The 128,768-nt window shown below is 33.3% G+C and overlaps 9 protein-coding genes and 1 non-coding gene across 15 annotated transcripts; 4 read left to right on the plus strand and 6 right to left on the minus strand.

The window, feature by feature from the left end:
• Positions 1-5,797: 5,797 nt before the first annotated feature.
• On the minus strand, positions 5,798-27,475 carry LOC105332153 (uncharacterized). 2 transcript variants are annotated; one of them, XM_066077293.1, is made up of 9 exons: positions 27,421-27,463; positions 27,229-27,305; positions 10,261-10,359; positions 9,612-9,763; positions 8,004-9,213; positions 7,525-7,662; positions 7,040-7,138; positions 6,813-6,904; positions 5,798-6,281 (listed from the first exon to the last, which is right to left on the minus strand). In XM_066077293.1, the coding sequence occupies exons 2-9, from the start codon at positions 27,290-27,292 to the stop codon at positions 5,904-5,906; spliced, it is 2,232 nt and encodes a 743-aa protein (XP_065933365.1). In that variant the 5' UTR covers positions 27,293-27,305; positions 27,421-27,463; the 3' UTR covers positions 5,798-5,903. The 2 variants fall into 2 exon arrangements, with proteins under 2 accessions (XP_065933365.1, XP_011432911.3); XM_011434609.4 differs by lacking the exons at positions 5,798-6,281; positions 6,813-6,904; positions 7,040-7,138; ... (2 more) ...; positions 9,612-9,763; positions 10,261-10,359 and adding exons at positions 17,692-18,934; positions 19,390-19,481; positions 19,846-19,944; ... (1 more) ...; positions 20,607-21,822; positions 21,942-22,096 and having other exon boundaries at positions 27,421-27,475.
• A 4,504-nt stretch (positions 27,476-31,979) lies between these two features.
• Positions 31,980-38,516, minus strand: LOC105332142 (cyclin-dependent kinases regulatory subunit 1). The gene is made up of 4 exons (XM_011434594.4): positions 38,449-38,516; positions 36,037-36,116; positions 35,094-35,221; positions 31,980-32,768 (listed from the first exon to the last, which is right to left on the minus strand). The coding sequence occupies exons 2-4, from the start codon at positions 36,093-36,095 to the stop codon at positions 32,689-32,691; spliced, it is 267 nt and encodes an 88-aa protein (XP_011432896.1). The 5' UTR covers positions 36,096-36,116; positions 38,449-38,516; the 3' UTR covers positions 31,980-32,688.
• Positions 38,517-38,721: 205 nt separating this feature from the next.
• Positions 38,722-42,294, plus strand: LOC105332143 (succinate dehydrogenase cytochrome b560 subunit, mitochondrial). Of its 2 annotated transcripts, none has more exons than XM_011434595.3 (6): positions 38,722-38,799; positions 40,139-40,189; positions 40,679-40,825; positions 41,020-41,081; positions 41,416-41,579; positions 41,823-42,294. In XM_011434595.3, exons 1-6 carry the CDS (start codon positions 38,777-38,779, stop codon positions 41,928-41,930), a joined length of 555 nt encoding a protein of 184 aa, XP_011432897.3. In that variant the 5' UTR covers positions 38,722-38,776; the 3' UTR covers positions 41,931-42,294. The 2 variants fall into 2 exon arrangements, with proteins under 2 accessions (XP_011432897.3, XP_011432898.3); XM_011434596.3 differs by having other exon boundaries at positions 40,682-40,825.
• Positions 42,295-42,776: 482 nt separating this feature from the next.
• LOC105332144 (zinc finger protein 184) lies at positions 42,777-50,502 on the minus strand. 3 transcript variants are annotated; one of them, XM_011434597.4, is made up of 2 exons: positions 50,393-50,502; positions 42,777-46,218 (listed from the first exon to the last, which is right to left on the minus strand). In XM_011434597.4, the coding sequence occupies exon 2, from the start codon at positions 46,135-46,137 to the stop codon at positions 43,474-43,476; it is 2,664 nt and encodes an 887-aa protein (XP_011432899.3). In that variant the 5' UTR covers positions 46,138-46,218; positions 50,393-50,502; the 3' UTR covers positions 42,777-43,473. The 3 variants fall into 3 exon arrangements, with proteins under 3 accessions (XP_011432899.3, XP_011432900.3, XP_065933372.1); XM_011434598.4 differs by lacking the exon at positions 50,393-50,502 and adding an exon at positions 46,949-47,137; XM_066077300.1 differs by lacking the exon at positions 50,393-50,502 and adding an exon at positions 46,913-47,137.
• Positions 50,503-50,653: 151 nt separating this feature from the next.
• Positions 50,654-66,671, plus strand: LOC105332145 (nicastrin). Of its 2 annotated transcripts, XM_011434600.4 has the most exons (16): positions 50,654-50,785; positions 51,706-51,804; positions 52,097-52,220; positions 52,553-52,683; positions 52,864-53,006; positions 53,390-53,641; positions 54,116-54,271; positions 54,751-54,939; positions 56,059-56,228; positions 56,384-56,573; positions 56,765-56,858; positions 57,335-57,489; positions 57,669-57,789; positions 58,042-58,148; positions 63,172-63,300; positions 65,475-66,671. In XM_011434600.4, exons 1-15 carry the CDS (start codon positions 50,689-50,691, stop codon positions 63,292-63,294), a joined length of 2,151 nt encoding a protein of 716 aa, XP_011432902.3. In that variant the 5' UTR covers positions 50,654-50,688; the 3' UTR covers positions 63,295-63,300; positions 65,475-66,671. The 2 variants fall into 2 exon arrangements, with proteins under 2 accessions (XP_011432902.3, XP_011432903.3); XM_011434601.4 differs by lacking the exon at positions 63,172-63,300.
• An 897-nt stretch (positions 66,672-67,568) lies between these two features.
• LOC105332146 (serum amyloid A-5 protein) lies at positions 67,569-69,452 on the plus strand. Its single transcript, XM_066077310.1, has 4 exons — positions 67,569-67,741; positions 67,960-68,130; positions 69,010-69,120; positions 69,254-69,452. The coding sequence occupies exons 2-4, from the start codon at positions 67,967-67,969 to the stop codon at positions 69,393-69,395; spliced, it is 417 nt and encodes a 138-aa protein (XP_065933382.1). The 5' UTR covers positions 67,569-67,741; positions 67,960-67,966; the 3' UTR covers positions 69,396-69,452.
• Positions 69,453-71,752: 2,300 nt separating this feature from the next.
• LOC109619230 (uncharacterized) lies at positions 71,753-74,078 on the minus strand. The gene is made up of 3 exons (XR_010711359.1): positions 73,878-74,078; positions 73,113-73,382; positions 71,753-72,213 (listed from the first exon to the last, which is right to left on the minus strand). It is a non-coding gene; the product is annotated as an uncharacterized protein (transcript).
• Positions 74,079-86,261: 12,183 nt separating this feature from the next.
• Positions 86,262-89,910, minus strand: LOC105332147 (major surface-labeled trophozoite antigen 417). Its single transcript, XM_020068866.3, has 6 exons — positions 89,585-89,910; positions 89,151-89,238; positions 88,654-88,827; positions 87,909-88,061; positions 87,378-87,650; positions 86,262-86,958 (listed from the first exon to the last, which is right to left on the minus strand). The coding sequence occupies exons 1-6, from the start codon at positions 89,879-89,881 to the stop codon at positions 86,744-86,746; spliced, it is 1,200 nt and encodes a 399-aa protein (XP_019924425.3). The 5' UTR covers positions 89,882-89,910; the 3' UTR covers positions 86,262-86,743.
• A 1,366-nt stretch (positions 89,911-91,276) lies between these two features.
• Positions 91,277-100,440, minus strand: LOC105332149 (major surface-labeled trophozoite antigen 417). Its single transcript, XM_066077305.1, has 13 exons — positions 100,132-100,440; positions 99,938-100,025; positions 99,557-99,739; positions 98,815-99,009; positions 98,074-98,226; positions 97,705-97,857; positions 97,410-97,562; positions 97,115-97,267; positions 96,619-96,771; positions 94,469-94,621; positions 93,605-93,757; positions 92,829-93,152; positions 91,277-92,368 (listed from the first exon to the last, which is right to left on the minus strand). Exons 1-13 carry the CDS (start codon positions 100,432-100,434, stop codon positions 92,154-92,156), a joined length of 2,379 nt encoding a protein of 792 aa, XP_065933377.1. The 5' UTR covers positions 100,435-100,440; the 3' UTR covers positions 91,277-92,153.
• Positions 100,441-106,555: 6,115 nt separating this feature from the next.
• On the plus strand, positions 106,556-110,502 carry LOC136271712 (major surface-labeled trophozoite antigen 417-like). The gene is made up of 6 exons (XM_066072147.1): positions 106,556-106,849; positions 106,939-107,026; positions 108,039-108,212; positions 109,197-109,349; positions 109,608-109,880; positions 110,288-110,502. The coding sequence occupies exons 1-6, from the start codon at positions 106,556-106,558 to the stop codon at positions 110,500-110,502; spliced, it is 1,197 nt and encodes a 398-aa protein (XP_065928219.1).
• The last annotated feature ends 18,266 nt before the right edge of the window (positions 110,503-128,768 follow it).

The raw sequence follows: 128,768 nt of genomic DNA on the forward strand, positions 1-128,768 counted from the left end.
GGTAGATTAATGCAATAGGTTTTGTTAAGATGCTCGGCATTTTCTCGAGTTAATTCAGTTTAAATAGAGTTTGATACCGCTGACGGAAATATGTAGGTATATATACATGTATATATATGATTCATTTCGAAAAAATAAATTGTGTTCTTTATTTGTTATAGTGTTTAATTGTTTACAATTTCTATTTACTAACCATATTTGAGGGTTAAGCTTCGAATTATAAGCAAGATACAGAGATTTGCTCACAATTCTATGTTTGTACACAGATTTTAAAAACTTAAGATTAAAAAAGTAAAAAAAATTGTCAATATTTTTAAAATTTTTTTCAAAGTCTGTTCTTCCAGAAACCAACTTAAACGACTTAGGCCACACCAATTTGATTTCTTGGTCGCCGGATCTGCGCGCACGTGACTAAGGGCTTTCCAAAAAATAATATTAAAAAATAAATCCCGCACCTGGAAATTTGAGTTCCGTTTCCCACTCCATTTTTGGTTATTTTATTTTTTTTATTAGTCATGATTGCCCTTTTTAACATTGATCATACCAAACATTTCCTGGTAGATTATAAGCAAGTTTTACAAGTAAATAATGCCAGCATGTGTGGATAGAATAAGCGATCAGGAGGGGTCTGATACAATAATGCGAATACGGTCACCAATTTTTCACTGCTTTTTACATGTATTGCAAAGGAAAAATGACATTTTAAAATAAAATTTAATCGCTCGCTTAAATTTTTTTTATGTCGCCCCAAAATTTTCAAATTTCAGTTTTTTAATTTTAAAATTAGTAAATCGCCCGCTCGCCCCAATATTTTTTTGCTTAGAATCCGAAGACCAAGAAATCAAATTGGTGTGGCCTTATTGTATTGTAAACTTAACCTTTTTTCGTCATTATTACTCCTACTGTACATGTGATCCTTGACTGTGTTTGTGTACATTTGTATTAACTACATGTAATTTTGAACCTCAAATACCAGTGAACTGGTCTTGAGTGAATAAAGAATTGAAAATCTTAGGCCATTCTTTTTTTCCATTTTAAATGCTGAATAGGAAATACCAAGTTAAAAATCTTAAGCTGAATGTAATAAACTCATGTGAACAAAATATGACTCAAACCCAGGCGAACTGTGAGCTCTGTATCTTGCTTATAATTCTACGATTGACGCTGAAATTTTGGTTGAACATTAGGAATTCTATATGAATTAGAGTATGTTAAATACTTGTACAAACAAAATAAAAGAATGATATTCTGTATATACCTACTCTCTGGGGCCCCCTTGACACATTTCTGTTGCGGGGATAAAGTAATTATTGCTATTCCTAAGAAAATATCACAGCGGAAAATTATCCTGGTTTGTACGCGAGGTAAATAACAGTCAATTAATTTATAATTGAGAAGACAAATTAAATTTTTGAATATTTTTAATTGAGGAATTGAGCACATTGAGGTACAATTTTCTTTTTCACATCTTTACATGTAAGATTTTTTAAATAAAAAACAACTATTATATTTTTTTTGAAAATACAATAACTAATAAGTAGTTGATGAAAAAAATGTACCTATATGCTCTCATATATTTTGATCGCTTTACAAAGCGGGGGGGGGGGGGGGGGGGTGGGGGGGGGGGGGGGCAGAACGAAAATATAGGTAATTGGAAGTTAACAACTTAACAGTGTACCCCTACCAAATGTTCAATTTATATCTTGCGTGGGATTTTCTTATTCTGGTAAAAAATAGTATTTCATGAAGGTACAATGTCAAAGATAACGTGTATGCAAAAATAAGTGTAAAATTCGAATACTTTACAATATTTATTTTTTGTTATTCTAAAGAGGGACCATATGGCACAATATCTTAAGAACGCCCATTGTTGCTCAGGTGAGCGATGTGGCCCCATGGGCCTCTTGTTTATCATTAATAGTAGGTAAACGTAAGTAAGCTATTGTATATAAGATAAAAGAATAAGCCAAGTCTTATATGGGTATTTTAGTATGGCAATCGTGATTATTACATTCGACTGATTCGACCAACGATGCCCGTGTGTAAACTTATCACTGTAGGGATCCATTTAAGTGTTAATGAAGAGCGCTGAATATAGATTTATGATCAGGTATGACGTCATCAGAGACATTTGGTATGATGTTTTTTTTTTAACTTTTGCAATCGTTGATCCCCTACTGGTAATCATCTGAACATAATCAGCTTCTTCCTGGATATGACGACCTAAATTCGTGCAGGCACGTAGCATCGGGGATCGGGGAGAGTGGGGGGGGGGGGGTTTCCACTTTTTCTGGCAGCCGCCATTTTTCTTAAATTTACATGTATAAAAATTGATTATAGGGGAGTTCCCCCCCCCCTTTAGTTGTGGAGCATATAAGAAATGGAAGAGAAAATGAGGAAAGTAAGAGTGAAATCAAAAGGTAAAGGAATACTAGCCCCTCCCCCCTCCCCCTGATTTCTTATAATGAGGTTGGCCCCCACTTTCCAAAACGATGCAACGTGCCTGCGTTGTGGTGCATCTGTAAGGGAGGGAAGTATGGTTAACTCATCCCCATATTTTTCCATTTAGATCCTTTTTGATACTCCAGAATTTATAGAAAAGTTGCACTTTAAATTGTTTTATTCCTTAATTGTGGTTTGCCTTTGGTGAAACTAAAAAAAAAGATTTGTTCTATGGTACCAAATGACCGTTGTCCTGCTATTTTTAGGAGACAACGGATGGAATTCCCAAGTAAAACTTGAACTGATAAAGTATACCTTTTACTCCTAAAGAATCTGGGGGAATAACCCGAGGCAAAAAACCACATAGGTCCATTAAGGTGGCTCTATACACCCACAGTTTATTCCAATTTTCAATAGAAGACCACAAAACATATACTAATCAAATATTAAAATGACGATAGGGATACTATAGGTATTTTTAAAGAATTTTTTAATGTTTTTTCGTGTTTTTGTAAAATATTTTTTAAAAAGACAGCTATCAACAAATTGAGAGAAATTATTTTGTCATATGATGGATATTTCCTTCGGACACATAAAAAAAATAAAACACTTCTTAACATTCAAAAATGTTATTATTGCAATTTTTTTTAGTATTTCCCCAAAACATATTTTTTCATATTTTCTTTCTCTGTTGACAAATCATCTGAAAAAGTTGCTTCATGTTATAAGAAAATGTATTTTAATAAATGTGAAATAAAAAATTGAATGAAAACAATTGTAAATAAACACAAAAAATATTTTAAATTTTATTTGGTATGAAAGTTCCTCATGTAAGGGTTATCGTTCCTAAGTCCCAAGGCCCAAACACTTTGGGGACTTTTCATTTGAGTTGAAGAAAATTTCCTAAATATAATGTTGGAATGATAAATACATGCATATTTCATTATAGACTTTGCCCTGTATAAGTGAATATATTCGCTTTAGTGCAAAACTAAGTCAAATAAATAAAGGGGAACATTGACTAGGCTAATAGGATTTATGTATCCCAACCTGAGAGAAATCCAAAGCAACCCTCTCATCCCCGTTAGGTGTCGATATTAATGTGCATTAAAGTATATTATAATTGAAATATTTTCACCTGTTTAGAATTTTCTTTCACGGTATTCAACCAAAAAATACGTTTTAGAAATTTTTGGATAGTTAAAAACTTTATTGTTCTCAACGGGTATCGAACTCATGACCTACTGGTTTGTAGTGAACCCACTAACCCACTGCGCTACGGTGTAACATATCGATGATGCTAAAGAAACTCTTTAAAAATTTATACTTGATTTTATTGTTTATTTCGATAAATAATACCACACAACGTGAAGGTGTCACATACCACATTACTTGTAAGTAATGAATTTTCCAATTATCAAATTAAATCTATCCATTTAACAAATTTTTCAAAATAGCGGTTCCCATACAATTAACCTCAGTTTAAATCACCCAGTACCCGAAATGCATGTTTCCAGACTTACTTTTTTGCGTACTGCGTCATCAAAAAGTGGTGTATAGAGCCACCTTAAAAAAACTAACATTTTTTTTCTAACAAATTTCACTTTTGTTACATTTATTAAACATATGTAATCATATACATTCAGTGCTGCCATAACCCACAAAAAGTAACTTCACATTTAATTGTTATTAAGACAACAAAATAGTTATATGCTAATTTGGCAACAAAATGATATAGAAATCGGATGTTCAAATTATATTTTTTCATAGAGTGGGTCATCGTACCATTTTTTAAAGAACGAATATTGATAACACATATTAACGCCTATCTTTTTCGATTTTCCAAAAAAATGGTACGAAAACCCACTCTGAGTAAAAAGTAAGTTTTCTTCTTTTAATTTTTAAGATTGGTCTTTAAATGACTAAGTCCAGTTGTTTGCGTAATACTGATAACAATACAATCAGCTATATTATATTCTCTAAACAAGCGAATCGGTGGTGTAGTGGTAAGCGAGAAGTTCTTTGAATAAATGTCACTGTAAAAGCGGGTGTTCGAATTGTACGCGTTTTGAGTTTTTCTGTTTATTTTTTTGTTTACATTGTTAAAATGTAAATTTCTTTTTAAACTTAATAATATACATTGTTAAAATGCATTTTTCTTTTATTTTCTTAATAATTTAAAATTTGCTAATAATAATTTCGAAATAATTTGATATACGTTTTCTACTACTTTTATAAAATATGAAATGTATGATATTCTCTTTAAGATTGCACGATTTCATATTGTAAACAGATGGTTGTTGTGCATGCAAGAAACTATTAAATGTCAAGATAAAACGTCCCATCTCTGAATCCTTGAGAGTCTTGTTAACACAACAGGGACATACGCTGGACAAAAGCATGTAGTTGTGCTCAAAATGCAGAATACAAGCTAAGTCAAACGTACAGTGTGCGCCTAATGAAAATTCAACGATTAACTAGGCATGTATTTCACTTCCAATTGTATCGGCAGGAAAATCACATTACAAATGCGTGTTTTGTTGTGAAAGAAAAAGCATAGTAGTTGTACCAGAAGACAGAAGACACATAGACCACTCGGACCAATGACCAACACAAAGTATAATGACCAGTGACGAATAACAAGTCCCCTTGTTATACGTTAGTGGTTTGACTACCGCTGTCTTCCGTGTGGTATATATCATAGGCGTCGGAACCGGGGGGGGGGGGGGGGGGCGCTAACTTTTTTTTGCAAGTTTTTACATTCCAAAGACCTTTTTTTGCTTGTCAATATTTTGTACAAGTCTAGCCCCCCCCCCCCCGCCCACTTTCAATTTGATTCCGACGCCACTCATTTTTTTTTTGAAAAACTTGTTTTAAATACCTACAAAAGGTGTTACCTAAATTCCTCCTGTTCCCGAAGCGGAAAAAATCGACTACTACAAATGGTGGAATCGACTCCCCCATACTCTTTGTCGACTCCCCTGCGTTAGGGGTTGTATATGATGACTGAGGTAAATTAGTAAATAAAATATTTTTAGAAAGTAATCAACATTTTTGTATTTAAACTCTTTAAATGAGTAAACGATTGTCATTTCAAATTTGCCAGTTTAAAGTATATGTAAATACTATAAAATTTAAGCACAGTTACGCCTTTTTGGACATTTTCATTTGGACAATACTGTCCACCGTTTAAATGCCCAGTTAACTCGTACGTTTATTACTTCTTATTAGAGGTATGAGAAGGTCGTGGGCATTTGCAAGGCTTATTCCCCCAGATTCTTTGGAAGTGAAAAATTCAAAAGGTTATGATTTCCACTTGCTTGTTCAAGAGAACGTTGAAAACTCAAGATTACGTTTCGAATATTTTTGTTTAATAATGTGGTTAAAACATATCCATATATACAGTGTACATTTCTTAATTGAAAAATGAAGGCAGACACAGTTTGTCCATGGAGTTCCCTTTAAGCTTGAGACTCTAAGCTCCGTTCACTCTTCTCCTTCTCCGTCATTTCGTCAATGCAGATCTCCGTCTTCCTTCTTCCGATGAAGTTTCTGAAAGTGTTGAAATCTGGCGGCCGATCACCGCTGACCGACATTGAAATGGGTGTAGTCGTCTTCACTGAAGATTGCGCCAAATTTCTGAGATCAGACGCTGAGAGGCTCTTTGTGGAATGTTCCATTCCCGGAGCCTGCATCCACGACCCGCCATCTTGAAGCATGTCACAGACCATGCCGAAACTAGAACTAGAAAATGTTGACACGCTCGAATTGACGCCGCAACTTTCGAATGGTGATCGATGAACATCGGTCAGCCAGTACGTTGACATTTCTCCTTTACCCTGAAAATAAAAACAAAAGTCGGCATTCAGTGGAAAGTAGAACACTATATAAATAGTGCCTGTTTGGGAGGGTAACAGTTGAAATAGACACCCCGAGAAAACCATTGTCAACCGACGCGAAGCGGAGGTTGACAATGGTTTTCGAGGGGTGTCAATTTCAACTGTTATCCTCCCAAACAGGCACTATTTATTTTGTTACACTGAATGTCTTAATTTTAAAGAAAACATCACTGCTTTAAGATAGAAATAACGTGAATTCTAAGGCGAACCGTACGCGCATGATTTTCGCGCATGTAACAATTCGTAATGTTACCCGTTGCTAAGTGCGTTGCTAACGCTGAGGGTAATAGAACAGATTATGAACTGCGTCTAAACCAAACAGATTTCAGTATTTAACATGAAAGTATAACAAAATGCTTTGGTATTTAAATGCCATATTACTTACATCCAGTTTGACTTTGGTCCCATTGCCTCCGCATGGGAGCAAAATGATAGAAAAACCAAAGTGTCTACCTGACAAATATCACATACCTTTACACTAATGTTTCCACGTTTCATCATAGCATATTTTCCTGTTTTTGCCAACAATGTGTAAGTTGAGTGACTGATGTGGATTTGGTTTGCTGTTCAACAGATGTAAGACTATTAATTGATGTTTGTTTTCAGTTATTTTAATTTGATACAATGAATCATTGTTTTTACAATGCATTTATAATTTTTACTGTATTAGGATATTGAAGTTACATTGTATTACTTACGCAGTCCGTTAGATTTCATTCTTGATGCCACATTGATGGTGTCCCCAAACAGGCAATACCGGGGAAGCTTTGACCCGACTATTCCCGCCATGCATGGACCTGTCAGATGATGAATCAATAAGTCTTTTTTCAAAATTTCAATGTAGCCAATTTTTCATAATTTTATTTTTTTAAGTTTTCAGTCATAAAGATGGATATTATTGTAATCATTTGCATATTTTGAAGCTTAAAAAGATCGAATACCGCTGTATACCGGTATACCAGAATTGCTTGTCGAAAACTTTTTATCAGCACACTTGCATACACAAATATAATTATATAAAACACATATTACATGGAAATAATCTACAAGTCAATCCAATTGATTATCAAACAATGTCTGAAATATGGCGATGACTTATTTTTGTTATTTAAAAATTGCAAAACACCCATTTAATATGATCATAGATATAGTTTGAACGCTATGAATTAGTTAAATTAATTACCAGAGTTAATGCCAATCCTCAGCTGTATGTGGCGTCTACCGAACTCTAGAAAGGTTTTATTTTTCATCAAATGTAGTAAGGCCAGTGCAAAATTTGCGATCTCAGATGCGTGGTGATCGTTGTTTCTCTTCGGTAAACCTGGAGAATGAGAAAAACATTAGGCTTTTAATAAAATTTGAATCTAGAGTGTAACAGTTGTTTTTTTTCAAAGTGGATAGGCCAGACCAGCTCAACAATTTTTTGACAGGAAGACAAAACTGATACAAACTTTGCAAAACCTCAAATTCAAAATTCGTGGTAGCGTTAGTGTAGGTTTAGGGTGCGTTCGAACTCATTGTCTATTATAGCATGTATGCGATACCGAATTTTCATTTCATGACTAAATTTATACTGTCTCTAAAAAGTGGACTGAATTGACCCCCTTCCCCGGTTGCTACGTGGTTTTGTTGAGTTTTGGGGGTTAAGACCACGTGGTGTACCTGAGACAATCATATAGGAGTCGTTGATGGTCTCCACTTTGTACAGGTTCCTTTGGTCTACCAGGTTGTCGATGGCCCCGTACAGACAGTTCAGGAGCTCCACCAATCGCAGGGGAGGCAGGGACAGTGAGATCCGAGAGAAACCCTCGATATCCGAGAAGAACACGGTCACGGAGTTGAAGTACTCGGCGTTTATGCTATTATTCTTCTTTAACTTTTTGGCCACAGACTTTGGGATCATTTGATACAGCAGGGAGTCGGTTCGCCTCTTCTCAACGCTCAGCTCTTTGGTTCTGTCCACCAATATCCCGGCGTACCTCTGTATGCTGCTGGTCAGGTTCTCGATGCTGAATATGACAAAAGAACACGCCACCAGCACAAAGACCAGGAGGCAAGAGTTGATGATCACGTCGGTCTTACTTCTTTTGAGAAGATCCGTTAGGTTCGCCTTACAGATGTACCCCAGGGTACTCTGTAGATTCAAGAGTGTGTCCAGGTACTTGGTAACGTTGTCATAGTGCCAGCGGGCCTTCAGTAGATCTATTCTACTGGGATCTCTCGCCTCCTCACCAAACGTCCTAATCTGATAGCGGAATTCATTGATAACTCTGGAAGTGTTGGCGCCGAAAGTGTTGGTTTGGTACGATTCCAGGTAGTCCACAGAGCTCGAGTACATTCTGGCAGATTCATAATTCTCCTGAAAACCGAAACTGTTGATGTTGTAGATTTCAAATTGCTCATGGGTGTCAAACCCACCTTGGGAGAAAAACATCGTTCCAAATGCTCGCTCCACCCCGAGATTCTCTTTCGCCATTGTTATTTTCTGAAAAGCGACAAATGATTTCCAGATGATGGCGAATTTGGACTCGTTGATGCTCTGGTACCCCCACAAGACCACGATATCGATAATGGAGGAGTAAAACTTGTACTCTTGGTCGATCGAGGAACCTTCAAGGTTCTGGCGGTGACGAGCGAGATGTGTTAGCATATCTATTTTTGATCGGAACTCTTTTCGATCGAAGCGGTCCAGGTTTCCTGGCCACATATCCAAACTCTCTATAAAACTGTCAGTAACTGAGTACTCGTGAAATAGAAAGGACCTGGTGTCAGGGCCCAGGGCACTCATGAATAGGATGCTCAGGTCTCTCTCGTTCTGAAGGTGGTGGATCAATTTGCCAACATCGACACTGAAGGTCAGCGATTCTAAGGACTGAAAAATCATACGTAAAACAATGGTGAAAATATGATTCTTTCGAAATCTGACTGAAAACAAATGATCCCTACATGTAAATTGATATGTATTAGTTTTTCCTATACTTAGCTCGATAATTTTCAGTAGCCATCATATAAATTTTGTCCATTTGAATGAAAATTATTCTTAGTATGATATCCAAATGTTTTTACAAAACTAAATGCTTAGTTGAGTTTTAATTGATTATAAGTGAACAGTTCCTTAAACCACTGATAATAACATTTAAGAAATAGAAATTTCATTTCAACTACAAATAACATAAAGGCCAAATATATAATTCGAACAAATAATTCTCCGGATTTATGGACCATTGCCGATGAGCGCGCATGGTTAAGCTAGGTAGATGGTGGACTAACCTTTTCGTGGTCCTGTTTGATCTTGACAATGTCCGCCAGCTGGTACACACAGAACACCCACAGACCCAGTATGGGGACCATGGTCAGTGACAACATCTTAATCAGCTGGATCCTCTTCCCTCGGTCAGAGGCGGGGGAAGACAGACACGGTCCTGAAAACGGACCAATCAAACTTCAAAAACAGATGAGTATTTTACTAAAAACTGTTGTGGTGTTGTTGTACAATGCGTTTTATCCCAGTGCAAATGAAATGATTCATAGTAATTTCTAGAATTCTAGAAGAATGTTAATTTATAAGTTTGGTGCAAATTTTATGTAAACTGTTGTTAAACATTTTATATTTGAAGGCGACCACATATGAGATGAGAGAGGTTACCTCTGGCAAACTATTGTCGCAACATCCTTGCAAAAACGAACAATATATTTATTCTAAAAATACGATTTTATTCCATGAATTTTATTATCAGTTATATTAATTTTTTTTAAAGAATTAATATACTTAATTTTTTACTTTTCAGATTTTTTCAACATTATTTCTTAGATGAATTTTGACAATTAATAACAGATTTACTTGATCATGTACATATGCCTGCGAAAAATTTAAATTGAAAATTGAGATAAACAGTTTAATGAGTGAAAAAATGTATACCTTTTCCTACGGGGAAATTCATGGCTGATACGGCAAGAGATCCCAGGCTCGAACAAGACTTGTTGAAGTCGGACATCTTCAGATTCTTCCCCAGTGTGTCTGTAAAGGTAGTGTTAATTGCTTGTTACTGCCAGACTATCCCTGATTGTGCACACTGGTTGTGCTTATGAATTTTCCAATAAGGCAAAGCAGGTAGTATCGACATTTATATTACGAAATTATAAGGAATTGGTAAAAACCGGTTCTTATGTGAAACTGATTCGCTGGGAAAATAGTTGAGTAATACTATTTAAATAGTGCCTGTTTGGGAGGGTAACAGTTGAAATTGACACCCCGAGAAAACCATTGTCAACCGACGCGAAGCGGAGGTTGACAATGGTTTTCTCGGGGTGTCAATTTTTTTTTTTTTTACTTTTTACTTACCTTTTCAAAACAAACTGGCGGCCAATATGGCGGCGCCCAGGACTGGAAGAAATTTTTTTTGGCCTTTTGTATCCCTGATTCAACTCTCATTTTTCACTGATTTTCTTATATATACGTGTTACCATTAAGCCGCGCTTCGCGAGGCGGGCTTCGATCGGTATAAAAATCATAACATGGCAATTTTTATATCGCATCATTGTAAAAATCTAATATTATATATTATAATAATATATTATGTATTATAATATTATTAGATAATAGGTAGACAGGTAATAGGGTGTCAATTTCAACTGTTACTCGTTGAAACAGGCACTATCTATACTTATAAATTAAGGCATTTTAAAATAAACTCCAAAAAGCCTGCACCACAGTACTTGCTTACACCTTTGGTATTTCAAAACATGAGAGATGATGTCCGTAAGGTATAATTGTATTTTTAAGAGGTTCGCTTATTAGGTTTTGGATAGCCATTTTGGGTCACTTCTAGTCTAAAAATTCTGCATCACATATTCATTATAGTAGTATATTTATATTTTACAACGCCAAATAAACTATACTGTATAAAATTGTTTCTTTAAAAATTACATTTTTACAGAGTTTAGTAAGGGACTATATTTTGTGGCGGAAGGTTTTCAAGAAGGAAATAAACAATTTTCATAAATCCACTAGTTTTAGAGTGCTGTTACTTTAGCTTCCTAATTTTCAGCGGAGACCAAACTTCTAGATAGTTTGTGTATTACGATATATTCATGATAATCTAAAAAATACATTTGAATAGTATTTTGATATTTCTATCGATATATTTTGGAATATTTAGCTTATATTTCATAGAAGTAAAGAAAAAATCATGCAGTTATAACTCCAATTTTGACCTAAAATTAGCTTATTTCATGCTATATCTCTGAGTCAAATTTTTGAGATGTGACCCCTACTTGTTTTACTTTTAAATGAGACATTAAATGTATGTCTATTTGTATGCAAAGTTTTGGAAAGGTGACATTACTATAATTTTTTTTTATTTGCGTCATAATCTCATTACTCCAAAATTTTGTAACATCTGTTGTTGTGTTCATTGTGTACTGGCTTTTGAAGCCACCAGTAAAGCAAGAATTTTTAAACTTTGACTTAGATATTACTTCTATAGTCACTACGTACATGTGTTCAACTTCATACTGTATTAAAATTATAGCCAAATAATAATTAAAACTATAAATATTTGTTTGATTTCTTCAAATTTTCAATTTCCATGTCAACCTTTAGCAAAAATTTCAGGAAAATTATTATTTTTGTTTGGGGCCCTATATTTCCAAAAAATGGCATGTGACATTGGTCACAAATAAAATAAATGAACATTTTAGGTCCCCATATTTATATCCCAGTGGTTTTCGGGTGATTGGCATTACTATTATTTCAGATGCCAACCTCCTTAAGGTGGCTCTATTCCCCCACAGTTTATTCCAATTTTCAAAAGAATACCACAAAACATATGCTTATCAAATATCAAAATGATGATAGGGATTCTATAAGTATTTTTAAAGAATTTTTTAATGTTTATTCGTGTTTTTGTAAAAGAATTTATTAAAAGTCAACTATTATCAAATTAAGAGAAAGGACTACATATGTATATATGATATGGGCCTAAAATGGCCCCCTAAAATGAATATCATCATTTTACTGTAATTTTTTGTTTTCTTTGTACAGATATATATGTGATGTTTTTACATAATATTCATTTTGATTCAACTGCCCACAGTTCAGAAATATGACATCGTAAAGACAACCTTTTCCCGCCATTTTTGCAGTTTGAGCATTTAACAGCTTGTTTTCAAGCAGTTTTTCTTTCAGATAACATAGAGCGCATGCTTGAACAAACAAAATATTTTAATCAGAGATGTATCTAGCCAAGACTAATATGTGACAAAAAAAATTTCCTTGTTCAGGCATGCGCTCTATATTTCCCATTCATAAAAAGATAAGAAAAATGTCAATTTTTGACTGATTTTGATTGAATTATAGAAATGGCGTCACTTCTGACGTCATATACTGGCAGTGAGTGCAAATAATCAAATAAATGGGTGAAAAATATATTTTACATCAACTCTTCTAAAATATAACATGACATTTTATTGTACCAGAAACACTTTAAAAAATGGCGAATTACGGGGGCCAAATTTAACTCTTATCATATGTAGTTCTTTTTTTATCATTTGATGGATATTTCCTTCGGACACCTAAAAAAAATATAACACTTCTTCACAATCAAAAATGTTATTATTGCAATTTTGTTTAGTATTTCCCCAAAACATAATTTTTCATATTTTCCTACTCTGTTGACAAGTCATCTAAAATGCTGCTTGATGTTATAAGAAAATGTATTTTAATGGATGTGACATAAAAAATTGAATGAAAATCATTGCAAATAAACACCAAAAAATATTTTAAATTTTATTTGGTATGAAAGTTCCTCGGGTAAGAGTTATCGTTTCTAAGTCCCAAGGCCCAAAAACCTTGGGGACTTTTTTTCATTTCTGAGTTGAAGAAAATTTCCTAAATATGATGTTGGAATTCGCTACATACATACATACATTTATACATACATTTTTCATTATAGGCCTATATAGGTGAGTGTATTCGCTTTAATGCAAAACCAAGTGAAATAAAGAAAGGGGAAAATTAACTAATAGGATTTATGTATCCCAAACTGAGAGAAATTCAAAGCCACCCTCCCATCCCCTTAAGATGGTCAGGAACATCTGTCGATATTAATGTAGATTAAAGTATATTATAACTGATATACTCTCACCGGTTTAGAATTTTCTTTCCCAGTAATCAACCAAATAATACGTTTTGGAAAATTTTGGAAAGTTAAAAATTTTAATGTCCTCTCCGGGATTCGAACTCATGACCTACAGGTTCGTAGTGAACCCACTAAGCCTCTGCGGTACGCTGTAAGATGTTGATGACGGGAAAGAAACTATTTAAAAAACTATTCTTGATTTTATTGTTTATTTCGATAAATTATACTACACATTCCTTGTAAGTAATGAATTTTCCAAGTATCAAATTAAATCTATTCATTTAACAAATTTTTCCAAAGAGCGGTCCCCATTCGACTCGCGTCAGTTTAAATCAGTCAGTACCGAAATTGCATGCTTCCATGTTTACTTTTTTGCGTACTGCGTCATCAAAAAGTGGTGTATAGAGCCACCTTAACTGAGAAGTTATTATTGTGAAAAACCTACTTTCATTTTCGATAAACAAGCGAAATAGCAAAAATGAGAGTAAGGTGGTGGACACGCTTTGGCGGATCCAAGTCAGGGATAGTTTCGATCTAGATATATACTTGCAAAGGAATAATAATCAATGATTACGTATAGACTAATATATTTACGATGAGCCTATTTAGAGAATATAAAAGTTCAGTTTGACAAATGTTGAATAAATAAATTAGTCAATTCGTTTCTTTAGTGGGCGATTTTAGTTTTGATACTCATTCGCTTGCGAAGCACGACCTCTGGTGGGAGAATGGGTTAGATAATTCCAGAACGGGGTAACCAAGAACGCGGATTGACTAATTAACGAAAAGTGTAGGACGTTTTCATTATGCAGATACATCTACCTTGGATCAGATTATGATTAATACAAATCAAAGTACTGAAGTACTGACGGGAGTTGATTTTATCGATTATTATTTATCTTAAAATCAACGATATGTTATTTTGCTTGGCAAGTAATTTATAATCTCTATTTAAATTACACACATTTTAATAATATGGATTCTTGGACTTTTCCGACAAGAATTTCGAGAAAACCTCATATGAATCATGTTGTATAATATTTGTGTAAAATAGAATTGATTTCATCAAACTATGTATCGGTATTCGAAATATTTCAAAAAGTGTATGGATCCAACCAATAATGAACTCTAGTCTCGTTCAACCAGATGCTCGGCTGTCTCCGTTAATCTCCGACAAGTAAGAGATACCAGGTCACGTGATAGCTTGATGATGCGACCTCTAAATATAGACTGACTCTCTGCTTGTCGGAGACAGCCGATGGTTGAACTAGACTATATTGAAATCTGGCGTAGGAATACATACGACTGCATAAAACTTCTAAATTGTTCGTACTATTTAAAATCTGACTATTTCCTAGGTATTTATAAATAAGTTTCCTTTAAAAAAAATGCTTCAGCGTACATAAAATAGAATTTATCGGTTATTTTCAAGAACTAACTCTTGTCAGCGGTGATGATTTGTGCTCAGGTCCAAACACTGTTTCGGTTTCGGTTTGCCAGAGTAACTGCATAGGAGAGTTGATTAAAATCAACTCCCAAAAATTAATAAATAAAAAGGAACAATTAATACTATTTAAGTTATGATAGATATTTCATCCTTGCCCGCTCTTCTAAATATCCAACAATGCAGTTTTTTTTATTTTAATTTTAAAGGATTTAGATAAGGAAAAATTCGGACAAAGTATGTACAAAAATGAAAAAAAAATAGGGTTCAACATGTTAAGCTTTGTATTAAAATAATGTTATTCCCGCACTTTCGCGGTGTATCATCTAGTTTATATAATGATAAATGTAGCTATCCAACTTTTAGGTGATGATCATGACCATTTTTAGAACAAATAGAACCACTTAACATGCGCTTGGACTTTGGGCTGTTGAGCCAAACGGCAATGTGACGTAGGTCTGTCTGTTTCATTGTAGGCCATTCAGCCATGGCTCTTTGAAATCAACAGGATTTGTCTGGCTTTTGAGCAAAGTCTACGCAATCGGTGTAAATTTCGCTAGACACCGGCGTCATTTTAACTTGTTTTGACGCAAGAAATAGATCGTTACAACCTACTGAAAGTCCAAGGTCTTGTTAAAATGGTTCTATTACCTTAGTATGATGGGTTTTTTTCTTTTTAACGGCCATTTTATGGCTAACGTTTTCAAATTTGGATTGATGGCTGATTTGATGAAAACTTGTTATCACATACTTGTATATAGAACATAAATATTTTCCAATGAAAAGAAAGGTTTTTGACATCAAATGTTACTGACTCTATCCATGTACATGTATTTACGAGCAATTGTATAAGTTTAAGAATTCAAATAAAACATCAATTTCCATATTAAAATAATGACCCGCTATAACGTCGTGGTTACCACATAGATCCATCGTATTTACAAATCATCGGACCCTAGAATTCTACTAATTTACAGAGGAATAGGTCTGCAATTTACGAAAGACGAATAGGGACACATAAAAATATTTTTATATCGTAATAACGAGTTAATCATCTCGTTTTTACGAGAAAAGATCTCGAAAATACAAAAAAAGATCTCCTAAAATTACGAGAAAAGATCTCGTTATTTCAGGTTAATAATGTCATAATTACGAGAAAAAATCTCGTTTTGATAATTACATAGTAGTAATTATTTGAAATATTATAACTGTGGAAAAAATACATTTATAATAAGTGTCCTCGTTCATCAAATCTAGACCCTAAAGTCGATTGATTCACCCTTTCAGTCTATTTTTTTCTTTCAAGAAATGTTAATTGAATTATGATGATTTTGAATAACAACAATCATCATTTATTAATTTCTACTTAAAATGATCGGATTTAACATTTTATCAAATATGAATAAGTGGAAAGAACTTCATGGTAATTTTTACCTTTCAGCATATATTACTATTCCACTCTGAAGTAAATACTAGGAGGTCCTAGCGTCCTTTCCGATATATTTAATAAAGTAGTCATGTTGTATATTTTATTTGATACTAGTCATAAAAACACAGTCCCATGAGTTACAGATAACTGTAAAGTTTTATTCATTACCCCGTATTCATGGACAACCTATAATTGAAATAATTGTTGTTGTATTTTAACATTTTAGAGACTGAAAACAAATTACCCTTCATATCAATAAATTGGTCAATTAATTTATTAATCAATCTGCTTTGTCCCTTTTCTAAAATGTCTTTAACTAATTTAATTAATTTCTTATTATATATTCATCCATTTTACATAAAGAGACTCAGAGAGTACATGATGTACAAAAAAACCACACACCATTGTATAAATTTGTTTCCCTAATAACGAGATTTTTTTCTCGTATAATTACGATATCTTTTCTCGTAATAACGAGATAATTGACCCGTAATAACGAGATCTTTTCTTTTAATTACGAGATCTTTTCTCGTAATAACGATTTAAACATATTTTGAATGTTGCCCTTTTTGTCCTTCGTATATTTGATATTGAATATGGAAGACTTGAAGTTTCCAAAACATTTTCATTTGTTGTTTTTAACTGTCTATGATCAGACTGACCCAGGAGAGGTATAAGTGACGCTGCTCCTGATGATGCTTGGGGATTGCACGGCAATTGGACAGCTGAAATGACATTGTAACTGTATTATAAAGTGTGATGATGATGCTTGGAGATTGCACGGCCATTGGACAGCTGAAATGGCGCTGTAACTGTATTATAAAGTGTGATGATGATGCTTGGAGATTGCACGGCCATTGGACAGCTGAAATGGCGCTGTAACTGTATTATAAAATGTAATCATGCTTGGGGATTGCACGGTATTTGGACAGCTGAAATGGCGATGTAACTGTATTATAAAATGTAATGATGATGCTTGGAGATTGCACGGTATTTGGACAGCTGAAATGGCGCTGTAACTGTATTATAAAATGTAATGATGCTTGGGGATTGCACGGTATTTGGACAGCTGAAATGGTGCTGTAACTGTATCATATAGTGCATGGATATCGTGAGATGTTTCAGTGATAAAGACAATCATATGCAAGGATAAAATTCATAACAAATTATAATGAGCTTGAATTCCATCATAAAAATCAATATTGGAACCAGGAATAATTTGAAGTGGCAGTTAAATGTAATATATAACATAATTGTAAGTCATTTTGGAGATAAATGTAGAATAAATATATAAATGTGGGTGAATTATATATTGTAACACAATACATATTTCTTTGCTGTACGACATTTTATTTTAACATATACAGGCGAGTTGCACAATGACATAAAAATGCAATAAGATATATCTTATATTTACAAACGCAACATTTCTTCCGGTGAGGAAATATCAATTTTATCAATGACAATGACCTGGCCAAATTCATATTTCTTGGTTTCAGTAAGTTTAATGAATTGTATTGCTCAATAATTGATCAATACTATTTATAATCACAAACAATAATTTTATCAAATTGCACATAATATCGTTTTAGTATTAATCGTATTAAATTGGTTGTGGTCTCTGAATCACCGGCACCTGCACTCAAAGTACGCCAACATCTCAATATTCATTACAATATATTTATATTTTCAGTGTCTTTGTCTATGAATACACTACAAATCGATTTTGTAATGTATGGACCAAAACATTATATCAGTTACTATGTAAATATTCAATTGTGAAAATGTTGAAAATTTAATGTTGAGTGCCTTCTTTCTGGTTCACTGAAAGAAGCTAACAATTTCATAGACTGTCGAAATCATATTTATTTTTTGAGTAAAATTGATGCTGTTTAAACTGAAAAATACAACCCTAGTGGATGAAGTCGGACAGGTGCCGTTGTGTTTAATGCCCTTAAATTTAAATCTATCAGCCAATGACTGGGCAGTTAATCATAAGAACATCCGTCTCCATCAAGTTTGAGTTTGATACGGACTGCCCAAAGTCCAAACTCTTGTTAAAACGGTTCTAATAAGATATCAAACATGTTCTTGTTAATCTTGAAGACTACTGGTTAAATAAACAACATCCTGAACAATAAAACTGTCGGCTGCTACAGCTGCAGGTGAAATGACCTTGTCACTGCGTGTGAAGGTCGGCCTGCGATTCTTGAAGGTCAACAGGCATGATCATTTTGTCTCTCTCTTCCTTTTGAAGAGGAGTAGCCGTTTGACCCTCTCCATTTTCATCACTCTCATTTTCTTCTTCTAACTGCCTAGCTTTCTGTTTGCCAATGGTGTGTTTCTTTTCAGCAACCTTCGTTACGCCGCTAGGTGGCACTCTTGCCGTGACCTTCTCGTCCTTTTTTGTCTTTCTCCCAGGCAGAGGATTGTAGCTCAGAGCCCCCAGGGCATATCTATTGTGGGTAATCTCTCCGGGCAGGTCATTATTGGCGCTGCTGTCCGACACCGGGCTCTCGGCCAGACTTCCGCTGCTGGACATGGACTGAACCAACCAGTAGGTCACCATCTCACCTTTACCCTACAAGAACATGATACATTGATAACTTACAATAAATTGTTAATTTATGTAAATGCAGAGAGAGAGTGAGAGAGAGAGAGAGAGAGGGGTGAGTATGTGTATTAAAAAACTCAGCTACTGAATATTTTCGAGTCGATTCTATTTAGAGAGGTTTTTGAAGAGAAGAGATTGATAGAATAGTTATAATTAAGTGGTATGCAATGCTTTTTTTTGTGTTCAAAGTCAAGGGTTCGATTATTAAATTACGACCAATCTATAGTCCTCCGTTTATTTAAGACACCTCTTAAAAAAGAGGAGGTTTATGAACAGTGACTGTTTTAGTCTATAAAAAACATCAAACGAGTCGGAACAACAGTTTGAATATGAGTCAATTCATCGCCATTTGGGTCCAGCGAAACCCAGCAATAGCTAGATTATTAGATTGTTTATGTGGAAGATTTCGGATGTAGAATTACCTTAATGTCAATGGTTCCACGCTTCTTCATTACATAGTTGCCGGTCTTGGATAGAAGTACGTAGGATGTATGACTGATATGTATCTTACTAGCTGTAAACAAGCATAATCTCCTGTATAAATTTTTTACCACATTAAATCAAGGTATACAACGAATCACGTATTTTTCTATTACAAATTATATATTTAGTTTTTAAAAAAGTCATTTTAGGGAGGTTGGGTGGACAACAAATTGGCAATCACGTGTTTTCTAATTGTTTAAATATTATGTATTTAGCAATCTAAAACATGTTTTTATATAGAGTTCTTCTTAAGAAGGTCAAAAGAGTCTAAAAATGGCCACGACCATCGGGTCCTCTTACAAAAGAATGTTCAACACTCGTCTATTTAAAAAAAAACAGTCAAGAGAATGGAGCGGTTTGATCTGTTTACTAGAAATGAAGACATGTATACATACGCTGGCTGTGAGACTTCATCCTTGACGCGGTATTGACAGTGTCACCGAACAAGCAATAGCGGGGCAACGTGGAGCCCACTATTCCCGCCATACATGGACCTACAACACCCAAAGAGACCCTCAGTGCTGTAAACGAGTCTAAAGTTCTGAATACATAAATGTATCATTAATCATCCAAATGAGAGTTCATTACCCGTATGGTTCATTACCCGTATTTATTCCGATCCTGAGTTGAATAGTGCCCTTTTCTCTATTGGAGAATGCATGCTCCCTCATCATTCTTTGAACAGACAGAGCAAATTCAGCTATCTCAATCACGTGTTTATTGTTGTTGCGATGTGGCAAACCTTTGACGAAAAAGACATGCATGATTTCTAAACACGTTCAACAAAGAGCAGAACATCTACACATAGATAATAAAATCAGAAATATCAGAAAATGGAAATTGATAGAAAACTTGAGACTTTGATCACTTTAGAATTGATGAAATAAGCAACAGTGTTAGATGCAATTAGTGCTTTAGTCAAAGAGTAAAACATTGTTATAAAGAACACGGTTATAACAAATTCACGCTTACAGCGAAGATATATGTAGTTCCCTAATCTTTAGATATTGCAAAATCATAAGATATAACAAGTTACAATTACAAGTTGTATATAAGTAACAATTAATGCTTGTTCCTGGCACTTCGGTATAACCGTGTTTTACTGTAATCGGGACGGTTTGATTGTTGTCTTTCACTATCTACAAATTTATCTCACCTGAAACCACCATGTAAGAGTCATTGATTGTCTCCACTTTGTACAAGTCCCTGTTGTCAAGGAGAATGTCGATGGCGCCATAGAGAGCGTTCAGAAGCTGGACAATTTCCAAAGGCTGTAAGGTTATTGACAGAAGGGAAAAGCCGTGAATGTCAGAAAATAGAACAGTTACTGATTTGAAAAACTCTGCTTCGATTCCTTCCTTCTTCTTTAACTTGTCCGCTACTTCTTTTGGTACCATCTGATATAACAAGGAGTCTGTCCTCTTTTTCTCGAAGTTCAATTCCTTCGTTTTGTCAACTAGAATCACGGCGTATTTCTGTATGTTGCTGGTTAAACTTTCAGTACTGAGGATGACCAAAGAACACGATATCAAAACAAAGACCAAGACACAGGAGCTTATAATGAGGTCTCGATTAGAGTCTTGCAGTATCTTGTCTACCTTCTGAAGACAAATGTTGCCAAGAGAAGTCTGTAGACTGAGCAGAGTGTCCAGATATAGAGATGTATTATCGTAAAACCACCGGGCACTCCTCATGTCGATTTTGGATTGTTTTTGTTCCTCTTCTCCGTGGTCTTGGATGTAGGAACGATAATTATTTAAGACAATGCTGACGTTCCTACCGTAGGAGACGATGCCGTAAGATCCAATGTAGTCAACGTCTGGAGAGTACAGACGAGCTGTTTTATAGTTAGATTGAAAACCAAATATTTTCATGTTGTATTGCTCAAATTGCAGATGAGTTTCAAACCCACCGCGAGCATAAAACATGGTTCCAAGTGCTCTCTCCAAACCCAAATCTTCTTTGGCAGCTGTAATTTTCTGAAAACCAACGAGCGATTTCCATACCACTGCAAATTTAGACTCAACAATGGATTTGTAGCCCCAGAAAATGATGATGTCAATAATAGATGTGTAGAACGTCATTTCTTTGTTGATATTCGAGGACATTTGGTTTAACTGTTGTCGGTGTTGACCTAAGTGTTGAAGCATCTTGCTCTTGGACCGGAATGCATCGCGATTAAATATATCCAAGTTTCCGGGCCATTTGGCAATGCTTTCAATGGACTCGTCTGTAATTTGGTACTCCTTGATGAGAAAAGTTTTGGTATCGGGTCCAAGAGCACTCAGATACAATATACTGAGATCACGTTCCTTTTGCAAATGATGAATCAGCCGTCCTACTTCAATGCTGAATTCTAAGGACTCGCGAACCTAAAATAATGGTAAAAAAAATAGAACCTACAGTTGGGTCGCATTTTTAATGTTTAGAACTGTTTAACCATATTCATGCAAAAATGCTTATCCATTCAATGTGTAAATTACAGAATAACCTTTGCATTGTCTGTTTTGGTAGCCACGATGTCGGTAAGCTGGTAGACACAATAGCTCCAGAGAGCCAGTATAGGCAGAACTGTTAGGCAGAGCATCTTAACCATCTGTACCCTCTTACCCCGGTTACTGACCGGCACAGTGTTACAAATGTTGCCTGAAAAAAAGAATTTGGTTGCGCCATGAAAAGAATTTGACGACACGCCTAGTAAATGTTTAACGCGAACGTTTGTTTAGATTTCCACATTATCGCTACTTTATTGCTTTTCTTGAAATTCTCGTGATATTTCTAAATAGTTTGTTCAGAATATCTAGATACTTACCTTTAATGTAACAAGACCGGTTACAAAAGCCGTGCCCCGTTACAAGAGGAAGACAATGCCAAAGGCACTAAAAGCCGAGGTTTAGATACACCGTTAGTAGGCAAATGTTCACTTATTTATGTCGACAGACAACGTCTTTAAAAATAAATACTAGTACAAGATATTTTCTGAACCTTGAATCGCCCATTCTAAGTCTTTATTTCGTTGCTTTATATATATATATATATAACGGGTATGATATAAAACATGTTTTGATTAATTTAAAATATTCTTGTTAATTGCTTAATATAATTTTATTCGGTGATGTTCAATCTAAAAATATACACCAATAGAATGTATATATTTTGATATTTCATGATGGGAGTAAAAATATAAACTTATCTTTGTTATAGTGATTTGTGATGAAAAAATCAAAATAATTATAGAGAGTATATGAACATGTAAACAAGTATTCCCTTTAAAGGGGCATGGTCACGATTTAGTTCAAAAATTATTTTTCCGATTTTAATATTTACAATGCTTCAGAAAGGCAATTCTAATGGGCAACCGAAATTTGAGTTTCATTTGTTGAGTTATAAGCGAGTTACAGAGCTTGAAATTCTTAACTATGTGAACAAAGCGTTTGTTTACATTTTGAACGTGGAAGTAAAAATTTCAGTTTTAGATCTAAAACGAATGTGTTAAACGTTAGGAACTGTTTATCTATCCTTAAAATAAATAAAAAGATAGAAAAAAAACCTGGAAAACGATTTTTTACTGGTATATTGAACCTATGTAAACAAAAACAGGGCACGAGCCTTGTTTACATGACAAAGAATTGTGAGCCCTGTATCTTGCTTATAACTCTACGAATGACTCTCAAATTTAATTTGATCGTTAGAAATGCACTTCTAACGCATTGTAAATAATAAAAACATAAAAATAAAATTTGACCAAAATCGTGACCATGCCTCTTTAAAGGGACTTGGACACGATTTGAGCTCAAAATTTCAAAAAAATTTCCAATTTTAATGTTTAAAATAGTTAATATGGGTACTTTTAATGCTTTTTCAAAATTTGAAAGTCAAATATTGAAATATAGGCAAGATATAGAGTTTAAAAATCTTTGTTTTGTAAACAAAACTCGAGCTTTGTTATGGTTTACATATGTGTTTTATTGGTATAAGTCTCAATCAAATGTTGCTTTTTTCTGTTTATCATATTATCTATGAACACATTGAATCAGTTTACCTTGTTTGCCATGAGTCATTTGGTCAAAGAAATGTAATTCCATACTTAACATTATTTGTAAACAAATATATGACTCGATCGAGTCTTGTTTACATAACAATGATTTCTTGCCTCAGTATTTCTCTTAAAACACGTAAAGAGTTTCAGCATTCAAATTTTGGTCAATCATTCAAAATGAGCAAGTTAACCATTTTATACATGAAAAAAGAAAAAGAAAATTTTGGTCTAAAATCGTGTCCAAGTCCCTGTAATGGAATGATCGGAATGTAATAACACTTAAGCTCTGTTAATGAATTGCTAAGCATTACGCTACAACGTTGCACCGTTTTGTTGATTTCCGAAATAGCAAGGCATGAATATGCTTTAGTAGGCGAATTATTCTCCCTATAAGATAAATATTTTTACGCATATGTCAAGAAAAACATAATTTCAATCCTTTTCTATGTAACTGTATTAACGTTTTATTTTCAAGGCAAACGGATTAGAGTAACGTTTTTAGTAATCTACAGAAGACTGCACCTGTAATTTAAGATTTAAATGAGGTTTTCATTGCATAGTAAATAAAATAGTGCAAAGCGCAATGCGTGCGCAAATGGTAAATTTTGCCGGATGCCTCATAAAGATACAACTGTGATCGGCTTCGTGATCGGCCGAAGCCGATCACAAAAATATAGTATATTATACTAATACACATTGGTGGTAAAAATAGATACCGTTATTGTCAATGATGGCAGTAGAAATATAGGTATACTAATACTCCTGAAAGCTACGAGGGATGGTTATTCATGATAATGGTAAAATCTAAATATATAGTACATGTATATTAAAATTTCACCGATGTACTTAGTATACGATGGTGGTATAAATATTATATAACTGAGAAGCACGATACTAGAAACCGATACTCGATTTATATGGCAGTAATATGATATATACACGTATATATATATATATATATGTGTGTGTGTGTGTGTGTGTGTGTGTGCGTGTGTGTGTGTGTGTGTGTGTGTTTGTCACCTTATCTACGATATCAAGCGAATAACTTGTGGGGGTTTCTCCACCTCGGAAGAGATAAGACAAACTGTAAATAACGGCAACTACTTTATTTGATTCACTGATATAAATTGTATACTGAATTTGTATTGATGCTATGGTTTAGGAAAACAATTTAAAATATCATAATTTTATCAGAGTTCTAAGTGTTTTTATTGATTTATATTTTTCAGTGTGTTTGTGGTATAACACTAAGAATTGATTGTTTATTGTTCAGTCCAATAAATAAAAATGACGTATTCTTGGGGCTCAAGAGGAGTTTGCAAAATTAAAAGAAATGAAAATCACATAAACATGTCAAAACTCTAATTGCTAATTATTATATGAATATAAGTAATTAGGAATCATTCTTTGAATAATATGAGGTGGTCAAATACGGTCAGGGCGTGATCAAATCTTTCATAAAGCCCTTTGGGTTTTATTGGCTTTGTCCTCGCCCCGAACAAAATTATCACCTCAAAATACTCAAATTCCTCATTTCTTATAAAATGTCCAGACAAATAATATTTTCTCTGCATGATCTATAGCACTATCCTTTGGTATTAAAAATGACGAGAGCAATCAGGAATACGTGTAGTGAAGCACATAACAAAATAATAGTTATGAAAACATTAATAAATGAATTTAAAAAAGGAACCAAAAAAACCACAGAGTGGAAACAAATCCAAACTAGGTTAAACCTATCCATTCCAGAACTCTTAGTTTTCTCGATAGTCGCTGTCTATGGGATCGGGCTGCTCCATACCACGACAGTGATAGTTGCTGTCTATTGGATCAGGCTGAACGATACTTAGACAGTAATAGTCGCTGTTTATGGAATCGAGCGGTTCTATACTAAGACAGTGTGTGCAGGAAGGGAGTTATTCAAAATAGAATTCCATGGTTTTGTATTTGTGAGTAAAAGTGAGCTAATTTCTTATAGTCAAACAGCAAGTTACACAGGTATAATAATGCTGATTCCGTTTATATATATTTCCGAATATCAGCAGCAATATTTAAATAATAAATGCTTTTAACATTTACAACTACATGTAATGGCCACATCAATGTTTTTTGAACTTGGTGCATAATATTTAAATACTGATATAAGTAAGAAAAATAAAACCAATATCTTCTGGCCAATCATTTTCCCGTTTCTGTCAAGTTCAAAGTTGATGGTGTTTGTAGCGTTTACAATGGCGATGTTAATGTTGTACTAGTTGTATATAAATCTAACATATAAGACGATAATAATCATGATACGATGATGATGATGATGATTTAAGAAGTACATGAGACAATATCCTTAGACACTTTTACAAACACAGGCATACTATTATTGCAGATTAATCTTGTATGGTGTAATATTGGTTTGAAAGTCAGTATCAACAGAAAATTCTTATACCAAAGTCAGATTGGACAAGAGCTCTTAGAGAATTTAATTAACTTCAAGCTTTAATTCTGACATAAGTAAGATTTCATCGTCTTTCTCCAAATATTTACTTGCTTACAAGTCATTTAATCGCATTAGATGGCCATTTAATTAACACCGTAGAATCCGATTTTTAGGTATGTATGTGACAAAATTTTAGTCGTTGAAATGAAATTAGAAATATTAATTCGACATGTTACTTTACCTTAACTAATTTGAGAAAGACCGAACGTGTATTTTACTGAGTTCTTGCTGGACAAACCATTATAGCATTCATTATTACTTTAGTTTGTTTCTTATACTAATACTAGTAAACTCGTATTTAACTGTCCATTAGTCCATGTTTGACTTTTTGAGAAAAAATGTTTAATTAGTAAAAAGAAATGAATACATCTTAAAACGATGATTGGTCGGCTTTATATTGTCTATACACGTCTCATCAACTTTCAAATACACAGTTTTTATGTAAAATTTTAATCCTGATTGGAATTTTTCATCTATACATATTTTTAATGAATAAGAACAATTAGAATCGATGATTGATAGCATAGCTTGTAAATGGAGAGAGAGAGAGAGAGAGAGAAAAAAATAGTTTATTTACATGCATTAACATTTAATATGTAGATATTCTTTTCCGAGAGGGGAATCATTAGTTTATATTGATTTAATGGAAATCAACACAAAACTCCCTCCATTTAATCTATCTTGTTTTTAGTTCATTTTCTATTCAAGAAAGGTTTTTTTATTTCTATATATTTATATTTATAAATATTTCTAGTGAGTAGGTAGCTTGTGTTCTTCGCGTCTAATTTAGTTTAATTTAAGGTGGTATGGGACATGCACCTCCATATTGTGACGTACTATTTATAGAAAAAAACAATAAAATCCAGTATAATTTTATAAATACTTTCTTTCCAGCGTTTGTCATCTCACAGCGTAGCGCATGCAATGGGTTTCTACCTTTCCAAAATTTTTTTAAAACGTATTTCTTGGTTAAATATTGTAAACTTTGAAAATTCTGAAGCGGTGATATTATTCTGATTATAATGTTTTTTATCCACATTAATATCGACAGATGTCCCATACAACCTTGATTGGTAAGTACCATTAAAAAATACTAAACATCTCTGGATACTTGATTATAAACAAAGGATTTCTATCGATCTGTAGATTGAGAATTCTTGAAAGGTGATAATTAAAGATATATGTACAAACATGCATTTCATACCTATAGAGAAAAAAACAGGATGGGAGAAAAAGTCATATATTTACCTTTCCCATTCAGCGCAAGGTTTGTGATGGCTAAAGAACTCAAACTTGAAGATGACTTATCCATTTTTCCTCAAGTACTGCAGAGAAAATATGAAAGATCAGAACATAACATTAGATTATTTTACAAAAGAAAAAAATGTTTTAATAAGATTTCAATTAGTATGATAATCATTTGAGTTTGGAAACTCTCACCTTCGATTGTTTCCTCTATATGATTCGATGTCCTCTGAGTTATGCGTCATTTTTCAATCTATTTAAGTACATGAATATGTACATATTTTAAAAAATCGATTCTTGGCCCTGATTGGTCGGTTTGTAATTTATAAGATAAAACATAGGTTCGACTTGCGTCCTGATAAATATTCATTTTCAAAAATGCTTTGTCTAGTGATTAATATTGCGTGTATTTAGGACACATGATGCGTTTCTCAATTTCAGATAATTTCCATGAAAGAATTACACCTTATCTATTTGCACTTAACCTGTTTATGCCAAAAATTTCGGGGCATATTAACATGCAGGCTATTTTCTGCAATGATCACTACCTTCAAAACGGCATGAATCTTCGAAGAACGCATCTAGATCTTTTTTTATAACAAATTATAAATGAATTGATCGTAAAGAGTATAGAATTGTTAATGTACATCAGTACGTTAATCTTAATCAAATTGGAATTCGAGTCTGAAATAATCATGATCATTTCGTGCAGCCCCTTGATTTTTTCAAGTCAAAGAAGGTTTCGACAGATTGATATACGGGGAGTGTATATTTCGGCCAGGACTGTCAGTTTAAAAAAGCTATGAATTACAATCATTTTCCGTAAGAAATAGAGAGCATCATATTTGGTGAATGTAGATATATAAATATGTATTCAAAGTATAACATGAAATATCATCACGGAATTACCTTGTGGAAATCTTTACATTGTGGAAATAGAAAACATATAAAATAGTGGAAGATGCGTCTCGTGTGTACTTAAAAATAATTTTTTTAGACACAAACGTATCGAACAAGTCACAATTCCCACAAACTTTATTTTTTTTTTTCATACGTGTGTTTTGTCTCAATCTATACAGATATGGAGTTGATAATCAAGTTGACAACTGATTGATTCTGACACTAAATGATAATTACACATTACAAACTGTGAACGGCTGGACCATACACACGTCCATCAGACACACGGCTTTGAGACAACGGACAAAACTGTGATGCAACATTTGTGAATTTCAATGATACTTTCATCTTGATTTGTACAAATGTATCAAGAACATTTTAGATATGATTATAGTTATATAATTTGCTGAATTAATAAACTGAGAAATCGTGAATGTCCATCTACGTAGCAATTTAGAAAAACATAAATATGTTGCTGCAGATCTGTAGCTCTACAGAAAATTCGTATTGTTGTTCATTCCCACACAGCTAGCTGTCAGTACTTAAATAGAGACAGGCGTTTTCTCGACATATTTCTCAACATATCCGCAAGTTAAGAATGTTTTTTTGTCTTTTGTTGTTTCAGGTTTTGTTGCTATTAATTCACCACCATTGTGGTCCCACCTTACCTCTGGGGTCATGAGTTCCATACAAGTGTTAGTTTTTTGGCCAGTTATGTTTTTAGATTTTTCTCTATATTCCTGTGGAAAAAAATTACCCTCGTTGTGGCCTTACCTTTATAACCCAGGTGATGGTTATTTGAACAAATTTGAGACTACACAAAAGATTATTCTCAATATATACCAATGTAAAAATTGAACTCCCTGTTGTGTCCCCCAGGAATGATGATGAACAAACTTGAATCTACTTAAGTTTGAGCTTCTCTGGCCGAATGGTTTTAGCGAAGAAATTAAAAAAAAATACCTACAAAATTTTCAATAATCCAGAACTACTTTTATCTTTAAGAATACGTTTTCATTCATTGAAACAGACTGACTACCTTCGTTCAATAACATGATGCTTTCGGCCAAGTTTGGTTGAAATTGGCAAGAAGATGAAAATGTGAATAGTTTAGGACAAAGATGACACCAATGACAGTACAATGACAAATTGCTCACTTAAGCCATCGGCTCGGTAAGCTTAAACTCAGGCAGAATGAAGCTCTATCGTCTGAATGTTATAACCACCCAACCTCCTTGAGACTGAAAATAAATGACTGTCTCTTCAAATTGGCTCCATAAATAATATTCTTGGTAATCAAAAATGTCGGGTACAAATTTTGAATGTTTTACAATGAAAACAATACAATGCAATAGGGCGTAAACACCCATTCATTCTAAACTGAATATACACAACAATAACATGAAATTACTGTTCACTGTAATACATGTATATCAAATATATTTGTTGACATTAAATAACGTGTACCACTAATTGATTTCCAGGTTTACATTTGAATACGTAATACATGTAACAGGAAGCATGGGTGTAATATCATATTAACGTTTAAGTTGCCTTTTTTTCCTGTAAAGTGCTTCTTCAAAACACCAAGGAAGTGAATGATTTACATGTATGTAGGAGACTGGGAGACCATGGAGTGAAGTCCACTGTCCTTTAAATCCATCAGTTTAATATCCTATCACCCATTATGATGGGATCATCACAATCAGAAGGAACGCCATTACTGTGTCACACTAACAAGGATTTCTAACTTGCAAAAATCCGTCAAATATAATAAAAAATAAACTTTATTTTGTGGGACAAAGAATATTTCTGTTTGTACATATCAAATTATATTACATATATCAGATCGTTACCAGTGGATACAGTACTGATATCCTTCAAAATCGGACGGTCTCATGTAAATCAATTTACGTACGATATAGTATTACGTCTTAAACAGTTCTGTAGGGAAATTTATCAGACAGATCACGACCCTTACGGGCCTCGAAACTAGCCGATATATTTTCATACAGAACTGTTTTCGGCATATACTCAGTATCCATTACTTTTTTATTCAACTAATTATATTTCTTAACTTCAAATGAATATGTAAATATTGTCTTACGAGAGAAGCTACACAATAAACAGATAAATTAGCAAAACAAACATCGTCATTGACATTCAATTCATTTGCGTGTCAAGATTTCTGAGGAATAGTCTAGCTCCGCCCACTTCAATTTGTTTCCGATGCCAATGAGGTTAATATGTTAATATGTATGTTGCCAACGTCTCATTACAAAAGACCTCCTCAGAGATAAATTGTTCCATTATGTAGTCAGACATAATATATATATACACACACACACACACACACACACACACACACACACGTTCCTTTCATAATTATTGACGTTGACTCTACAAATCTTTTTTTATTCCCTGAAATCGGTTCACTTGTAAAGGTTTCAAATTAGATGTAAACTTTAAATGGAAGCAGTCCAAATATTCCTATGTAAAATTTCGACCCTCCACTGTGGCCCCACCCTACCCCCAGGGATAATGGCTTGAACTAACTTGAATCTTCTCTACCTAAGGATGCTTTCAAACAAGTTTCTGCTTTTCTGGACAAATGGTTTTTGAGAGGAAAATTTTGGAAAAATACAAATTTTCAATTATTTTTAATAATCTCCCCTTGAGAGAGTGAATCTTCTTTACCCAATAATGCTTTAATTGTGCCAGTTTGGTTGGAATTGAACTGTAGAGGAATGTTAGTTTACAAATGGACAGACAATGCCAGACAAAAAATGATCAGGAAAGCTCATTTGAGCTTTTAACTCAATAGAACTAAAAATGAGGCAAATGCATAACCTTTTTTGTGTAGTAATTTTTCCGATGTAAAATATTCTTAAAAATACCTGTTATAATTTCTGTACATGACATGAGGGTTTGATATGTGAAAATAAGGGTGGCATATTTCTGCTCCCTACATGGAAAATAAATTATGTCAATGATTATGTCAAGATAATTATGTTGACATGCAAGTTACGAATCTTAAGCTTATTAGAGAATTTGAATTTCATATGGGTAAAGCGACTTACTAATTCCGTACTCTTACATCATAGATGCAAGATAGTTATGACAACATGCCATTTATTTATGTCATCATGCGAGTTAATTATATTAACATGCAAGTTTAGTTTGACATGTAAGTTAATTATGTCGACATGCAACATATTTATGTGAACATGCTAGAAATTTATGTCAATATGTGAGATAATTATGTTGTCATGCAACTTATCTATGTCAATATGCAAGATATGTCAACAAGCAAGTTATCTCTCATGTTGTTATAAATAACTTGCATTTAAACATAATTAACTTGCATGTTTACATAAAATAGTTGCATGTCAAAATAATTATCTCGCATGTTGACATAAATTTTTTGCATGTTAACATAAATAACTTGCATGTTCACATAAGTCGCATGTTGTCATAATTATGTTGCATCTTGCATCTATGATGTCAGATACGGGCCTAAGTACCGGGTAAGTGATCTTACCCATATAAAAATCAGGTTCTCTCTAAAGATTTGTAACTTGCATGTACACATAATTATCTTGCATGTAGACATAATTATCTTGCATGTTGACATAATTTTCTTGCATGTTAACATAACTTATCTTGCATGTAGGGGGCAGAAATATGCCACCATAGAAAATGACCAAAACAAAAATAAGAGACAATTGCTAAAATAACTGATTATACTGGATATATCAACTATTTCTTGTGTGTGTTGTATCCACTTTAGGCTAACATGAAAATAATTAAAAGAGTTTTTTTCTGTTAATGATCCAAAAAACACCCTTAACAAATTCAAATTCCTGAAACTTTATTGATTTTATGTGTACAATTTTCAGGTGAACAAAATTTTTAATGAAGTCAATTTGGTTTTACAAATTTTCTCCTAAAAATTCAGAGCAAGTTTTTTCAAGACCATCAAAACAAAAATCTTCAAGAGAAAGGAAAACAATTATTTCTCTAACTACTGTGTCTAGAAAAAAACTTATGAAAAAAAAATTAAAACATGTGCATATCATACATATTTTTGCATATGTACTTATCACAACACAAACAATATCAATGGGAAACATTAAATACATGGTACTAAGTTTCTATAATACTTCCCTTTTTAAAATGAAAATATTCCTTTTTTAAGAGAGCAAAAAATAATCACTTAACAAACTTAAGTTCAACTTGTGTGAGATGATAGTTTTGTCTAACAGTGCAATATGTCTGTAACAGAGTTAAAACAAGGACAAGTAAAACAGTATGCCATAAAAACTGTATAAATCATGAAAAGGGTAAAATTGTTATGGTGACAACCGATTAAAATGAAGTACATGTACTTTTGGTACATTAAATCCCAATAATATTCATGATGGTAAAAATAAGCGAGGAAATTACAAGTATAACTGTACAGCACTAAGTGTGTCTACTCTACAAGGCCATCGCTCTGTAAGGAACACTGCAGTCAGAGCCCTAGGAAGGCAATCACAGATTTCAGCTTCAATGGTCAATTCTTTATTTCACTTTGGTTGCCATGGCCCCAGCAATAGGGTTGCTTTGTGGCAACGGTCTTCTAAACAGAAGAATGTGAGGCTCTGAAAATAATAGAGCAAATATATAATTAAGAGGATAAAAAATAAGGAGAGGGTGAGGCTCTTACACAAAGAAAACAAAAATTATATTATGTTACCAAACTTTAATTCATATATAAAAAGACGAAATTATCTGCTCAGCAAGTTTCATATTTTTCCTCAAATGCATTTATAAAGAAAAAAAAGTGTGGAAAACTGCAGACAAAGAAATGGACAGATGGACAGACAGACGCAGAGGAAAGCTATAGTCCTTTCCAGTGAAACCAGTAGGGGACTAACAAGATTTATCTATCATAGGGCACCTGCTCCAAAAACCTTAACCTCAACCAGCATCTGAAACCTATTGGCCAGATTCAGCATTCAAACCTGTCAATTGCATCAGTATTATAAGACCCACCAGCCATACAAGTTTGGTAAAGTTAGAACCAGTAAAAACTATTAAGATATTAAAGATATACCGATAGTCATCAAAGGGTACCTGTTCCAAAAATGTTAACCTGCTCAAAAACCTCAACCTCATCCAGCATCCGAACCTTTGGCTCAGATTCAGCATTCAAACCTGTCAAGTGCTTAAGTATCATAAGATGCATCATCCATGCAAGTTTGGTGAAGATGGGACAAGTAGTAACTTAGATATGGCTCTTAAGGGGCACCTGCTCTAGAAACTTTATCCTGTTCCAAAAACCCTTAACATCCTCCAGCATCTAAAATTCATGGCCCAGATTTTTATTATGATTATTTATATTATACACAATTATTTATAAAAAAACTTATAATAATATGTAATACTAATGTTTATAATTAACTACTCTAATCTCTTAAGCGCTGTGCATAAAGCATATATATCTAAGAATAATCTGGATATGTCATACAAAATAGGTAAATTTCAACGATTTTTTAAAACGAATAAAATCCCTTTCAAATCTAATATTTCTGGTAAACTGTTCCCCAAATTAGCATAATATATATAGCTTTGTCGAACAGCAAGTATCCATTTGATTAAGTCCACATACATGACTGAACAAGGAGCATAAAGTTCTCTGGGCACAGGGTTTTAAAAGATGTACGGTAAACCTGGACTTTTACGTCCTAAAGTAGAGATGGTGAGATGCACCATGCAAGTTTGGTAAAGATGGGTCAAGTAATAACTAAGGTATAGGACCTGCTCTTAAACTTTTAACCAGGTCTGGACGCTGATGCCCACACTGTGGGTATAGCATAAGCTTCCCCCAGAATTTGTCTCGGTGAGCTAAAAATGCAGCTGAGGAGGTGGCAGGTCATTATCAATATCTTGATAGTTGTCTGGTGTGTGAACCATGTAGTATCTTGATAGTTACCTGGTGTGTGAACCATGTAGTATCTTGATAGTTGCCTGGTGTGTGAACAATGCAGTATCTAGATAGTTACCTGGTGTGTGAACGATGTAATATCTAGATAGTTACCTGGTGTGTGAACAATGTAGTATCTAGATAGTTACCTGGTGTGTGAACCATGTAGTATCTAGATATTTACCTGGTGTGTGATCCATGTGTGAACCATGTAGTATCTTGATAGTTGCCTGGTGTGTGAACCATGTAGTATCTTGATAGTTGCCTGGTGTGTGAACAATGAAGTATCTAAATAGTTACCTGGTGTGTGAACCATGTAGTATCTAGATAGTTACCTGGTGTGTGAACCATGTAGTATCTAGATAGTTACCTGGTGTGTGAACCATGTAGTATCTAGATAGTTACCTGGTGTGTAAATCATGTAGTATCTAGATAGTTACCTGGTGTGTAAACAATGTAGTATCTAGATAGTTACCTGGTGTGTTAACCATGTAATATCTATTTAGTTACCTGGTGTGTTAACCATGTAGTATCTAGATAATTACCTGGTGTGTGAACCATGTAGTATCTTGATAGTTGCCTGGTGTGTGAACCATGTAGTATCTAGAAAGTTACCTGGTGTGTGAACCATGTAGTATCTTGATAGTTGCCTGGTGTGTGAACCATGTTGTATCTAGATAGTTACCTGGTGTGTGAACCATGTAGTATCTAGATAGTTACCTGGTGTGTGAACCCCGTAGTATCTAGATAGTTACCTGGTGTGTGAACAATGTAGTATCTAGATAGTTACCTGGTGTGTGAACCATGTAGTATCTAGATAGCTACCTGGTGTGTGAACCATGTAGTATCTAGATAGTTACCTGGTGTGTGAACCATGTAGTATCTTTATAGTTACCTGGTGTGTGAACCATGTAGAATCTTGATAGTTACCTGGTGTATGAACCATGTAGTATCTTGATAGTTACCTGGTGTGTGAACCATGTAGTATCTAGATAGTTACCTGGTGTGTGAACCATGTAATGAATCCACCCAGGTGATTGCTGTACACCCAGGTTTCTCCACTCAGTCTCTGTCATTAGGTGATTCTTTGGTACCAGTTTGGCAATATCATTGGGAAGAATCACATGTCTACAATTAAAATGGATTTCGTAAAAATAGGACTATTAGTCTTATTGACTTGGTATCAAATATTGGACTCATTCTAATAGCAAAATTAAATATTTTGTTGAAAACTTCCCAACTTCTACAAATATATATAACATATAACACAAATTCAACAAAATGTGGATATAAATGAAAATGCATAAAATGGTTGCAAGGTTTTTTTCATTTGTGCTATGATTAACACAGATTTGTTACAGAACAGAAATGTCAATGATTATTTGAGGTGAGATGGACCAAGACCCTGTAACAAAGTGGTGGGCTGCAACAGTGATGCACGATACATCGGACAGAAAACTATTCAAGGAAATGAGTGATCTATAAGTTGGGAGTTATATCTAGAAACACAAATACATTTACTGTAAACCTGTTTATTTCATTGGCGACTTTTTTTCCCCCATTTGCTGGAGAAAATTTGCTGCAGCAACTATTTTTCAGTCTAAAAGCCTTATCCACACCTGTGTTATTATTACACACATTCAACAGACTGGTTTGTGACCAGAGCCTCATTGTCGCAAATACTGTATACAAAGAAATATTCACCCCCATTTTATTTTCGCCCTCATTGCCAGCGGGTGAATTTAAGACTGGGCAAATTCCAATGTCTCATATTATCTTTCTTTAAAAACGACTCTGTCTTGGCAAATTGAAGATGGTGTGAAACTGTTAGCGAGTGTAGATGAGCAAAAATTACACGGGGTGAAAATAACCATGTATACAGTATTTCTTGCACACAAATTAAAGTTGTCTTAGAGTTTTCAATTCATTTTTTTGTAACCTACCTGTATTCAAACTTTTCATCGTAATATTTTTCAGAATAGGAGATCTGATCAGCTGACATCTTTTTGTTTCAATTCAATTTCTAAAAGAGAAATTCATGTATCAATTGACAAATCATAAAAAATATTACAACTTCATTAAACAGTCTTTATTATCAGGATGCAACTCATTTTAAAAATTCCTTGGCTATAAAAATGGGCTCATCAGCAAGTATTAATTAAGATTTACATAAAATTAATCAATTTATTCTGAAAAGTTAGGTAAATTGTATCTCTTTCATTGAAACAAGTCTTATTTTTGTGTTCTGATGTCATCTTTATTCAGATTTGAAATAAATTCATGGATTTACCATATTTATGTTTTTGATACTTCAAATTTTGTATATATCAATAATTCCTTTACAATAAGATTTCGTAATGTAAACCAGTTAACAATTTGCAAACACCAACAAGGGATATTATAACCTATTTGAAATATACATGTACACCACACACTTCAAATGGATAAAAATGTAAGTATAAACCCCAGTACTAAAGAGATATGCCCATATTGCATAAAGCAGTATAAAACCATTAAAAAAATATTAGATATTGTTATTTGTAAGTTTTAAAAATTCAAATGTTCTTTATTTCCCCATGTTTATTTTCTATATCTATAAATCATTTATGACCTATGATTAAAACCTTATGTCCTTGATTTAGACAGGTAGCTTGGTTGGTAGAGTACCTGACTAGAGATTCATGGGTCCCTGGTTTGAATCCCATCACATTACAATATTAATTGGTAAAAATATTATTGTCTGTCCCAAGTTATTGCTTCCATCATTTTTTGATGGTTTTTAATTAAAATAAACACACCAGTCAATGAAGTACATTTCAAATAAAATACAGAATTTCAAAGGAACAAAAACAAACATCATATGGAATTTCAAATGGGAAATGTTTACATCGTTTCTCCATTTCAAAATTCTTGGGACACCACACAAAATTTTTTAACATTATCATCCAGGACACTTAATTTTCATGTCTTTAGTGATGCAAAATCCCCATTGATTAACTATTTTTTCGATGTGTATGGAGGCCTGAAATGGTGGTGGGGGGGGGGGGGGTGTTGTGTTCAAAACAGATAATCTTTACCGGAACTTTTTAATCTAATGAATGAATGATGTAGTTTGGCCACAAAGGTATTTATGATAATCAAAATATTACGCAAAAGTGGTGGAAACAGAAACTTGGGACAGAGTACAATATCAAGTGCAACAATTTTTTTATAAGCAAGTTTTTCTATAAGCCTACAGTTTGTTCAATTGATCATTTTTGATCCACAAGAAAGTTTTGCATATACAATTACTGTATCAAAGACTAAATCTGTAACAACACCTTTTTTCAACAAATGTTGCACATTATTCCTCTATTAATCGAAGTACTGGAGAACTGACGGGAGTTGATTTTATCAATGTTTATTTATTTTAAAATCAATGATATGTTATTTTGCATGACAAGTACAGGTGGTTTCTAATCTGTATTTGAATTACGCACATTTTTATAATATGAGTTTTCGGACTTTTCGACACAAGAATGTTGATAAAACCCCATATGAATCATGTTAAGTAATACTTAAAGATAGAATAAATTCATCAAACTATGTTTCAGTGATAGAAATATTTCTGGATAATTTATGGATCCAAGCAATACTGAACTCTCGTCTCGTTCAACCAACGCTCGGCTATCGCCGTTAATCCCCGACAAGCAAGAGAGACTCTCTGCTTGTCGGAGATTTACGGAGACAGCCGAGCGTCGAGTTGAATGAGACTCCGGTGTAAGAATACATACAACTACAAAAAATATCTAAATTGTTTGTACCATTTAAAATCTGACTTTTTTAAGGTAATTATTAATATGTTTCCTTGAAAAACAATGCTTTCGCATACATTATTTCGAATTTATCAATTATTCTCAAGAACTAATTCTTGTCAACGGCGATGATTCGTGCTTTGGTCCAAACACTGTTTCACTTTCGGTTTGTCAGAGTAACTGCATAGGAGAGTTGATTAAAATCAACTCCCAAAAATTGGGATTATAACAATATTATTTGCAAAAATGGTTAATTTATACCCCATATGGGCAAATGCCAATCGTGATACTATAAGATGACAGTATCTACCTAAGTAATGAAAACATACCCCTAAAAACCCCTGGGAATAGGTTTTTAACAAAATGTCTAAAAATTGCAAAAAAAGTACAAAATATTTAGCCGTATGTGATGAACTATACAATACATAGCTTGAAAATTGAAAGGTAAAAGTGTAAGCGTTTGTTGTCTTTGTTAAACAAATAAGTTGTACAAACAGACGACAATACATTACTTCTCAATACACATTGAAAATTCAAAATTATGACCCTTGTTGTTGTTACCGTCAGGTTCTTGTAAGTCGGGTATTTTGTTTTCCGCGGTCTTATTCTGTGAATTCTGCTAAAAATAGACATTCGGATATTTCTGGAACCCATTATAACTTTTTTTTAAAATATGAATAAATTTGAAATTAAACATTTATTTAAAAGCAACTTAATCACTTTATAAATCTATTATTCGATCAACCGATCACATCACATAGCATAAATTATTTTCATGTTTATTATTTAACACATTACATGATTTTTTCAAATATCCGCATAACATATTTTTAAAAAATGAGAAGTTTATTCGGAATACCTTGCGACTGAACAATACACTAAATGAAAAATGGCAGCGATGATAAGAGCAAGGTTAGTTCACTAATCTACGACTTCTTTGCATTTTTTACACAATTAAAAGCTTTTATCAAAAGATACCAATTTGAAATCTTCTTTCCGGCTTTTTATTTGTACGCCACGTTACTTTTTGCGATGGTAGATGAATGACTTGGTTACTAAACGTTAGTGACAAGAAATAAGACGAAGTTGAAACTACAGCTGATGAGCTGATTATGAAACACCACTTGCAACTACTGAATAGGGACAACAGAATTCAACTTCATTCCATATTTATTCAAGATACAAAATATTGTCTGCAGTAGTTTAACCAAATGCTCTCTTGTAAATAGTTATTCTCAGGGTTGTAAACAAGGTAAAAGTTGATTTATATTTCCTTGTCCTTGAATCAAAACTTTATCATGCTAATAAATGATGTTGAGATACGTTACACTAATTGAAAGTGATTGGTGTATATCAATCATATATACTTCAATCAGAAATAGGAAAATGGTATACTGCTTGTAAAATAGTATATGTTTGCTTTATTTTAAATTAAAGACTTCTACAGATAAATATCAAACATATGAAATTCAGTTATGATCACCTTCCTTATTACAATTTGACTTTGCAATGGTCAACTTGCTCGCTATTGATGTGCCTTCATGCAATCACCAATTTGCCTAGCTACAGTGCTCGAAAATAATCTTACCGCGACCAGGGTGTGCCAAGGTCCATTAAAGCGGGTCCATAGGACATCAGTCATTTTAACAAAAGAACAGTCTATCTACCCAAATGCCAGCTTGCCGATAAACAAATTTTACAGAATCACGTTAAGACTGCTTTGAGTTTTTGCTTCAAAATACATTGAATTTTGACATTAGTTGATTGATGACAGTCTTGGTTTGTCAAATTATGCTTGGCATACTGGTATATCAGAAACTTTTCTCAAATGCCAGCAAAGTGTTTGGCAACTGAATTTACCAGTATCAAGCACCTGATTTACACGTAATCTATCACTAAGTTGAAAACTGAGGGTTTTGAAACTTGTTTGATATATCTTTTTCACATAGCATAAAATTTGCTTCATGAAAAAATGGATAGCAGATAAACAGCTGATTAATAATTTTTATTGAGCCAAAGTTCCACTCTCCAAGTTGATCACAAGAGCACACGTACAGTGTAATTTACTTTGTCCTCCCTTTTCTGCATTCAAATCTCGGACTTAAAATTTGCAAAGAATTAGCTGAAATGCAACTCAAACAAGTTTTTTCCATCAGACCATGACTGGTCAATCATCTTGCCAAATAGTAGGCTTGATTTTTCGAATTAATGTAGTGCTTGATATTGACACATACATGTATTATTATTTCAGTTTTGGGAAGGGCTCTGCCTTATTGACCAATAATGCTGCCCTACTGTCAAGGTAATTTCAACCAAATTATGAAACAATTAAAAACACACCATGGATCATTTTCAACTTAATGTTATTTAAAAATAAATATCAACAGATAACTCATATTCTTATTTAAAAAATTGAATCGTGTACTACACATATTTTTGGAAGTTTGTTATAAATTTGCTTATCAATTAGGTAAATGTCATTTTTATATTGATCTCTTGAGAGTTTTAGCCTGTTTGCAATGTAATTTTTTTTAAATAAAATGCATTACTTTGTTTCACATCGTCGGAAACCCACCGCTAGTCTCGCATGATGTATTGTTACATATTTTTCTCATTAAATAATTTACCCCTTAATTCTACACCCTCATGTACTAGTATTATAAGGTAAGTGGTATATTTTTTTAATGAAAAAATATGTAACATTAAGTGCCTGTAGTATAGACTTATCATTGTCTATATACTGTGAGCTGTAAGTATAGAGTGATCGGATAATACATCTGTGTATTAATAGTAGGCTTCAGCCAGTGGTGGTCACCCAGCTGTCACACACCAGCACCAGAAGTCAAACAGGAGACATTGCTTACAAGGAAATGGAAGAATTCTGGGAAAAAAATAGGCGACTGAACCGACCTCTTTCACCTCACCTTAGGATATACAAGTAATAATTTATATATGTATTTATATATGTACTTTTCCTCTTTTATTTCTTTACCATAATTATTTTCAACTGTGGCTTGTTGCATTTGATTGGCAATAAATGTTTTATCAATCAAAATGAATCCCTGCTGGTTACATGAGAGTTTTGTCTTTAAAAATTGTACAATGATGTGACTTGTGAATTCCATTTTGTAGCCCAGAACTGACCTCGATGCTGTCCCTTTGCCACAGAGCAACTGGGATTGCCATGGCTGTCAGTAAGTACTGCTATATTAAAAAATCATTCATATACATTAATATACAGGGAAATATTTGCACCCATTATATTTTTGCCCTTGTTTTCAGTGGGCAAATTTAAGACTGGGCAAACTTTGATGTCTTACATTCAATAATGTCTCTAAACAAAACTGTATGGGAGGATTCAAGATGGGCAAAACTATTTGCAAGTGTTGAACAGCTGTTGAAGGGCAAAAATTACACAGGGCAAAAATAACCCTGTATGCAGTATATATATCAATTCCTGCAGCAACAGTTTTGTTTGGTTTGACTTATATTTCCAACCCAGTTGATGAACCTCTTTCTTTTCACTAGCTGTTCCTTTTGTGGCTGCCACCCTTCTAGGACTGCCAGGGGATTTCTCCTCATATATTGAATACATTAAGGACCTCCATCTGAATCCAGCGATCCTGACGGCAGCCAAATACGTGCTGGCCTTCCCTATCTGTTATCATTACATCAATGGCATCAGACATCTGGTAAGTGCCATAGGTCAAACAGTTACCACATGGAGAGAAATGTTTAATTCTCATTCATTATGGAGGCTCTGATCAACAGCTTGACTTAATTAATCTTGTTCACAGTTATAGTAATATATATATTGTAATTTAGCTTTGTCATTGAAGATGCTCCCTCTGAGAAGAGCCATTTTAATCACTCATATCCTCTGTGATTTGCTTGTTAGCAGGGACTGTTTTAAGGTGTTGTTTCGTTTGCTTCAGGCTTGGGATTGGGCGATTGGATTTGATCTGAAGACCACCTACCAGTCTGGTTACTTCGTTATGGCGCTGGCTCTGCTGGTGACTGCAGGCTTTGTCCACCTTTTATAAACTTTTGTTTAATCTAAAGATGTTTGAGATAACATCCATCTATATAAATGTATATGTTGACAATGCTTTGATGTTGACAGTGCTTTTGTGAAGTTGTGCATAATCTTTACTGCATTTCCTATGTCTACAACCTAGCTGTATTTCCAAAACAAGTTAAAATAATAGCACCTTATTTACACTATATTTGCTTTGAAGATGGAAGATGGGTGTTTTCCCAGTAAGATTAATACACTGAATCCTAGCTGTGAGATAAAAGAGTGCTTCTCACTATGTACTAGTATGTAAATGCTTTTATATTGTGTAACACAAATGTACATGTACATTATTAAAGATGAAGTATTTATTAAATTCAGTTTTACTCTAATGTCTGTTTCTTGTCAGTTAATGTACATATTAACTTGTCAAAGATAGGATATGAGTGCATGGTCAAGTTGCAAATTACTTTTGGAAAATTTACCTACTGGCTAACATGTACTATTTTTTATGCAATTGATGACAGTTCTTCTGGCACCTGTTTAAAAAGACACGCTTGAGTCAGTTTTAGCGTGTAAATCAAATACAGTTTACCGGTATTTGGATTAAATCAAAGCATAGAATTATTGCAACATTCTACATTGCTACAAAAAGACATATAAGGAGCCTCTGTTATATATGTACCGGTATGTTTGTGGTATTTTACACCTTAAAAAGATCCATAAGATTTAAGTCCCTTGATCTCTTGCTACCTAAACTTGTAGGGTAGTCTGTAATGGTAAAAATCATATTTGGTCCACATAGAAAATGAGAGAAAGAGAGAGAGATTTAAGTTCCTGCAAAGCTTGTCTACAATTTTATTACTGGTATTTACTGATTGGAATTTTTTACCTTTGCTGAAACATTCAGATTAATATTTGATCTATAAACCAGCACTTTGAATACCTAAAGTGTACTTTACAGATACATATCAAGTATGTTCATGATACTCAATTCAATCCAAATGCCCTTCATTTAGAAATACATGTATAACACCATAATATAAAACCTTTTGCATTTTGCTTAAAATTGTTCATTTTTGAGAATTTTTCCTTCCAGCAGAAATTGAGCTAATTAGGCCTGAACATCATACTTTGATCATATATACCAGCATATTACATCAATCCTACAAAATAAATAATAGATTTATTTTTGTTCAAATCTGCACTCGATCTTTCCTTAGAAAAAATGTCCAAAATTATGGATCAATTTTGTCCCATATTATTGGAAAAAATGGCATCATTTCTGATATGATTATTTTTTCTTATTTTCTAAGTGGTATTCTTGTCTTCACAATAAAATGTAAATGCAAATAGTAGACACTGATTTATAATAAAACACTGGTCAGTTTCAATTCTCTTCCCTTTATATAACAGCAAGGTTGACCATGTTTTGGTATAAGTTTTCATTGTTTATTTACAACTATTGTATAAATATATATCTGGTTTGTACAACATATACTGGTAATACAATACCATCATTTACAAATTATTGTTACACTAAAATCAACAATAACAAGACTTGTAAGGTATTAAATAGCTTCTTGTACAGAGTTATCTTCCCTAACTTTACTGACAACTGTTTCATCACTAGAGGTCACTATATCTACTTCTGTTGTACCCCCTGTTGATTTCTTGTCCAGCACCGACTTTGCATCATTTTTCCTGAGATTACGAGCGTGTCTCGCAGACTGGCAGTGTTTGGTATATGACTGTTTATAATTGAATGTCTTGTTACAGCATTCGCAATAGATCATTGCTTCCCCGGTGTGAATCTTTTTGTGTTGGTTCAGTTCCGAGCCTTTGTAGAAACTCTTTCCACAGATATCGCAGCTATGTGGTTTATTACCTACATGTTTATTCATGTGGTCCTTTAGCTCCACTCGGAATAAGAAACCAGCCTCACATAGAGTACAGAAATGTTTCTTGACGCCCATGTGGTTATCCTCATGACGTTTTAATGAAGATTCAAATGAAAATTCTTTATCACAAAACTTACACCTATATCTGTGTTTCTTGTGAACTTTCCTTATGTGTATCCTGAGTGTGGAACTGTCAATGAAGCGCTCTTCACAGGTTTCACAGACATGGTTGCGTTCGCCGGTGTGGGTCCGCATGTGTCTGTTAAAGTCCCCTTTGCAGTAGTACTCCTTCTGACACATGGCACATTTGAACTGCTTCTCCCCAGTGTGCCGCTTCACATGTTCAGTCAGGTGACTTCTCATCATGAAGCACTTATCGCATTGCCCACATTTCCAGGGTTTATCTCCCCTGTGCTTCCTCTGGTGCACGTACAGATTTGAAATTTGAGCAAATTGACTCCCGCATTGCTCACACTTGTATGGCTTGTCCTCCCAATGAATTTTCTCGTGCATTTTCAAACGATTCTTTTCAGGAAATTCTTTTCCACAAACATCACATACCCATGGTTTGTATCCTAGATGAATTTTAAGATGTGATTTTAAATTGGAGTTTTTATTGAATCCTTTGTTGCAGTATTCACATTTAAAAGGCCTTTCATCAAGATGTGTTAACATGTGGTGCTTTAGATTAGATCGTGACGCAAAGCCTTTCTTGCAAATTTTACAAAACTCGCTTTTTGCACTGTTATGGCTTAGTATATGCTTACGAAGCCTTGTTCCATCAATGAATGATTTGTCACATACGGGACATCTGTATGGTCTTTCACCTGTGTGAGTTCTCATATGTCGCTTTAAAGCGGAGTTATGTTTGAAAGTAGAGTCACATTCTTTACAATGATAAGGGTGGTCCCCAAGATGACCACGAATGTGAATTTCCAAGTTGGAATACTTGAGGAACACCCTGCCACAGATATTACAGCTGCAAGGTTTAGAGATATCAACAAGATCATCTTGCTCTTCCTCTGGTGAATTGCCACCATCCTTGTAAAGACCTACGGGGAGTATTGGAGCAGATAGGCTAGAGTCATTTAACAGGGAGACAGCCTCATCCTTCACAAATCCAACTTTATTTGTGAAATGTTCTTTAGGAAGAACTTGCAGCTCTTCGTTTTTTATTTTGTTCTTTAGAAGTTGTTTTGTTTTTTGAGTAACATGGTTTTTGGATTTCAAAGACTGTTTTGTGAGTTCCTCCGATGACGTCTTTCTTGGTTTCTTCATTTTTTCTTCAGTGTTTATATCTTCTTTATTATCTCCCTTGCTCTTTCTCGTGTTATCGGCACTAAATAATGTAATGTGGAAACTTGAATTTGTAAGTGTTCTTTCTGCAGATTCAGAAGGCAATGATTCAAGTGATTCTAAGATCCTATCTTGTTTTTCTTTAACACAGTCCTTATCTGGTGAATCCAGGATATAAATATCAGCCTCAAACTCTTTGGATGGTGACAATGCATCAAGTAGATTGGGGAATTTGGCAGATTTTGAATCAGTCAAATTCTGAAAGGTCAGTTTTGTACAACATGTTTCAGATGACTTTGCTTGTATTGTTGAAATTTTTTTTTCATCTTTTAATACCATATAAAGCTTAGGAAACTGCCTCTGTGATCTCTTATCATCATCACCTGGTTTAGTGTCTGGCAAATGTCTTTTTGCAAACTGTGGAGACATTCTGTTCTTTGGGATATCATTTGTTTTCACATCTTCTCTGTTGTTAGTTGGTTTGTCCTCTTCCATCAGTCTCTTACCATCAGCCTCATGTACCCCACTATCAACGATAATGACATTCGTTTGTAGCGAAGGAGCATTTGGCTGTTCTAATTCTGCGGCATTATCTGGATTTTTATTCTGAGCAAATAAAAACAAGTCTGCTCTTTCTTTAACATCTTGCTGATAAAACAATACCCCATTGGACTCCCTACTATCATCTGATATCTCTATAACATTTCCAGTCAAGTTGCTAATGGAATACCCCTGACTATCTGACATGTGTGCTTCACCTAAAAAGTCTATATCAATGTCAATTTCTTCACAAGGATCATCTCCACCTACATTCACATTCTCTGACTGGTTGTCTAAATCTTTAAAAGCTGTTCCAGAATTTTCCAGGATGTCATCCATTCCATTAAACAAGATATCATTCTGCTTGTCAAATGAATCAATCAGTATTGTATGGTCTGTGTTGTCATTTGAATTGTCCCAGCCTGACTTCTCAAAGTCATTACTGAATCCTACGTCCTGACCATGCCTCTGTAGAAGACTCCTCATATCGACCTCCATTGTCACTGTGTAGAAAACATCACCGTGTAAAAAACCTCAGTCTTTGCAGCACATAGAGAAATGGTTCACCCATAGTTTTTCCTACAACAGAAATAATGATACTGATCACTGACTAATCCACATACTTTTTTTTGTAAAATGATTTGTAATGAGGTTGCTAAATTTTATGTTTGAGACTACAGCACATTTGGGACTTTAAGTTGCTTATATTGCCTGCCGTTGAGCATTGATTATCATTAATATAATTATTGCATATATTGATATTGGTACATATACTACATGTACATCTCTCTCTCTCTCTCTCTCTCTCTCTCTCTCTCTCTCTCTCTCTCTCTCTCTCTCTCTCTCTCTCTCTCTCTCAACCAAACTTTAACAAAATCCACATGGTTTTAAATTAAAGAATGTCATTTAATTTATAGAAAGACAAAAAGTTTTACTCTCCAAACAAATTTTATCACTTCAATGCATAGCATTGTATGGTAAATGCCTAAATGGGGAATTTTCATCCACAAACTTGAAAATGCAATGCAAACACTGTAGTTCAGTCAAACTTCCTCATCTTGAAATAGATGGGACTGTCTAAAACTCCAAGATATCTGAGTATTTGATATGTCATACAGTCAAGGGTATAAATACTTTAAAAATATGCGGTTGGGACTTACAAATCACTTCAACTGTAACTTATCCATTTTGTTCGAGATATCAGTGTTCGAGATATCAAAGTTAAAAGTGTATATTTATAAATCATGATACATGTACTAAAACAAAGTGATACCTTCATTATGAGAATAAAATAAAAGCAGGCCTTAACTGATTGTTGACTCATTAACAATAAAGGTATGGTCCACAAAACTATGCAAGACAAGTTGTGAGATTTAATGAGACATCATAATTTAAGCAGTAATGGAAAGCTTCCTGCTCCACAGAATTTATGGATTTTGATACTTCCTGTTAAATCTTCAGGAAGAATGTGGTTCCTGTTTGTAAACTGCAAGGAAGAATGCAGTTCCTTTGACTAATAAAGACAATGATGCATAATATGTCATACTACTAGTATAAAGATGTTATATTTCAATTTCAATTTCTTTATTAACCAATTAAGGGCCCTCAAGGGGCAACATGAAGACTGTTGACATACAACATCCAATGAACATAAAACATTCAATAAACATATACAAGAGGGAAAGAGCTGGATGATTTAAAGAACTATGACAGACATGAACAATTAAATAGTATATATGTATATATATATATGTATAATTATGTATGTCTCCATACATTCAATATAGTGTCTTCTATATATTTATGTTAAACACCATACATAAATATGTCAAGATACAAATGCACATACAAATTTGAAAAAGTTTATCATATGATTGAAAAAAAAAAAACAAAAAAAAAAACCCCCAATATTTGAATAGGAAATACAAATTAAGGCAATGCCTTTTGTAAAAATTTACCAACAGAGTTTAATATATGTAATTCTTCACAGTTTAGAATCCAAAATAATTTTTGTTTATCTTCTAAACTAGTAAAATGTTTTGCTTTAGATGAAATTAAATCAAATAGTTCCTCTCTTTCTTTTGTAAATTTGCTGCATTGGATAAGAAAATGTTTTTCATCTTCAATTTTATTAAGTGTACAATTTTTGCATATTCTTTCTGTTCTAGGTGTGTTATTATATCTGCCCGATTCAATAAAAAGTCTGTGCGCTGATATCCGCAGTCTACAGATTGGCTTTCTGTATTCAGGTCTTAATATAGTTAAATACTTTTCCAGTCTGAAGTTAGTTTTCAAAAATAAATAAGTAACAAGTTTGCCATCTTTGAGTGTTTCATTTGAGTACTGCCAATCCATCAAATATTTTTTAGTCTGAGATTGTTTTAAAGAAGTAACAAAGTCTTTTTAAGAATATGTCATAATGTTTTGAATGTTATATGTATGTTATATAGTGTTGTTCACATTGTCATGATTGTGGAGATCTGAATTTAAAAACTGAGTAAAAAAAAAGATAATAAAATATTACCATATTCATACAGGTAACATGCAGTTGCGAGAGCTAGGTTTACAGTTCAATCAGATCTGATATCCTGTAGATATTTTGATGTACCTAATTGACAAAATAACTTTGTACTAGTAATTGATATCAAGCTTTTAAGCAGGTTGAACGGTTTAAAAATTGATCAAATTGATGTATAGAAATTTGTAAATGTAAAATTCTATTTTCTTTTTTTTTCTCCTAGCTGTGGAAAGAAATCTACTTCTCTGATCTAGCTGTCTCCTACCTCTCCGTTCTGGCTGTTTCCTTCTTTCTTTCTTTTTTTTTTAGCAAGTTTGCAACTATCTTTTATTTTTGATGTTTGGTTCGAATTCTAGACGTTTCGTGACCAAGATGTTTCGGGACCCGGACGTTTCATGACCTGACAAGATGTTTAGGGACTAAGACTTTTTAGGTCCTGGATCTTTTGGGACTTAGAATAAGTATTCTGGGATTTGTATAAAATTAATGCTAAATCCATTTAAATCCATGTTCAATGTAATTTTTTTTGTGTGTATAAATAAATCTTAGAGATACAACTTAAAAAAACAAAGAAAATGGTTAATTGTACCGTGCGTGCATGTTTAAAGTACTTAATCATGATAGTGATTGATAAAACACGTTAATTTCAACCTTGTATGTTCTTTTTAATTTTCGATAAAGAGAATACAAATAATGCAGCATGACAAAAGCTCTGATTTAAAAAGAAAATTTATTCTTATTGTGCATTTACATGTATGCAGGCCTAAAGGTCAGTTAGCGTAAGCGAATTTTCGACAATGACCTTTGTTATAACCATAATAACTAGTATAACTAATCTAAACAATGACGAATGAGTAATAGGAAATATATTAAGTAGATAATAACGCGTGTGTGTTGACAGCTGGGGGATCTCTTCATTAGTCTCCTCTTAATTAACACCTGGGTACACCTATACACAGGTCAGGCTAAAGGTGTGATTTGATTGTTTTTATAGCAATTATCAGTAGCCCCGATCCCTCCTTGGATATTTCTAGTAAATGTATCAAATTACGGCTGAGGCCTAAAAAAAAAAGTTGTGTGTTTCCGACCTAACCTACAAAAATGCCCCTATCCTACCATTTTTAGATGTCAATTTTTATCCGATTGTGAATTTTACTTTTTTTCTATAAAAAAATCATTTTTTAAATGTGACACAAACAAACATTATTAGGATTCGTGCAGAAAAAAATATGAAAAAAAAAAACCCTACCTACCTAACCTAATTTTTTCATCAGTGTTACCCTAAACACACAATTTTTTTTTATAGGCCTGAGGTAACCGTATAATAGATCAACTGTTAATATTACTGTCGGGGCTTATTAACTTGACCCTATTTACAATATTTACGACAACGATACCTGGTTTTATGACATGAAAGCTTTGATATAAATCGCGACTTTTTCAATCCTGGTACAGGTCCTTACAAACACTATGAATAAAACATTAGTTTATAACTTAATTCGTATTTTATAGCATCGTTAATTATGTTCCGATATTCGGTAGTCAACATGTTTTCAAGTTGTATTAATGCCGTAGTGTACATATAACCCGTTGTTTAATTCGATTAAAATGTAAATATGCAAGGGGCGCAACTCAAGTTGCTCGCTAGATAGCGCCACCACATCACCGAGTTTTCGCAATGAAATCCGCCAAGGCTTTATGGGGAGCAAAGTGGACCGAAAACCCTTGGCTAGCGAAGATGGTATCTTGCTTATAACTTGATATTTGAGTTTCATCAAATTTTGACATAGCATTATAAACTTATAGATTTATCATTATTAACATTGAAAATGGAAAAATAAAATTTGAAAATTTTAAGTCAAATCGTGTCCAAGTCCCTTTAACATTAGGTCCCGAAAAGTCTTAGTCCCTAAACATCTTGCAATTCAAAGAGTTTGTTTCATGTCTGTACCTCTATCAAAAATTGAAGTTGATGTTACAAAGAGCTACAGATACTCAGATGCAACTTGAATTAATGGCACACAAAAACATGTGCAAGAACTATGGTCATTTATAGTACTGGCCTACAACCAACAACAACATAGCCAGCAAGACACAGTGATTGTCAGTTGTTTTCCAGGATCAATAGACAAATCCATACCTACATCACGATAAAAGAAGACAATTGTTAAAATCTGCAACTGTCATACTGCCTATACGTTAGGTTTTGGATTAGAAAAATAAGGAGTAACTTACTTTTTTATGTCTCTGATGATGAAAATAAGGAAATTTTGATGCTATTTTTTTTATATTTTTTTTTTAGGAAATGCATGGTCGGTCGCTAAAATACAAAACCAAGCTGATCTTGTTGTATGCCGTTATCGTCGGTAGTTGTATTTTAATTAAATTTATTTTAATAACTTTAAAAATAAAAGAAGATTCATATAAAATATCATTAAACTTTATCTGTTTTTGGAAAATCAAATGCTTATAACTGAGCAATTTATTGTTTCTTTAAAAATTGTAATTAGTTCGGGATTGGGGTTCTATAAATGATAGGACAGGGAAATGAGAAAGAGAAAGGAAGAATGACTCGTTTACGTTGTTATCGACAGTTTATTTTATTCATTCTAAGTTGTATCAGCTTAGGTGAGTTTAAAATTACCATTATACATTACTGCTAGAGCTCCCTAACATATTATGATGTCGGCGAAACCTTCAATTTATGTTTTTAAAAAAATCGATACAGTCGAACCTATTTTTCTCAAATTCAGAGGTGTGAGAAAAATACTTTGAGAGATCTGAAAATTTGATGTAAACATAATTCAAATACTCAGGTCAAATACATGTCAAAACAGTTAGTAGGATATCTAATAACTTTAAATAGAATTTTGACTTTAAGCACATTAACTCTCATTTGGTGTTTCAACGCCTGTAGGAGACTCTTTTTCTTCTGACAATTTTTTTCCCTGCTGAATAATACTTTAGTAAAGGGAAAGCTGTTAAACAGGGTGTCTCTGTCTAAAAAAGATAAACATTCAGCTTACATTAATTTTAATATCATTGTTTTGTTACCAAAAAAGTGAGTTTTGTGCATTCGTCCAAGAGGTGAACGCTTCCCAGATATTTTTTTTGTTCATATTCATGTAACAGAGACACTTATTGCCTCTGCTGGGGTTTGAACCCGGGTTCTCTGGCATGCCAGTCCAGCACTCTACTGATCGAGCTAAAGGGTTAACCTACTAGCCAGAGCTAGTAGGAATGCCATATTCTTGACTCTACCACATTCAGAGAATGTATACTAGAAAAAAAGTTGAGAACAGCCAACCATTTATACTCTGTCCTGAGATTTTCCTTCCACCACTTTTTGATGGAAGCAAAAACTTTGGACAGACTATAGCATGTATAGTGATCGAATTGAATTTGTCAATTAAGAAAAGCTTTGACCAATGTGGCAGCTTGGAGAACTTTTTTTTATCTGATGCTTGTACATATAGTACACTCAGATTCAACAAATTAACAACAGTATTAGCATAATATGTATTAATATGTTTTCATTTTCATTTTAGGTGCAAGTGAAAGAATAAGTAGTAAAACGTATGTGATAGTGTCTGGAAATGTAGCTTGTATACGAAGACTTAACGGAACTCATCAAGTTGGATGTAGCTGTAAGTCATTGAACTTAAGACATTGTTGTATATACACATGAATGTTTGAATTATTAACTGTTATATACTGTAATATTCTGTTATCAACAGGAAAAAAAAATTTAACTATAGATGGATGTATTTATACTCAGTTTTAAAGAAACATATATCACAAAGGAAGATAAGGATATTTATGTATATAGCTAAACTCATTCATATCTAAAAAGTTCAGAGATTTTTTCTTACAAAATTTTTATCTAAGAATGATCTGAATTTATTGTGTTAAATTGTTCTTCTGTTATTTCATTTTCAGCTGAAATAAATGGTAATGTTGGTGTTCTTCATTATATAAACGACACAGACTCGTTAAACTGGCTGATAAACAGTGGTCCTCACCAACCATATGTAGCCTTGCTTACCTCCCTGAATTTTAACAGGTTTGTTTGTTGAAGAATAAAAAATTCTCATAAAAATAAATTTTATATCAGTGTCATTCAAACAATTACTGATGAGTCTGCTAAATGAATACCCATTGTGAATGAAATTAATTACTACAAGTTTACTCAGTCTGCAATTGAAAAATTGAAAACAATTATATACATTTTTTGATGTGATCATGCAAGATGAGTGATATGTGTGAGACACATGTGTTCTAGCCATGTAGGTTTTAAAACAATTAGTTACATGTAAATAAGTACACACTGATATATATCAATAGCTAGATTTCATTTGAGTTTTCTAATATATGTATTTTAAATCATCTATGCAGGGATACAGTCCAACAGTTGAGGAATTCAAAGAAAATAACAGGGATAATTGTGATTCACACTGATGACTCTGCTACAACACCTCTTCCAGACAGCTTTTCTCCAGCAGATAAATGTCCAGGGGATTTATATGGTAAAGAACTGTGTTTCTTTTTTAATTGTCTAAAAGTCTTAAAGTAGAATCAATAGAAACTACTTTGGCAGTGATCTGATACAATATGTGCAATTGATAAAGGCGTCTTAAGACATTTGATTTGGCATATTTTGTGGCATTTCATTATTACAGTATCAAATTGTTTCCCATTTTTTGCAGGCCTATATCACAATAATCAAGAGTATGGAAATTGTAAGAAGGTGACTTGGAACGAGGATGGAAATGGGATGTTTTTCGAGGATTTTGAGTTCCCAATTTCCATTGTAACAAATAAAAATGAAACTGACTACCTCATCAATAATGTAAGCAGAGTTTTATGTCATTGGAAGTTCTATTGGATGATCTTGAAATGCTTTGGCATTACATTTTGTGACATATGCAATTGATGACATTTTTATTTGATCAAAACATTAAATTTGTAAACTAAATTGAAAACTTTATACTGAAAAGATGAAATGAAGATATACATGGTTTTAGTACATGTATCTTGTTTTGCATATACAGTGTAAATCCAAGTCAAATCAAGACAAAAAGATTCAAAATACTGAGTCATGCACATATGCAAATTGGCTACTCAATAAACCTAATTTTTCCAACAGAGCTACAACAGCGTATAATATAAAAATGATTCAAGGAAATTATGATTTAGATTATAACACTGTCAAACACTGATTTTATTTTCCAGTGCTATTTGAAGTTTAATCAGCCAACACAGGGAGTGCCCAGGGAGTATCCTCTCTGTGCAGTACAGATGAAATCCAGAATGGCCGCTGCCAAGGATTCAGAGACCTGTATCCGACGGACAAACACACCTACAAACCTCAATCCGGACAAGTACTGTGATGCCTTAGGGGACAAGAATGTTATCGGATTTTTTAAAGATGTTCCAGAAGACTACAAACCAGAGAAGAAATCAATTATTTTGGCAATGGCAAGGGTGAGGTTACACTGAGTATAGATCTGAGTAATTATTCCTTATCAAATGCACTAAGAAAAATATGAAACATTTCAAACATTAAACTATACTGTAGACATATTTAAACTTGAACAAAAATTTCTCAATAGTTGAAAAAGATGCTTTTTTCAAATTCAAGAAACATCAATTCAGTGCTCAACTGTAAAGAGTTTAATCAATTATGGTATACAATGTTGAATCATGTGCATCCTTCCATGGATACAGTGAAGATATGGCCAGGGTTTTTTCTTTCGACCACAGAACTTTTTTTTGAGGGACATAATTTCACAAAAGAACCAAATCAGCAAAATATATTAATGTGATGGTACCTTACTCAGTCTGCTGTAAAAAGTTGTGTATTGCAAATAAATTCTTAATTGCTTGTATGTCTATATGACAAAGAGGTCTCAGGAAATAAAAGTGATGAACATTTATCAAGCTTGTATCATATTTCAGATGGATTCATACAGTTTGTTTGAGAATATTTACCCCAGTGCAGACAACCAAGTCAGTGGAATTGTTGCTCTTTTAGCTGCTGCTGAAGCACTCCGAAAATATAAAGATCACTTTGACAACACCACTAAAGACATCCTATTTACATTCCTAAATGGAGTAAGCATTTGAACAAGATAATAGTTATTTAGATTTATGATTTCATAATTTTATATTCATGTCTATTATTGACACACCAAATGAGTTTTTTAATTTACAAGCATAATTTGTTATCACTGTTGTGAGAAATACTGAAATCCTTCGAGGAGGCTTGTTGGTTAACCCAGTACAACACTAGACCAACATGCCAATGGTTCCTGGTTCAACCTTAACTTTAATAAAATTGTTTTTACCCTGAGCTAACTTTTGACAGTATCTTACATTTTGATGAGCATCAACATATATTTTTGCTAGCCAAAATGGACAATATTGCCATTCTTCTTTTAATTTGTTGTCAACACTTGATTCAATGACCAGCTTGGCTGTCTAAAACGACCTCAGTAGTTGGCTTGCAATGAAATATGAATTTAATATGATATTGAAATTGATTGGTCAGAGAGTTAGAGTCGTGAGTATATTTGGATTATTTGCTTTTGTAGGAAGCCTTTGATTACATCGGCTCTACCAGGATGCTCTATGATATGGACAAGGGTGCTCTACCACTAAAGCTGAAAATGGACCATGTAGACCGCATCGTGGAAGTAAACCAGTTAGCTTACAGAGAGGAGGGAAGGATCTGGATCCACGCCGATCCAGTCAGTAGGAATGACCCCAATATATCCTCTGAGGTAAGTTGTTTTTAAGCAACAATCACTCTTTGTAACTGTTGTCTTATTTTAATGATATTTCACTCATTCAACACACTTTAGGAATTTATATATCACTCCTATGAACAAAAAATTTATTTGAATCCATACACCTACCTTAAGATTAGGATAAACGTAAGAGAAAAATATCACTATGCTATTAAAGGGGCATGGTCACGATCAAATCCTTATTTTCTATTCTTATTTCTTTACAATGTTTAAGTAATGCATTTCTAATGATCAATCAAAATTTAAGTTGCAGTTGTAAAGTTAAAAGCAAGATACAACACTCACAATTCTTTGTTTATATGTAAACAACTTACATGTCTCATGCCATGTTTACATTGGTTCAGTATGCAGGTAAAAGCTCTTTCTCAAGCTGATATATCTATCTGCCAATTTGTTTTGAGCATGAATTATTTTAGGTAAAAACCTGAAATTTCCTCATCAACATTCAAAATGTAAACAAAAACATGACCTGAGCTTTGTTTACATAACAAAGAAATGTGAGCTCTGTATATCCCCTATTAACTCTAAGACTGACACTCAAATTGTGGTTGACCACAAGAAATGCCTTACTGAAGTATTGAAACATTGAAAACATTTAAAATGGAAAAATAGATTTTGACCAAAATCATGATCATGCCCCTTTAAGAGAAGATAACTTTAGGTACAGTAGATTACTATGGTAAAAATACTACTTGAAATTTACCTAGTCTGCTTGTGATTAAATCTTCTTCTTGTCTCTCAAACTTACTTCCAATAACCTCCGACTGAGTTGTTTTCTTTGATACATGTTTTACAGGTTGTTCTGGAGTTACAGTGTTAAACTGCAATGATTAACTGTTTGAAAATGTATCACTTTTTCAGTGTACATGTAAAAAACATTTACTCGGGATGTATTATATTGACTGTGTATTCTAATTATTGTTTTTTGGCTGAATGCAGCTTCTGCTAAATCAAGTTCATTGCCAAATGTCATACTTAATACATAGATAAATAGGTACACCCAGGAATGCACTGAATCAAATTCAAAAAGTTCTTTTCTGCCAACTGATACCCAAAATGTTAATGGTTTAAGTATTTCTTTGTTATCTATAGATAAATGATATGATATCAACTATCCTGGACATTGGGAAAAACCTGTCAGACATTGTGGGAGCTGTCGATCAAACTCAGCCCCTCCCCCCAGCCTCCACCCAGAAGTTCCTACAGAAGACTCTGGTCCCAGCCCTAGTTTTGACTGACCACAAGAAAACTTTTACTAACAAGTAATTAATAAAGATTTAGTTAAAGAATTTCTTTAAAGTAGCAACTACATGTAGTAAGTGAAATTGAATGTTTTCATAATTTATCATATCAGAACGGTAGTTAACGAAAATGTTATAATAAAAATTTGGTGTGTACTTTGAGTATATCATTCCAGATATTACAACAGCCGATTTGACCTGGCCAAAACCATCAGTGCAATGGTAAACGCTTCTGACAGTGGGTACAACCATGTGACGGATCAGGCCAGTAACTTGACAGTAGCAGCCACCCTATTGGCCAGGTCCCTGTACACCCTGGCCACTGGATCCCCCGCCCCAGAGGGTCTCATGGCCGAGCAACAAAGTGTAAGGGGAAAAAAATTCTGCTAGATGAAAATTTATGATGAAATACCTTATTCTATTCATTTTATAAGCATCTACATAGCACATTTAATATATACTACATAGTAGCTAAAAAATAACTGTTCGAATTGAAAAGTAAGGAGTAGTATTAGAAACTAGTGCAATATTTTTACTTCTTTATGGTAATTTTGTAGGTCACACACATGCTCTACTGTTTCCTGATCAGCCCTAACTGTGAGTTGTTCAAACAAGTCATTCCACCCGCCAGAGAAGCTTTTGATGATTTGGGTTAGTATGTTTTAGAGTTTACTGTAAACTAACTTTTATTCATGACGACCTAATTTGGTGATTTACCTAAGATAAAATGGATTATGGCAACTACCTATCTAACCAAGTGCTATCCATGTAGTTATGATAAGTATTCAACAAGGACTGGTTTCGTGGCAAGAAATATTTACTAGAAGGAACTAACCTTGTGAACATTTCTTGCACGCTAGTAAAAGTCGGTTTACACTACAGTATTTGATTAATTTTATGTTGGTAAAATGATTTTACAATACCATGTTGGAATTTTGTACCTTTAACGGTAACAAATTTTTTTTCTGTACAAGTATCTAAGGAACAAAAAAAGTGTTTTTTTTTATGATACTATAAGGATCTCTAGTTTTAAAGGCTGCACTGTGAACATGGTAGATGATTCTGCATTTGGTCAGCAATATGAGGAATTTCTGTTTACCGTTGTCATTGTTTGATCTTTTTGTTAGCCTCTCAGAAGTCTCCTTATCCATTCTACGTCAGTGTGTACGGCCAGATAAACAATGTTACCAGAATCATACAGCGACTGTTGACCCACTACATAGGGACTGTTGAAAAGAACCACACTGAATCTTGTACCAGTTCTGAGAAAGCTTCTCTTCAGGTAACTCATAGCATTTCTTCTCAGCTTTACCTTCTTCCATTTGAGATTATTTAGATTTATTCTGCGGGAGTACTTAATTTCGCAATTTAATCGTTTCCCATCAAATCGCGAGAATATAAATTATATAAATGGGAATGAATTATTTACCCAACCAATCATTAAGTTTGTTTCTCTATTAGTTATATAACTACCTGTGGATGGCTGGACCACTGAACTCTGACAACAAGACTAGGACTGTCACCTGTGTCAAGAGTCGGGTCACGCAAACCAAGGCTTACTCACCCGCATTTGAGATCACTGGTATGTCAATTATTTACATTGTCAAAGTGTTGGAGTGAGAGGAAATAAGCATACTAATTATTGTAATGCAAACAGTAGCAATTTCACAGGAAAATAATTTTTACATTTCATTAATTTTGCCTCATGTTGATCTGTATATTAAAAAAAAAAGCATGCTCAATGAAATATGATAGATAATGTTTAAATATTAAAAGTTATATCTTGTCCTCTACCGTCTGTGTGTGCTATAAATTTTATTTTAATAATGGTTAGACTACAATGGCTGGGGGGGATTCCAGTATTCCACATGGACCGAGTCCAGCTGGGCAACCAATGCCCTTCTCCTGAGAGTCTTCTTAATTCCAAGCAAAGCTATGGAGGTAAGAGTCATCTTCCCTGCATTAGTACGAAAAAGTGCAAACCAGCGCTCAGCATTAGTTTTGTTTCTGGTGCACATCAGTTTATATAACTATGAAACATAATTTTTTTTAGCACCAATTCATAATTAGGGCCCCGCAAGGATTTGCGGGTGCCCTATAGTAATCACTCTGTCCGTCCTTCTGTCTGTCCGTCTGTCACTTCCATCCACAAATTTTCTGTTTTTTTCTAATAACTTTTTTTATGGTTGCCCAATCAAGTTCAAATTTGGTATGGTAGTTCAGTAGGCAGAAATGCATATTTTGATGCTAAGTTTGGTTCTCTATGTCTTCTGGTTTGGAGCTGGGGTGGTGGGGTAGATCCTTAACTATGCATAAGAATGAATGGGCAAAGAGAGATAACTGTTGAGAATGTAACCATTGTATACTTGGAAGGCTGTGCAATATTTGTCCTTTGGGATTGATTAACCTTCCACAGGAAGAAAATCCTAAGCTTTATCTTTATCTGTCACATTGAAATTAATTATTGCACTGCCTGTGTCTGCAAATGAACTTTGTTTTGAAGTTAAGGTCAATTTTGAATGATGTGTAGTATTGTGTACATTCTTTGAAATATGGATTTAAAATATAATATTCATACTTTATTTTGGTTAAAATACCATACACAATGATTTATGATAATTTTATTGAATATTAAAATCAAGATATATATTAAGATATCCTTTTTCACTATTTTATTTTTTAATTATTTATTTTATTTTTTTCTGCCTTAATGCTGTTAATTTTAACAGGTAATCAGATAATAACCCCAGTCTGTCATTTCTGGAAAAAAAAATCTTATTGTAAATTTAGAAGAAAAGGATGAGAGAGCAGAACAATTAACCCCCTGGGATTAATTATCTTGCCTGCTGCAGAAAATTTAGAGGCTTATCTCTATCTGTCATATGATAAAAAATATAAAGAACATGAAAAAAACTACAAAAAAATTATTGATAAAGAGCAGCTGAAGTACAGAAACAAAATTAGTAAACATTTGAAAGATATCAAAAACAAAAATCCTAAAGAATATTGGAAAGTAATAAATAAGAATAACAAAAATAAAAATTGCCAAAATCAATCGGCAATCGGTATTGATGATCTTTATCAGTATTTCAGAGACTTAAACAGGTCTCCCGAAATAAGCGATGAAAATAATCACATGGTTGATAATGAAATTGCTAATTTACAGTATGAAGATTATAATCACGATCTAAATAATTACATTACCCAAGATGAAATAAAAAAAGCAATTAAGAATCTAAAAAATAATAAAGCCAGTGGGGAAGATGGGATAAGAAACGAATATATTAAAGCAACACAGCAGTTAATGTTGCCAGTTTATGAAAAGTTGTTCAATTTAGTTTTTTCGTCTGGTAAGATTCCCTCTATTTGGTTGGAGGGAAATATTATACCAATATACAAAAACAAGGGAGTTAAAACCAACCCACAAAACTACAGACCAATCACTATACTAAGCTGTATTGGAAAACTTTTTACCTCCATTCTTAACGAACGACTGAATACATTTTCAGATGAATTTAACGTATTACATGAAAACCAAACAGGTTTTAGAAAAGAATATTCAACCATTGATAATATTTTTACATTACATATTCTATTCGAACTTTTGAGAATGAAGAAGAAAAAACTTTATTGTATGTTTGTAGATTTCGAAAAAGCGTTTGATAACGTATGGCGAAAAGCATTGTGGTTTAAACTATTATCCCATAATATTTGTGGCAAAATGTTTAATATTATTTTCAATATGTACAGTCATATTAAGTCAAGAATTGTTTACAATAATGAAACCTCTACTTTTTTTCATTGTGAAAACGGAGTGAGGCAAGGTGAAAATATGTCAGCCTTCTTATTCTCTATGTACCTTAATGATTTGCATGACTTTTGAAATGAGTCTAATGTACAAGGTTTACCAACTATTACTGACATGTTAGAAAATAAGTTAGATATATTTTTCAAATTATTTGCTATATTATATGCAGACGACACTGTACTGTTAGCTGAATCTCCCGAGGAATTGCAAAGAGAGATAGATTGCTTTCATACTTATTGCATAAAATGGAACCTGAAAATGAATATCGATAAATCTAAAATAATAATATTTAGCAAAGGTAGGCAGAAAGAAAACGTGCAGATAAAATATAACGATAAATTTATTGAAGTTGTTACTGATTTTAACTACTTGGGAATAGTATTTAGCAGAGCAGGATCTTTTAAAATTGCAATACAGAAATTAGCAGAAAAAGCTACAAAAGCATTATATGAAGTGTTAAAAAAGGGGAGATTTCATAATCTATCAGTACAGTGTCAACTAGATTTATTTGACAAAATTGTCCAACCTATACTGTTATATGGATGTGAAGTCTGGGGCTTTTCAAATATTGCAATTATAGAAAGAATTCATCTCAAATTTTGTAAACTTCTACTCCATTTAAAACAATCAACTCCAGATTTCATGATATATGGTGAACTTGGTCGATACCCACTTGAAATTCAAATTAAAACACGCATTATTTCTTATTGGTCAAGAATACTTACCGGAAAAGATACAAAAATTGCAAAGTTAATATATGATCTAGGAATTTGTATGAATCACGAAATTGGGGGGAAAATCCCTTGGTATGAAAATATCAAACATATTCTAAATAATTGCGGCTTATCTAATATATGGATTAATCAAACTATACATAACTCACAATGGCTAAAGGCAAAAATAAAACTCACGTTGGTAGACCAATTCAAACAAAATTGGCAATCTATTCTACAATCATCCCCAAAAGCTCTAAATTATAGAATTTATAAGGAAGAGTTAAAATTTGAACATTATTTTGATACATTATCAAAAAAAGATGCAATTACATTTTGTAGATTTCGAACATGTAATCACCATCTACCCATTGAAAGTGGACGTTGGGCAAATATTCCCAGACATGAAAGATTCTGTGCTCATTGTAATAAGTGTGAAATAGGAGATGAATTTCACTACATACTTAGTTGTAACTCGTTGCAGCAAGAACGCAAGCAATGCTTATCAAATATAAATATAAAAATAAAAAATGCTATTAGTTTTAAATTTATAATGGCAAGTACAAAACACTGTTCTTTGAGGAAATTATGTGCTTTTATTAGAAAAATAAATAAAAAATGCTCCCCAGGTTAGAACCCCCATACTTCACATTTGTATTAACGAGTCAGAGTTGTATATGTTTTTTTTTTTTCTCTCTCTCTCTCTCGCTTACGCATGCATTGTTAATTATTAAGAAATACCACATATTGTATTATTATAATCTCTGTGTACCATTGTGCAATGGTGTTGAGATTGAAATAAATGAATGAATGAACCCATCCAGGTATGAAGGTTAATGAACACCTTTGTCTGCTACTGATGTTTGTTTTGAAGTTGAGGTCAACCCTGGGTGATACAATGTATTTGCATTCACTGAAGGCTTGCGTTTTATAAAACACCTGTTAAATCTTTTTTAAATACACATTTAATTTAGTTTTTTTATAAGACATGAGGTTATCCCTGTTTTATGCAGATACAAGGTTACTATTTAGAGTTTTTGGACATTCAGGAATTATCTTGAAATTTTAAAAATACAGTTGTAACTTATAATTTTCGTATTTTTTTTAAAAATGTAATCCATGAGCTGCACCTTTATATTTTTACCCTTCAGTTTAACACTTTAATTGTTGGATGAAAATCATATCCAACTACAAATCATGAGATCCTATATATTGCAGTTCTTTACATCTTATGCCAGGCATTTATTTTTCATCATTGGTAATATAAAGAGGATGGAATTCAAAGTTTTTTTCACTTCTTTATATTAATTGTCATAGCGGGGCCCTTCCTGACTGGTCAGTTTTCTAGTTAACTGAAAAATATTATACTGAAAGAATATTACCAATTTTTTGTGATTCTGCAAGAGGAAGATCCAGAAATAAGATCATACACTGCATGTCTATGGTGTCTGCTTTGTCAAGAGTTCTTGCATGGCAAGATGCATTTTGTCTGACAGACATATTGTTTGATGTTTTGTTTGTTTTACTGTATTTCTGTATGCAGTACTAAAACAGATTCACATGTGAATCACTTGATCTATATTTCATTAATATGTTTTTGATTTAAATATGTTATGAATTTTTTAACCAGTATTTGATCTAATTGTTTTTCTCTGTACCTGAAACCTTACCAGACTTTTATTAACATCTTATTAGTGGAGGAGATTAAGGGCCATCTGAGGGATGCTAATTATCAAGAGTGTATCTACAGTGTATTTGCAAAAGCAATTGCTTAATTATCATACAATCAACCCTTAGATCATAGATTGGCCACAAATTTACAAAGAAATATACACGAAAATAAATAAAAAAAAGAAATTATTTTTATGTTTAAAATATAAATCATACTCTGTACATTTACAGCAGTTAAAAAAAATTTAAAAAGTATCAATTGTACAAATCTCCCCAGATGTTTAGAAATACATATGAAAATAATTACAGTGTTCATTGAAAATTCAGAATGCCAGGAATACAAATCATTTCATAGATTAACAATTGTGCTTAAATATGATATTATGATGTATACAGCTTTACTTGGAATTTGAGTGCACATGCTGTAGATGCACACAATTCTTGTATTCACCATATTTATTTAACTTTAAAATTAATTTTGTATTAATATTAGGAGCATTTACTCAAACGTCACTATTTTTTTAATCTTACATCAGTACATCTAATATAATGTGTTTCAAAGTATTGAAGAAGATAAGATTAATGTGAAAACCAAACATACCTAATAAATTTGTTATGAAAAGGATTATTGGGCAATTTGATTGGATTTGTTTCAATTTTTATTTTTATCCCTTTTTCTGATAAGATGCTGTTTAAGTCCAGAAGGGTTTTGGGGAACATATTAATCAAAATTATTGATGGTTTTGTTATTGATACCTGTTTCACCCCTCAGGTGGGCCTCCTTTGTACAGGTATATTTTTCATTCTGGCATCACTAGGCCTCGTTTATTTCATCACAAGAAAATCAACATCTCTATTCTCATTGGATAATGAAATTGAGATGACACCCCGATAAGCTAAGGTTTGTGATTTGCAGAACTTTGCATGAGGTTGTTTGATACTGTAGATTCCTTATTTTACGCGAGTACTTAATTCCACAATTCAACGGTTTTCCATCAAATCGCGAGAACATAAAATCGCGAATGTCAAAATTTTATCATAGTTTCATGTAGTTAACATATGTAGGAAAATTAAAAGCAAGATTTTAAAATTCGCGAGACGGGCTTCTCGCGATTTTACGCGGATATTAATTCCTCGCGTTTAATTAGGAATTTACAGTAGCTAATGAACTAACAAGTATTAATAGCATGCTTTGCCCTAACTCTTCATATAGTTTACATTCGTCAATAGATACTTCTACCAATATAAGTGTTAAACACTGTATAAAAATTCACATAGAAATATGACATATATATATCTACTGAAATTCTAGCATTAAGCTTTTAAGGGGTATGGTCACGATTTTGGTCAAAAATTATGTTTCCTTTCATAATGTTTATAATGCTTCAGTGAGGCATTTCTAATAATCAATCAAAATTTCAATGTCATTCGTCATGTTATAAGCAAGATACAGGGCTCATAGTTTTCAGTCAAGTAAACAAAGCTGTTGTTTACATTAAATAGCGTGAAGTAAAAATTCCAGTTTTAGACCTAAAATGAATGTTACAAATGTTAAAAACTATTTATGCCTAAAATGATTAGAAGAGAAAGAAATCATCTTAAGAAAAGAACTTCTACTGGTATATTGATTATTGAACCAATGTAACCAAAAACAGGGCACGAGCCTTGTTTACCGTACATGAAAAAGAATTGTAGCTTTCTTGTAACTCTATGACTGAAACTCAAATATCCATTGATCATCAGATATGCATTTCTAAAACATATTGTAAACAATGAATACAGAAAAATAAAATTTGACCAAAATCGTGACCATGTCCCTTTATCTTTATAAGTCATTATGTTAAAGCAGAACATAATTCATAAACAGGAAAACACCATTTAACTGTGCCTATGTCAGATACCAGTGCAATGGTATTCAAGTATAAACGCTTCATTTGTATTACACCCATTTTCACACCTTGAACTCATTGCTGAAATTAAGTAATCCTTAAGTAAGTTGGGACTGTCTTAGATTTTGCATGACTTTGTTTGTAATGCTTTGACCTGTATATTTGGTGTTAAGTATTTTGGGTCTTTGATTATGTTCATTGAATATGTTAAGTTCACGAAAACTTGAGTAACAGTGGAGATATAGGATTTACATTCATACAGATGAGGCCTGTGAAGCGAAATATTTTAAACTTTAAATAAAACTCAGCCACTTATATAGGTGTTGTACAGATAGCAGCAAGCAACATAGTGGACAATGCCTTTTACGATGTGTGTTCAGCTTTTAAAAATATTAGTAGTTGTATGCTTTTCATTTTTGTCCACAAACGTGGAATAAGTTGATGAAGGGTTCACAACCGCTTAGTGGATACGATAGTTTGGCACAAACTTTTGGATTAAAATGATTGCTCATTGGTTACATCACCAGACTAGTGAACTACGCGTTATTCATTTAAAGCTGGTGAAAGATCCATGTTTTTACAGATCTCCCCCAACCATGGATTTTTATTTTCTTAAAAACAAAATCGCAAAAAAAAAAAAAAAATCAGAGCACAGTGGCTTATTTGATCATACAAGTAAACATGCTTGCATGAAATTATTATGAAAAATAACTAGTACCGGTACTTTTCTGTCATTTTTGTAATTTGTCTTATGAAAACTTAAAGTTATGCGTATTTCAGCTAGTACATTGAATTCTTGAAACAAAGCCAATTAACCTGTATATTTTAAATTAATTTATTCCCTGTACGCTAGCAACCCATGAATAATATAATAAATCACATGTAACATTTGTAATAGAATGCCTAACCAAGTCTTTGTTTTAACTTAAAACTTTTTGTGATATTCTTTTTGATATATTCTATGAATAATCTGCAAATGAAAGTTCCTTAAAATGGGTCGATCAAGGTGGGCCAATTTAGCTTTTATTAACTCTGTCCAAAATCATTTTCTTAATTCTTTTGTTGTAAATGTGGTACATGTTATATATGAATTAATCTGTGTTATAAACAAACTACATGTAGTGCATTCTGTAGGCACTTGGACTTTATCATCACCGATTTCTTCACTTTTTGGTTTTATTTACAGACGTCCATTTTGTCAGGGGGAGTAATCCTGACTTTGGTTTCCATGGTGCTGATCTATTTTCTGAACAAAAAGGCGGACATCTTGTTTGCCCACCCCAGACCAAGCAGTCTCTAAGGGAGCCATCCTCTGCCTCCCAGGATAGTGGTGCTGTGATAATGACCATGTTTCAAATCAATTTGTATCAATAATCTATGTAGTCTTTAAACATTAACATTGTACGAGTATATCTTGTATTGTATGTAATATTGTAAATGTGCTTGTTGATCAGTAGTCCCACCTTTTTGAAATTCTAGAAATGTCCTTAATTAACATTCTTAGTTCATACATGTGCCTGCATCTTTTTCCTGAAAATGATGTTTATTGGAGGGGGGTCCTCCAAAAAAAAAGACAAGCATTGTTTTTACAAAACACCAGCAGTTGTATTAAAAAGACAAGAAGACAAGTGTATTGAATTGCTTTTCTTCACACATACATATACCTACCATTCCTAATTGGCAGTTAATTAAGTGTAATGCAAGTAGAAGTACTTGTAAATTATAAGATTCCTTCATTGAATACAGTCCTACTGTGAATTTGGTACAAAGTTACATTTTTTCCCTTGAACTTGTTTCTTGTTTGTCCATCATGTCTTTTTCTTTCATAAGTATGTTTCTTTTTCTGTTGAAGAAAAATTCACTGATCATGAATATTTTTGTACATAGTAATTGATGCTTATATGTATTTGAGAATAGAGTTGTGTGTGCGAGTTTACAACTTTTGGCAGTATGTGTGTACTATATTGTTAATGTATGCTTATATCTGATGTAGACAGGTTGGATGCAAGAGTGAGGCTTCATAGACTGTAAAGAATGAGTCATTTTATATTTTATCTGAATGGAAGTCTATGGAGAGTCGTTTGTTGTAATGATCAATATACAAATTCTTTTATTTTACTTGTATTTATGATGTGTGTTTGACGGGAATACTCAGCTTGAGAGATAGTTTATAATGTTCATAACACACTTAATGCTTTGTAGAGGAACAGACATTCTTTGTCATCTTTATCGTTATAAATAATAATCAACCTTTTGATTTCAGATAATTTAACATATATGATTTTCTTAAGTATGGTATTTTTAAAAAAATGAAAGAATCATTATACAACTGTGCTGTTTGTTTTAAAATTTATTTAAATATAAAAGTACAACATTCCAACAACTTTTCCGTCATTTTTCATTACGTTTATCGAATCATAAAGACCTCTCACGAATGTCAATATCTTATTATTTAAAGTTGGTCATTGCCCTATTTGCCTCGTATTTTTAAGAACAGCGATATTTTAGCGCACTCAGATAAGGCAAGAGACTTATTTGTCAGAAATAAAGCATTGACAAATAAATACTGTAATCCAAATGTGTGTACCGGATATATATAGCGAGGTTCCGGGGAACGTTGTCATCGTGAACTAGTTCTTCACGTCTTGTAGTACATGTTATGTATTATAAACAAATAATTGGTCATTATTACAGAACCTTGGTAGCAAACATGTGTAACACTAGTAAATTGCAAAATAAAGTTTTAAAATAAAAATTAGTATACTCAGGTGTGTTGCCAGTAAGCCGATGTATTCGTTTTTCGAAGTAATTATAAACAGAATTATGTAATCTATTATAAACAGTAAATATAAATCAGTTAAAACTTTTTGTGAAGTTCCTAAAAATGTGTCGATCAAGATGGGTCTCCTGTGTAAGGTATTCATGTCTGATTACCTGGAAATGATTTACTTAAATCCCGACCTACCCTTGTATGATAATCAATGTGAACAAAGTACTGCTGTGTTTGAACGAATTTTTATCAGCCCTCTGAATATTTCACACAAAACACCAAACCAAGAGAAAAATATACAGCAGACTAGTTGTATTGCAATAACTCAGATTCTAAACAAAAAAAGGCAAAAAAAAAAAAAACCCACTGTAAGTATACCCCCCCCCCCCCATTTTAATTGCATCTTTGCGAAGAGTGTTTTAAGTGGCTACTTTGCTATAATGATCCCTAAACACTCCATCTGTAGAGGCAGTCAATGGTTGACCAAAGATCTGTCGGGCAACAAAACAGGTCTAGCACAGGCTCAGGAGTTCCCCAATGTGTGTGCAACCAATGGTGTTCTGTAATAAAAGCTGATTCTGTTCCTGGTAGTTTTTCGAAAACTCTTGATAGGAAGTCTTCACCTGTATATAAGACAGGCATCAACACTGGTGTCAGCGTCAGCAGTAGGATCTAATATAATAGTAAGTACATGTTTTCTTGTAGTTTTGCTCTTAGTATTTGCATTTGTATACGGTTATCGGTATACGTTTCGAATTTTAACCAATTGTTACATGTACTTTTGATATTAATGCAAAATCATCGTATTACCGGTATCTTGTTACAACTGTTTTGTAAAATATCAACAACTTTAACAAACATGAAGTGTATGGATTATAAGATCATGTTGATTTCCTTTCAGATTCGAAATGAGGGTATTCGCAGTATTGTCGGTGCTTTTCATTGGCCTTGTTTTGACAGAACAAACCTTAGCGCAGGGATTTTTAGACAGAATTCGAGACAGAATCCGTTCGGGGTATGACTTCGCCAGGCAGGCTGGGCAGGGTACTCGGGACATGTACAGAGCTTACAGGTACCGAGGGATTAATCCAATTAATGTTACATGTATACTTTACACATAGAGTTAAAATTGTAAGAAATTGTGAGCAAAGATAGAAGCTCGAGCTTTAGAGTTTTTACCTTTTTCCATAAGCTCTATTTCAGAGCAAAACACTGAGAAATTTTAAGTAGGAACCTTCAGGTCAATGCAGAAGGAAAATTAGTGATAAAGGTTCAAGGTTATTCATTTTTTAAGCGAACTTGATCATATCGGTTAGTTTCTCTGGAAGGAATAATTGGTCAATATTTGTACAAATTCAAGCTTCGATATTGGAGACTTTACATATTCACAACTAACATTGTATAAATAGTGCCTGTCTGGGAGGGTAACGGGTGAAATTGACACCCCAAGAAAACTATTTTCAACCGCTGCGAACCGAATGGTTTCCGGGTGCCAAGTGTTTTGCTAAGGCTGAAGATAATATAACGAATTATAAACTGTGTCTAGAACAATCAGATTTCATTATTTAATATAAAAATATAATAAAATTTAATATTGAATGAACCAGGGTCAGTGTATTATAGGTTTCAATCATAATGGGTTACTAGTACACTCTGACAAAATAAAATTACTAGTATGCTTATGTATAGCTGGTACAGGGAAGAAAAGCTTTCAGAGAAGCTATTTCATTTTTGAACAAATGAAAGTTCTACGGTTAATTGAAAATAAGAGTTGTCAAGACTTGTTAGTTAGACTCATTATTATACTGTAGATTCCTCCCCCCCCCCTTTTTTTTTTAACGCGAATTCGTACTTTATTCGGCGATCCACCATTCACCGCCCCCCCCCCCCCCCAACAATCCATCTCAAAACGCCTGTATGAAATCCATTAATATTTTTTATGCTTCAACAGTGACATGAGAGAGGCTAACTGGCGTAATTCGGACCAGTATTTCCATGCACGTGGTAACCATGACGCCGCCAGTCGGGGTCCGGGAGGCCGCTGGGCAGCAAGAGTAATCAGGTAACCGAAAACTTAAAAAAAAGAACCTAACATTTTCTTGCTGAAAATTATGCTGAAAATTATTGGGGTTTATTTTCCTTACAAAACAAATTGATAGATGTATAATAATTTATATATTTATATAACATTGCAGCAATGCACGAGAGGGTTATCAGAGCGGATTGAGTGGACAAGGCCCAGAAGATACCGCTAGGGACCAGGAGGCCAATCGCTGGGGGCGAAATGGCGGGGACCCGAATCGATACAGACCCGATGGGTTACCAGATAGATACTGACAGATACTGAGGAAATCTGTTGTTGAATTCTCTATTACAATAAGTAGATTAATTTTCCACTTTTTTCATTTTATTAAGGTCTTCCGTTTCAAACGTATTTAATCGTATTGTTAAAAAAGACCAACTCGTTACTCGTAATGAGATTGTATCTAGTTAAAAAAGATAATACATACAAAACTTGCTGTACCTCTTAATAAAGTTAGAATTCTTATAGTTGTCCTTAATTCATCAAATGAAACCTTAATTTATTTTGAACGTTATGATTAATGGCTCACAATTGTCTTGAGTACTTTTCAGTCGAGATTTTAAAAACAATTTAATCAGAAAATTTATACTTGATTTATGAAGAATATCATAAAGTCTTTTACTGGTAAGAACTCAACAATAAGAAGTCGCGACAAACCAGACAGAAGCACACTCTCAGAGAACACTATTTTCATCACTACTAAATTATACAATGCCTTTATCTAGCATTGCTTGGACCATAACAGGCCTCTCTCAGATCCGCTTAGGAGCCCATTCACTAAAATATTGCTTATAACATCATGAAGGTCAAAGGACTGTCGAATGATTTATTTCGCAACTGGTCCGATGTACCTATAACTGTTAGCTTTCCATGCAAAACAGTTTGTACCAATTTGCTTTCTGTTTTTGCTGAAAAAGATGAAAATAATTGACCATGGCACCATTTCCTTTCACAATTTATTCAGCTTAGTTAAGCTTAACCTAAGCTACGCTCTAGAACAAATTTTCGGATGAAGATAGTTATATTTAGTATAAAATAAAAAAGTAAACACATTTTGTAGCGGGTTTAAGGTTCCATCAATTTAAAGAATGTGAGGAATATAAATTTATTTTATCAAGTTATAATTTAAAATTCGTTTCTCAAATAGCAACGTATTCATTTTGAATTCAGAGCCACGCAGACTATCTTCTTCTCAACTAAAATACTTCAAGAAAAAATGTTTGATGATAGTTTTTATATTAGGTATAATCTAAACCTTTTACACTGAGAGCTTTACTGAAATCAATTTTAAAAGCCCATAACACTGGCGTGTGTAGGACATCTATAAATGTGACCCAGTAGGGCTTGTTAAACAAATACATGTAAAACGATTTATTAACTGATGGAGCGTCACATCAATGTATAGGATGGGCCATTTAAGTAAATAAACCCAGCTTTGGCAAGATACTTTAGTACATAAAGGTACACACTGCAGATTGTTTGGTATTTAGTTGACCCTCATGTTTTTGTTGATGAAAGCAAACTTGACAGCTATACAATTATCACAATAAAAGATGTCTGCCCTATGGGCCCCGTTTACAATTGGCGCACGAGCATCTTACCAAACTTTGTGATCTGAATTGTTTAGCTTTCCACGATCTCTCGCCTACATTGCACAACCTCTCGCATTCGTTGTATGCGTTGAAGTGGTCGCATCAAGTCTCTTTAAAATCATGGACATGCACACTATCTAAACGCGACCGAATGCGATCCAAATTTTTGCAGTACAACGCACGAACATTCGTACAGTCGTTTCACAACGTTTTGTGTACTCGCAAAGGCATGCACGGTTTTTGAAAGTTTGTAAAGATCCTTTCACAATTGGCGCACAAGCACTTTACAACACTTTGCGATCGGAATTTTTTCACTTTCCACGAGCATTTGCAAGCGTTGGACGAGCTCTCGCATTCGTTGCATGCGTTTTTGTGGTCGCATCAAGTCTCATCAAAATTTGACACTATTCAGACGCGACCGAATGCAATCCAGATTATTGCAAAACAACGTATGAACATTAGTAAGAACGTTTTACAACATTTTGTGTACTCGCAAGTACGAATATTTTAATATCATTTGCAACGTTTTACTATCATTGCAAGATTTATCTGTTTCAGTTTCCATGCTTTGCTACTGCTATATACTGGACACAGGGGTTACTAGTATTTTAGCCCCGTGATATTTTTTTTTACATACGGTTTTGCCTTGCCTTGAATTGGCCACAGCAAGTTTGTGGTAAAAGAGAGATAATGTGAGACATTGGAATTTGCCAAGTCTTAATCCACTATCAGCTAGACAAAAGGAGCGAAATGAGCAAAAGTAAATAACTCTTAAACAAGGCAATTTCAGAAACAAAACTCGTTCAGGGCTTAACTTTATCAAGCAAGCTTTTCATGGAGTTGGGGACATTCTGAGGGCGTATATGTAACGAAACTTATTTGATCATGTTTAAAACGTGTAAACAATAACCGTTCTCTATAATTCCGTACGATTTATGGCAGATCTACCGGATTACGGGAGATAGAGGGAATAAGAACATATCTTCCTTGAAATGCTCGGAAAAAAGTAAAATCATAGCTACAAGAATGCATGTAAGTTTTAATGACAACAACGCCATCCAAAGGATATGAAAACGACGTGATTTTAAAAGAAAATTATTTACAAACCAGTTATCATTTACAGTTAAGATACCATTGGCGAATTTACAAGTCACTATAACGGTAACTATAGCTCAAGACCTTTGTGGTAGTATTACCGGTATGTCTAAAATATGTTTTCTCTTTTTTTCCAGAGATAACGATGATCGAGGGTCACGTGACACTTTTCAAACACACATAGTTAAATCCCAGTAATTACTATTACCAGAGTAGGCCTGTTGGGCACTGGGGCACCAATAACACCAATTTTCGTAATTTCTTGGATAAATGATCCCATGACAACTGGATCCCAGGTTTAAACAGTGTTGTTTACACTGATGAAACCGCATGTATCCAACAAACTGCTTACTTGTGCACCAAGAATATTGTATTGCGGTCAAACCTAAAATGGACAATAAAGAGTTCAATTTGTCTATTGCATCATTATTGTTATGATTCACTGAAACATTGAGATTATCATTCAAGCATAAAAAGTGATTCCTGCGAAATCACACTCTTTATAACTTTGATGTTGTTCCTAGCCAAATTCCTCAGAAAACTGATATGAGGGAATCTATTGATTGCATGGGAAAAACAGTATACGTATACAGTAAAAATATGGATATAGCGAATTCTCCGATATAGCAACGTTTTTTTTGAGTCCCCAGTAAAATGCAAAACAAATCTTTACAAAAGTTTACAGTTATAACGAATTCGGATATAACGAATTTACAGATATAGCGAACTGATTTTGAGTCCCGTAGAGGTGAATAATAACACAATCTAACACTTTTATAAGGAATTTCTTAACAGTTTTAAAATGTTTGCGTTACCATTTAACGTAATAGATTGAATGAATTTATTTTCATATAGATTTTTCAATTCACAATCCGATTATTAAAGGTATCAAAGTAATATATTTTTATTTAAAGCATCAATTAGCAAAATTATTGTCTGGTGAAAGAAAACATGTATAAAGTGAATTCGCTATAATTATTATTACAAATTCGTTATACGGATAAAACGAATTACGAATATAACGAAGTAAATCAATTGGTCCCTAGGGCTTTGCTATAACTGAGTTTTACTGTATAATCATACTAGTTGTGTTTAGTCTTTATCCATGCATGTGCCAGAAAATATAGCATAACGCATGCATATTACTGTAGCAAACCAGTCTGATGAATAATTGGAATTTCTTTCATTTATTCGTTAATAAAAATATTTCAGTGTTTTATTATATTTGTTGATGTGTGTGCAAAATTCTTTGGTCAAAATAAAAGTGCCAAGAACTAGACTTACCAATGCATTGAGTCTTGGCCGTGTTGACACATTGGTATCCCGAGCATTGCTTGCAGAATGACTGCCCGGGTTGGTCCTGGTACCAATTCCTCGTGCAGGCCGTGCACTGAGTTTGTTCCCAGTAACTTTGGTGTTTCCCAGGTTGACAAGGTTTGCATGATGGCATTCCGACTGTGTCTTGGTAGGATCCAGGCGCGCAAGATAAACATGAAGCCTGTCCTGTGTTTGATTGGTAAGTTCCTACCCTGCACTGAGAGCACGCAGTGCTCCCTGACAATCAATAATTAAACAATGAGTGACATTGCAAAAAAATAAAATAACCCAAATAAATCATCCAAAAAGCATTTTATTGTTTATATTTACACCTTTTTTAACAAATTAATACATTGATTGAAAAAGTAAGTCAAATTCACTAAATTACTGATAATGTTCTTCAGTGAGGTCGCTAAAAGAAACAGCAAAATCGTCTCCTGTGAGACTTTGAGTCTGACATCATCTGATTACATGTATTTCTAGCAGTTCGTGATTTCTCTTGGGTCGCTGTAAGTCTCGACCAAACGATAAACGGGGCTTGTAGATTTTAGTATGGCTGTTTCTAAAGACTTTTGAATTAATTAAGTTTAAATAAATGTAAATATATGTATATCAAACTTTTTTATTGCATGAGGGTTACTGATTCCTACAAGGACGATTGAATACAATATAGTTTTTGGAATTCTGGAAGATAACAAATAGATACAAGAAAATAAGCACACATATCCATACCACTGTTATGTTGATATGTCCCAGTGTCACAAGGTATACAGCTGCCCTGTCCCGTGTTTGCTTGGTACATCCCCACCGGACAGAGTTTACACCCTGTCTGTCTTGTGTTATCCTGGTACGACCCCACACTGCATATAGAACAGGTGAGGCTGCCTGTAAGTATAATTAATTAGACATACAATTGTATTATGAATGAATAATTAAAATAACTAGATGCGATCTTGTAACAAGTAGGTCTTCCTTCCTATTTCTTAAGAAAAAGATCCGATGCAATATACAAACAATCCCTAACTTTCATCCTTGTATAGGATCGCCAATATCTTGCACAAAAGTGGTTTTCCTTTTTAAAATATGACACATTTGGGATAACCGATTAAAGTACCCGCAATATCCGTAATTTAAATAGGTGTAACAATGATTTTTCAGATAGTAATTGTTACGATTAACAACTTTGCTTCTGATTGCAAAACAAAATATTAATCGTTTATAAGTTATTTCTTATAGATTGACGACCCCCCCCCCCCCCCTTAGATAAAGGGATCAGTCCCTTTTTTGATATCATACAAAAGGTCTTCTTAATAGTTGAGATCCAAGAAATGGCGCCACTGGCATAAGACAACTATAATGCATAATTTCAAACTATAGTCTAACTATTCTGAATATTTCATAATAATATCTCAGTTTTTGAAATCTCTGCACAAAATAGATCGTAAAAAATTACAAAACCAGCGATTAATCAACACTGGAATGGACGTTATCAATTTTTTCTAGAATATATAAATTTACATCACGTATATTCATCTGTGAAAAAATGATCAAGATCGGTCCAATACTTTTTGAGAAATTGCGTGCACAAAGAAATCAAAAAATCCTTGCCTTGATTTTTTTTTGGTCATTTTATCCACACAAAATAAATAAATGCGCGTAATGGTAACAGCGATGGATAAAAAATAAATAAATTAAAATCACCATAAAATATATTTGTGGTTACAAAGTGGATTTACCTGATTTTGTTTGATAAGTACCAGGAGGGCATGGCTGGCAAAAACTTGACCCCGTTTGGTCATTGTAACTTCCAGGAGGGCAAAAAGAACACCATTGCTTGGAGCCATCGTTGTACTGACCCATGGGACAGGGCAGGCACTGACCCTCTTTTCCATAGAATCCTTTTGGACAAGCTGATTAAAAGATGTAAAGTTTAATATCTAAACTTAACATTATGATAGTTTACATAAAAACCTCTCACAATCATAATAACTTTCCCCATTTTTAAGGTCTTCCGTTTCCAACGGAAGACCTTATAGTGATTGTAATGTTTCTTTTTATTATTATTATTATTATTATTATTCTTATTTTTTTCCCCGATTTTCTCAGAGATGACTGGATATATTTCCTTGAAATTTTCAGGAATGATAGGAAATGATAAACGCTAGGGACGTTTTTTTCATTTTTTCAAAATTCATTTCCGGTCGTCCGTTTCCTGTCCCGCAACAAAAAAGCTTGTCACCTCGAGATCTCAAAAATGGTAAAGACTTGAACAACCAAACTTTGTACGATAATAGACCTGTGTATGCAGATGTGTTTAAACACTTTTGTTTTGTTCGTCGTAACTTCCGGTCGTCACCGGAAGCACTTCAAAAATAGTTATTTTATGCAAAAAATTCATTTTCCACAAATTAATTATATCAGTATAAATCTACACATAAGTTATCTATGCAATGTTAAATCAACAAAAAAAATTTACATCCGGTGAGATATCTCAATCATCTCAGGTAGCTTTTTTTAAAACACATTTTGTACCTGCGAGATCTCAGAAACTATTAGTGATCAAGACACGAAACTTTCATGGATGATAGACATATGATTGAAGATGTGTTTAACTGGTTTCATTTTGTCTTCCGTCACTTCCGGTCCACACAGGAAGAGTTGAAAAAAATCGAGCTGTTTATCAGTTTATCTGTTTTCCGTTGATAATTGTAGTTAGATAAATGAAAAATAATGTACAAAAGGCAAGTATACAAGAAATATTTAATACAATTTACATTGAGCACTTCCGTTTGTCCGTTTCCTGTCCCGAAACCAAAAACCTCATTTCGACGAAATCTCAAAAACGGAAACGACTTCAACAACCAAACTTTGTAGGATGATAAACCTATGTATGTACATTGTTAACATTATTTTGTTTTATCCGGCGTAACTTCCGGTCGTCACAGGAAGTACACCAAATTTTGAATTTTTAGAAATATTTGGTTATTTAGCATTGAAGTAACATTTTAGCCATAGAAATACAAAAGGTCATCTACACATGGTATAACAAAACCTCTACTTCCGGTGAGACATCTCAAATATCTCAGGTAGCCTTCTTTTATAAAAAAACAAAGTAACCGCAAGATCTCAGAAACTGTGAGAGATTAAGGCACGAAGCTTAAATGAATGATGGACGTTTGATTGAACATGTGTTTAACGGGTTTCATTTGGTCGTACGTCACTTCCGGTTTTACTCGAAACGTTCAAGCAATAGAACTTTTTTATTAAATTCTTAATTTTTTTTTTAAACATTTTACTCAATGTGATGAATAGTAACGTACCGTAGGTAAATGTACTAAAATATCTACTTTCGGTTTCTTAAATCACTTCTGTTTGTTCGTTTCCGGTCCCGAGACAAAAACCTTTTTTCAACGAGATATTAAAACTACCCGGAAACAAAAACTTGAACATCCAAACTTTGAGGAAAGACAAAATGTATATATTATATCCATTTCCTGTTTACAAGATAACTGGAGATTTGTGCAGATTAATACATGAGGAACGGAAGACCTTTTTGTTGCTATAGCAACAAGAGTCTAGTTTATATTATTATTTATTAAATGGTCGTCAAGTTATTGGTATTTATATTATATTTAATGTGTTCACATTAACAGTTGCAAAAATACTCCCCCTCCCAAGAAAAAAAAAAAAAAAAAAAAAAAAAAAATTAACCCACCCCCCAAGAACCCCCCCTAAAAAAACACCAAATACACACAAAAAAGCCCCAAACATCTCCTTTCCAAAAAAAAGCATAATCCGAAACCCGATTGATTGTTAATGTAGCTGTTAAATTATAAAAAATACAAAATGGGATATGCACCAATATACCGGTATCCAACATGCAATGCCTGTATTTCTAATGAGAAGGATTTACTCATGATATCACTTGCCTGTTGAAATGCAAACATTATTGCTTTTCATTGTCACACATCTTTGCAGAGGGGAGCACATCGCATCTTTGCAGTTTCCTAAAGTTTCCTGTCAAAAAGAAGCAAAATAATTATTATAATTATTATTATAATAAATATATATAAGTACGGTTGTAATGTTTTATTGTATTGACAAAACAGTTTAGTTTATAAAACCCCTTATTGATGAGCAGACAAATGTATAGATCAAATTAATGCTATACTAAAATTTAATACATTTTAATGCCTTTTATTAATTTTGAAAGAACAAATTGTACTTTATACAATGAATAATAAATTCAATTAATGCATGCTACACAAGATAAGAGAGTCTATGCTTTAAGAAAAATTGTATCCCAATTTCTAACCGTTTACTACCAAGAGTTATTTTTACAGATATATACAGTTTTATCGTTCAACATGGGTAAAAATAGGATAAAGTCTTAAATAAGACACTGATAAATAACCTACAAATAACGAGTAAAATATATCATATTGCAGAAATCTTGATAAATACCCGTGAAGCATTCCCTACGTTATCAAAGATACTATTGTAGTCCTGAACTCCATCAAACTCGATGTCATCAGCTCTTCTAGAGTTGATTCCACACTGGAAATGTTGAGTGTTGTAATTGATGGATTGACAGTGAGGTTTCCTTAGCAAGCATTCTTTTATACATGAGTGGACGCCAATATCAGATATTATTTCTGTAGTAAAGTTGTCCAAACGATAGCCATTTGTCATTTTTTCAGAGCAAATTGCAGCGACAGAACGAGCAAAAAAGCAAAACCAGAGACATATATTTCTCATTCTGAAGACATGAAAAATCTAAGTGATTTCTTCAAATGAGAAACCTTAACTATATCAACCTCTCAAACAGAACATTATTACTTTGTTGGCAAAAATAATTCTTTCTTCTTTGGAAGTTATTATCCATAAAAAGGACCTTCTCAGCATTGGATTAAACATAGTATAAAATCTAATATTGATACCAGGAAGTGCACCTACTTCTAAATTCAGAAAAAGCAATATAATGAAAACGAATTGTCAACATTAAAGATACAAAATGTTTTTTTATCGAGGATGATATAGGGGATTTGGAACATACAAAAATCTTTTATTCAATAGGATGACAATAGGTTCTTTGTTTTTTGTATTATTCTAGAAGCATATCCTTTTACATTCTTTATCATGGGATCAATTTATCGAATACTGTTATCGTTTTTTTTTTAATTTTGTTTTTGAATCATTGATCTTTTAGTTGAGAACATAAATGTTATCAGTAGTATTAAATGCATTACAGAATAATGTTTCCATATATAGAAAAAAATACTCGTTATGCACTCATTATGTTAGCAAGGCCATTGTTGTAGTCCGGGACTCCCTTCAACTCGGTATCATCAGCCCCTCTAGCAAAAACTGGTCTTTTCCGCAGCCACGCATTTGTGAAGATTAGGACAGAGCGCGGCTTTGCAGGTTCCTAAATTTTCCTGGGAAAAGAAATATTATTCATAATTTAAAAAGAAAACAGTATCAATTGTATATGAACAAAATACATCTTTAAAGTAAAAATAAATACCCGTGAAGAATTTAATACGTTAACGAAGATACTGTTTGAGTCCAGAACTCCCTCCGACTCGATGTCATCAGCCCCTCTAGAGTTGGTTCCACACTGGAAATCTGGAGGGTTGTAATTGATGCATTAACAGTGAGGTTTCCTCAGGAGACAATATTTTGTTCGTGTGGACGCAAATGTTAGGTATTTTTTGGTAGTTATTTTGTCCAAACGATAAGCACGATTAAAACGCTCAAAACAACTCGGAGCACAGTCCCTGAGCAAAAATGAAAAATTAGAGAAAGAAATAGAACTTTCCCTAGCTGCAAAACTAATTAAATATTATTAACAAATATCAAAGCATCATCGCATGGTCCCTCGGTAGGAATTTGGACATAAGACAGTTTAAAAGCAGATAAAGGAAATTTACTGGGGAAAAATTATCTTCATTAACTTGATTAAGTGAACAATGAAAGATCGTCTAATATAAATACACATTTCCTCAGACTATCAAGTTCGAAAATATAATATATTTACTGCTATAGAGTATGTCAATAAAATGATGATCTTCCAATAGAAGGTTTTTTATGAATATTTCTATGTAACAAAATAAGTATGGTTAAAGAGATGAAGACGTAAAGGAAGTACTTTATATGTAGTCAATGTTTTACATCTCCAATAAAAGATAATTGCTGTAACAAAATGACTTGGATCAAACCAAATATCGGCAGCCATACTAATGTAAACTATAATCATTTCGGTCATAACTGGTAATTGACCAATCATAGCCGCATCTTGGGTTGAAAGCATAAATTCCGCCGATGTCTTTTAGACCAACAAAAGCCTTTCTAAAGAATGAATTATAATTAGCAAAAATATCTATGGATGAACATTTTCATTATTAATGTAATATAATCAGAATTATCTTGTGTACGATCTGTTACATTGTTGGAACTCTCTTATGTAAGAAGTTGAATAAAGTTTAGTTTATCCGGTTATGCAACATGGCTGCATGAGTTATTACATGGTGTCAGAAAATCCGCGTCCATCAGTCAGGAACAATGTCACACAGCGGTATCAAAACTTTACCAGAATTTATTATAGCTGAATCTAACTCTGGAGCGAAAGAATGGGAGGCTTACAAGCGCGACTTTCTTGTGCATTTAGATGCTCTGGGACTGGACGACAAACCCGGTAAGAGGAAAGTAGGATTATTACTAGCTAACATGGGCCGGGAAGCTGTGAAAATCTACGATTCGTTCACATGGGCTCCACAAATAGAAGAGGACAGAGACAACAACATCGAGGCACAACCGGGAGAGAATAAACATGATCTACAGACAGTATTCAAGAAGTTCGATCGTCACTTTGGGGTCCATAACTATCGAAACATTAAAAGGCAAGAATTCTTGAAAACCAGGAGAGGCAAAAATACAATAATGGATTACATATCCGAGCTGAAACGTAAAGCTGAATTTTGTGAGTACGGAGAGCAGAAAGAAGGGTTGATATGTGACATGATAATTAACGGTGTCAATGATATGAAATGTTCAGAGAAGTTAATGGAAATTCCCGCTGGCGAATTAACCCTGGATAGGGTCATTCAAACCTGTCGTCAAGTCGAATTGACCAACGTGCATTTGAAAAATTTGGACGCTGAAAACCCATCAGTAAATTTTGCGAACACAAAACATAACACAAGTTACGAGAAACCAAGGACATTCGGACAACCAGTGCAGCGAGGGCAAAGAGGAGGAAGCAGATACCAAGGTACGCATCCGTATTGTGCAAATTGCAGCAAACATCACGTTAAAGGACATTGTCCAGCATTTAACAAGCATTGTGATGCCTGTGGGCAGAAAGGACACTTTAAGCATTCAAACCTATGTCAAAGTCGTGCAGCACCACCAAGAGGTCATCAGAGAAGTCGGAGAAATTTCAGAGGAAGAGGACACCCTCCGCGGCGTTCGCGAGTATATTATGCCGAAGACAATACACCTCATAGCAACTCTGAGCTAGAAGAGATGTTTAATCAGTGCACAGTACAAGATGTGTGGACCGCGAGTACAGATACTAATTCAGAGTCAACCGGTGATTGGAAAGTTACATTTGACATTGGCAACAAGAAATTAACCTTGGACATTGATAGCGGTGCACAGTGCAACATATTATCCAAAACAAGTGCCGAGAAATTTTCGTCCGTTGCTCCGATCACTGATAGTAACGTTATTATCAATGGCGTAAGCACCAAAGTTAAAGCATTTGGACAGATAAGCTTACCATGCAAATACAAGGACGCAGAAAGACTAGTTAGTTTCCAAGTGATTGACAATCCTCGACCCTTACAGTTACTTGGTAGGAAAGACAGCATTCTATTTGGCCTGATTGCAAGAGTTAACAGTGTCAATGTCAGTACCGCTACTGAGCAATTAAGGAAAGACTATGCAGATGTCATTGGACAGGACATTGGATGCCTTCCTGGCGAATACGAAATAAAAATCGACAAAACAGTGGCACCCGTAATTCACGCACCAAGAGCTATTCCAGTAGCTATTCGTGATCAAGTAAAACTTGAGCTTGACAACTTAGTTCGTTGTGGCATCATATCTCCAGTAACAGAACCAACTCCATGGGTCAACAGTATGGTATGTGTGCGGAAGAAAAATGGCCGCGTGCGAATTTGCATAGATCCATCAGATCTCAACAAGGCAATTATGCGTGAACATTATCCAATGAACAGTATTGAAGATATTGTGACAAGATTGCACGGAAGCAAGTATTTTTCAACCTTGGATGCTAACATGGGCTACTATCAGATCAAATTGTCTGAGACCAGTTCTATGTTAACAACATTTAACACACCCTTTGGAAGATACCGATACCTACGTATTCCAATGGGGTTGAAATGTTCCGGTGAAGTTTTTCAGAGGGAGATGGTGACTCATTTTGGCAGCATGGAAGGAGTAGAAATCGTAATAGATGACATATTAGTTCACGGAAAGACCTTGGAAGAGCACACTGACCGACTCAAAAAGGTATTGGAAAAAGCCCGAACCATCGGATTGAAGTTAAACTCAGCCAAGTGTGAACTTGTGAAACCGGAAGTTGACTATGTTGGCCATCGTCTCACAGGAGAAGGCTTGAAACCATCAGCAGGCAGAGTAAAAGCAATTCTTGAGATGAAGGACCCAGAAGACAGAGGGGAACTTGAGACAGTACTTGGTATGTTAGCTTACCTTGCCAAGTTTATTCCAAGACTAAGTGAACTCACAGCTCCGCTACGGAAAATGAAAACAAGTGAAACTTGGAACTGGGACGTTGAATCGAAACAAGCATTCACTAATGTCAAGAAAGCACTTACCTCTACAGATGTCTTGAAGTATTTTGACGTCACTCGACCAGTGACTGTTACCGTTGATGCATCAATGAAAGGCTTAGGAGCAGCGATTTTGCAGGAAAATGGAGTTGTGGCCTATGCATCTCGAGCTCTAACCTCAGCAGAACAGAGATACGCGCAAATCGAGAAAGAGATGTTGGCGGTAGTCTTCGGATGTGAACGTTTCCACAAACTGCTGTATGGGAAGTCTAATGTGACAATAGAAACTGGCCATAAACCACTGGAAGCCATCATGAAAAAACCCATTCATACAGCACCAATGAGGATACAAAAAATGATGTTAAGATTACAGCCTTATGAGTTTAATCTCATCTACATTAAAGGCAAAGAAATTGGATTGGCAGACTGTCTGAGCCGACTACCATTAGAGAACAGTGACGAAAGGCTGATAGATGATGAAATGATGGTCATGGTAGCTGAAACCTTATCGTATACAAACCATGAAACACTAGTCGAATCTACGAAGAAAGATCAACAACTACAAATTCTGAAACAAGTTATTTGCCAAGGATGGCCAGAGAGGAAATGTGATGTACCACTTGAAGTCATGCCATTTTGGGACTTTCGTGATGAACTATCTACTTACAATGGACTCATCTATCGTGGGGAGCGTACAGTCATACCGTCAGAACTAAGAACAGTAACATTGAAGACAATCCACAGTTCTCACCAAGGGATCCTTAAGAGCAAACAGAAAGCTAGAGAATTAGTGTTCTGGCCAGGAATGAACAAACAGATTGAAGATGTTGTCAGCAGATGCAGTGCATGTTTAACACATAGAAACAAACCACAAAGGGAACCAATGATGATTCATCCTATACCTTCACTTCCGTGGAGCAAAGTTGGAACCGATTTATTTGAGCTTGATAATCGTCATTTCCTCATCCTAGTTGATTACTACTCAAACTTCATTGAAGTAGCAGAGTTAGAAAGGGACACCAGAGCGAAAACTGTCATAACAAAGATCAAGGAGTGTATTGCTCGTTATGGTATAATGGACATATTAGTGAGTGACAATGGTCCACAGTTTGCATGCCAAGAATTCAAAGAGTTTACAAGAGCATTTGGGATCGACCATGTCACATCATCACCATTACATCCACAATCAAATGGACTTGCAGAAAGATCAGTACAAACAATCAAGAACATCTTAAAGAAATGCACAGAGTCTGGAGATGATATGTACTTAGGGCTACTTGATCTACGCAACACCCCCAGGGATAACGAAATCGGATCACCAATGCAACGTCTTATGTCCAGGCGAGCTAAGACACTGATACCCATCAGTGACACATTGCGAAAGCCATGCATTATAGAACCAAACCTAGTATCTACTCGTCTTATGGAATACAAACAGAAGCAAAAATTATATTATGACCAAAGTGCAAAACCAAGACCACAGTGTGAACTTGGAGATTCCATACGCATTCAAACACCTGATGGTTGGAAACCAGCAACCTACGTGTCAGCCTCCGTACATCCACGTTCTCATATTGTTGAAGCTGGCAGTCAGGGAAGAACGTACCGCAGGAACAACTGTAAACTGATGAAGACAAGGGAAGACCCGCATGTGATCCAACCCAAACATGAAGGATTTGCGTCGCCCACTCTTGAAGTTCCGATCCTGAGAAACCCATCGGCAAACCATTTACCACCAGCAAAGCCAAAACCAGCATTACCAGAGGAGAAGCCAAAGGTTGAGCAGAAGTCCGAGCCAGGACAAGCACAAGATACACAGCGAAGATGTACACGTTCCGGACGAGCCGTCACAAAGCCAAAGTACTTATCCGACTATTCCGTGTGATTATCTATTATGTGAAAGGGCATAATAATCCCATGTCAGTTAAAACTCATTTGTTATGTTAATTAATTACGTTTAGTTGATGTTACACTAGTCAGTGTATTTCTAGTCATTCTGAAATTTGTCCAGCCTAATTTGCAGTAAGAACAATATTGAACATTGGATCTGATAATATTTTATTTGTACAACTCATTTGAATTAACTTAACTATGTATTTCATTCTAATCTCCAATTAACACAATTATAAGCTAAATATAAATCAGAGTGTTGAATTTCATAAAAGGGAAGATGTAATATAATCAGAATTATCTTGTGTACGATCTGTTACATTGTTGGAACTCTCTTATGTAAGAAGTTGAATAAAGTTTAGTTTATCCGGTTATGCAACATGGCTGCATGAGTTATTACAATTAATGCATATATTTTGATGTAAACATGTTCATAGTAAAGACTGATTTGAAGTCGCCTCTTAAAGTACTCTAGAGTTAATTTGAACAGTTTATAAAAATATTAATATTTTAAATGAAAATAATGTGTTGTTGTGAATATTGTTGTGAATATTCAAATACCGTTGCTTTTTTATACTTTTTTATTTTATTCATGACCAAATATATATCCTCAACATGATGTAATATGAATTGAAGCTGCATTTTAACAATAACAAAATCGTTTTCAACAATTTACATTTTGAATGATGTTTTTCCATATTTCCTTAACAACGTCATTTTATTTTGCTAAATAATGCTTGAATGCATTTGATATAAAAGTTTTGTGACGAATACTGTTTTCCTCGTTTTAAAAGAAATGGACGTGTCTTATGTAGCAATTGACGTTCGATACAAAGTTTAGAACATTCCATTCGAACGAAAACTTTTACCACTTCAATGTACTTCATTGTATTTGTACTCTTTAAAATTCTGAATATCTTGTTGAAATCAATTTTAAAAGCCTGAGAGACTGAGGTGTGTTAAACAACAAAAATGTGACCCAGTTGAGTTTGTTTAAACAAGTAAAACGATCTAATTCCTGATGGAGCGTCATATCAATATATAGATGTACTTACGAAAACCAGCGCGGACTAGATAGTTTGGTACATAAAGGTATCCTCTAGAGATTATTTGACTTTTATTTGTCCTTTTATATCTTTGATGAAAACAGACATGTCGGCTATTCTTTAAAGGTCTCTGCGTGAATAGAATGCTTGTATTTCCCATGTATTATGTAGTTAACAGCAAGTCAGAAATGGATCAATTACTTGTAAATTTAGATATTCTAAATTAAAGCTGTATAGTTAAGTTTGAGAGCTATAATTTAAAGAAAAAGCTTTCCCGAGACATACCTCTTTTATAATGTCTAAAAAGGTGGGGGGTTTTCAAAGCATCACAAAAATTTAAAGTTTAAACCAAGTCAAAATATTGTTTTTGTGTCCATGATAATTTCAAAGAATTGCATGGAAATATAAATACTTCTTTCTTTCAGTTCACAGGAGAACAAATCAGTCTTACAAATAATTCTTAATTTACTTGAAAAATGTCAGATTTAGCACGATTGGTAGTTTGCTTTTGGATGAGAAGTCATTAAAAGGGCTAGATGGCCGTGACCATTTCAGACTGTTTCTATCTCCTTTAGAAGAAGAGGCCCATATAAAAAAGGAAAATACTTGAATTCAATGAATTTATGGATTTACCAAATTTATTGTTTTTTTCTTGAAGCTGCTTGGTTCGATTTTTATCAAATTTTGTGACCGTTTTAAACGATGGTTTATCCAAGTATGTGTATAACAAAAGACATTGCAGTAGTTTTTCCGGTCAATTCAGTCATATTTTAAAGAAAAAAATGATGAACAAAATATTTTTTCACAAAAAACATACGAAACAGAACGATACTGCATTATTTCGCCTCATATTATAAATCGTCCCTGATGTCGAGGCCGCTATGATTGTGTTGCGATTTTAATGTCGCTATAAAAAAAGTTAATGTTTTGGTAAATCAAAAACAAACCTGTGTACATTTTATTCAATAATATTTCTGAAGTTTGCTGTTTACAATCTTTGCATAACACGGGGGTTGAATAAACATAATCATTTTGGGGACGAAATCAATCGGTTTCCTTTTCTATTATATATTCCCATGATGCGATTTAGTTAGGTTTTTTGTATGCCTATTTAAAATTATTTTATTTAATATGAATATTCAATTTAAATTATTATTTAAAACGAGATCGATTTTGCCGGTGTAAATAGGCAAAAGTCTATTATAACTTTTTAAGATAATTGGTTTGTAAGGAAAATTATTTGATACTGTAAAACAGAAAAATCGGACAATACAGCTTTGACTAAATAATAGTTTATAGCTTTACAAATCATTTCTAAAAATCTAAGGTATATCTAATGGTTCATTTTGCTAACCCTCCAGCCTCCTTAAAAGGACAAAACCACCTTCTCAAACGTATCCTATTTACTCATCGGTGAATTCAGAGAACCTAAATGTGGCCGTTTCACCTAGTTGATCAAACCGATGACATTTCCTCTGAAATAATAGTTTTAAACGATTTTGGCAAAAAATTGTTGGAGTTACCAATATGAATTTAACGTTGAAATGCTCAAATAAAAGGGAAATAATAGCTGCAAGAATGCAAGAAGCTATTAACGTCAGCCCAAAACACTGCCTTCAAAAATTACCAAACGTAAGACATAAACATGTACAAAAGACTTAAAACCCACGCAATTTGTGAAATAAAAATTTATCAACAAACCAGTTATCGATTGCAGTATAGGTAACATTGGCAAAATGACAAGTCACGCGATTACTATGGCATAAGACCTATATGGTAATATCATTTCAAATAAAATTTGTCTACTTTTTTGGTACGTCTGACTGAAAATCACTAGACATTCTCAGACACACACGGTTAAGTCCCAATAGTCACCATTATGGTAGTAGTCCTGTTGGGCACTGGGGCACCAATAACACCAGGACTCGTGATTTCTCGGATAAACGATCCCATGACAACTGGATCCCATGTTTAAACAGTGTTGTTTACACTGATAAAACCACATATATCCAACAAACTTCTCACTTGTGCAATAGGAATATTGCACTGAGGACAAACCTAAAATGGACAGTAACGAGTTTGATTAGTCAGCTGCATCATAATTATTTATTAATTTATTTATTTGAAAAATGAGATATGACTCATAGTTTTATATCTACTATTTTGTTTCTTTTTAGGAAATGCTCAATTATTATTCTTTTATAACCATTGATAACAAAAGTGAGTATATCTTTTGTATTGAAAACATTACTATATGTAATTTCAATTTGAGTTAGTCTCTATCCAAATGAACGTGGGAAGAAATATAACTTTAACGCAAGCATATTATTGTGGCAAAAAGTTTTGATGATTAATTATCATTTATTTATCTCAGTTTTCATCTGTATATAATATTGGAGTGCTGAATAATATTTGTTGATTGTATAGCATACCTCTTTAGTCAAAATACATGTACCCTCTCAAAGAACTAGACTTACTTATGCATTGAGTCTTGGCCGTGTTGACACACTGGTAATGTCCCGAGCAATGCTTGCAGACCGCTTGCCCTGGTTGGTCCTGGTATTGATTCCCCGTGCAGGCCGTGCACTGGGTTTGTTCCCAGTAACTTTGGTGACTCCCAGGTTGACAAGGTTTGCACGATGACATTCCAACTGCTTCTTGGTAGGAGCCAGGAGCGCAAGATAAACATGAAGCCTGTCCTGTGTTTGATTGGTAAGTTCCTACCCTGCACTGATAACACACAGTGCTCCCTGTCAATCATAACAGGTAAAATATCAAACGAAATTAAAACAAATTCCTTAGTATATCAAACTATATATTTAAATCAAACGATGTTTTTAACAATTATATATTTAAATCAAACGATGTTTTTAACAATTATAGCAAGTTTATCAAGGTTGCTATTTCTTAGGCACTGAAGGTGACTAAAGACAGCAGAATGTAAGTTTATTCTTAGAATTCTGGAAGATAACAAATAGATACAAGAAAATAAGCACACATATCCATACCACTGTTATGTTGATATGTCCCAGTGTCACAAGGTATACAGCTGCCCTGTCCCGTGTTTGCTTGGTACATCCCCACCGGACAGAGTTTACACCCTGTCTGTCCTGTGTTATCCTGGTACGACCCCACACTGCATTTAGAACAGGTGAGGCTGCCTGTAAAATTAATTTTTAAGGCATATGGTTGTATTATAAATGAATTGTCAAAATGTATTTTGAAAATAAAAAAAGTCGGCTTTATGTTTTATGATCAAACGAAATTTTTGTTAATATATCGAGGATAACACTCTATTTAAAGTTGATAAATATCTTAATTGATTGTCATGCATTTACACATGAAAATTCCCAATTGCAACGTTCATGTCCCGCTAAATGTTACCTGTTCCTAATTAATTGATTACTTATTCGTAATCCTAAATGGTTATTAAAAAGAATGAATCAAGAAAATTATTATTCTATGTACTGGCGTGCGACCAGTTCTCGCCGAGTACCATTTCTTGCCAGTACATTGTGACGTCATTTTTCGTCTATAATTTTATGTGTTGATATACTGACGTCACAATGTACTGGCGAGAAATGGTACTCGGCGAGAACTGGTCGCACGCCAGTACAAATATTTCATTTTTTGGCGGATACGTTGTTTTGCAATTTTCGTTTGTAGATAACGGAGCGTTGCACTTCGCGATAAACACATGAATAGTAAAACATGACAATGCCTAGCCATTTCTGTGGTCACAAGTGGATTTACCTGATTTAGTTTGATAAGTACCAGGAGGACATAGCTGGCATAAACTTGACCCCGTTTTATTACTGTAACTTCCAGGAGGGCAATAAGAACACCATTGCTTGGAGCCATTGTTGTACTGACCCATGGGACAAGGCAGACACTGGCCATCTTTACCATAGAATCCCTTTTTACAGGCTGATTTTAAAGATGAAAGTGTAATAATTCAAACCTAATACTTATAATTGCTTTCCCAATTTTTTAATTTATGTTACTTTAAAATAATCGGTAACTTCTCAGTATTGTATATTTAATCTTATAAATATTTCATAGAAAAATAGTAAAGATAAAAAAAAAAACCGCCAATAGCAAATTAATGAAAACACTGACAAAATTAAGTTGCAAAAACCGTAGCTTAATTGATAAATCATGTAAAAATTATATAAATATTTCTCAAATACTTTCGCATCATTGTATCTGATAGTTGAAACATGTTTTGAAATACTCAAGATATCACGCACCCGTTGAAATGCAAACACTATTTTGTTTCATTGTCACACATCTGTGCAGGGGGGAGCACATGGCGTCTTCGCAATTTCCTAAAGTTTCCTGTCAAAATGTTCAGATAACATTCATTGTTTCAAACATATACCTATCCGGCAGTTTTGTTTAATTTGAATCAAATTAACGCTACATTAAACTTTTGTACATATGCTATTTTAAAGAATCATTTTTTCTATGTTTTATATAAAAAAGAAGTAATAAGCTTAAATTATGCATTATATAAATAAAAGTTTCCCAGTTTGCAAAGCGTTTACTAACCCAAATTATGTTTCATCTTCATATAGGTAAAATTGAATTTACGCTTTTTAAACAAGACTGATACATAATATTTAATTAGCAAAAATGTTTATCAGGTACTAGCACAATATAGAAAGAAAATAATGACAAATACCCGCGAAACATTCTCTACGTTAGCAAAGATACTGCTGTAGTCCGGAACTCCCTCCAACTTGATGTCATCAGCCCCTCTAGAGTTTATTCCACACTGGAAATGTTGGGTGTTGTAGTTGATGGATTGACAGTGAGGTTTTCTCAGAAGACATTCTTTCATACAAGTGTGGACGCCAATATTAGATATAATTTCTGTAGTGAAGCGGTCTAAACGATAGCCATGAGTCAAACGCTCTAAGCAACTCGCAGCCATAGAAGGAAAAAAGAAAAAGTAGAGAAAGAAATGAAACTTGCTCATGCTGAAAATTAAGTAAATTTGCAAAACATCAAAACAGCATTATATAGGGCTTACAATAAAAAATAAATAGGGGTTAAATAACTCGGTTAAAACAGTTTCAACGCAGATAAAGGAAATTTACTTCCTCTTCATTGAAGTTTCCCCATGAGTCAAATGAGAAAAAATCGTCTAATATTGATTCTTGTAAATACACATATACTCTGTGAATAAAGTCTAAGCAAAATATTGCTTAGATAGTATGCCCTGTTCATTAAATTTTGTATGAATTGATTTGTAAAATACAAAGCGACTTAGAATGGATAAAAGTAGAAGTACGTCAGTGATGTTCTTATCTATAAGTACCATGTTGATAATCAATGAACAAAACATGAGAAAGAGGCACATGTTTAAACTTTGATAACAGCAACACGCTACACTGAAGAACCGGCATATGTTTCTGCAAACTTTTTTGTGAACAGCTGTAGGAAAGAAAGACTACTTTTCACGGAATACTCAATACGGTTCACAAAAAGGGAAGGGACTTAATGAACATTCGAGAATACAAGCTACTAGTATGCCAAAATACTTTAAACAAACGTTAATTGAAAACTAAAAGTGAAAGGGTGTAGTCTTGGTTGTGACGGTTAAGAGTTCATTGAACCTGATTAGAATAGCCTTTTGTAAGACTGTACGGACAAAGTCTGCTGGTCAACTATTTTTGGATATTGTTTGTTTGAACAAGTGAATTGATTGCTAAGTCATAATGCTTCAATATTGATATACATAATAGTTATGCAAAGATGGCTAGAGTGGACCATTGTAACTAAATAAAGTGCCTGGTAAAGTTTGTTCAGGTTTGAATCGAGCTTTTACTGCGGGCCTGATATTTATTGACGGATTACGATTTGTATGCATCTCCATAAGAACAATTGAACTATAAGCGTACATTGTGAGTTCATTAATACCAATCATCTTGAGCTTAGCAATAAGTTTGAAATTGGTGAATAAATTTGAAATATTTTGAATACAAACAATTGAGATTTTTAACAATTTCCTATACCTTTATACAGTGATCTTCATCTTAAGGCAATTATAATCTAAAAATGGCTACAATCTTTCAGCACACCTCGTACTTTTCAAATTTTACAATACAAAGATCTATTCTTCAATACTGTATACAGGTTTATTTTCGCCCTGTGTCATTTTCGCGGAAATGGCGAAAATAAAATTGTTCGTTTTTCAAAAACTCATTCATACAAGCTGCCTTTGGTGGTAAAAGGCTTTTTTGGATTTTATTTATGATAAGAATACATCATATTTGAAATATTAACAATATTTTTGAATCAAGATTAAAATTCATTTAAACAAGAAAATTAAAAAAAAAATAAGAATAACCGGTTGCAGTAAAATCATTTATTTTGAAAGAAAACTGTTCACAAAATAGAACTATTACACAGCTCTTGAACAACACAATTAAATAAAGATGAATGTAGTTATTTTGACTGTTAACATAAGATATTTGGCGGAAATTAAGTTTTTTTACAAGTTTGGTTCGATTTTCTTTAGCTTTCATCTGATTGTGCATATTTACACACTTAAAACATGACAATGTACATAGAACATGTGTTGCTTAAAATCACACGATGTATTGTCGTACGTATACTATATAGTATCATACACAAACATATTCTAGATATGTTGGACTGTATCTGCAAAAGACAGTTTCATTCTTGCGGCAAAATGGTGATGCTTTGCCCAGCTATAATATATTACATACTTTATACCCAAAAACTGATATTTACTAAAAATAAATTATTAATCTCGGGGCTAGTTTCTCGAATCTTATACAGTGAAACAATTATTCAAATATTCTTTTATTTATAAAACTCATAAAACATTTCAAAACATGAACACAGCAGTACTGTATTGAAAGTCAAATATATGTTTTAACGTTCGACCATCGTACAAAATTCCAGTTTGACATGTTCCCCTTATTCTTGCTGGAATAAAACATAATACAGATACAAACTATTTAAATACCCCGTAAACGGTTTTTAAAGTAAAAATTGAATACGTGATATTAAATATTGAATAGGAATATTTCATATTTGTTTTTTGTCTTCAAAGCATTTCTTTATACTTTGTACTTAAATATTTAAAGGGGATAGTACAAATTGTACTTTTACCCTAAATTCTGACGAAGATTTCTAAGTTTACTTTTAAAAAGTAGAGTATTCTTAGAATAAGGTGGTTTTTACACTGACATTTCAGTTGATGAGTTCAGTTCTTTAATTCACATACACCCAGTCAACTCCCAGTAGTTGCTGCTTTTATAGTACGCTTGGGCCGTATTGGGGCACCAGTAACACCAAGTTGCGCTGTTCATTGGATAAACTACTCCAAAACAACTGGGTCCCATATCCAAACAGTACTGTTTACAGGCCTGAAACGTCTTATATCCGACCCACTTTTCAGATGTACAGTATGAGTATTGAATTGGGGCCAAGTCTAAAATGAAAAATGGAAGTTATTTTAACTTGATTATATTTAATGAAAAGTCTGAAAAAACTAAAGCTTAAAATTATACAGCTATCTCAAAGAAAATTGTTTTGTTTTAATAAACACAACTAACCGCTATCAATTGACTCATGTAGTCAAAAAAATAAAATATTTCAAAAAAAAAAAAAATACATTCAATATAAAGATAATCAAATTGAATAGAGTAGTAGAGGATATATCTATATATACATGATACACATATGTATATATATATATATATATATATATATATATATATATATATATATATATATATATATATATATATATATATGTGTGTGTGTGTGTGTGTGTGTGTGTGTGTGTGGTAAAAACCTACTAGGTACACAATAATTTCCCTTTATCTATCTCGACGTATACGGTATTCGTTGCATTTAAATCAAAGTATAGTATATATATAAAAACCTACTGATACACGCTGTCTGGGCCGAGTTGATACACTTAGTATCTCCAGAGCACAGTTTGCAAGAAGATTGCCCCTTTTGATCTTGGTACCGATTCGCTGGACAGGATACACAACTAGTTTGTTTCCATTTACTTTGATAGGTTCCAAGTTGACAGGATTTGCACGTTGCTTTCCCGGCAGAGTCTTGGTATGACCCGGGAGCGCACGATGTACACGAGGTCTGTCCCATGGACGATGAGTATGTCCCCACTGAACAAAGGGTGCAGCTTGTCTGGCCACTGTCAGGTTGATATGTTCCTGTGCTGCATTTCGGACAAAAAGCACCACCTGTGAATTTTTTTAAAAAATAAGATGAACTAATTCACGAAAAATGTTCAACTTTAAATGAATATAATACCTTAATTGAAAGAATAACAAAAAATCATAATAAAGGATATCATTTACATATTCAATTTTACTAACTGCATTATTATGTAAAAAGACAATCAACAGACACACTAAACAGAGGTTCACAAATTCTTAATAATGTATAATTAAAATGTGCCTTCAAAGTAGAAATATGAGGGAAATTATATATCGACCTAAATTCGCACAAATAAAGCAAATGAACTTTATTGATAATCTTAATTTTGATATGATACATTTTTAATTAATTAATAAAAATAGATTTCAATAAATTTGTTTTAACAAAATGAATGATATTTTTTACTGATGAAAAGCTTACAACAGAACTTTTCTTCTCTTGAACGTAAAAAATGGACAGAAAAAGGAACTCCTACCTTTAGTACTTTGATAGGTTCCTGCTTCACATGGTATACAACCAATCTGCCCAGTGTCTGCTTGGTACATCCCAACTGGACATAATTTACAGGCGGTTTGCCCTGTGTTATCTTGGTACGATCCCGCACTGCATTCTGGACAGATGTTGCTACCTTCAGTGTAAGAAGAACACAAATGTTCAAAATGTTCATCTGATTTTTGTGAAACTATTCAGTGTGTACTGCTTACTCTGCCACATGACATAAGCTTCTATAAACTACATCTGTGTTCGAATTTTCTTTTTGGAAATCAATAATTGCTGACCTTTGACAACGTTTCTATAGTATGCCTTAATAGTCTTTTGACCTTTTGATTTCTTAAATTTTATTATCTGTATTTTCTTATCTATTTTACAATCTTATTTAACTTCATGTATAATGATTGTATTTGTATTTGTGTAGTCTCGTTTATTTTTGGTATGATTATTTTAACATGAAGAGATTCTCAAATGAAGCAATTAGGTTTAAGCATTTGAAAAACTGTCTAATGTTATCAATTTTAAAAATAAGTGACAAATTTATCATAAGCTTAATATGTAGATTTCAAATTACATTAGAACTATTTATGCGGGTTAATATCAATCCATTATCTCGATACAAAATTAAATCAATTTTCTAAAAAAAAAACCAAAAAACCCCCAAAAAACAAAACAAAACAAAACAAAACAAAACACACCTACGAAAGTAGTCCAGGATTTCGATGGTTTTATTTGGTTTTATGTCGGCAGATCTCCTGTACCACACTTTTTATTTGTTCTTCTTTCAAAACAATAGTTAACATGATTTGATGACAGTATGGAAGCAAGGAAGTAAATAATCACAAACCTTCAGCACTTTGGGAGGTCCCAACAGGGCAAATCTTACAAGAAGTTTGTCCTGTTTCTGACTGGTACTTCCCTGCCGGACACAGTACGCACGCGGTCTGTCCGGTGTTGCCCTGGTATGAACCAGTATTACACGCAGGACAAAGGTCTCCGCCTAGAAAATCCAAAATGTAAAATTGATTCTCTAAAAGATGAAAATACTGATGAAACACGACATCGACAATACTGTACGCTATATTCCTATATTAAAGGGGCATGGTCACGATTTTGGTCAACAATTATTTTTTCGATTTTGATGTTTACAATGCGTCAGTAAGGCATTTTTAATAGGCAACCAAATTTGAGTATCATTTGATGAGTTATAAGCGAGTTACAGAGCTTACAATTCTTCGGTATGTAAACAAAGCGTTTGTTTACATTTTGAATGTTGAAGTTAAAATTCCAGTTTTTGACCTAAAATAAATGCGTTTATCGTTAGGAACAGTTTATTTATGCTTTAACGAGGCCGAGTACAGAACGAGTACGCATGCTTTCGCGCAGCGTTTCATTTGTATTGTGACGTCATCTTTTTGCTTTGTTGACGCCATGGCGTGATAGTATTAACTGCAGATATTCAGCAAAATTTGTTGAAAATAGCTCGTTTGGTGCGTAAAATTGATATTGTTTTGTGGAATAAACATAAATGTCTCGAAGTATAAGCTTTATTTGGGCTCGGGTCGAAAACGTGAAGAGCGTTCAGCAAGCCTAACCCTCTGTCACGTTTTCTTAACCTAGGAATATAGCTTAATTCATATATTTCAAGACAGTTACCATGTATTTTATATTAATGACCCTTAATATGTGATGCTTTATTTTATTTACTACCTAAGTATGTCTGAATGTTTTAATAATACTATAAAGATCACCATTTCGGCCTTTGTCTAATAAAAACAGCAATTATCTGACAAATCTTGTGTAATGTAATTTTGGAAATTGGGCATACAAAAACAACTTGCAACAAACCAGGAGGTAAAAGGTTTTTTTATTTGACCATTTGATGCCTTTTAGCAATAACTTGAATATGTAGAAAAGAAAAAGAAATCCCTAGGGCAGAAGTTTTTAAAAAATGTAAAAAATATGCAAAAATTATATATTTCAAGCAAAATCCCATAGGGTCCTATGTTAAAAATTAACAAACTTTAAGATGACCCCTTAAACAAACGGTGTGGTAAATGTCTTATTTTTTTTTATCCTAAAATAATAATTATATCGGTAGGAATTCATGTTAAAAATTTCATTCAAAAATCTAGGGCAGAACAAATTAGACCCGGCCTCGTTAAATGAATAAAAAGATAGATAACTAAAAAAGGTGAAAAAGATTTTCTACTGGTATATTGAACTTATGTGAACAAAAACAGGGCACGAGCCTTGTTTACATGATGAAGAATTGTGAGCCCTATATCTTGCTTCAAACTCAACGACTGGTACCAAAATTTCATTTGATCATTAGAAATGCATTCCTAAAGCATCGCAAATATTAAAAACAGAAAAATAAAATTTGACCAAAATCGTGACCATGCCCCTTTAATAAAAAAAAATACGTTTATTCTATTTTCAAAATTTGCAATTTTCCTTTATCTTTATATAAAGCTCCATCGCCAATAAGATTTATAAATTCATTTATTAAATGGTCACGATCGTTAAGCTTTCCACGCATAATGTCTACCTAATACCGAAAACTAAAAGTCCCATCATGACACTGATACTCATCTTTTCACATACACATGCACTTAATGAATATATTTAAAACTCGCTCTGTGATACACTGTACATTCATATTGATATAATATTCCATATATTCCAAAATAAAAGTACAACTTGTGGTATGAAAAATAGTTTATAAGTATCATATATATCAAATGGTAATTCGCTTTGTGGTTATCATTCTACGCTGACGCTTAGGTGAGCATTATAATTCAGGATCTCCTACTGAGTATATTTTTATTTAAAATTAAATAAACATATATTTAAAGATTACTTTATCATAGATTATTTTTGTAGTAAAATTTTTAGAAAACAAAAATTTGAAAATTTAAACGAATGTACACTAAAAGTTAAAAATCACATGATATTTGATATTTACTGAAAATAAAATCTTTTAATTGAGATTACCTTCGTCATTCTGAAAGGTTCCCACGGGGCAGAGTTTACATGATGTCATTCCAGAAGCAGATTGGTACTTCCCTTTAGGACAAAGTATACATGTGGTTTGTCCTGTCTTGTCTTGGTATGATCCAGCATTACATTGAGGACACGTCTCTCCGCCTACAGAATCAAATAAATTTTGGAGGGTTTATTTTTATTGTGACCCGCCAAAAAAGTTACTATCAGATTTCGATAATGCAAAACATGTTTAATTGATGATTTAATGCCATAAAAACACGGTTTGGATTGGAACAATCCTTATTGATAGAGAATGCAAGCATAATTATGTATATTGTCCTGATCCTCGACTCCATCGGGGTGGGGGGGGGGGAACTACCACATAATTTATGAATAATATGCTTTAGATATTTCATTTGTGGTACTTAAATGCATACAAATATAAATACTACAACAGCTTCATTTGTTTTTCCGTATACTGACAATAAATTTAGATATGTTTCACCTTCAGCATTTTGAGCTGTTCCAATGGCGCATATCTCACAAGAGGTTTGTCCTTGATTAGACTGGAACTTTCCTTTCGGACATAAGATGCAAGTGTGCTGTCCTGTTTTATCTTGATATGACCCTGGATCACATGGGGGGCAAGTTGCACCTCCTTTAAAATAACGGCATATAATATCACACTAAACACGAAGGTCGGAAAATAAATTGGTACAGCTTAGTAATTATCCTAATGAAGATAGCAATTAGTATTCATTATCAATATGCAATTTTCAAGTTAAATTTTGGCATGTTACCCTCGGCACTTTGAGCTGTTCCAATGGCGCATATCTCACAAGAGGTTTGTCCTTGATTAGACTGGAAATTTCCTTTCGGACATAAGATGCAAGTGTGCTGTCCTGTTTTATCTTGATATGACCCTGGATCACATGGGGGGCAAGTTGCACCTCCTTTAAAATAACGGCATATAATATCACACTAAACACGAAGGTCGGAAAATAAATTGGTACAGCTTAGTAATTATCGTTATGAAGATAGCAATTAGTATTCATTATCAATATGCAATTTTCAAGTTAAATTTTGGCATGTTACCCTCGGCACTTTGAGCTGTTCCAACGGCGCATATCGCACAAGAGGTTTGTCCTTGATTAGACTGGAAATTTCCTTTCGAACATAAAATACAAGTGTGCTGTCCTGTTTTATCTTGATATGACCCCGGACTACACGGAGGACAAGTTGCACCGCCTAAGTACCAGAAACAAATAAATGAAGAAAATATAGTTATCTTGTTATTTGAAACTATTATCTTTTTAAATAAAACGTCTTACGAAAAAAAAACCTTTTACATGGTTACTGGCGTGATGTCTCTTATTTCAGTTCAATAAGTAAAACATAAATTAAGCAAGGACAGTTCATTTGCAGTAAATGTTTGCTTAAACTTGATTATATAAAATAATTAACCTTCGTTGTTTTGAGAAGTCCCTATTGGGCAGATTTGACAAGAGGTCTGTCCAGTGTTTGACTGGTAGTTCCCCTTCGGACAGAGAACGCAATTTGCCTGTCCTGTCTTGTCTTGATATGATCCTGCACTGCAAGGGGGACAATTTGCACCTCCTGAATAAAAGAGAATATACATTGGATGGACGTTCTGGGATCTACAGTTCCATACGGGTTAATGAACTTGCAATTTACGGCGTACAAGAATTTGTGCTACTTATGGACTGTTTAACCTTATTTACTCAGTAGAAACTCAGTTGAAATAATGAGTACCCTTCAATTCTTCAGACAATTCATAACTGATGTCGTCCTTTCACTTGCCTTAGACTTTCTTTTAAATACGCTAACCGACATCGGAAAATTAAGCATGAAAAATCCACAAACAATTCAATTTTGACATGTAAACTAACTTCATAACCTTCATTTTTATGCGCCGTATGTTGCATGTTCACACGTACAAAACTGTAGCTCCAAAGTCATCCATCAAAATGGGTATTTTTTCAGATCGAGAGCTAGAGTCCTACAGCCAAGTTAAAAAGGTACATTGGGTAGTTTTTCGTTTTTAAATGTAAACCTTTTGCGCCACTAAGCATACGTAATCCTTCATATTATCCATACCATGAATAAGCTGAAACATGTCAAATTCAAATTGAATTGAACTGAAACATTAAAAATGCATTAAATCCAGGTAAATACCAACGTTACCTGATGAGGGCTGGTGGTGTCCTACACTGCAGGGTATACAGACGAGAGCCGCCACCCCAGAGTAATGACCAGGTGAGCAGGCAGGGCACGACGATTGGCCAATCTTGTCCTGGTAGGTCCCAGCCACGCAGTTTGTACAAGCAGCCCTCCCAGGGGCGTCAGCAAACATTCCCTTATCACAAGGCTTGCACGAAGCTTATTAATAAAGGGAAAAAATATATATATAAAATATATATGAGTTATCATTTAGCATAGATTTGATTACCGCCACTTTATATGAAAAGCTGATGTTTGCCTGAATAGATTAAAATATTAGGTGAAATAAGGGTTAACGTGAAAAGAAAGTTCCATACAATTAACTAGAATAAACTTAATAGAAATATGCATGAATTACTAGTCTATTTTACTAAAAATTACTAAAAGGTATGTACTAAAAATGCTATATCAAAGTTTGTTTACATTTTATCGACCTGAAATACTATCTCATATTTCTGTATTTGAATATAAAACTCAAACACTTTAATTATCTATTAAGAATTCAGACATGACCTATATAGTCAAAAGTCTCTGGTAGCCTATAATACTGGTTAAGATAGGAGAGAATAGTTAGTGTTTTGTAATAGAAACTACAGCACTTAATTCATACTGGTACAATAAAACCGTAAGTGAAGGGTAGCATTTTGACAGCTTTTCCATTAATATTATTTCTATAAAATTTGGGACACTTTTTTGATGTACACACTTTGTCCGATCTCGTCTTGGTAATGCCCTACACTGCACGGTTTACAGGCAGTAGCCCCTGACTGGTCCTGGTAAGATCCCGCGGCACAGAGGGCACACCATTGTCTTCCAGAACCTGCGTTGAATTGTCCCGGGAGACAGGGGAGACATTGTCCATCCCTGCCGTAGGTTCCGGCCGGGCATTCTTGAAAAATAAAATCACAAAATAACACATGATTATGTAATTAATACTCAATCAATAACAAGTTATTAACACCAGTTGTTGTATTTCAGGTATCTTCTTTTATCTATTCCTTGTCTACTTTTAGATTTTCGACTTTTGTAAACTCCACCGTTCGTTATTGATAAATATAGGAAAGAAAAAAAATGAAGAATCCAGTACCTGTAGCAATACAAACTGCCTGTCTATCAGTTTCCTCACACTTGAAAGACTCTGAACAAGAATTGTTTTGACATTTCCCCAATGAATCCTGAATAAGATAAAACAAAGATAGAAAAAATGCGTAGATTTTAGCAACTAAATCTACATCACAAAATGTTTATTAGCCTTATATGACACAGTGGGTATTTATGTACCATATATAGGCTGGTCATTTGGATGTAGGCAGATGCTTTCTTTTCTGTACCATCCACGGTGACATCAACTGCTTCACTATTTAATTCACAAATAAAATGGTCTCTGTCAAAGTTAACAGACATGCAATAGTTGGGACGCGACAAACACTCCTTGATGCAAGCATTGGGACCGACATCTCTTAATGTGGCCACTAAATAACCGTCAAGTTTGTATCCATCCAGATAATTTTCATTGCACACTTCAAATCCTAACAAACTTCTAAAGAGGGAACACCAAAATAGAGCTTGGAAAAGAACGTCCATATTCCTGTCCACTTCTGGTTATTTTTACTCTTTTTGGACTACTCATTGCATCTATATATTGACGGCTAAGTATCATAGCTGAGTAAACAAAGTAAAGTACTCAAACAAACGATGTCCATTAACATAACGCCATCTAAAATCCGATTCACTAGAACTTTTCGAGGAGGCATTTTCAGACTTAAGTGAATTGACTTTCAAATTGACCAATCTATCAATAAATGTTTGTTTAGAAGTACTTTGAACAAGCTTGATTGATATTTTTTGAAAAATAAATACATACAGAACCGATCAAACATGATATTTTAATACACCTGACTTGTTTGGCACAAATATTACAATCAAAAGTACTTTAATATCCCTAAAATAAAATTTAATGATTGTTTTTGATCTGTAGATTATCTGGTTGACTTTGAAAGTAGAATTACCCTATACCGTACTACGTACAAAGGAATCACTCATAAACTAAACAAAGGATAACCCTGAAGGAAGCCTATCTTTTTGTGAAAAAATTCCGAGGACTCTACTTTTTTAATTTTCTCTTCCATGTTAATCTTAATTGCATATTCCTACAAAACTTTGAAAAGTACATATAATTGCTTACAATCTGTTAAAATATCCAACATTTATCAAAAGAGGATTTAATTTATCTTGTATCAATTTTATTAAGATAAGAACTCTGGGAACGACACGAGTTTATTGTTTAACATATTTTAAATCTATTCAGGGTTTAGTTGCTTTACTGTATTTATGAAACAAGATAGTGGTTCTTTTTTATAATTGAGGTAGATTGATAATAATGTATTAAATTGATTTTTCTGTTTCTTATGGTTTTTTTCAATGGCAAAAATAATAAACAATTTGTTCTTCTGCCAACGTCACAACTACGTGCGCCTGAACGTTTTTATCATCTACGTTAAAATTTCATACTATTTATTGTTATCAAAAATTATTTAAAATGACGTCCATTCATCAATGGTTGGTGTAGGACAAACCGATGGTCTGCAATGTCTTGTGAGAACATATCAAAATATAGAAGGACAATCCTTTTGTAAGAATTATACCATGGATGCATATCAAGATCAAGAAGGACAATTTTCTTGTAAGAGTTGTTCCGATTACAAACAATGCACGAATCGAAGCGGAAAAAAATGTTACAGTTAGCTGTATTCTAATTGTTAATACCGCATGTGAACATAAAGTAGCAAGCATATAAATTTTAAAAAACATGCGTAATAAAACGACAACTTTCCAAATTTCTTCTTCCTCTTCTTCGTCGTCGTCGTCGTTGTGCTTGGTTTTATATTCTTATATTGAAAAAAATGATGGGTTTATTGACTAACCTCCAAATAATGCATTTACATGTATCAATAATACTTAAATTTCAGACCTGAAAATACATGTCAAACAGAGCGGTAAGGACGGAATCTATCAAGGGCATTTCCATTTTAATGATTGCAAGGGAAAATGTCAGAGAAACCCAGTCCGTAGGAGAGTTACTTTGTCTCATCATTATTACTGTAATTCATTACTTCGTCATTCATGGACAAAAGGAGCGCGATTCAGATAACGAAAAAGATTTCTATGAATATCCATTTGAAGGCCATCCATAGTGTCTCTTCTCTAGAGCTTGTGTTAATAATGTCTATAAAGCAAAGAGGAAAATCCCCAGAATAAACTTGATCTGTATTTTTAGCATAACTGTGTATTTTGGCAATTAGAGATGCATATCATATTTCATTCTTGCAGATCGGAATTAAAATGTGAAGAATATCCTCCTTTCTATAAATTATTTTGATTGTTTGTTTGAGTTGAATGGATAACTTCCTTTTGTAAAAGGTTTGGTGTATTTTGTTGGCCAAACCTACTGCTGCACTGTTGATGATTTACTAAATGTATGCAATCTCACATTTTCATGTTAATATTCAGTATAACTTCATCTGGCATTTTTTATAAATGCTCTTCACACAAGCCAACTGAGCTGCAAATGTGCTTCAGGTTCTATTCAACAGTAATAGTAATAGTAGTGTCATTTAAGGGGCTGTCTCAAAATCTTTTTAATATATATCAAATCATATGAGATAAATAGAACATCTATAATTGTGTGATTTTATATTTGCTTTACCCAACTTGTTGAAATGGTTATATTCGGTTGACAAGCCTCGCGAATATATAAGCCATTTCAATGAGTTGGATGAAGCAAATATAAAATCACACAATTTAGATATCCTCTATTTATCAGACCCATTAATTTCTCCCAATTCAGTACACAACTGCATTGCCGAATGAGATTTGTTCAAACGTTTATATACTGTTGAATCATCATTGTACGGAGGGAGTAGGCGGGGGGGGGGGGGGGGGGGGGGGGAGTTCGTGGCTTTTGTGTGTAACCTCTGCCCACGTACGTGTATACAATCATTTTTTAAATATATATTTACGACATTGCTACAGGAAAATGTTGGCTACCCACGAACATTGACCCCCTCGAATAAAATTGATTCCACAGTAAGCTCTAATTTTTTTTTTTAGATATTCTCCACACGTTTCCACACCCTTTTTAAAGCGCTAAGCATAGCTGCAGCGCTTTTTTGTCGCCAGATTTCTAAACCTACTTCCACTTTCGTTTTCGCGTTTCCTATATACCGCCACCTACTGGCGGATGCTGGAGAAGTCGTATCCGTACTCTGGAAAAATCATAACCATGCAGTAGGGAGAACTTAATTATCTTCAAGTTATCCTGCATGCAGATGCATTTGTTCCTCCAGTATTAAATTAACAATAAGTTTCATTTAAATGTCATTATTATAATTATATCGGATACGGGTGCTCCAAAAGCCATATCATAATGATTTATTTCGAGATAAAATGGATGTTATATGCATTAGGTTGTGTTTTATGTGTTTAGTAATAATTGGAATAATTGTACAATATCAAGGTTTTGAGTGTTTTTAGATGTTATGTGGTACAGTTATGAAGGCCATGTTTAATATAAAAATGTAGAATTTATATATATAAAAATTTTCAATTAACACCGGGCCCTTTCCACGATAATTTGTGCTGCTTTTTATAAACATTATTTTAGGCTTTGTTTCCTGTATAAAATATTTCAGAAATATTTTTCTTTCAATTTGCATTGATATGTAATTTTATAATTATCCAAAACCAATGATTTGATTATTATTTATGAAAAAAAATAAAACTGTCGAGTTACTTGAAATACTACAGTAAATATATGTAGCAATCTTTATAAAATGATACCAGCTAACCTCGTTTAATTTGCAAATATGATTTTATTAATGATTTAATTTATGTGCAGTATGGACAAATTATGCATTAATAAAAACACTTAGTAACAGTAAAAATGTGTAAGATTCAACATTGCTATGAATTAAATATAACTTTTAGATATTTAAATGAATTCGCTTATTATGTGATATCCATTTTATTGGTATATATGAAATAAAACTTCTTGCCAATTTAATATTGCTTGATAACGTTGAAAATATACTAAGTTTTCTATCTGAGTTCGATTTTTCTAAAAGAACCCGTACCCTATTACATGGCTACGGGTTTTCTTTAATACGACCTCTGTTACGCTGGTGAAAACAGTTCCTCCATCAATGGCAACTTCTCGGGCCTTTCTGGCAGACCTTGTATGTATTGCAGGTGTCACTGCAGTATTAAAGTTTACTATATATCCCTACCATAAATGCCCATCTTAAGATACAAGTTAAAAATTCAAAATAAACTTCTGCGAAAATCTTTTTGATATTTTTTAAAACAACACTTCTTCTCCAATTTAGTATCAAAAACACAAGCAAGGCAAGAGAGTTTTTTTTACGTCGAAGTTACACGTGTGCTTGAAAAGCACAAGACCACAAGTCAAGAACTTATCACCCCTCTTCCCATAAAAAACAACACACATCACAAAAAATGACCTAGCTCGCATTGTTACAAAACGTGAATAGTCAGACATCTTACACATTATTTTTTTTTCATCCATAAAAAGGTAGCCTCTGTTGCAGGCGAAAACGGCCCAAATTCGAAGGAGAATTCGGGAATGGTTTTGCCTCAGCTAGGTTTAGACGTGAACCTAGTACGGTGAAATACTGTTGTGACATCTGCATAGGCGTCCATGACAACATCCTTTTAATAAAACTTGTTAAAAACACGATACTTTTTACGTCTGATGAGATGTGAGCTAGACTTCATCAAATTTGATGATATACCCTAAAATATACCTCAGAAGAGACCGTCTAGTTGATGCTTAAATGAAAAGAAGCGACTCCATTTTGATATTCTAACATCAGGTAATGTGAATACATTAGGGGTCTTTGCATGGTGTATTGTAAAAAAAGGCTGGAAATATTGTTCAAATACCAAATCTTATATTTTGAAGAATAAGTTGCATTCCCTGCAAGGAAGATCTGTCTTTATTTTCTTCACAAGATGCACGCACTCTGCAGCTCTGCTAAACAGTTGCGAAATCTGTTTAAAACTAATAAGCAATATCAATATAAAATTACTACAAATGATATCGATTTCCAGAAATTGCTAAAATTTTAAAATCAAGCATTTTTTCGACATGGCTTAAGGCAGATTGTTATACTGTAAATTGTAAATTTTGACTTTACAGTCAAATGGATATACCATTTATGCTTACATTTATTGCGAAATGCTTTTATTATGATTTTTTTAAAAAGTCTGTCATCAGTATTTTGTTTTCATGTAACACGACAACATGCATTAATCATTAAAAAGAATTATGCATTCTATAACTGAGACACATCCAAATTCTACATCATTTCTGAATTCTGAGTAAGTGCATTTTTCTCAATAACGAACAATATGATTCTTTACATGTACTTTCATATCAATCGATATATTTTTAACACTTTCTTCCCGACTTAGCGCTTTTCAGTACTTTCAGTACTTTGATTTACAATAGTAGTCACCGACTGGTTATGTGGATCTGAAGGCTAATATTTATAACTTTGGAAAGGTATTGAAAATAGCTATTCAAGCATACTGTCATATACTGATTAATGCAAATCGCGTTGTGCTACAATGCACATTGCATATCGAAGGCTCAGCCTTCGTACGTCACAAGATAGCAATTTGAACATGTTGGTAAATCATTTTTATCAATCGATTTGGTACAATATCATCATACCTCAGTGGTTAAAATATCGGGCCTGTAATTACAAATCATCATTTGGAAATCATAACTATTACCTAGAATTGCATATTTTCTCGCCTATTTTACTTCTTACTCATCATGTTATCTTTCATAATCAAGTAATTTCTGCTGAAAACTTTATTAATGTGAAATTCGCAACCTTAATTTCTTCATACTGTCCATTGTACCATAGTTCACCTTCTCTTTTCACATTTTATTTAATTATTCAGTAAAAGGCAAGGACAGGGTCACAAACAAGAACGAAAATTATAATTACAGGGTGTACAAAATAAAACAAACAAAACAATCCAGTCTATTAACTCTAATCAGAAATTGTCTCTTATCAACCTTTTTTATATACCAAGATCATAGAAGATTTTCTGTAATTCATAATAAAAGGGACCCTTACATATAATGAGGAATATCATACATTCGTTTTTTGAAATTCATGACATTTTCTGGATCTGTTCTTTCCTATTGACTGCCCTAAGAACTTCAAAACTATAGTTTAAAAAATCAAAGACTTTGTCACAACTAAAGAGCTTTCTTATGATAGACCAAAGAAGAAATCTATGATATAAAAAAGGTTCAAATAGAATATTTCATAAGGTTATCGATTGTTAAACGATGATATTTTATGTTACCGACATAAAAGATAAATAATTAAAATATAATTAGTTAGAAAACCAATAGGATTTTTATGCTATGCCGAATTATAGCATTAAATCATCCAATTACAAAAAGTGTGAAAGTTTGATGTCCTTTAAAGTAGATGCAATTTAGGATTTTATTTCACTACAACTGCAGTTCCTATTTATGGAGAATGATTTTCAAAGAAGAATCAATATTTTTTTCTAGCAAAGTGATTATGTCTCGTTTGAAAGACTGATGTATATATCTTATATAATACATAGCAAGCACTCAGTTTTTTTAAAAGTCTACAGGATGAGACATATTTGTCTCTGGTTTTGCTGTTTTGCTTCTTCTGTTGCTGCAGATTGCTCTGAAAAATTGACAAATGGCCATCGTTTGGACAGCTTTACTACAGAAACAATATCTGATATTGGCGTCCACTCATGTATAAAAGAATGTCTGTTAAGGAAACCTCATTGTCAATCCATCAATTACAACACTCAACATTTCCAGTGTGGAATCAACTCTAGAGGGGCTGATGACATCGAGTCAGAGGGAGTTCTGGACTCAAACAATATCTTCGTTAACGTATTAAATTCTTCACGGGTATTTATTTTTACTTTAAAGATGTATTTTGTTCATATACAATTGATACTGTTTTCTTTTTGAATTATGAATAATATTTCTTCTCCCAGGAAAATTTAGGAACCTGCAAAGCCGCGCTCTGTCCTAATCTTCACAAATGTGTGGCTGCAGAAAAGACCAGTTTTTGCATTTCAACAGGTATATGTTGTTTTTACTGCTTAAAGAAGCCGTTTCTTTAATGTCGTATTTTGATATGTTTTTTTTAAAATTGCAAATAGTGCTCACGCGATATGAGAAAGATATTTTACCCTTACGTTTTAAAAACATTCTAAAGAAAGTTTTACCGTTGATGTAATTAATTAAATACGGCAAATTTTGCGAAAAACAAGTTGTTGGGGTGCGATATATATCCTTATTAGGATTAATTGAATGCTTTGACATGATAATAAGAAAAAAAGTTTTGAAAAAGATTGAAAAATAATCCTAAAAGTTTATTCCTCTAACAATATTACCTCTTTTTAATCAGCAAGAACGTTTCGGGATTTGATATAAATAACAATATATACAAAATATATTTTGGGTATGTAAGGATTTTCATAAGTGTTTTAAATAAGCAACCATAATTGGAGTGTGGGTTGTATAAATCAAAAAGGTTAAAAGCCCATACTATGTTTTTGTTTGAGTATTGAAGACTAAATTTAATATAACAGGCTCAACATATCGTTATGTGGCAAATATTATACTCTGTTAATTTGTGTTTATAACAAACTAGCAAATCACTTGTATTCTATTCAGTGTTAACAAAAATATGGCACAAGCCTTAATTGTTACAATAAAAAAGAACTATGATAAAAAAAAAGGTGATAAAGACAAGCCTCTCACAATTCTCCAACAAAATATTACCAACTTGTATATTTTAGCTACCATTGAATCAGACTTAATAAATGTACTCGAAATTGCACAGGATTAACAGTGTCATGTAGTCGATAGATATGAGTACAAAAAATGTCTTAGAATTCCTGCAAATTATTCAGTATCAACCTTTAAGTAAAAATTCATTTGTTTGAATAACAGTTTCATTACTGGCTAGATTTCCTTATTGTTGACATAATTACCAGTGCCTTTTTCTTTACATATATTTGCCCTGTCATCAACATATAATAATCATGATATATTGCAGATACCCTTGACGTTTCTCTCTTTTATTTAGCTTGCAAAGCAGGTACCTACGTTAAGGAGGACCGGTACCTGCCTTGTCCCGCGGGTCAGTACAACGATGGATCCAAGCAATGGTGTTCTTATTGCCCTCCTGGAAGTTACAGTAATAAAACGGGGTCAAGTTTATGCCAGCTATGTCCTCCTGGTACTTATCAAACTAAATCAGGTAAATCCACTTGTGACCACAGAAATGGCTAGGCATTGTCATGAACGTTGATATTGGGAAGGACTGCCAACGATAGCATTGTCTAGCCGCCTAACTAAAAGTCATTTTTCGAAAGTTGTCTAATTAAAGTTGTTTTTTTATAATAATGTAAACATTTATGTATATTTTCATTAAATATAAATGATTTGGCCAAACAAAGAGAGATAACTTTGTATTTTAAGTTAAAATAGCTCATTTCATAATAGAAAATAACGGAAAATGGAAATGTTTTTTAAACATCCCCCCTTCATGAAACAAAAATTCCTTTTGAGTGGTTTTAATTATTGTTATTTAGCATATTTTTACCAAAGGGTTTGTAGTTTCACGGGGGGGGGGGGGGGAGGGAGGGGGGAAGGGGGGCATGTATCTACAGACCGAAATACATTCCAAAGAAAGAATTTTGCTTTGTAAATTTTCGAAAAATAATTAACAGATATGAATTAAAAAGAAATTTTACTTTAATAAATATCGTAAATATGTTATTATTGAGTTTTTATGCACATATTGACCGCTAAATAATTTTTATTCACTCATAGAGACCGATTTCAATGAAATATTTTTAAGACCATGCATTTGCAAAACTTTTGTTTAAAAATAAATAATTTGATTACAAATTTTATTTTGATATAAATTGATTAGGATTTGATTATACTTTTATGTAGAAAACTTAGCTATATATATAGTTTTTGAATTTCTGACAGAAATTCTGAAATATTCGGATGTAAAATGTAGGCGGGAAACGGGCGTTAGCGTTCGCAGTTCTTTTCATGTGTAAATGCATGACAATCAGTTAAGACTTTTATCAGCTTTAAATAGAGTGTTATCCTCGATATATTTACAAAAAATTATTTGATCATAAAAATAAAGTCGACTTTTTTATTTTTAAAATATCTTTTGACACTTCATTTATATTCCAACCATATGCCTTAAAAATAAATTTTGCAGGCAGCCTCACCTGTTCTAAATGCAGTGTGGGGTCGTACCAGGATACCACAGGACAGACAGGGTGTAAACTCTGTCCGGTGGGGATGTACCAAGCAAACACAGGCCAGGGCAGCTGTATACCCTGTGACACTGGGACATATCAAAATAACAATGGTATGGATAAGTGTGCTTATTTTCTTGTATCTATATATCGTAATCAAGAATTCTAAGAATAAACTTACATTCTGCTGTCTTTAGTAACCTTCAGTGCCTAAAAAATAACAACCTTAATAAACTTGTTATAACTGTTAAAAACATCGTATGATTCAAAAATATAATTGGTAAAAACATCGTTTGATTTAAAAATATCGTTTGATATACTTAGGAATTTGTTTTAATTTCGTTTGATATTTTACCTGTTATGATTGACAGGGAGCACTGCGTGTTATCAGTGCAGGGTAGGAACTTACCAATCAAACACAGGACAGGCTTCATGTTTATCTTGCGCTCCTGGCTCCTACCAAGACACAGTTGGAATGTCATCATGCAAACCTTGTCAACCTGGGAAACACCAAAGTTACTGGGAACAAACTCAGTGCACGGCCTGCACGAGGAATTGGTACCAGGACCAACCAGGGCAAGCGTTCTGCAAGCACTGCTCGGGACATTACCAGTGTGTCAACACGGCCAAGACTCAATGCATTAGTAAGTCTAGTTCTTTGAGAGGGTACATGTATTTTGACTAAAGAGGTATGCTATACAATCAACAAATATTATTCAGCACTCCAATATTATATACAGATGAAAACTGAGATAAATAAATGCTAATTAATCATCAAAACTTTTTGCCACAATAATATGCTTGCGTTAAAGTTATATTTCTTCCCACGTTCATTTGGATAGAGACTAACTCAAATTGAAATTACATATAGTAATGTTTTCAATACAATAGATATACTCACTTTTGTTATCAATGGTTATAAAAGAATAATAATTGAGCATTTCCTAAAAAGAAACAAAATAGTAGATATAAAACTATGAGTCATATCTCATTTTTCAGATAAATAAGTATGATGCAGCTGACTAATTAAACTCGTAACTGTCCATTTTAGGTTTGTCCTCAATGCAATATTCTTATTGCACAAGTGAGAAGTTTGTTGGAAATATGTGGTTTTATCAGTGTAAACAACACTGTTTAAACATGGGATCCAGTTGTCATGGGATAGTTTATCCAAGAAATAACGAGACCTGGTGTAATTGGTGCCCCAGTGCCCAACAGGACTACTACCACAACAGTGACTATTGGGACTTAACCGTGTGTGTCTGAGATTGTCTAGTGACCCTCAGTCAGACGTACCTAAAGAAGGAGAAAAATGTTATTTGAAATAATATTACCATATAGGTTTTAAGCCATAGTAATTGCGTGACTTGTCATTTGGCCAATGTTATGTTTACTGCAATCGATAACTGGTTCGTTGATAAATTTTTATTTCACGAATTGCGTGGGTTTTAAGTCTTTTGTAGAGTATGTGTCTTGTGTTTGGTAATCCTTGAAGGCAGTGTTTTTGACTGAAGTTAATAGCTACATGCATTCTTGCAGCTATTATTTCCCCTTTATTTGAGCATTTCAACGTTAAATTCATATTTGTAACTCAAACATTTCTTTGCCAAAATCGTTTAAAACTATTATCTCAAAGAAGAAATTTCATCGGTTTGATCAACTAGGTGACAACCTCAAAGTTATCAGGGTTGGCTTGAAACGGCCACATTTAGGTTCTCTGAATTTGCCGATGAGTAAATAGGATACGTTTTAGAAGGTAGTTTTGTCCTTTTAAGGAGGCTTGAGGGTTAACAAAATGAACCATCAGATACGCCTTATATTTGTAGAAATGATTTGTTAAGCAATGAACTATTATTTAGTCAAAGCTGTATTGTCCGATTTTTTTGTATTACAGTATCAAATAATTTTCCATACAAACCAATTATCTTAAAAAGTTATAGACTTTTGCCTATTTAAACACTGGCAAAATCGATATCGTTTCAAAGTTAGGAATATTCAAATTATATAAAATAATTTTTAATGGGCATACAAAAAAAACCCTAAATTGCATCATGGGAATGTATAAAAAAGGAAACTGATTGATTTCGTCCCCCAAATGATTATGTTTATTCAACCCCCGTGTTATGCAAAGATTGTAAACAGCAAACTTCAGAAATATTATTGAATAAAATGTACACAGGTTTCTTTTTGATTTGCCAAAACATTATGACCTTTTTTTATAGCGACATTAAAATCGCAAAACAATCATAGCGGCCTCGACGTCAGGGACGAATTTTAATATGAGGCGAAATAATGTAGTATCGTTCTGTGCCTTTTGTTATACATGTACTTGGATAAACCATCGTTTAAAACGGTCACAAAATTTTATAAAAATCGAACCAAGCAGCTTCAAGAAAATCTAAATAAATTTGATAAATCCATAAATCTATTGAATTCAAGTATTTTCCTTTCTCTATATGGACCTCTTCTTCTAAAGGAGATAGAAACAGTCTAAAATGGTCAGGGCCATCTGGCCCTTTTAATGACTTCTCATCCAGAAGCAAACTACCAATCGTGCTAATTCTGACCTTTTTCAAGTAAATTAAGACTTATTTGTAAGACTGATTTGTTCTCTTCTGAACTGGTTTGCATTGTTAGATAGAAAAAAGTACTTATATTTGCATGCAATTCTTTGAAATTATCATGGACACAAAAACAATATTTTGACTTGGTTTAAACTTTAATTTTTGTGATACTTTGAAAACCCCCCACCTTTTTAGACATTATAAAAGAGGTATGTCTCGGGAAAGCTGTTTCTTTAAATTACAGCTCTCAAACTTAACTATACAACTTACATTTAGAATATCTAAATTTACAAGTAATTGATCCATTTCTGACTTGCTGTTAACTACATAATACATGGGAGATACAAGCATTCTATTCACGCAGAGACCTTTAAAGAATAGCCGACAATCTGTTTTCATCAACATTCTCAGGAAGGCAGATATCAAAGGACAAATAAAAGTCAAATAATCTAGAGGATACCTTCATGTACCAAACTATCTAGTCCGCGCTGGTTTTCGTTAGTACATCTATATATTGATCTGACGCTCCATCAGGAATTAGATCGTTTTACTCGTTTAAACAGACTCAACTGGGTCACATTTTTGTTGTTTAACACACCTCAGTCTCTCAGGCTTTTAAAATTGATTTCAACAAGATATTCAGAATTTTAAAGAGTACAAATACAAAGAAGCGCATTGAAGTGGTAAAGTTTTCGTTCGAATGGAATGTTCTAAACTTTGTATCGAACGTCAATTGTTACATAAGACACGCTCATTTCTCTTAAAACGAGGAAAACAGTATTCATCTATATAGCTTGTAGCAAAGGAACCTATGGTAAGGATGGTCAGTGCCTGCCCTGTCCCGTGGGTCAGTACAACAATGGCTCCAAGCAATGGTGTTCTTATTGCCCTCCTGGAAGTTACAATGACCAAACGGGGTCAAGTTCTTGCAAACTCTGTCCTCCGGGAACTTACATGGACTATTTTTTATACGGAGCGATATCATCAGGTATTACATGTATAACTATATTAATCACTCAAAAATTTAAACTTTCATTAAACCACATGGTTTTTCTTTTTTCGGTATTTTTCCTATGCATATTTTATTATATTTTTTCCTTTTTTTTCCTGCACTTTTCACACCTACTTTAAATTTTGATTCCATTTAACACTAAACTGCGTTGTCTTAGTTTTTTGCAGATAAAAATATCGTTGATTGTTCAAAGCGTATTTCTTTCATTTTCAAACATTTTTATTTCATTTGATTATAGCATTTCTTATGTCAAAAAAATACCTCCAACTTGAAAAAATACAAACGCTTAGAATCACTCTGCCAAATTTTTTTTTTAATTATTAAAAGATGCATCATAACAATAGGTGTGTTTCACAAGGTGTGTCGTTGACGTTTAACTTTAGTACAACTTGGTTGAGCAAAGTCCTACAAACCAGTGGATTTATCATGCTTTATCCATGACTCTATAAAAACATGATTTGTTTTAAATCAATACTGTCTGTGCTTATTGAAAATTAAAAATACCTTCTCTAGAAATCTTAAATAAATGGATGGTAAATAAAGAAATCATTGTGAAAATAAAGTCACTCAAAAAAGTATATTTACATTCATCGCGTATGATTCCTTCTGGGTTTTTTTTTCCGAAAACTTACAGTTAATTCATAGCTCTATAGAAACAGCCAGACTGAAAACTACACGCCCCGTTTATCGATTGGCCAAAATCTATACAGCAACTGAATTTCACAAGAAATTGACAGGAAACTGACAAGACTGAACTCTGCACGCTCTGTTAATCATGATGATGTCAGACTCAAATGTCTATAGGATAGGATTAGGCTGTTTCTTTTAGCTAACGTAGTGATGTACATTAACAGTGATTGATTTAATGTAACTTACTTTTTACAATCAATTTATTGATTACTTAAAAGAAAATTGTAATTAAAAACAACAAACGCCTTTTTTTGATGATTCATGCGGGTTATGTCTTATTAAGGTATCGACCATTGGAGAAAAAAATATTTTTTTCTGAATATCAACACCATGTCTCGCATGAATCACCAAAGAAAGCATTTTACTGTTTAAATGTCAACTGCTATTGTTAAGGTACCTCACTACACCTACACTTATACTTTTTAAGACACTACGTTACAAGATGGTGATTTAAATGTTTTATTATACTTTCATGTTAAATACTGAAATCTGATTGGTTTAGACGCAATTGGTAATCCGTTCTATTACCCTTAGCGTTAGCAACATACTTTGCAACGGGTAACACAACGAATTGTTACATGCACATAAATTATGCGCGTACAGTTCGCCGTGGAATTCACTTTATTTCTATATAAAACCAGTAAAATCTTCTTTAAAATTAAGACATTCAGTATAATGAAATAAATACCGACCATTTTCTGAATATCGCTTCGCGTCGGTTGACAATGATTTTCTCGGGGTGTCAATTTCAACAGTTACCCTCCCAAACAGGCACTATTTTTATATTGTTAAACTGTTTATATCGTTCACTTGAGTTGTATATCGTCGTAGCTCAGTTGTTAAAGTATTGGACTTCTGAACCGCAGATCATGAGTTCGAGTCCACCCTGGAGCTTTTGTTCATGTTAACTTAATTAAATTTCTGCTGATTTGAGAAAATATTTCACGGTGTAGTGAGCCAACTCAAGTTTTTAAAATAAAAGAAAATCGTTGTTAAGGGGGATGTACGGTCGTCTTGTACATTTGAGGATAAAAATGTAAATATTTATTGAACTTGCTTGTTTCTACCCAAAATTGGCAAAATAAGGTTGCCTAAAGATAAAAAAGCAATAAAAAAGAAGCTCTATATATCATTTTGCCTGAAATGTATGCATACAACAACAGGACAATGCCTCTTTAATTACTTAGAACAGTTGTCGAACTGCGTAGCTACAGACTTTTTTGAAGATTTAAAAATCTGAAAAAATATTAAGGGGTCCATTGGTGTCCTCTCTACAACCATTTGTAGAGGGAAAAGTCTAAGCTTCCTAATTAAGTTGTTATTTTGTCTCAAAGTAGTTAGGGTACCATATTCTTAAAATTGACCTCAATTCCCACAAGATATATTTGTCTCTGTCTATGGATGTACATTAAAGAGATATTTTCACTGAAATATGATGTGTACCTTTTTAATTTAAGACAATAACTTTTTTGGACCTCTATACCATTTCTAAAAAGAATTTAATTTCATTCATAGTTTAAAACAAACAGGGACAGGTATAGAGATGTATATCAAATTCAACACGGATTGTGTTTAATTGACATTTATTTTTTTCTATGAAAATATAATGTCAGTGGGTCTCCATAGACACAAGAGTTCTAAGTATAGACTGAATTATTCATGTTCTAAAAATAAATCTATGCCGACTGATAAAAATAGGGTACCCTAGGCAAAGTTACAACAAAAATCATCCAAATAACTCTGCAGCTGCGCAGTTCGACAGACAGCTGTTTTAAGTGATTAAAAATACGTTGTCCTGTTCTTGAATGCATAATTTGCATACAAAACAACATGTAGAATCTCATATTTAATCCTTTAATATCTTTTGTCAACAGTTTTGGTCAGTTTCGGGCAGAAACAAGCCAGTTCGAGAAATGTTTACATTTTTATCCTCAAATGTACAACTTTGCCGCACATTCCCCTTAAAGATGCGAGTTACGTAATTGTTCACCTTGAGGCCCCCTTAAAATCAATTCACTTTATCTGTCTTGTTGCTGCTTGACTTTTATAAAGTAAAAATCACCGGGAAAGAAGAGCTGACAGAGAGTTCTTATGTTTTAATCGATGAATCTTTTGAAACTTAAAATTGAGCTGTAGGTAATTGGATCCTGCAACCTGAAGTTTTTAAATGTATGTTAAATTAATTATTTTTAAATCCAATTTAATACTAAAACACACAGTCCAATAAATACTCAACAAAAATTTTATTGAGACCTTTAACTTTCCCTGTATTTTCTTTTTTATCAGAATGAATCATGGTGCTTAATACAAATGCATTTGAATAAATAAAATCAAATTAATTATAGCCGAGTTCGTTATAACATAAAAAGTTGCAAGGTTTTGTTAAGAATGTTGCCAGGTATTCCACAAAACTTCGCTATATACAAGATTTTGATTTATCTGTGTTTGTACTGAACAATTTTTACTGTCTTTCAAAATGAGCGAGAAATAAGTCCACACATTGTTAAAAGTTCAATTTTGAAATTAAATGAAGCAGTGCATATTTGCGCTCAGGTCAATATTTTCATTAATGCTCATGCTTTAGGTTCCTAAGAAAATGTGCATGTATGCTATTTTTAATTACGTTATTATCAGTTAGTTGTCAAAATGTACTGACGGAGAATTCTTTAATTTTTAACAGCTTCTTGCAAACCTTGCCCTGCTGGACACTATCAATCTGCTTCAGGTACATTTGGAGTGAATTTAAATGCTATCTAGTGATTTTTTTCCAAGATGCAAATTTTGCAATTAATCAATAGTTTACCGTAAAAGTTGTTGTAAATGGTCATGAAGCACTATTTCAATGGCTAAAAATGCGTTTGCAAATATAAACATTTCGCCGACGTTATATTTTTGCAATTAAAAATTATCCATCATCTTGAATTTGCATTTAAATTTTATACCATTTCATATTAATAGAATTTATTCCTATAAAGTCAATGTTTGCTGTAGGACAAACTAATTATCTGCAATGTCCTGTGGGAACATATCAAGATGAAGTAGGACAAAATTCCTGTAAGAATTGTACTGAAAATACTTTTCAAGATCGAGAAGCACAACTCTCTTGTAAGGATTGTTCAAAATACATACAATGCACGAATCCCAACAGAACACAGTAACAGTAAGAAATATTCAAAATACGATTTACTTTTAATAATTTAAGAAGAAGTAGCAATTAAAAACGCGTCAAAATGACTTTTTTGCATCATCTTTCTCATCTTTTTCTTTTTCTTCTTGTATTAACTTATTTCCTTTTGTATCAACTGCCTATTAAATAGATCAAAGGACTTACATGTACCAATATTGCTCATATTTCAGACCTGAAAAAATATGACAAACAACGCGGTCGCAACGGATTCTACGAAGGGATTTATAGTCCAGATAGATGCAAGCAGAAATGTCAAAAGAACCCTGAGTGTAGGGGATTCACTACACCTCGTTCTGACGATAGGTCATTTCACACACACCAACAAAGAGATCATTATGAATCGGAGTTGACAGATTTCTTTGAATATCCATCTGATTGCCATCCGTAACGTCTTACTTGCAAGAAGAATGAAAAAAGCGTGCTAATAAATGTTGATATCAATGCTCTCAGATGTGATATAGCAGAGGGGAAAAACCTCAAACCAAAATTTTGATTTTTATTTCTTTCATCACTGATAACATTGTATTATGTGTATCTTATGACAACATGTTTTATTCATAGAAAGTAGAATTAAACGGTTAAGAACTATTAAGATCATGAAGTTTAAATTGTTTCAAGTAGAATTATTATTATGTTTTGATCTCTATATCACTGTCGAAAACAGGAATATTTTAAGTTTCATTAATGTTAAACTTATAAATTTGAAAGTAAGGCAATGATTTTTAAACGGAGTCACGTGATCCCGTCTATTAGTTTACTGTCAGCCGAAGTCTCAAACCGGAAGGCACGCGTAGATTACATGAATTGAGTCTACGCGTAAGAAAAAGTGCAGAAAGTTTTCATGCATTTCAGAAAATAAATGTAATAAAAAACACACATCAAATCTTTTTAAGTCCTTTATGTATAAATCAAATTCTATAAAGAAAATTAAAGTTTCATTCATCAAAATATTCTTGCTCGGATTCAACTGTAGTAGCGTTTTGTGGAATGAGTTACGAAACTGAATGCACAACGTCGTTGACGATTCAGTTGGTGAACGAGCTCATTAATTAATAGAAGTGGTTGAAGGTTAAATCGAAATTAAAGATCACAAATGCAATGTGCCAATATTCGCCCCCGTTTTATTTTCGCCCCTTTCGCTCTCGTTGTCAGCGGGCGAATTTAGGGCTGAGCGAACTCAAATTTCTCATTTTATCTCTCCTTTATACAACTGTGTCTAGCGTAATCTAGACGAAACGTTTTGCAAGTGCAAAAGGGCGAAAATTACACGGGGCGAAAATAACCCTGTATACAGTACTACCGAACTTCATGTGCGAGCCGAAGTTAAAATCTGAACGGGTTATTTACAGCTGTCTTGCTTGTCAAATAGAATCTTCATTGGCTTCCTGTTTACTTGCGATATTCTTGCTGTTCATCTCTAAAGGAATTTATGTTTAAACCCCTTCTTAACCTTTCAAGGCGACATTGACGCTTGTTTGTTTCCATTTGAAAAAAGACAGTAACACCTCGTGATTGTTAAAATATTGTCATTTAAATAAAAATGACGCAAAAATTATAGAACATATAAACAAAAGTGGCTGGAAGGTCCACAAACATTTGATTAAAACAAATTGAAGAGTATAGAACAAAAGGGGCCTCCCAGCCACAAAACATGCTAAAAAACTACCAAAATGAAATACAATGGAAACAAAAGTGGTGCATAAAAAGGCAATTTATTTAAAAATGACGCAAAATTATAGAACATATAAACATAAACAAAAGTGGCTGGAAGATCCACAAACATTTGACTAGAAAACAAATTGAAGATTATATAACAAAGGGTTCTCCCAGCAACGAAATTGCTAAAACTAGTTCACAAGCTAAAAAAAATACCAAACTGAAATACGATGGAGATAAAAATGGTGCATAAAAAAGACAAAAAGGCTATCTGCAAGATTTTCACTTTTATTTATACAAAGATAGAAGTATTGGATGGATGGGGAGGTTAGAGGTGTCTTGAACGATCAACAATATCTGTGCAGCTTTCCCTAGCATAAAGACTGTAAAAATAGCACCAGACTACAGGGCTTTCTGATTGACTGATCGCTCATAAAATTTGCTTACGGAAATTGAAAACCTTTAAGACCGTATAAAAACTGTGATGTACAACATTAAAAAATTATGTAAGTCTTAATAACAATTACACATGTAAATTAACAAGGTATGTATATATGAAAACATAAGATATAACAATTAACAATCCAAGGATTAACATAAATTACCTTATTTATAAAATAAACCCTATTTTTGCACATCGAAAATAAGTCTGAATTTGCCTTCTCGTTCATTGACTCTTTAGTTAACTAAACTGAATTTAAATTTTGAACAATGAATTTTAAGCAAAATCAATATAGATTATAAATTTTGGGTGACCAATACATTAAACAATATATACAATCTTATCGACTGAAGAATCAAGATAAATTTTAATTTTCATGTTGTACAGCTTCGTTGGAATATATATGTTATTTTTTTACAGGTTATGAGACATAAGTTTATACTATTTTTTCTATACTTTCTAACGTACAAAATCAGTCACATTAAAAAAAAATCTTTATCAATTTCTTAATGTCTATCATCAGAAGCTCAGCAGAAATCAGGGCAGATTTCTCTAATCTGTATATATATCACACCAATATTAGACCTATGAATTCAGAGATAATGCATGGTTGTTATGTTTTCAAATTTATATTTCCCGTGAGGTAGTACATGAAAATAGAAGTAGTACTTATCTTAATTTTAAGAAGATAAAAACTCATAGTTTATATCGTAGTTTTAAAATATCATTTGCAAATCCTTTTTTGTTGCTCTTCGAATAAATTCAAATTAAACCGCTTTCGAAGTTAAGTTCATTTTTTCCAAGAAACGCATCCAAATTTGCGCCTGATACACCCCTGCGAATGTGTTCGGAATGTTTTCTTTATCGTTACTAAGTATGTAAAAAATCCAGAGGTGCTCGAATGAAAGTTCACGAGACTTCACCGAGATTTGTTCAGTTCCTGTGAAATTTCGAGCAGAAGTATAAGTGTTAGGATAATATTCTCAAAATACGTAAGTACTGGTCGATTTTCATATCATATTCTACTTTGATTTACGTTAAAACATCAACATCTTCTAAGATGTATGTCTTATTTCACCATCTAGCGGTTTTTTGAATTAAACGATGATATTCAGAACAGAGTTATCGTTCGTGTTCAACCACGTGTAGAGTAGTTGATAATATAAACATGGGGTTGCTTAATGTTTGATGCTTGTGGTGTGCAATACCATGTTTTTAAAAAAAATAATGGTGAATGTTTTGCATTAGAACTTAGTGTATCGAGCCATTTTCAAGGAACATTCTGCATAAAATAGTACAGTCTGTTTCACTATTGATGTTTTTACTAGGTCAGGCGGGGATCGAAAATTAATTCTTAGGGGGGATTTCTACTACGCATGTTAATTGTCGCAACAGCAGAAAAAAACCTATTTTTTGTATTGTCACATTTATTTCTAGAACACATTTTATCCACCAATTAATGAAGATTAAGTTTAAAATCAATAAACCTCTAGAATTTATATTTGACTACAAGTGCCTAGATTCTCAAAAATAGACTATAAACACGAGGCACGATTTTTACTGCGAAACTGAAAGGGTCAAATAAAACCACGTGGTTTAAAATTTAAATGACAATAACATTCGCAGGGGTGTGATAGACAAGAATGTATTAAAAAGACACATATCCCGTAATGACAAGTACCTACAACATTTGTTTTTGCTCTTTAAAGCATATATTAGAGATTTTAAAATCAAATAATTCTGAATTAATAGATAGAATTAAAATTTTTAATTTATCATACAAACAATACTTTATCAATTGTCAGTAAGACATATTACCACTTTGTGAATATTTGTCTTTAGTTAGACATGACACTTTCTCTCCTGCATTAGCACTTAGTGACTGACCTGGACATTCTGCAATTTTTTTCTAACCAATCATTTAATTGACTTATCTCTGTACATTTATCAGTCTTTGCCATTCTTTTGCTTTGTTCTTAACGACAAATAAAAAAACAAACCAGGAAAGGTCTACCCCAAAGTATGACGTAATCCATTCACTCCCGGTCTCTATTTTCGAGTTTTATCGATTTGAAAAGCAGTAGACTGGATTTAGAGTATGATTTTCAATAAAAGGAACGGTGTATAGTAATTCGTGTAGTATTAGTGGCGAAACGTTTTATTTTTACTTATTAATTTTACATGAATTGCTGCCAGAAAATCGTGTCAGATAAGCCGGTTTAAAACATTGTTTAAAACAATAAATTTTACTTATTATCCCCTTAGCTTACTTGTTTTGATTAATAATAGCCAGTTTTCTTTCTTACATTCATAATAAAAAAAACTTAACATGGTATTACGAGGCTTTCAAGGTATTTATAAATAAGTTTCCTTGAAAAACAATGTTTTAGCATAGATTACATCAAATTTATCAATTATTTTCAATAACTAAGTCTTGTCAGCAGCAATGATTAGTGCTAAGGTCCAAACACTGTTTCACTTTCGGTTTGTCTGAGTAACTGCATAGGAGAGTTGATTAAAATCAACTCCCAAAAACAGCAGAGTATTGATGTTTACTTATTATAGAAATAAATTTTATCTAGACTGTGACAATCCATCTTGAGACAATTTAAAGTATTTTAATTAATCAGATTGTTTTATATGTCAACATAATAAAAATAACATGAACGTATCAATAAAATATTTTTTAATTTATTACGGGCCGCCAGGAGGCGGTCCGTTATTTGATACACATTTAAATATTGTCACTGCGTTTCTGCGGGATAGTTTTTTTTTTCATGAATTAATATTATGCTCATTTTTATCAATTAAAAGTAAAATTGCATGTAGAAATATGTTTTATGCCTTTTGAAAATATCTCATATTTTTTGTTTTGCTCGTAAATGAAAAGTTGGTCATAGACTGTCGTCTTAGACGTGTTTTTATCGAGTCTATAATCTATTCGGAAAATTTCGGAGCTTTCCATTGTATTGGGATCGGTATACGGGACATACTAAAGACCTGAAATACTAAAGACCTGAATGACATGAACTTTTATATAAATGATGTATTTGAATTTCTATGTGCTGCGTCAAATAAAATGACTTTGTTTGTGAATTTATTATATTGTCATGTGCTTTGTGGTAGAAAATTATCATGAAATGACATCCATATCATTTTTTTTACGCAAAAATATGAAAATACTGAAAATTTATATGGACCTGAATATTTGAGCTAACCTGATTTATTTTTTAATTCTTTTGAAATAACAATGATTATTTTTTATAATCTGTAGTGTAGATAAGATTTATAATTCCATTTTGGAAAAATATAATCGAACTCTATTCTTAATAAAAGTAAAATGTTAAAAACGAGTTGCTAAAAAATAATTAAAATTAAAATCTACCATTGAAATTAGTACAACCAACTCGTTATTTTCTTTGTAGTGATCATTCATACAACAATTATACTTTCGCGGCCCATTTGACGCTTGCGTAAATATGATTTCTTGTTATTTTCTTTGGAAGACTAGAAAATTGAGCAACAATAAGAAATATGTGTAAACAAAGATTGTATATTGTAAACTTGAATTACAACATAAGAATTCTTAGGACTTATTAAACTCCCAGAAACCAATTGGCAAGAAAAGCTGAAAGTTGTGTTGAAACATCCTCAGGTAAGGTAAATTCAAATGTGTTCAGCTCTCTAGGGGTAGGATGGGGTCACATTGGGGGGGGGGGGGGCAAATTTTTACATAGGAATATATAGAGAAAAATCTTTAAAAATCTGTAAAAAAAACCCAAAAACCTTTTGCTTAGAAAACCTGTATCTTTAGTGGAAGCAACTTCAGATAGACGTTAAAATTAATATTTTAAGGGGTAGGGTGGGGCCACATTTGGGATCCAGTTGTACAAAGGAAAACATTTTAATTGCTCACGAAATTGAAAATGTTATCCCATATGGTTTTACTTATATGCAATAATTTTGACATATTTCTGATTCTTTACGATTTTACGATTGTTTAGACTCTGGCCCCTGGATGATTCTTGGGCCTTACAAGGGGATCAGAGTTTGATGTAGGTTTATATCCCCTATATAAACAATTGTTTATTATCATTTTTAGAACTGCAATGCTCAACATGTGATATGACTATAAAATCATCCTGTTAGAAAAAGGGAGTTGATTATAAACATAAGAATATTCAGGGGGAAAATCAATTTTTATTTATACAGGATCGACATGTATTATACCACTTTGTCCAGATATTTTGTATTATATCTCCATTAAGCTAATTTTATCATGCCTATTGTTGCTCATTTGAACGATATGGCCCATTGGCCTCTTGTTGTAATTAAAGCCTTTAGTAAAATACCGATCAATTTCAGAATTACATAATTGTTTATTTTCTTAAGCATTTTGCTGTTTATATTCCTTTTCTTTTTGTTATCTTACAAAAATTAGCTGAAATGGACAAAAGTAGTTTGCATTGAAGATAAAGAAGGGGAACCAATATCGTGATTTTTGATATTTTCAACATAGCTGAAATTAAATCGATCAAGTTAAAAACGGTCCAAAATCAGTAAAGGTATCAGAAAAAGTATTATATATAACTTTCCAATTTTTTTTCAAATATGTAAGCTGGACTGCTCTTTTAAAAAGCTACTATCATATGTATCCTCATTAGCATTTCAATACTAAATACAAGGGGGAAATGACACAAGAGTCAAAAGAACAGCTGCAAACCTGTTATGCAGATTTGAAAATATTTAAAATGAAAACGTTTTTTGCATTCCATGAAAAAATCACCCACATATTGAAACAAAAATTCAGCATTTTAATTTGTTATTGAATCTTCTTTGATGCGTATTTTTACTGGCAAACATATCACATGGCGTTTCAATTCCTTCGACATATTGCACCACATATTTTTTCTTGTATTGTAATTAAAAGTTGACTATACCCAGTACCCACTGACAGCTAACAAAATTTAATTATCAAGGAAGATTTGGTCTTATGCTTTGATCTTCCTCAGTGTACCTTTGTGTGAAGAATTCCACACCTATAACATCAAATCTGGGTTTTTTTAATTCCAATGGAAGCATTATGCAAAAGCTGAATGCAGAGCTAAGGCTGGAGAATATGAATCTTTAAGATAAAAAAATATATTCAAACTATAAACAATTGCCGCCAGAAAGTGTCCTTTCTATTCATTTTTGTTTTAAAATTATCAAATAATGGTAGATTTTCCATGATTATTGTAGACAGGAGGTTCTTACATATGTTAAGGAATATCAGCCTTTCATTTTTAAATTTTTTGAGATTTTCTGGATCTATTCTTTGTTTTTAATTAACCATCCACGTACGTCAAAAGTTTATTGAAAAACTCAAAGATTCCACCACAACTGATGAGCTTTCTCATAATAGACCAAGAGATTTACAACGTGAAAAAAAGTTCGAACATAATGTTATAAAAAAGGTATCGAATTTTTAATGATAATATTTTATGTTCTCAACCAAAAGTTGATAATTAAAACAGAATAAGGAAGAAACCCAATAGCATTATTCTCTAAATTTATCCAAAGACGAAAAGTTTGAGAGCATTTAATTATTCTAGAATGATATATAGAGCTAAAACCTATTGTAATCAATATTGAACAAAACATATACAGTTTTTTACTTCCAAATTTTCATCCTCCGTAAAGTACATTTTCTATTCATCAAGGTTGATGATACGGTTTTTGATATTTAATACTGCATTTTCTAATTGTCCTTAAAAGTAGATGCACTACCCGTAGTCAATTCAAGGTTTCATATTATGTTTACTCTTATAAATAGAAGTTCTTTCTATATTGAAAATAACTTAAAAAATGAATCAATATAATTTTTCTAGCAAAGTAATTATGTTTCGTTTGAGCTGCTTATATAAATTAAGTATCATTCATAAAGTGATTCATAAAAATCACTCATTTCTTTTTCAAGTACACAGAATGAGAAATATTTGTCTCCGGTTTTGCTTCTTTGTTCCTTTTGTCGCTGCAAATTGCCCTAAAAAATTAACACATGTCTATCGTTTGGACAACCCCAAAAGAGAATTTTATATGATATTGGCATCCACACCTGTATAAAAGAATGTCTTTATCGTAAAACCTGTCAATCTATCAATTATAACACCCAATATTTCCATTGGGAATCAACTCTAGAGGGGCTAATGACATCGAGTTTGATGGAGTTTTTGACTCCAACAATATCTTCGTTTACGTATTGGATTCTTTACGGGTATTTATTTATACTTTATGATGTATTTTGTTTATATGCATTTGATACTTTTGGTTCTGCTTTCTTTTTTTTAAATTCTATATAATGTGTTCCTTGGACAGGAAAATTTAGGAACTTGCAAAAGTGCGCTCTGTTCATTTCTTACAAATATGTGCCTACGAAAAACACACTTTTTTGCATTTCAACAGGTAACTGCTGTTTTTACTGCTTAAAATTGTTTTGCTTCGATGCCGTATTTTTATTTGTTTTTCAACGCGAAAATAGTGATCACTTTTAAAAGTATTATTTTTACACAAATTTTTGCATTTCAACAGGTAACTGCTGTTTTTACTGCTTAAAATTGTTTTGCTTCGATGCCGTATTTTTATTTGTTTTTCAACGCGAAAATAGTGATCACTTTTAAAAGTATTATTTTTACACAAATTTTAATTCATGAAAACATACTAAACAAATTACTCGGTAAGTAATTAATTCACTAAAATTTTTGCTAGAAACTATTCTAGGAAAAAAATGTCTCCATATTATTACATCAAGATTTGTCATTATTAAAAGATTTCGATTATATTCAGTTGATATTATAATATATTTCTATATTATTTAAAGTAATAAAAAAAATATCTTTTAGATTTTATTACCTAAAAATGTTATTTATATGTAGATTTTTTCCTCTTTTCTTTACTCATTTTGTATTCTTAAAGTCTACGTACGTATTTTAAAGGTACGTGGTAACGGTTTCCGCTATTAAGGTCCAAGTTCTTTTTTGCAATTAAAATGTTTACAGTGTTCCATTAAGGTATTTTAATATGTAACCATTATTTGAGTGAGATGTTTCTTGCTATGCACGAATCAAAGCAGAACAAAATATCACAGTAAGTGTTAACGCGTAATAACGCGTAATAAATTAATCAACAGCAACAAGAATCTTTTTTTAAAGAGATACACAACAAAATAACATCTTCACCATCACTTCCTTCTTTTCTACATGTATAATATATATCTCATTGCGACCGTTGAAGCAAGCGCAGCAGGAACTACATATACTCTTTGGTCATTTTTAAGAACCTCCCAAAAACTTGCCCAACCCTTAAAAGAGTTCTTTACTTTTGAAAAGAATTTTATCAGACTGAGAGAAATATGTAGATGATTGCTTGTCAATGATTTCTCTGCTTTCCCTAGGTGTCTATCGAGTTTTGATTTATTTCACCTGTTTCTTTAATTTTAGGGCTTTTTAAAAAAAATTGTTTATGTGAATGTTATACAATTTATATACATTTGAGGCATGTGCCCAATCCCTTTCTAGGTGTGAAATTCAATGGCTCTTCTCCAGAACCATTGAGCCAATTACAACAAATTTCTTACAAAGTATAATCAGGTGAAGGAAATTCAAGGTTGTAAAAATAAAGGGCCACACCTTCTTTCAAGGGGAGATAATAAAAAATAATTGAAAATTTGCTTTTATTTTTCAAAAATATTTCTAGGAAATGTGTGGTCGGAATAGCTGAAACCTGTGTTGAAGCATCCTCAGGTTGTGTAGATTCAGGCAAGTTAAAAATCGTGAACTTCGGGAGTTGGGCGGGTCCATATATTGTGGAAGTAGGAGGGTTGGTGGAGGTCCACTTATTACATATATGCGAGCATCTTGACATATTGATGATCTCAGTCGCTTAGATTGACAATTCCACCGGACAATTCTTAACCCAATCAGAGGCTCAAGTTTGATATAGGTATAAAGATATATAAACAATTGTTTAATATATTTTTGAGAACTGAACCACTTAATATGTGACATGTCCATGAACTCATACTGTTACAAAAGGGGTAAATCTTTCACATAAAAATATCTTGAGATAAATTTGAAAAAACATTTTAAACCGGAACTCTTCTACTAAAATGTCTAGATAATTAGTATATGACTCATTATATCTGATTGCATTATGTCTATCGTTGCTCAGGTTAGTGATGTGGTCCATGGGGCCCTTGATTTGATTTTCTTTAGTTTACTTATTTTATTTTTATATAAACGTATACTAGAAATTCATTCACGTGTATCTATAATGTATGGTGGCATATTTCTGCCCCCTACATGCAAGATAAATTATGTCAACATGCAAGATAATTATGTTGACAAATCTTTTTAATAATTTGATTTTTTTATAGATAAAATGACATTCTAATACCAGACTTTTACATCATAGATGCAAGAGGCAACATAATTATAACAATATGGGACTTATTTATGTTGACATCCGAGATAATCATATAGACATGCAAAATACTCATGTCAACATGCGATTTATTTATGTCAACATGCGAGTTAATGATGTAAGCATGCAAGTTATTAATATTGACATGCGAGTTAATAATGTCGACATGCGACTTATTTATGTTGACATGCCACTTATTAATGTCAACATGTACAAGTTATCTCGCATGTTGTTAAAGATAACTTGCATGTAAACATAGTTATCTGGCATGTTGACACAAATATCTTGCATGTTAACATAATCAACTCGCAGGTTGACATAAATAAGTCGCTTGTTAACATAATTACTCGCATGTTGACATGAATATCTTGCATGTCGACATGAATACTACTATCTACTATATTACTACTTAAGAAGTAATCGTAAAACTGTTTTTTCACAACACTGTACTTCGTCTCCCCATCTCCAGGCTACCAGGGATCAAACGTGAACTACCAGTATACATCTTGAAGTTCTACACCCCCCCCCCCCCCACAATGTAACAGTATCGCTTTCTCTCATAGCCTTGCCTGTCCAGTATACAATGTATTTTAAAGATACGAAGCCACTTTTGCAACCGTGCACTTTCTGTTGCCGAGTCTCTGAGTACATCGAAGCCCTGCAACGCTGGTAAATCATTTAAGAACACTGCCGTTTTCTTTCCCGTGCACTATACGTTTTTACACATTTGGAACTTTATCCTCGTCGCCAATTATGATACTTTTGTAAAAGATTTAATTGTGCTCAAAGAACTCGACCCACATGGTTCCACTGTACGGACTTCTTATTTATAAATTCACTTCCGGTAATTATATACATGAATATATACATTCACTAAGTATGATTCCCTCTTTGATTGATAATTCATAGCTCTGTTGAAGTGACAGGGCTAAAATCTGCATGACCTATATATCAATTGGTCGAAACCTTCGTCGAAGTAAGAAAAATCATGGACTGTACAAGATACATGTAATCATGATAATGTCAGACACACATTCCTAATAGGAGACGATTTGGCTGGGTATTTTTTATTTAATTACTGAGATACATTAACAATGATATAGTTAATTTTTCCTACTTTTTACGATCAAGTGATCAATATTTTAAAAGAAAGATTAAAATGCTTTCTTTGATGATTCTTGCGGGTTACGAATGTAGCAGTCAGTGCATAAAAAAAACATTTACATACCCCGCTAACGCGGATTATGTATTTTTCTGCAATGTTACCACCAGTGACCTCCATATCAAACATGAATCACAAAAGAAACCCTTTTATTGTTTAAATAAACAAAACTCAAACAAATACAATATTTCCGGATTACCATTATTACGATTTCAGTTAATCATAAATTTATAAAAAAAAAAAAACAACAACAAAAACCGAAAGAGCTGTTTACCAACCGATCAGCAGAAAAAAAGTTTTAAGATATCTTCTGTAAAAAAAAATCGGTAATTTGTTTATTGCATTCAATTTTATAAATG

This window comes from Magallana gigas, chromosome 2 (assembly GCF_963853765.1).
Source record: "Magallana gigas chromosome 2, xbMagGiga1.1, whole genome shotgun sequence".
In the NCBI taxonomy this organism is placed as follows: Eukaryota; Metazoa; Mollusca; class Bivalvia; order Ostreida; family Ostreidae; genus Magallana; species Magallana gigas.

What these genes read in the sequence shown, in the direction of transcription:
- LOC105332147 (XM_020068866.3), bottom strand. Translation starts at nt 89,881, where the DNA reads ATGAGCAAGTTTCATTTCTTTCTCTACTTTTTCTTTTTTCCTTCTATG. An exon ending in TAGTGTTTGCATTTCAACGG is followed by an intron (nt 88,828 to 89,150) that starts GTGCGTGATATC and finishes CTTTAAAATCAG; the next exon opens with CCTGTAAAAAGGGATTCTAT. An exon ending in GGCCAAGACTCAATGCATAA is followed by an intron (nt 86,959 to 87,377) that starts GTAAGTCTAGTT and finishes TGTCCATTTTAG; the next exon opens with GTTTGTCCTCAGTGCAATAT.
- LOC105332144 (XM_011434597.4), bottom strand. Translation starts at nt 46,137, where the DNA reads ATGGAGGTCGATATGAGGAGTCTTCTACAGAGGCATGGTCAGGACGTA.
- LOC105332143 (XM_011434595.3), top strand. Translation starts at nt 38,777, where the DNA reads ATGGCAGCGATGATAAGAGCAAG. An exon ending in CCTCACCTTAGGATATACAA is followed by an intron (nt 40,826 to 41,019) that starts GTAATAATTTAT and finishes TCCATTTTGTAG; the next exon opens with CCCAGAACTGACCTCGATGC. An exon ending in TCAATGGCATCAGACATCTG is followed by an intron (nt 41,580 to 41,822) that starts GTAAGTGCCATA and finishes CGTTTGCTTCAG; the next exon opens with GCTTGGGATTGGGCGATTGG.
- LOC105332145 (XM_011434600.4), top strand. Translation starts at nt 50,689, where the DNA reads ATGATAGGACAGGGAAATGAGAAAGAGAAAGGAAGAATGACTCGTTTA. An exon ending in TATTTACATTCCTAAATGGA is followed by an intron (nt 54,272 to 54,750) that starts GTAAGCATTTGA and finishes TTGCTTTTGTAG; the next exon opens with GAAGCCTTTGATTACATCGG. An exon ending in TTCCAAGCAAAGCTATGGAG is followed by an intron (nt 58,149 to 63,171) that starts GTAAGAGTCATC and finishes TTCACCCCTCAG; the next exon opens with GTGGGCCTCCTTTGTACAGG.
- LOC105332142 (XM_011434594.4), bottom strand. Translation starts at nt 36,095, where the DNA reads ATGTCAGCTGATCAGATCTCCTATTCTGAAAAATATTACGATGAAAAG. An exon ending in GATGAAAAGTTTGAATACAG is followed by an intron (nt 35,222 to 36,036) that starts GTAGGTTACAAA and finishes TTTTAATTGTAG; the next exon opens with ACATGTGATTCTTCCCAATG. An exon ending in TTACATGGTTCACACACCAG is followed by an intron (nt 32,769 to 35,093) that starts GTAACTATCTAG and finishes TATTATTTTCAG; the next exon opens with AGCCTCACATTCTTCTGTTT.
- LOC105332153 (XM_066077293.1), bottom strand. Translation starts at nt 27,292, where the DNA reads ATGGATAAGTCATCTTCAAGTTTGAGTTCTTTAGCCATCACAAACCTT. An exon ending in GAATTTCCCCGTAGGAAAAG is followed by an intron (nt 9,764 to 10,260) that starts GTATACATTTTT and finishes GTCCGTTTTCAG; the next exon opens with GACCGTGTCTGTCTTCCCCC. An exon ending in TCAAACAGGACCACGAAAAG is followed by an intron (nt 9,214 to 9,611) that starts GTTAGTCCACCA and finishes ATGATTTTTCAG; the next exon opens with TCCTTAGAATCGCTGACCTT.
- LOC105332149 (XM_066077305.1), bottom strand. Translation starts at nt 100,434, where the DNA reads ATGGACGTTCTTTTCCAAGCTCTATTTTGGTGTTCCCTCTTTAGAAGT. An exon ending in ACACCACCAGCCCTCATCAG is followed by an intron (nt 98,227 to 98,814) that starts GTAACGTTGGTA and finishes TCTTTTATTCAG; the next exon opens with GAGGTGCAAATTGTCCCCCT. An exon ending in AACCTATCAAAGTACTAAAG is followed by an intron (nt 93,153 to 93,604) that starts GTAGGAGTTCCT and finishes AAAAATTCACAG; the next exon opens with GTGGTGCTTTTTGTCCGAAA.
- LOC136271712 (XM_066072147.1), top strand. Translation starts at nt 106,556, where the DNA reads ATGAGACATATTTGTCTCTGGTTTTGCTGTTTTGCTTCTTCTGTTGCT. An exon ending in ACGTATTAAATTCTTCACGG is followed by an intron (nt 106,850 to 106,938) that starts GTATTTATTTTT and finishes TTCTTCTCCCAG; the next exon opens with GAAAATTTAGGAACCTGCAA. An exon ending in TACTTATCAAACTAAATCAG is followed by an intron (nt 108,213 to 109,196) that starts GTAAATCCACTT and finishes TAAATTTTGCAG; the next exon opens with GCAGCCTCACCTGTTCTAAA.
- LOC105332146 (XM_066077310.1), top strand. Translation starts at nt 67,967, where the DNA reads ATGAGGGTATTCGCAGTATTGTCGGTGCTTTTCATTGGCCTTGTTTTG. An exon ending in GACATGTACAGAGCTTACAG is followed by an intron (nt 68,131 to 69,009) that starts GTACCGAGGGAT and finishes ATGCTTCAACAG; the next exon opens with TGACATGAGAGAGGCTAACT. An exon ending in TGGGCAGCAAGAGTAATCAG is followed by an intron (nt 69,121 to 69,253) that starts GTAACCGAAAAC and finishes ATAACATTGCAG; the next exon opens with CAATGCACGAGAGGGTTATC.